Source organism: Zingiber officinale, chromosome 8B (genome assembly GCF_018446385.1).
Source record: "Zingiber officinale cultivar Zhangliang chromosome 8B, Zo_v1.1, whole genome shotgun sequence".
Lineage (NCBI taxonomy): Eukaryota > Viridiplantae > Streptophyta > Magnoliopsida > Zingiberales > Zingiberaceae > Zingiber > Zingiber officinale.
In genome coordinates, this window is record NC_056001.1 from 62,783,769 (window position 1) to 62,914,070 (window position 130,302).

At 39.1% G+C, this 130,302-nt stretch overlaps 8 protein-coding genes and 1 non-coding gene across 13 annotated transcripts; 3 read left to right on the forward strand and 6 right to left on the reverse strand.

Moving 5' to 3' along the window:
• Nucleotides 1–5,986: 5,986 nt before the first annotated feature.
• Nucleotides 5,987–7,678, forward strand: LOC122017039 (F-box/kelch-repeat protein At1g55270-like). Its single transcript, XM_042574504.1, has 2 exons — nucleotides 5,987–6,236; nucleotides 6,340–7,678. Exons 1-2 carry the CDS (start codon nucleotides 6,171–6,173, stop codon nucleotides 7,600–7,602), a joined length of 1,329 nt encoding a protein of 442 aa, XP_042430438.1. The 5' UTR covers nucleotides 5,987–6,170; the 3' UTR covers nucleotides 7,603–7,678.
• Nucleotides 7,679–36,268: 28,590 nt separating this feature from the next.
• Nucleotides 36,269–49,973, forward strand: LOC122017442. Of its 2 annotated transcripts, XM_042575067.1 has the most exons (9): nucleotides 36,512–36,649; nucleotides 37,421–37,470; nucleotides 38,349–39,097; nucleotides 39,804–41,146; nucleotides 43,514–43,803; nucleotides 43,892–44,537; nucleotides 44,620–44,701; nucleotides 46,415–46,462; nucleotides 49,473–49,973. In XM_042575067.1, exons 3-9 carry the CDS (start codon nucleotides 38,447–38,449, stop codon nucleotides 49,674–49,676), a joined length of 3,264 nt encoding a protein of 1,087 aa, XP_042431001.1. In that variant the 5' UTR covers nucleotides 36,512–36,649; nucleotides 37,421–37,470; nucleotides 38,349–38,446; the 3' UTR covers nucleotides 49,677–49,973. The 2 variants fall into 2 exon arrangements, with proteins under 2 accessions (XP_042430999.1, XP_042431001.1); XM_042575065.1 differs by lacking the exon at nucleotides 37,421–37,470 and having other exon boundaries at nucleotides 36,269–36,649.
• A 10,055-nt stretch (nucleotides 49,974–60,028) lies between these two features.
• On the reverse strand, nucleotides 60,029–60,634 carry LOC122013891. Its single transcript, XM_042570104.1, has 2 exons — nucleotides 60,536–60,634; nucleotides 60,029–60,358 (listed from the first exon to the last, which is right to left on the reverse strand). Exons 1-2 carry the CDS (start codon nucleotides 60,632–60,634, stop codon nucleotides 60,029–60,031), a joined length of 429 nt encoding a protein of 142 aa, XP_042426038.1.
• An 11,046-nt stretch (nucleotides 60,635–71,680) lies between these two features.
• On the reverse strand, nucleotides 71,681–86,273 carry LOC122016490 (mitogen-activated protein kinase kinase kinase 5-like). 2 transcript variants are annotated; one of them, XM_042573795.1, is made up of 11 exons: nucleotides 85,453–86,273; nucleotides 82,996–83,619; nucleotides 82,835–82,922; nucleotides 82,492–82,554; nucleotides 82,239–82,402; nucleotides 81,352–81,427; nucleotides 79,971–80,030; nucleotides 74,951–75,070; nucleotides 72,689–72,901; nucleotides 72,524–72,600; nucleotides 71,681–72,445 (listed from the first exon to the last, which is right to left on the reverse strand). In XM_042573795.1, the coding sequence occupies exons 1-11, from the start codon at nucleotides 86,010–86,012 to the stop codon at nucleotides 72,229–72,231; spliced, it is 2,262 nt and encodes a 753-aa protein (XP_042429729.1). In that variant the 5' UTR covers nucleotides 86,013–86,273; the 3' UTR covers nucleotides 71,681–72,228. The 2 variants fall into 2 exon arrangements, with proteins under 2 accessions (XP_042429729.1, XP_042429728.1); XM_042573794.1 differs by having other exon boundaries at nucleotides 82,996–83,622; nucleotides 85,453–86,272.
• Nucleotides 86,274–88,401: 2,128 nt separating this feature from the next.
• On the reverse strand, nucleotides 88,402–90,260 carry LOC122017710 (transcription factor HHO5-like). 2 transcript variants are annotated; one of them, XM_042575390.1, is made up of 5 exons: nucleotides 89,972–90,260; nucleotides 89,662–89,879; nucleotides 89,187–89,565; nucleotides 88,893–88,969; nucleotides 88,402–88,816 (listed from the first exon to the last, which is right to left on the reverse strand). In XM_042575390.1, the coding sequence occupies exons 1-5, from the start codon at nucleotides 90,180–90,182 to the stop codon at nucleotides 88,589–88,591; spliced, it is 1,113 nt and encodes a 370-aa protein (XP_042431324.1). In that variant the 5' UTR covers nucleotides 90,183–90,260; the 3' UTR covers nucleotides 88,402–88,588. The 2 variants fall into 2 exon arrangements, with proteins under 2 accessions (XP_042431324.1, XP_042431323.1); XM_042575389.1 differs by having other exon boundaries at nucleotides 89,656–89,879.
• Nucleotides 90,261–93,048: 2,788 nt separating this feature from the next.
• On the reverse strand, nucleotides 93,049–93,121 carry TRNAV-UAC. The gene has a single exon. It is a non-coding gene; the product is annotated as a tRNA-Val (tRNA).
• A 144-nt stretch (nucleotides 93,122–93,265) lies between these two features.
• LOC122016731 (protein DMR6-LIKE OXYGENASE 2-like) lies at nucleotides 93,266–95,593 on the reverse strand. Its single transcript, XM_042574118.1, has 2 exons — nucleotides 95,004–95,593; nucleotides 93,266–93,974 (listed from the first exon to the last, which is right to left on the reverse strand). Exons 1-2 carry the CDS (start codon nucleotides 95,492–95,494, stop codon nucleotides 93,386–93,388), a joined length of 1,080 nt encoding a protein of 359 aa, XP_042430052.1. The 5' UTR covers nucleotides 95,495–95,593; the 3' UTR covers nucleotides 93,266–93,385.
• Nucleotides 95,594–104,482: 8,889 nt separating this feature from the next.
• Nucleotides 104,483–106,700, forward strand: LOC122013892. The gene is made up of 4 exons (XM_042570105.1): nucleotides 104,483–104,860; nucleotides 104,920–105,355; nucleotides 105,432–105,551; nucleotides 105,838–106,700. Exons 1-4 carry the CDS (start codon nucleotides 104,483–104,485, stop codon nucleotides 106,698–106,700), a joined length of 1,797 nt encoding a protein of 598 aa, XP_042426039.1.
• An 8,023-nt stretch (nucleotides 106,701–114,723) lies between these two features.
• LOC122016170 (thylakoidal processing peptidase 1, chloroplastic-like) lies at nucleotides 114,724–117,883 on the reverse strand. 2 transcript variants are annotated; one of them, XR_006121077.1, is made up of 7 exons: nucleotides 116,820–117,883; nucleotides 116,357–116,425; nucleotides 116,176–116,244; nucleotides 115,967–116,053; nucleotides 115,484–115,551; nucleotides 115,193–115,369; nucleotides 114,724–115,025 (listed from the first exon to the last, which is right to left on the reverse strand). XR_006121077.1 is itself a non-coding variant. In XM_042573392.1 (7 exons), the coding sequence occupies exons 1-6, from the start codon at nucleotides 117,585–117,587 to the stop codon at nucleotides 115,249–115,251; spliced, it is 1,182 nt and encodes a 393-aa protein (XP_042429326.1). In that variant the 5' UTR covers nucleotides 117,588–117,883; the 3' UTR covers nucleotides 114,724–115,025; nucleotides 115,209–115,248. The 2 variants fall into 2 exon arrangements, 1 of the variants encoding a protein (XP_042429326.1); XM_042573392.1 differs by having other exon boundaries at nucleotides 115,209–115,369.
• Nucleotides 117,884–130,302: the final 12,419 nt, after the last annotated feature.

The following is a 130,302-nucleotide window of genomic DNA, read 5'->3' on the forward strand; positions in this document are numbered from 1 at the left end:
ATTTATATGATATATATATCTATATTCGATTCAAATTTATAATTGGGTAAATGGACTGGTTTTGATCATTGATTTTTCAATTAAATATATAATTTTAAATATATTTTTATAAAATATATACTAATCTTGAACCGTCGTAAACCATAAATTGAATCGTGAATAAGCAATTCTGAATCGTAAACTATTATTGTTTTGGATGGTTAAAGTTAAGGGTCAATGTTCCAGAAATCATTGAACTAGTAGTTTTAAACCATCAAATTGATGGTTCTAAATTGTCAAATCAATGATTTCGAACCATGATCAATGCTGGTGCAATCATTCTTAGGTCAAGATTGACCAGTTTGACTAAGCTCGAGTCGGCTCGAGCTTGAGTTTTAATGTTTGACAATATATGAGAGAGAAGTCAAGTTGGTCAAGGGGTGACTGGATAGTTGTCTGGGAAAGTTCTAACTGAAGGTTAGGAAACGAAAAGTCCTAACTAAAAGTTAGGTGACAGTAAAGATCTAGTTGGGAACTAGGCAATAGAAGTCCTAACTGGGGTAGGCAAAAGAAAGTCTAAGTGGGTCAAGGAGAATCACAAGTTGGCAAAAGAAATCCCTAACTGCGATTAGACAGGGGAAAGTCCTAACTGAGGTTAGGCAAGGTGAAAGTCTATCGAGCGACTAGTCTTAACTGAGGTTAAGCAAAGGAAAGTCCAAGTGCATCAAGGAGGATGACACGTTGACAAAGAAAAGTTCTAACTATGGTTAGGCAAGGGAAAGTCTTAGCTAAGTTTAGGCAGGGTTGAAGTCTACCGAGTGACTAGTCCTAACTAGAGGTTAGGCAAGAGGAAAATCCAAATGGGTCAAAAGTTGATCAAACACTTAGTGATTGAAAGTTCAATGGAAAGTTGGTAAGAGAAAGTCTAAATGGGTCAAAGGTTGATCAGACACTTTGTGATTAGAAGCCCAATAGGAGTTGACAAGGGAAAGTCCAAGCGGATCACGAAGGTTCAGACACTTGAAGAAGAAGTCCTGGCAGGTCAAGGTTGACTGAATACTGGGCAATGGAAAATCTCAATAGCTCACAGTTAATAGGATATTAGGCAGTGAAACCCTAGACTCAGATCAAGTGATTTAGGGTTGGGTAATTGATTAACTCAATCGATTAGTCTAAAGTCAATCAATTAGGCAGAGTGCTTGATCGATTGAGACCTGCTCCAATCGATTAGGTAGAGTGCCTAATCGATTGAGAGTATTTTTTGAAAACACAATGAGGGTCGAAATCAATTGGGCATTCGATTGGGCTTACAATTGATTAAACAGGGTTTCTTGTGAACTGAGCTGAGATTCATGAGAGAGATCAAAGGCTTAGTGAATCAATTTGAGACAATCAATTCAACCTTTCCCAATTGATTGTGCTAATCAATTGGGGCCTTTATCCTAAGAGAAAAAAGAGCTTGAGAATGGGCAATCGATTAAGCTGCTTTCTCTCGCAAATAGAAAGCTCTGAATCGAGTAGAAGTTGCCGAATCGATTGCTATAGCTCACCAATAAATTATGGATTTAAAAAAGAGTCGTTCTTTAGGTTGTTGGATGGTTGGCTAACATGACAATCGATTAAGGAAAAGCCTAATTGATTAGGAGGCGAAAAACAGTTCAAATGAGATCCATCTAAAGGGGAGTTTGTCTAGGATTTTTGTCGTCGATTCTTGGGTGTTTGGAGAATAAGTGCTAGTGTAATTTTCACCGCTAAGAGACAATCCAAAGAAAGAAAAGAGCAAGCAAAGTAATGTTCATGTTGTAAAGTCATTTTCAATTTCTTTTATAACCTAGTTTACGTTTCTTGTTTGTATTTTTTGAGTTTGAATTTGTATAAACTTTCTCCGCCTCCTGAAAAGAGGTTTTCATATTATATCTGAGTGAGGAGTAACCCCTTGGATTAATCACCTCAAAAGGTGGATACTAAGTAAAATCAAGAGTGTTAGCATTATAAAGATCTTCACTTTGAGTATTCGTTACTGTTGGGGTTCAATCAAAGTCCCACATTGAAAATATTTGGTAAAGATCATGGATTTAAAAAGAATGTAAGATATTTTCATTGACATGGGACCTTTTGGGTAGAGCCCAAGAGCAAAGTTATTGTTGGACCGCATTAGCTGGCTAAAAGGGAGGTTGAATAGCCTTACACAAATTAAAAGCAAAACCCTTCTCGGACTTTTAAATAACACTTGCATAAAATTAAATAAAGAATTAAAAGGTAGAGGCACAGGAATTTTTACTTGGTGGGGAGGTTGTTAATCCAAGGAATGAATCGCACTAGTATCTCCTTCAGGCGGAGAATCTTACAGCAATGATGTACAAGAAATGAGAAGCTAAACTAGACAAGAGAACCGCACAAGTGTAGAATTTACAATTGCTTGTTCTGTTTAGTTTCTTGGACCAAGACTATATTTATAGTCTTAGTCGGGGCGCCTGAAAGTATTCCAGATGCCTAGAAGGGGATAAAACTTTATCCCTTTCGCATAGATCACGTTTGACCACAATCTAGATAAAATCCAGGTCCGGGCATCCGGAAGGGTTTCGAGCGCCCCGGACCAGTCCAAGGTGCCCGGACTGGGTCCGGGCGCTCGGACCAAGAAAGCCAATAGTGTTGACTTTTTTGGTCTGGGCCCTCTGCTGGGTTCAGCTCACCTCGGTCTGGGTCTTCTGCTCCGGCTCCGCTTGCTTGGTGACCTCGGCCATCCGGAATATGACTCACCCGAACCCAACTTCTAGTCTTCTCGATCAGGCTTCCGTTCCGGCTTCTCATCCCTCGGAATCGTCGCGTGCTTCCTTCTTGTCCGCCAGCATATTCATCCGCAGCTCTTCGTCCCTCGGATGCGCCTCACCCGTTGGCTCTCTCCCATGCTGACCTTCTCACTAGCTACGTCTCTTGCTCCCCGAGCAATCTTCCGCTCCGGCTTCTCATCCCTCAAAAACACCGCACGCTTCCTTCTCGTCCACTGGTGTACTCTTCCGCAGCGCCTCGTCCCTCAGACGCACCGAGCCCGTCCGTGCCGTCCTTCTCGTTAACTGCGTCTTCCGCTCAACTTTCTGTGCTCCTAAGTTTCTGCATACTTAGACACAGGGTTAAAACGCCACAGGACCTAACTTAACTTGTTTGATCACATCAAAACAACCCTGGGGTTCCAACAGCCATGAGGGCCTAGACCCAAAGTGGACAATATCATATCATTGTGGATATATGTGGATATTCTTTAGGGCACAACAAATGGTATCAGAGTCATGGTCCAGACAAGATGCAATGTGGTTGGCCTTGAACGAAGTTAGGGTAGGCCCGAAGTAAATCGGGATGATCGGATACTTGCGGGAAGACAAGTAGGTCAGAGTGACTAGATGCTTGCAAGGAGACTTGGAGCATATCAGGATGACCGAATGCTTGTGGGAAAGACCCCGAAGCATGTTATGATGACTGGATACTCGCGGAGAGGCCCGGAGCAGGTCAGGATGACTGGATGCTTACGGGGAGGCCTGGAGCAGGTTAAAGTGAACGGATGCTCGCAGGTAGGTCCGAAGCAGGTCAAGGTGATCAAATGTTCGTGGGGAGACCTGGAGTAGGTTAAGATGACCAGGTGCGGATGCTTGTGGGGAGGCCCAGAGTAGATCAGGGTGACCAGATGTTTGCGGGAAGGTCCGGACCATGAGAGTAATTGCGGTCCTTCGTTTAAGGAGAGAATTGTTGGGGTCCAATCAAAGTCTCACATTGGAAAGATTTGGTAAATATCATGAGTTTAAAAGGATGTATGATATTTTCATTGACATGAGACCTTTTGGATAGAGTCCAAGAGCAAAGTCATTAGGGTCTAGACCCAAAGTAGATAATATCATGTCATTATAGAAATATGTGGACATCCTTTGAGACACAACAACTACAAATCATTATCGAAAAAATGAACGAGATTATTCATTACCCTCTACCTCTCTACATGTTCTAACAATTGGATCTAATCACGATGGCCAATATAATGATTTTCTCATGATAAAGCTTCTAAGAAGACATTAAATTCACAAACTTCCAAGTAAAAAAGCAAAGCCACATCGCAGTCCCTTTCATATAAACCACATCTTCTTTTTGAATTATTTGGATACTTTAGTTTGTACGTTCTGTTAGTCTCTTTGCCTCGTCCCATGATATAATCGAGTTAGTAATTATATGACAAATTTATAGCATGAGGTAAGGATCGAATCATGATGAAATCATGAAAAACGTCCTACACGAGGGTTTATTTGATTCCTAATTTATTTATTTATATTTAATTATGAGACAATGATACTAAACCACTTGAGATGAAGGATATTATCTTTTACAATATTTAGTCATTTTATCTTATTGATCTCTTAGGGTGATATGGGCCATTCTAAGACGTTCTTAAGACCATAATAAATCTTTATTTGTGAAATTCAGTCTATTAGATAAGCTTATACAATAATCTAAACTTATCCTATGAGGTAGGTCAGTTATATGAATTCTTCTATTTTATTGAGCTCTATTATTACTGTATCATCATCTATATTTAAATAAATTATATCTTATTTTATTATTATTAACCAAGTTTTTTTTATCTTCTTCTTCTTGCACGTTTGATGTACATATTTGTCATCATTTCATATTGTATAATCAGAATATTTATTAATCGTCTAAATATATACATTTTATATCATCTTTACTGTATCTCCTAAAAGATGTTCGTGACATCACAGGCTAATATTCAACTTGATATAATATAGTAAATTTAATCGTCGTTTTATAAAAATTTTCTTGAATCGTAGAGGTAATTTATGAGTCAAGATAGGCTAGATAAGCCTATAAATAAAGCTGAAAAATTGATCTCAGTGTGTGTTAGGAGAGTCCAAATTGCTTCTCATTTTAAGATTTCGAAGGGCAATTAGTGGGTTCAAAATTCTTCTGCATCAGCAATAGACAACAAACACAAAAACGTTGAAACTATCCAGATACAAAAACATACATACTCATATAAGAATGACACTTTTGATCAGAGAAGAAAAGAAGAGTCAAACCCATCGATGATCAAGAGATAAAATAACATTTAAGGAAGATAAATGAGTGTTTGAAAGGGAGACAAAATGACATTTGTAATTTATCAGTGAATTTAAGTGACTTTCTTCTTCCTTTTTTTTTTTGGGGGCAAGTGGGTGAGTGGTGTAGGTAAGTTTAAAGGGCATTTAGAGCTTTCCGCAATCGAGTTGGTGTGGGATACTCAAAGAAAACAAAACAAACAACATATGGGAGCTATAGATGTAGGAATTTTGGCCATGTATTGTTTTGTTGTAAGTTTGTATTCCAACTTATTCCTCATTCTCACAAGGGGACATCCACATCCATCTCTCTATTCTTGTCTCATCATTTATTGCTCCACCATCTCTCCTTAGTGCTGGTTGTTGTGCATGGCCAATCCATGGCCTAGAAATTAAGCTGGTGAGAGCGAGGCATCAATGGATAACTCACATATCTTAGCCCAATCTACCAATGAAAACCCCCCTAAATGATTGAAGTAAAGCACTCTAGTTGACTGCACGATGGTGACATGGAATCAACATCCATCTCCTACCCCCATTTAATCAAAAATGAGCAAAAAAAAAAAAAAAAAAAATTAATTTTATTAAAAGCACCCTTTTTATCCTGAAAAATACTCTTGTTATCAATTGTTGTAGAACAACCTATAACAACTAGGTCATAACTATTAAAATGTATTAAAGTAAATTATTTTTCTAATTCACCTGATAAAAGAAATAATTATGCATAGCTTTGATTAACTTGAATTAATTTATTTTAATATCTTATGTCAGTTATTCTAAACTTTGGAATTAGAAATATGATGACAGTATTATTTTAACTTTTTTTAAAAATTAATACTAAAGAGGGCCTTGTCAAATTTTTGCCCAATGTACCATGGCGACAATAGTTGGGCATGATGAGGGCAATTTGGTCAATAAGACTCGGCAGTTCCATCTTTCTCCAATCTCCATTGCGCGTCTTCTTCGCCGGGCCACCGCGCGACTTCAATTCCCGGGTTGAGCGACTGCAAGTGGAAGCCACTGCACTTCCAACACACAGAGGAAAACAGAGAAGGCCACCGCCTCCTTCTTATTTTTCTTCTTGCTTATGAAATGATGAGTTCGGAGGGAGAGGCTGAATTGAGAAGGGGCGGGGAGAGAAGGAACCGCCCTCCTCTTGTGACTTCTTCCTGCCTTCTTCTGCTAAATCTTCTTTTTAATTTTCTTGATGATTAATCACGATGCAATTTTTGTTTACGAGATCGCGGTTTGGTCTCCGCAGGTTGATAGCTCAGCGTGCCTCTGCAGAGTAGATGCGGGATTCAAGACGGTGACCGGAGCCAAAAAGTACGTGCCGACCTTGAAGCTCTGTGTTCATCCGAGCATCAGAACCTCCATCCATCCTGTGAGAACCGGCGCCAAGATAAAGCCAGAATTACTCGAGAGAAGCCGAGGCGGATCTCCTTTGCTGCCTGGCCTTCCCGACGACCTCGCCGTCGCCTGCCTCGTCCGCGTGCCCCGCGCTGATCATTGGAAGCTAAGGCTGGTGTGTAGGCGGTGGCAGCGCCTCCTCGTCGGCAACTACTTCTACTGGCTGCGCAGGAGCCTCGGCCTCGCCGAGGAATGGCTCTACGTCATCAAGAGAGACGGCCGAGACGGCCGGATTTCTTGGGAGGCCTTCGATCCCGTCCGCCGGTCATGGCACCCTCTCCCTCCCATCCCCGACGATTACTCGCTGGCCGTCGGGTTCGGCTGTGAGGCTCTGAGTGGCTGCCATCTCTACCTCTTCGGCGGCAGAGACCCCCGCAAGGGCTCGATGAGGAGGGTGATCTATTACAATGCCAGGACAAACAAGTGGCACCGCGCTCCGGACTTGCTCCGGCGCCGGCAGTTCTTCGGCTCCTGCGTCATCGACAACCGCCTTTACGTCTCCGGCGGGGAGAGCGAAGGCGTCCGCCGGTCCCTCCGGTCGTCGGAGGTGTACGACCCGAGCAAGAACCGGTGGTCGTTCGTCGCCGAGCTGAGCAGCCCAATGGTGCCCTTCGCCGGCGCCGTCTACCAAGGGAAATGGTTCCTGAAAGGGCTCGGAGCGCAGCGGCAGGTCCTCAGCGAAGTCTACTCGCCGGAAAGCGACACCTGGGAGAGCGTGCTCGACGGCATGGTGAGCGGCTGGAGGAACCCCTCGGTCTGCATCGACGGCAAGCTCTTCGCTTCGGATTGCAAGGACGGGTGCAGGCTGAGGATGTACGATCCGGCGACGGACTCGTGGAGGAGAGGGAGGGACAGTAAGGCGCACGCGGGGAGTTCCCGAGCTGTGGAGGCGGCGGCTCTGGTCCCTCTCATGGGGAAGCTGTGCATCGTGAGGAACAACATGAGCATCACTCTGGTGGACGTGGAAGATGGAAGCGGGGAGGAGGAGAGACGGGTGACGATTGCCGGAAAAGGGCAGATCAAAACTCTCATTACCAAGTTCTTGTCGAGCATCGCAGGTGGCAGTGGCGGCGATCACACTCACGTTCTTCACTGTCAAGTTCTTCAGGCTTAGTAAAGAAAGCCCTCTCCTAAGCATTGCCATATCTTTTTCTCTTCTTTAGTAATACAATGTCGGTGTGTTAAAACAATTAGGGAACAAAGAAAAAAATAAACAAATATTCTGGAGGTAGATAGGATTATTGGAAGTTTAAGAGGCCAATGATAATTAGAAGATTAAAGGTATATGCTACATCATAGATATAAAAATCTACTATTTTTTTTACAATAAAAAAAAAATCTTCCAACAAATCTCAAACCGCATTACTAATTATTGGATTCGCTCACATTGTCAATTACAAGAGAAAGAATCAGATTAAAATTTTCACTACGATTAAATTTTCTGTTCAACTTTTTAATTTGATAAACTTTTTCACAAACTGTACATTGAAGATGCTCTACCAAGTCCGTATTAACAAAGAGCTTGAGAAGACTCACATGATCGAGTAGGATTGTTAGTATGGTGATTTATATAGGATCGAGAGTCTTAGAGGAGGTAAATAGTGCTCATGATTTTTATATTCGTTTTTAAAATTATCAAGTAAATATGCAGTGGAAATAGAAGAAACAATAGCAAACACAAATAGGGTTGTAAATGAACCAAGCGTTTGTGAACAAACTTGGTGTTCGGCTTGGTAAGAGCTTGTTTATGTTCGTTCAATATACATAAGATTAATTAAACAAACAAGCTTGAACAGCTCGATAAGCTAAACAAACAAGCTTGAATACATATGTGTTCAGCTCGTTAACGTTCGTGAACAATGTTCGTGAATAATGTTCACGAATCATATTCATTAATAAAACTCTTTTCAATATGCTAAATAAATAATAAAATAAAATAAATAAATTTAAATTATCAAGCTCAATAATCAATCAAACAACTAAAAGTTTCAAACAATCAAATAAACTTAAATTGAGAGCTTGATAATATCTAAACGAACCAAGCTCAAGCCGAGCTCGAACCAAGCTCAAGTCAAGCTTGAATTAAGAGCTTGATAACATCTAAATGAACCAAGCTCAAGCCAAGCTTCAAACAAGCTCAGCTTCAAACAAGCTCAAGCTCATAAAAAATAAACCAAGTCAAGCTTGAACACTCATTTCAAAAGCTTGGTTCATTTTAAGCTCGGCTTGGCTTGGTTACCTTATCAAACAAGCTTGAACACCCCAAAGCTCGACTCGGCTCGGCTTGTTTATAGCCCTAAACACAAACGCCAAGATTTACTTGGTTCGAAGCATGTTGCGACTCTACTCCAAGGTCCGCGATTGTTGATCACTTTAGGTGGCCAATCACTATAATTTCAGAAATTCTTTACAATTTGAAGTACAATATTTAAAGCAGTAATAAAAATTATGCCGACAACGGAAAACAGTAAACTTGAAGCTTCTGGTTGTCGGAGTCTTGTTACAGTTTTGTTTGATCGTTTTTTGAGCAGTGCACGGAAGGAAGATTACAATTTTGAGTTTTTCCCATGCTGCTGTTCGAACTTGCCTTAAGTAGGTCATTAAGGGTGCCTCCAACTGCATGGAGGGCGCCCTAAAGCCCCGAGTCAACCGCGCGTAGATAAGCTTCGCACTGCCCCTGCTTATCCGCCCGAGGGCGCCTCCAAGCACCATGGAGGGCGCCCTTCACCCAACATCGAGGGTGCCTCCAGCACCCGTGGAGGGTGCCTCCTGCTCTGCTGTGCCGACTCTTCATGCACTGCACCCGAGGTGCCTCCAAGCTCCATGGAGGGCGCCTCGGGTACTGTTCATCCGAGACTTTAAGGTTTTTTCACTCCCTGCAAGATGTGTTAGTCCAAAATACAAAACATATTCTACAAAATAGAGTTTAGCATAATAATATAAGAAATAATAAGTCGTTTTGACAATCTCCGGACTGTCCAGTTCTGATTTCGGATTTCCATCCGCCTATTGTCCCTCACTGGGGAACGCGTCCTCATTGTTGGTGCAATATTCCCTAGGGTCAAGGTTAACCAGGTTGACTGAGCTTGAATTGGTTTAAGCTCGAGTCTTGATGTTTGACAATACATTGAGATAATACATGAAGATTGTAGGTGCAATTGTTCATGTGGGGAGATTGTGAAGAAGAGTCAAGTAGGTCAAGGTTGACTGGATACTTGACTGGAAAGTCCTGGTGAGTGAAGCCAGGCAGATGGAAAGTCCTGGTGAGTGAAGCCAGGCAGATGAGAAGTCCTACTGAGTGAAGCTAAACAAAAGGAAAGTCCTGGTGAGTGAAGCCAGGCAGATGAGAAGTCTTAGTGAGTGAAGCTAGGCAAAAGGAAAGTCCTGGTGAGTGAAGCCAGACAGATGAGAAGTCCTAGTGAGTGAAGCTAGGCAAAAGGAAAGTCTTGGTGAGTGAAGCCAGGCAGATGAGAAGTCCTAGTGAATGAAGCTAGGTAAAAGGAAAGTCCTGATGAGTGAAGCCAGGCAGATGGAAAGTCCTAGTGAATGAAGCTAGGTAAAAGGAAAGTCCTGATGAGTGAAGCCAGGTAGATGGAAAGTCCTAGTGAGTGAAACCAGGCAGATGAGAAGTCCTAGTGAGTGAAGCTAGGCAAAAGGAAAGTCCTGATGAGTAAAGCCAGGCAGATGGAAAGTCCTGGTGAGTGAAGCCAGGCAGAAGGAAAGTTCTAGTGAGTGAAGCTAGGCAAAAGGAAAGTCCTGGTGAGTAAAGTCAGGCAGATGAGAAGCCCTAGTGAGTGAAACTAGGCAGAAGGGAAGTCCTAGTGAGTGAAGCCAGGCACGGGAAATCCAGGTGGATCAAGGGTGATCGGACACCTGGTGGAGATAAGTCCAAGTGGGTCAAAGGGATTGACCGGACAATTGGCATGAGGAGAAAAGTCCAAGTGGATCAAAGGGATTGACCGGACACTTGGCACGAGGAGAAAAGTCCAAGTGGGTTAAAAGGAAAGTCCTAGTGAGTGAAGCTAGGCAAAAGGAAAATCCTGGTGAGTGAATTCAGGCAGATGAGAAGCCCTAGTGAGTGAAGCTAGGCAGAAGGGAAGTCCTGGTGAGTGAAGCCAGGCACGAGAAATCCAGGTGGATCAAGGGTGATCGGACATCTGGTGGAGATAAGTCCAAGTTGGTCAAAGGGATTGACCGGACACTTGACACGAGGAGAAAAGTCCAAGTGGGTCAAAGAGATTAACCGGACACTTGGTGAGGAAGTCCTAGCAGGTCAAGGGTGACCGAATGCTAGGCATGATGTACCAACAGGTCATGGTTGACCAGATGCTGGTTTAGGGGACTTTGGACTTGGTTTTGGGCAAAAACCATGAGCTGGATCGATCAACCGATCGATTGGCTCATGCCCAATCGATCGGCTGATCGATTAGGTGAGTCCTCGCGACAAGCCTCCTCTCAATCGATCAGTGGATCGATTGGGAGGAGCTCGCGATCGCACAGAACAACTCTGGATCAATCGGTCGATCGATTTAGAGCCTCCAATCGATCGCTCGATCGATTGGGAGCTGCGATTTCCTGCAATAAGCCCTAGATCGATCGACAAATCGATCCAAGCAATTCCTGAGAGCACAGAGGCCCTCTGGATCGATCGGTCGATCGATCCAAAGCCTCCCTAATCGATTGGGAGCAATCCAATCGATTGGGATTCGACCGTTGGCGCTGGATAAAGACGTTGGCGTGCGATTTCGTCGAATGATCTCTCGACTTTCTTCTCCAGCGACACCAGCGATTCCACAGCTACTCCACAGAGTTCTCACCGCCAGGTCTTGAAGATTCTTGGAGGCATTTCCAAGTCAAGAGGCGGATCTACAGCAAGAAGAAGAAGCTAGGGTTAGGGTTTTTTGAGTAAACCGTGTAAGCTTTCTCTTGTATTTGCTTCTCTTTGTATCTTGTTGTATTGAGAGTGTTGTAGGGCTTCTCCGCCTTCGGTAGTTACCGTAAAGGAGTATTTTCATAATGGAGGGTGCGTGAGTGTGTGGATCCTTGGACTAGTCACCTCTTCTTGAGGTGGATACCAAGTAAATCCTCGAGTTAGCGTTGTTGTATTTGTTTTCTTGTATTTTTCGCTGCACATCATTGAAGAAACAAGCAACGACGAGCACGAGATCGCGCCGAGCTATTCACCCCCCCTCCTCTAGCTACATTTTCGGTCCCAACACTCACCTACTCCACTCGGGAGAGTTTACCTATTGTCAATCTAGTCCTCCAGACCAACTGGACTTTTGCTCAGCACCCGAGGCTTCCGGTCTTCATGTTGGACGTCCGCTCCATGACCCACCCAGACTTCCACCTGGTTCCCGACACCAGGATTTCAACCTAGAGTCTCCGACTCTAGGATTTTTGTCCGAATCACACGACCTGCCAAGACTTTCTGCCTAGGATTACCACCCCTTAGGACCTATGGTTACCATCCCATAAGATTTTTCCTTTGCTTAACCGCAGCTATGACTTTTCCTCACCTAGGGTTACTACTCCCTAGGACTTAAGGTTACCGCCCCCTAGGGTTTTCCACCTCCCTAACCGCAGTTAAGATTTTGGCATAAGTATACTTAGGACTTTCCTGCAAACTCATTCAAACATGTTAGATCATAAGACAACTTAATTTTGGACTCCTTGACATAATCAAAACTCAGGTTCGATCGTCTGGTACTCCCTGTACCAACAATCTCTCCCTTTTTTTATTATGGCAAACTGGTTCAAAGTTAAGTAAAATATAACTGTAATAAGAGTAATTTAAGCAAGAGTAAGAGCATAAGTAAAACAAATTTTATATAACAAAAACTCCCCCTTATGCTTTTTTAACTTAACTTTAACTATTCTCTCCTCTTTGACATAAATCAAAATGAATATAAGTAGAGAGAACTATGTTGGATCGAGAAGCGCTAGAGGGGGGGGGGGGTGAATAGCGCTCGTGGCTATTTCGTTCGATTATCGAAAAACTATCGGAGTTAAAACGTGCAGCGGAATAAGCGGAAATAAAATAAGGAGACAACACAAAGAGACAGGTCGATTTTACTTCGTTCGGAGCCTAAGTCGACTCCTACTCGAAGGCCCGCGATCCTTGATCGCTTCCGGTGGACAACAACTATAAGCTCGTTAAAAGATTACAATTATGAGTACAAATAAAAGCTATCAAAAATTATACCAACAACAAGAAATGCTAATTCTGAAGCTTCGGGTCGTCGGGTACTTATAGTAGCACTTCGGAGCGTCTTTTGGAGCAGCGTGTTGATGAAAGATCACTTAGAATTCGTTGTTACTTGAAGCTGCACCTCAACCCTCCTTTTATATGCGGTTCCGAGCGCCTGGAGTGTGACGTGGCCAACCAACCAGGATGCTCCACGTGGCGAAGTCGCGCAGGGGATAGAATTTGGTCCCGGGCGCCCGGACAGCCTTTTTCCAGCAGGTTCCTCACCTGCAAACAAAGGTTATTCCGAGCAAAATACCTTGCAAGACAATGTTAGAATCTGATAAAACACAGTAAGTAATAATTGACAGTCTTCGGACTGTCCGAGTCTGACTTTGGATTTCTATCCGGAAACCATAGGTCGACCCGACGCCTACTGTTCCCTCTGCGGGGAACGCGTCCTCACCTACTCCACTCAGGAGATTTACCTATTGCCAGTCCGGGCCTCCAGACCGACTGGACTTTCCGCCTAGGGTTACCACCCCCTAGGACCTAGGGTTACCGCCCCCTAGGGTTTTTCTCCACCTAGGGTTACCGCCCCCTAGGACCTAAGGTTGCCGCCCCTTAGGGTTTTCCTCCACCTAGGGTTACCGCCCCCTAGGACCTAAGGTTGCCCCCCCTTAGGATTTTCCTTCACCTAGGGTTACCTCCCCCTAGGACCTAAGGTTACCCCCCTTAGGATTTTCCTTCACCTAGGGTTACCACCCCCTAGGACCTAAGGTTACCCCCCCTTAGAATTTTCCCTTGCCTAACCGCAGTTAGGACTTTCCTGAAACCTTATTTAACCACGTTAGATAACAAGGAATCTTAACTTTGAATCCCTTTGTCATTATCAAAACTGAGGTTCGATCGTCGGATGCTTACTGCACCAACAAACTATAAAAAAAACTAGCTTTTAATCTATTTAACTCGAAGCTCCTCCTGAAGTGTAGCACTTTTTTTAAAAAAAAAAAAACTTAGCTAAATTCTTATATTTTTAAGAAACTTTGTCAAGTACCTAGCTTTTGAAAAAGAATTTTGATAAAATGCATAGTTAAGGACTTAACTTTTGAAGAGATTTAGATAAAAATGATAGTTAAGTACTTTAGCATTTAAAAAGAAAAAAACATAGTTAAGTACTTAGCTTAAAAAATTTTGATAAAACTTTGTTAAGTCCTTACCTTTTACTTAGCTTAAAAAATTTTGATAAAACTTTGTTAAGTCCTTACCTTTAAAAAGATGTTGATAAAAGCTTAGTTTTGGTAAAGGATTTAGCTTTATAAAGGTTTTAATAAAAAGCTTAGTTAAAAGTACTCAATTTAAAAAAATATATATAAAAGCTTAGTTTAAACACTTAGTTAAGTACTTAGCTTTTCAAAAGATTTTGATAAAACACTTAGCTTTAAAAAGATTTTCTTCTAAAAATACTTAGCTTTAAAGAGGTTTTCTTCTAAAAATACTTACCTAATAAAATGATTTCTTTGAAAAATATTTTAAAAAAATACTTTATCAAGTACTTAGCTTTAAAAAGATTTTAAAGAAAAACTTAGTTAAGTACATTGAAACTTAGTGAAAAATACTTTTTCAAAAATTTATTTTTCTAGATATAAAAATATTTAAACTTGATGAAATATTTAATGTTTATTTTTTAAAAAAATTTGAATTCCTTTTTTTAAAAAAAAAATAATTTTGAAAATTTTGAAAAAGAATTAATGCTTTAACTTTCTTTCTCACCCCCTTAATTAATGTTAAGGCTATTTTAGGGTGTCCTAGAGTCTAGGCATGAAAATTCAAAGTAAAAATACAAGTTTAAAACAGAAGTAATTATTTATTATCCTAATTTTTCATCTCACCCTTTTTAAGTTATCAAACATGTTCACCTTATGAGTTTGTGTGAGATGAACTTAAGTTAATTTTAAACTTAATTTTAAGTTTAAAAATATTTAAAAATATTGAAAATGTTTATGTTTGAACTTAAATTTAGAGAATTTTGAATTTAAATTTGGATTTCAAAAATATTAAAATTTGAAAATATTTTAAGTTTGGCACAACGGTAAAGTTGTTGACATGTGACCAAAAGGTCACGAGTTCGAATCCTGGAAACAGCCTCTTGCAAAAAGCAGGGTAAGACTGCATATAATGGATCCTTTCCCGGGACCCTGCATGGCGGGAGCTTCATACACCGAGCTGTCCTTTTTTTAAATTAAACTCCGCCCATGACGACTGGTCATGGTCGGTCCCAAGCCAAAATAAAGGAGAAGGGTTGCGTTAGGTTGCCAGCCAGCGTCAAAACTGTGGCAAATATTTAATGAATGGATCCAATAAACTATTGTACTAATGCTAGGTTGTTTCCCGGAAGGAACGCGTTGCAGGGTCCGACTGTAATGTCTTGGCAAAGACCGCTACATCTCCAGAACTCGGGTGTAGTGCTAAATATGCAAGAGTTCGCGTTACAGGTGTTAGGTTCGAAATGTAGCTAGAGAGGGGGGGTGAATAGCTCGTCGCACGCTTGTAGCTTGCTTCTTGGTGATGATATGCAGTGGAATGTACAAGAAACAAAAATACAATGCTAACACAAGGATTTACTTGGTATCCACTTCAAGAAGAGGTGACTAATCCAAGGATCCACACACACGAGCACTCTCCACTATGAAAACACTCCTTTACGGTAACTACCGAAGGCGGAGAAGCCTTGTACAAACCCATACAACAAATATAACTCACGCAAAAAGAAAATACAAAAGATACAAGTAAAGAGCTTCTTCTTCTTGCTTACTTGTTGCTTGTTGTTGCCTCTTGAACCTTGGAAGTGTACCTACACTTGTCTCCAAGAGCCTTCAAGATCTAGCTGTGAGAGTGGAGAAATCGTTGTGTTCTTCGCTGTTATCGTGCGTAGAAGAGAATGGAAGCCCTGTGCAGAAAATTGCTCGCCAACGGCTATAACCTGTGCCAATAGTCGGATCCCAATCGATTGGATTACTTTTAATCGATTGGGGAGGCTTTGGATCGATCGGTCAATTGATCTAGAGCGCATCTGTGCTCTTTGGAAATCGCTTGAATTGATTGTCCGATCGATTCAATGTTTACTTGCGATTTCCAGCCTCTCAATCGATCGCCCAATCGATCGCGTGATCGATTGGGAGGCTTTTTGTGCTCGCGCCGATTCTCCCCAATCGATCCACTGATCAATTGGGAGCAGGTTTTGTCGCGGCTCTTCACCCAATCGATCAACCGATCGATTGGGCATGAGTCAATCGATCGGTTGATCGATTGATCCAACTTGATTTGCCCTAATAAAGTCCCAAGCCCCTAAAACTCAACATCTGGTCAACCATGACCTGTTGGGACATCATGCATAGCATCCGATCACCCTTAACCTGCTAGGACTTCCTCACCAAGTGTCCGGCCAATCCCTTTAATCCACTTGTACTTTTCTCCTTGTGCCAAGTATCCGGTCAACCCTTTGACCTACTTGGACTTCTCAATACCAGGTGTTCGGTCAACATTGACCCACCTGGATTTCTACGTGCCTGACTTCACTCACCAGGACTTCCCTTCTTCCTAGCTTCACTCACTAGGACTTCCCTTCTGCCTAGCTTCACTTATTAGGACTTCCCTTCTGCCTGACTTCACTCATCAGAATTTTCACCTAGCTTCACTTACTAGGTCTTTCACCTTCCTTCACTGACCAGAATTTCCCAACTGCCTAGCTTCACTCACCAGGATTTCTCCTCTGCCTATCTTCACTCACTAGATCTTTCACCTGGCTTCACTCACCAGGATTTTCCAACTGTCTGGCTTCACTCACCAGGACTTCTCAGTCAAGTATCCAGTCAGTCTTGACCTACTTGACTTTTCTTCACATCTAACTGGTCAACCTTGACCAGAGAAGAATTGTACCAATAATCTCCCCAAATGAATGATTGTGTCTGCAATCTCCATGTATTATCAGTTTCCATGTATTGTCAAACATCGAAACCCAAATATCAAGACTCAAGTTTGAGCCATCTCAAGCTTAGTCACCCAGGTCAACCTTGACCTAGGGAATATTGCACCAATAATCTCTCCCTTTTTGATATTTGACAATACCTTTAAGTTAGGCTAATCCCATAGCCTTAACTTCCTTCATGCCAAGGCATGAATGAGGGTTTTCTTCATTCTCCCCCTTTCCTAAAGGGCAAACTCCCTCTTTAGGTAATGAAGATCTAACTTAAACCCTACATTCTCCCCCTATTGGCACACATCAAAAAGAACTCTCCCCTTGAAGAGTTACTTACCGTTGTTCACAACTTCACTCGTTGTTTACAACACCATAATGAAAGTCTCATACCCTTCATCATCTTCAACGCTCACCCTTGGGCGTTAACCGATCCAACAATAAAAGTCTCATACCCGTCACTGTATTAAACGCTCATCCTGGAGCATTATTCCACGTTGTGATGCTCATCCTAGAACATCCATAACCCCTCAATGAAGATATCCATTCTTCATTGTTTTTCAATGCTCAACCTTGAGCTTGCTTTTTTAAACGAGGTTTAACCATCTTCAATGGTGTCGGGAAATAAATTTCATGTCATTAGTGAGTGACTCCCCCTAAAGACATGAACATAACTTTTGTTATTATACCAACAATGACTTGGAATCCCTAAATCTTTAGGAAACCCAAATTTAGAAGTTTTGAGATTCAAAAATTCAATAATGAAATCAAATCTCAACCTAAGCTTCTACTTAGTCTTCCTTAACCAATCCAGTCTTATTTTCATCATGAAAACTCCCCTTAAATGTATATAAATGTGTTTTGAGGGGTTAGGAATGGTTACATGGAAGGAAAAGGGTTTAAACAGCTGAAAACAGACTTTCCCAACCAAAATCAGCACTTCAATAGATTGAAAATGGGTTTTGAATCGATTGAATCTGACTCAATCGATCCACTAATCGATTCAATAGGTGTGGATCGATCGGTGGATCAATCCATTAAACTTATGTTCGTGATAAAATCCCTCTCAATTGATCAACTGATCGATTGAGGCACTTCAATCGATCGGGTAATCGATTAAATGCCTAATTTTCTGAAATTTGATTTCAGTGAACTTCAGAAACTCTCCAAAAATTTTACAAAATTTTAAAATTCATGAAAATTTGTGTAGACATTATTTAGGGTATATACTATCAAGGAAACATAGTTTTCTATGAAAATACTTCCTATTTTCAAAGATTAACATAAACTTAAAAACTTACAAAAACTTTAGTATTTTCTTCAAGTTTGTGCCTAACTTTTCAATGATGATTACTATCAAAAGATAGTCTTCACCAAGGTTTTCCAAAAGCATTTTAAAATAATTTTCAAAACTAATATCCAACCATATTCTTTGGGCTCAATGCACATGACTTGTAACATTAGCTTTCCCAATGATTGGAAAACATATAACTATGTGTTTTGATGAACCTAAAACTCAAAAGAATGCACTAAATCAACATCTTGAGTTTTTTTTCATCATCCTAACATCTCACTTGTATCTAATGTGCACTAAAACACATACAAGTCACCTTATAAGTCTTTGTGAGATGTAAAGTTTGGTCTTGCCCTAAATTAGGGATCATGCATTTCTATCTAGGCACTTTAAGAATTTTAAACATCCACCAAGGATGTTACTTGTTAATAAATGTCATTAATCCTTAATTTCAAGGAATTAAAAGTGATGCATGATGAGTTATGGCATACATCAAAAATAAATAAATTTTCAAAAGAAAATTTGCTATAACTACATGATGTATGTATGACATGACATGATATTTTTATATTTTTCATAATAAAGCATGAATGCAAAAATGATGTCATGGCATGTGATGAGTAATCAAAGCATGGTAGTTTAGCTTAAATAAAGTACCTAGATTATCTATCTAAGTGTCCTTAAATCCTTAACTAAACCTAAAATTAACTTAAATTGCCCCTTATCTACTCATGAAAATGTCAAAAATCCAAATTGGCATTTATTTATCCCATGATTAAATTGTGCTAATTAAAATTAAGTATATTCTTCACTGTTTGGCACACTTTACTCTTTCAAAGAGTCATAACTTTAAATTTAGGCTTAGATTTGCCTTTAAATCCTTAAGAAAATACCAAACCCCCAACTTGATATTTCTTATGTTTTCTCAATTTGTTCCAATTTAAAATAAAATCAATATTTTAAATTTTAACACATTTTACTCTTTTAAAGAGTAAACAAAAATCCACTTCATTTTCAAAGGTTAATAATAACCTTGAAAATGCTCTTCGAGTATCAACTTCATGAAAGTTGGATCAACTATCCTCCCAATTTGAGTTGACATTCTCTAACTCATCTAAGGAGTAAAGAAAATGCTCCTAGGAACCTAAAATCTATTGGTGCTCCTTGGATACTCTAGGTACTCACTAGGGATAACTTCCCTAGATACCTTTCTAATGACCTTGTTAGGCTTCTTAGAAGCCTTGATCACCTTTTCTAGGTCAACTCTAGGGGTTGCTTCCCTTGTGACCTTCTTAGACTTCTTTGAAGTCTTAGTCACATTTGTCGTTGCAAAAATACTCCTAGGGATAACTTTCCTTGTATCATTAACTTGACCGCTAGACCTAGGGTTGGTTCTATAGCTATATCGAACCCTATGATAATAAGTCACATCCTTCTTGGTTTTAGGTTTGTATCCCAAATCCCTATGACCATTGGATGACCCTTGTTGTTTTCCTAGACCTAGTTTATGCTTATTTTACCCTTTTAGGATATTTTCCATCCTTTTTAGGGTCTTTTTCATTTTATCAAGCCTTGACCTCAAGACTTGATTTTCTTCACATAAATCCATAGATTTTGGTCTTTCATTAAATCCTTGAGCATATTTATTTCTAGGCTTATAACTACAATCCCTAATTTTCTTGCCTAGATTTTTATCTACCTTCCTAATCCTAGGTGTAGTAGTTTTAGCATGAAGAGATGCATGTTTTTCCTTAACGTTATCATGCTTTCTATTTTTATGGTAAATAGCATTAAAATGAAATAAATTAGAGCTAACATGCTTTTTACCATTATTTAAAAGGGTAGACTCAATAAATGATACCTTGGGTTTTACCTTGGAAGCTCTCCTTTGACTTGTGCTTCCTCCCTTGACTTTAACCACTTTCTTCCCCTTTGGACATTGACTCCAATAATATCCTTTTTTTGACACAAGAAGCACACAATGTGCTCCTTTCTCTTCTTTATTGTGGGGACGGTCTCCTTGGGTGCCACTTGATCCTTTTTTTGACCAATTTTGGGCACTTGCTCTTATAATACCCATGTTCCCTACACTCAAAACAAATAATATGATTTTTATTTTTAATTGAAATAATTATACATTCATGTGTAGGGATGACACTTGATCCTCCATTTGATGTCTCTTGATTTTTGGAGGATGCATCATCTTCTTCTCCACTTGACCCGGATATAGAAGCTTCTCCTTCTTCTTGATCCGGTGTCAATGAAGGTCTCTCCCCCTCAATCCTAGAGGTGGAGGCTTCTTCATCTTCATCTTGTATATGGAACAAGGAATATGCTCCTTCCTTGCTCTTTTCGTTGCATTCTTTTGAAGATGAGGCTTCTTAGACTTCTTCTTCGGAAGTTGAGCATCTCTCAACTTTGGAGTCCTCTTGCTCTTGACCTTGATCCACTGAGTCACCCTCTTTGGATTCTTCTTGATTTCGTACAGTGGAGAGGATCTCATGAATCTTTGTCAATTTTCTCTAAAGCTCCTTGACATCCTTGAATTCTCCAATTTTAGCCAAAATATTGCTTAGTAATAAATTAACCAATAGCTTGGTCACTTTGTCATTTGCCTTGCTCCTTTGAATTTTCTCTTGGCTCCACTTGCTCCTCTTGAGGATCTTGCCTTTTGAATTTCTTGGAGCTTCGAAGCCTTCCATTAGAGCAAATCATTGCTCTATCTCCTTCATCAAGAAATTTTCAATTCTTAATTTCCAAGAATCGAAACTCGTCATAGTGAATGGTGGAGGCACCCTCGTGTCGAATCCAAGTCCATCTCATAATTCCATCTTGAAGTTGAGTCTTTTGATGAAGTCTTCGACTTTTAAATTTTCTTCAACTTCTTTGCCTTCTAGCTTTGTTGCCCCTTCCGACAATGATTCCGGTGAAGAGCACCCTTGCTTTGATACTACTTGTTAGGTTCAAAATGTAGCTAGGGGGTGAATAGCTCGTCGCACGCTTGTAGCTTGCTTCTTGGTGATGATATGCAGCGGAATGTATAAGAAACAAAAATACAATGCTAACACAAGGATTTACTTGGTATCCACCTCAAGAAGAGGTGACTAATCCAAGGATCCACGCACACGAGCACTCTCCATTATGAAAACACTCCTTTACAGTAACTACCGAAGATGGAGAAGCCTTGTACAAACCCACACAACAAATACAACTCACGCAAGAAGAAAATACAAAAGATACAAGTAAAGAACTTCTTCTTCTTGCTTACTTGTTGCTTGTTGTTGCCTCTTGAACCTTAGAAGTGTACCTACACTTGTCTCCAAGAGCTTTCAAGATCTGGCTGTGAGAGTGAAGAAATCATTGTGTTCTTCGCTCTGATCGTGCATAGAAGAGAATGGAAGCCCTGTGCAGAAAATCGCTCGCCAACGGCTATAACCTGCGCCAACGGTCGGATCCCAATCGATTGGATTGCTCTCAATCAATTAGGGAGGCTTTGGATCAATCGATTGATCGATCCAGAGCGCCTCTGTGCTCTCTGGAAATCGCTTGAATCGATTGCCCGATCGATTCAATGTTTACTTGCAATTTCCAGCCTCTCAATCGATCGCCCGATCGATTGGAGGCTCCCAATCGATCGGGTGATCGATTGGGGGGCTTTCTGTGCTCACGCCGATTTTCCCCAATCGATCCACTGATCGATTGGGGGTAGGTTTTGTCGCGGCTCTTCACCCAATCAATCAACCGATCGATTAGGCATGAGTCAATCGATCGGTTGATTGATTGATCCAACTTGATTTACCCTAATCAAGTCCCAATCCCATAAAACCCAACATCTGGTCAACCATGACCTGTTGGGACATCATGCCTAGCATCCGGTCACCCTTGACCTGCTAGGACTTCCTTACCAAGTGTTCGGTCAATCCCTTTGACCCACTTGGACTTTTCTCCTCGTGCCAAGTATCCGGTCAACCCTTTGACCTACTTAGACTTCTCAATACCTGGTGTCCGGTCAACGTTGACCTACCTGGATTTCCACGTGTCTGGTTTCAATTACTCGGACTTCCCTTCTGCCTAGCTTCACTCACTATGACTTCTTATCTGTTTGGCTTCACTCACTAGGACTTTCACTTAGTTTCACTCACTAGGATTTTCATACTGTCTAGCTTCACTCACTAGGTCTTTCACCTGCGTTCAGTCACCAAGATTTCCCAACTGCTTGGCTTCACTCACCAAGACTTCTCCTCTACCTATCTTCACTCACTAAGTCTTTCACCTGGCTTCACTCACCAGGATTTTCCAACTATCTGGCTTCACTCACCATGACTTCTCAGTCAAGTATCTAGTTAGTCTTGACCTACTTGACTTTTCTTCACATCTAACTAGCCACCTTGACTAGAGGAGAATTGTACCAACAATCTCCCCAAATGAACGATTGCGCCTGCAATCTCCATGTATTATCAGTTTCCATGTATTGTCAAACATCGAAACCTAAACATCAAGACTCAATCTTGAGCCATCTCAAGCTTAGTCAACCAGGTCAACCTTGACCTAGGGAATATTGCACCAACAACAGGGTTTGATTGTAACGTCTCAGCAAGGACCGCTACATCTCCATGAGAACTTGGGTGTAGTGTTAAATAGGCAAGAGTTCTCACACCATAGGTTGGATAAGAATAAATATGATAGGAAAACTAATAATCTAAGATTTGAAATATGGAACATAGGAACTCTCATTGGTAAATCAATGGAGGTAGTAGATATGATGATTAAGAGAAGAATTAGTATTTTGTGTGTACAAGAGACAAAATAGACAGGCGAGAAGGCAAAGATGATAGAGAACTCGGGTTTTAAGTTATGGTACACTGGAAAGAATAAAGCAAGAAATGAAATGGGTATTATTGTAGATAGTTTGTTAAACGATGAAGTTGTAGGAGTAGTTAGAAAAGGGGATAGAATTATAGCCTTTAAGATAATAGTGGCGAAAGAAACTATGAACATAATTAGCGTATATGCACTACAGGTAGGATTATATGAAGCTACCAAATCAAGGTTTTGGGAGGACTTAGATGAAATATTACAAAATATTCCACCAAATTAAATGATTTTAATAGGAGGTGATCTAAATGGACATGTCGGAGTGAAAAATGAGGAATATGAGAGAGTACATGGGAGTTATGGGTTTGGAACGAGAAATGAGGAAGAGAAAACTATATTAGATTTTGCGATAGTATATGACCTTATATTAGCTAATACATTTTTTAAGAAAAGAGAAGAACACTTAGTCACATTCAAAAGTAGGAATAATAAATCATAAATTAACTTTCTTATGGTTAGGAAAAATGATAGAAAGATTTGTAAAGATTGCAAAGTCATCCCTGGAGAAAGCTTAACTACCCAACATAGGTTAGTAGTGTTAGATATACGCCTCAAACATAATATCAATAGAAAGAAAATATATACGATTTCTAGAATTAAGTGGTGGAAGTTAAAGGATAGGAAGCAAAATATATTTAAGGAGAAGGTAGAAGTACAAGCATTAGGTGAAATATACGGTGACTCTAATACAACATGGGATAAGATGATATCAAAGTTGAAAATAGTAGCTAAGAGTATACTCGGTGAGTCAAAGGGACATGCACCACTAAGTAAAGAATCTTGGTGGTGGAATGAGAACGTACAAGAGAAAGTGAAGGAAAAAACGAATAACTTATAAAGAATTATATATTTGTAAGAACGAAGAAAACTTAAAAAAATACACAATAGCCAAGAAAGAAGCTAAGAAAGTAGTGAGTGAAGCAAAAAAAATAGAACTTTTAAACGATTATATAAAAAATTGGATACAAAAGAACGGGAAAGAGACATTTATAGAATAGCTAAAGTGAGAGAAAGGAAAAGAAGAGATCTTAGCCAAATAAAATGTATTAAACATGAATGTAATAGGGTATTAGTAAATGATGGAGAAATAAAAGAGCGGTGAAAGAGGTATTTTCATCAACTTTTTAATGAAGGTTTGGTGACCAACTTAACTTAGGTAATTTAAATAGATCAAATGAGCATAGAAATTTTAATTTTTATCGTAGAATTCAAACTTCAGAAGTAAAACAAACTTTAAATGAGATGCATAATGGAAAAACCATTGGACTATATGATATTCCGATAAAGGTATGGAAGTACTTAGGGAAATAAGATATTGAATGACTTACAAAATTATTTAACATGATATTGAAAACGAAAAAAATATCTGATCAATGGAGGATAAGTTCTCTAGTTCCTTTATATAAGAAAAAGGGAGATATATGAAATTGTGTAAACTATAGGGGTATTAAACTAATGAGTCATACTATGAAACCTTGGAAAAAAGTAATAGAAAAAGATTAAGGAAGGAGACCACAGTGACAGAAAATCAATTTGGGTTCATGCCTGGAAGGTCGATAATAGAAGCTATACATCTTCTTAGACAATTAATTGAAAAATATCAGGAGCAAAAATAAGATCTACACATGGTATTCATTGATTTAGAAAAAATTTATGATAGAGTCTCAAGAGAAATTATATAGAGAATTTTAGAAAAAAGATGTATTAATGTAACATATATTGAACTAATTAAAGATATGTATGAAGATGTAATTGTTGGTGCAACCTTAGGTCAAGGTTGACCTGGTTGACCATACTCGAGTTGACTTGACTCGAGTTGTGTTTTGATGTTTGACGAGTTATGTTTGACAATGTTTGACGTGAACAGAAAAGTTGTATCTTGATATTTGACAAGGATACAAGCTTGGGAGATTGTGGGTGCAACCAGTGGTCAAGGTTGACCTGGTTGACTCGAGGTGAGTTGACCAGACATCTGGTGAAAAGTCCAAGCAGGGAGCTTGGCACGGGAAAAGTCCAAGTATGGAGACTTGGCACGGAGAAGTCCAAGTATGGGAACTTGGCAAGTGGAAGTCGGAGAGGGCTCGGTAGCTCGTTCTCCGGACTAGGTCAGAGAGGGCTCGGTAGCTCGTTCTCTGGACCGGATGTGTGAAAGTCCTGGTGAGTGAAGCCAGACAGTGGGAAAGTCCTGGTGAGTGAAGCCAGGCAGTTGTGAAAACCCTAGTGAGTGAAGCTAGGTGAAAGTCCTGGTGAGTGAAGTCAGGCAGTTGGAAAGTCCTGGTGAGTGAAGCCGGGCAGTGAGTGAAGCCGGGCAGATTGGAAATCTTGGTGAGTGAAGCCAGGTGAAAACCCTAGTGAGTGAAGCTAGGTGAAAGTCCTGGTGAGTGAAGCCGGGCAAGGGAAAATCCAGATGGATCAAGGGTGATCGGACATCTGGTGTTGAGAAGGTCAAGTAGGTCAAGGGAGTGACCGGATACTTGACACGAAGAGAAAAGTCTAAGTAGGTCAAAAGGATTGACCGGACACTTGGTGGGGAGTCTTAGCAGGTCAAGGGAGTGACCGGATGCTAAGCATGATGTACCAAGAGGTCAAGGTTGACCGGATATTGGTTTGGACTTGGTTTGCGCAAAAACCAAGACCTGGATCGGTCTGGTGACCGATCCACTGATACTGTGGTTTCCTGATCGGTCTGGAGACCGATCAGAAATCGATCAGTGTGCCTCTGTGAGCTTACTGATCGGTCTGGGGACCGATCAGACCGATCAGCATAGGTCCTGATCGCTCCCCAAGACCGATCAGGGAGGCCTCGGACCGATCAGGGTGGAGCCTGATCGGTCCAGGTATAGCCGTTATGAGTGACAACGACTATCTCCGTCTTCTTCGCTGTCTTCTTTACAGTGCAGGTTATAAAAGGAGATCGAGGGCTTCTACGCTGCGGCTTCCTCTTCTTACTACTGACTGCTAAAGTATTTTCTGCTTGAGCTTTGTTGAGCTCTTCTTCGCTGAAGCTTCGCATGAGCTTCCCACGGCTGGGACTTCAACTGGACAGTTGGTGCTGTGGTTGGATTCCCGTGAAGTTGCTGCTTCATCCAGTTGACAAGAAGGCAAGCTAAGGTTATTACATTTTTGTATTGTACTTAGTTTCCTGCTGTATTCTTGTACTCCTGTTTATCTTGCTGTTGCAAGGCATTGTGGCGAGGTTTCTCCACCCAGAAGGAGTGATTATTAGCCGGGTTTCCGGGGACTCATCCACCGACGGATTGATAGGCTTCGTCCACCTTACGGACACGCCGAGGAGTAGGAGTTTATCTCCGAACCTCGTTACATCGCTGCGTGTTGAGGTTTGATCTTCTTGTCTTTGTTTCTTTGTTTTATTTTCCGCTGTGCTAACGTCAACTTGTAGAAAGAAACGAAGATTTGGGGTCGGCTATTCACACCCCCCCTCTCTAGCCGCGTCCATCGATCCTAACAGTAATGACCAGAGTAAAGACTTCAGGCAGAGTAACTGAAGTATTTCCAATAAAGATAGGGTTACATCAAGGATCAACTCTAAGTCCCTATCTTTTTACACTAATTATGGATGAACTCACTCGCACATTCAAGACACAGTACCGTGGTGCATGCTGTTTACAGATGATATTATTTTGGTAGATGAAACACGTGAAGGAGTAAATGCTAAACTAGAATCTTGGAGGGAAACACTAGAAGGGAAAGGTTTTAAGCTTAGTAGATTAAAGACAGAATATATGGAATTTAAGTTTAGTAATATTAGAAGTAATGAAACAATTGTTAAGATAGGAGAGGACGAGTTGCCCGAAACCGAGAGATTTAAATATTTAGGATCATTTTTGCAAAACGATGGAGGGATTAAGAGAGATGTCTTATATATAATACAAGCAGGATGAGTGAAATAGAGGGGAGTGTCGAGTGTTTTATGTGACCGTAAAGTACCTCTTAAACTTAAAGGTAAGTTCTATAAAACTACAATTAGACTTGTTATGTTATATGGAGCTGAATGTTGGGCTATGACTTAAGCACATGAGTAGAAGATGAGAGTTGCAGAGATGAGGATGTTAAGGTGGATATGTGGACATACGAGGATGGACAAAATAAGAAATGAGAGCATTCGAGAGAAAGTCGGAGTTGCGTCTATTGAGGAAAAACTCTGAGAGACACGTTTAAGATGGTACGGACATGCACTTAAACGACCAATAAATACTCTAGTTAGGCAATGTGAAACTATGATAAACATGCATATCAAATAAGGAAGAGGAAGCCCAAAAAAGACTTGGTTAGCAGCAATAAATCAAGATAAAATTTATTTAAATATAGATGATGATATAATAGGAGATAGAGCTCAATGGCGTAAAATATTTGCTTTCCCTTCCGAGCTTGAGATGATGCACCTCCGCGGCCTCCTTCCATTGTAATTGAAAATTGGAAACGAAAGCGTGTAGAGATTAGAGAATACGAAAATGAGATCAAGAGTAGAGAAGATGTGTGTGAAAAATGATGAAATGAGCTCTCTATATATAGAGTTTTGATAGTAACGGACACTAAATCATAGTCATTGATCAAAAAACGGTCGAATGATCTAAACCGTTGAAAAAAATACCCAAAAACTCTCCCAACGGTTATGAACCGCCGGTTAACCGACGGTTCCAACGGCTATGAACCGCCGGTTCCAACGGCTATGAACCGCCGGTTAACCAGCGGTTCAAGCCGTTAAAAAAAAAAAAAATTACGGCTAAACCGCCGGTTCAACCCACCGGTTAACCGGCAGTTTGCCGGTTTTTACAACCAATGAACCGGAACCGGGTCAACGAGCAACCGGCTCGTTGAACCGGAACCGGGTCAACGGGCAACCGGCCCGTTGAACCGGAACCGGGTCAACGGGAAACCGGCCCGTTGACCCGGTTACGGGCTCGGGTCGGGTCCAGGCCGGACCCGGCCCGGGGTCGGGTCTACTTTCCTCCTTTGCCAAGATCACCCTTGAACTTTCCTTGTTGTACCTGTATCCTGCACACTCACAATACATATCAAATATAACAATAAACTTAACTTAAACCTTTGCCCAAACATCAAAACCTAGGGTATCCAAATTGCTCCAACATAAAATTTAAGGATTAATTTGCATTTAGAAATAATTAAGATTTTGAAGGTTAATTATACTTTAAAAATCAATTAACATTAACACTTTGAAAATTAATTAAATTTGAAAGTTAATTGATATTTGAAACTTAATTAGATATGAGAGTTAATTACTTAAACTTTTGAAATTAATTAAGAATTAATTAATTATAATTTTGAAATTAATTAAGTTAAGTTTATTATGTTGAGTTAAATTTATTAAGTTAACTAAATTTATTCTAAGTCCACCTACCTTTTGTAATTTGTCAATCAAGGAACCTTATGGGTTATTGTGAGTTGGTTAATTTAATCTTCAATTTAAATTTCAATCTAAGGATTGATTTACAATTGAGTTAGACTTAGATTTTACAATCAGTTAATTAAATATTCATTTCAAAGATTGACTTCCAGACTGTGACGAGACACTAGACCTTCTTGGGTATGAGATCATCCACCACTTCTAGACAAAGTCTTTCAAAGAAATTGGATATTTAATTTTTTTGTTGAAACCCCTAGGTCTAACTAGTCAAGTGTAAATCACGCCTAGGTCCTTATCTAGCCTAGTCTAAGCATGTATAATAAAAATAGTAAAAACAATCATCAAACAAATTTATTTATTAATAAAGATAGTTTTTCTATTGGCTCCCCCTAGATCATAGCCTCGATAGGGTCTATCAAGGTAGTGAATTTGATCCATGGGGGCCCAATATTATCCAAGTTCAACTTGATTAATCAAGTTTGACTTGGAGACTCATGCTTGGACTAATTTTCTATTAGTTCTATTTACAAGTGATAGGTAAGACTTGTATTTTCGTTTAGCTTTAAATCTAAGTCTGGATTGGTTGTAGATGGCTCTCTGTTTTCCAAGAATCAGATCAAGATTCTTAGAACCCAAAGTGAACCGTTACAACGTGTCCTTTAGTTCCATGACTTGATTTTTCAGGCTAGAATTCTCTTCCTTAAGCTTTTGGACTTGAGCTGAGGTTCTAGTCTGAACAAGGTTAGTCAAGGAGCTAGGGTTAGTCACTTCTTTAAGGGATGTTATCTCCTTTTGAAATGATTTGACCTGGACATTGGATTTAGCTAATTTACGCATTAAATACTTAATTAAATTATACAGTTTATCTACTTGAGAAGTACTTACAGTGGTGTTTGGCCCTTCGGAAACGGATACGAATCCGTGGCTTATTTCTGACTCAGTTTCTGATTCGCTCTCGGTTTCAGAATCGGAGTCGGTTTCAACAACGTACGCTTGTGCTGGTAGAGCGAGAAATTTTGCTTGCTTGTGTTCTTCTTTGTTGGACTCTTCCGATGACTTGAACCACGTTGCCTTGAAGGACTTCCTTCTTCGTTGCTTTTGGTTCGGACACTCCGATTTGTAGTGTCCCTTCTAGTTGCAGCCGTAGCAGGTAACTCCAGACTTGACCTTTGTGTTCGATTGAGTCACCTTCTTCTTTTTGTACATTTTTCGTACCAGTTTTACGAGCTTGGCGGTAATTTTTTCGTCGTCATCTTCTGAGTCCGATTCATCTTCGGACTCGAGTTCCATCTGATGCTTCTTTCTAGCCTCCTTTTCCTTGCTTGTACCTACAATTAACGCAATACCTTTCTCGGCTGGGTGTGCATTAGTCTGTTCGTGCAATTCAAATTCTGAAAATAACTCATCTAACTTAATTGATGAAAGATTTTTAGATACTTTGTAAGCATCTACCATAGATGCCCACAAAGTATTCCTCGGAAAGGCATTGAGTACGTACCTTATTATGTCTCGATTCTCCATCTTTTGTCTGATCCTATGGAGTCCTTTCAGTAGATCTTGTATCTGCGCGTGAAGTTGGCTAACCGTCTCACCTTCCTACATTTTTATGTTATATAACTTATTTAAAATTAGATCATGCTTACTTACTTTCGTATCAGAGGTGCCTTCGTGCAGCTCGGTTAGCTTCTCCCATAGTTCTTTCGCGCTTGAGAATGGACCAACTAAGTTCAACTCTTCCTTTGTTAGACCACATTGAAGAGTACATGTTGCTTTGGCATTGGCTAGCTTCAACTTTCTTTATTATACTTGCGTCCCAGTTCTCACATGATACTGGTTTTCCCGTGCCGTCTAGTGGGAGTGAGATGCTGGTTTTGATGATCATCCACATCTCGAATTGGGTTTGGAGGTAGAACTCCATTCGGCCCTTCCAGTAGCCGAAGTCCTTGTTGAAGAAGAGAGGTGGGCGGGCTGTGGTGTAGCCTTCTTGGTGGCCATTGTAGAAGTAAAATCTTACACAAACAAAAATAAGAAACTTTGTTCCAAGACTTGGTCTTGGATTAGTAGTATTTGATTAAAAATAAATGTGTGAACTTGAGTGGTGTTGCACCAGCTTCGAGGGAAAATTTTGATTGCGATAAAAATAGATCGAAAGAAGACAATTTTACCGATTCGGATCGACTCTAAAAAATTAAAAATTACCACGAAAAAATTACTTGAATTATGGTTTCACCAATTCGAAGCGATCCTGCTCTGATACCAATTATAGAATTGAAAGCACTAGAGGGGGGGGGGGGGGTTAATAGCGCTCGTGGCTTTCACGTTCATTTTTAAAACTATCGAGTAAATGCGCAGCGGAAATAGAAGAAACAATAGCAAACACAAACACCAAGATTTACTTGGTTCGGAGCCTGTGGTGACTCCTACTTCAAGGCCCACGATCATTAATCGCTTTCGGTGGGTAATAACTATAAGTTCAGAAATTCTTTACAATTTGAAGTACAATATTTAAAGTAGTAATAAAAATTATACCGACAACGAAAAACAATAAACTTGAAGCTTTTGATCGTCGGAGTCTTGTTACAGCTTTGTTAGATCGTTCTTTGAGCAGAGCACGGAAGGAAGATTACGATTTCAAGTTTTTCCCACGCTACTGTTCGAACCTGCCTTAAGTAGGTCGTTAAGGGTGCCTCCAACTGCATGGAGGGCACCCTCAAGCCCCGAGTTAACCACGCTTGGATAAGCTCTGCATTGCCCTTGCTTATCCGCCCGAGGGCCCCTCCAAGCACCATAGAGGGCGCCCTCCACCCAGCGTTATGTTAGGATGTATACTAAAAGCCTAGCTTTTGGTATAAACATTTATCTAGAAATAAGAATCACATTGGTCAAATGTCTACATTTATGATAAATGTAGTTGTTCAATTAATTTATATTGTAGATAACATGGTGTGTGGTGTCACACACAGAGGATCATGTTATCAATACCTTATAAATTATAAACAGTAGCTCACGGCCAAGATGGAAAGGAACAAACCATAGGAAGGTCGTAGTGTAATTAGGTATTAGTTTATCTTAACTATATAATTACACTAGTACACTTAGAGTGTATTGAGTAGGACCATTTGAGGTCGTTTCTTTTATACTGACTTTATAAAGGAACAAAGACCTCAGTTATTATGGAAGTGTGTGCTCTTAATCCTAATATAATAACAAGCACATATATTTGATATTTATTTCTTTAATTTATCAATGGGTGAGATTTAGTTCGATAAATCAATAAGCCCGATAAGTTGGGAAATGATATCACTTATAGTGTGTGTTGTTGATTATAGAAGGAAACTGTGTCCTAGTAATCTAGGTTGAGAATGTCCCCAAGATGAACTCATAAGGATTGTCATGTTAAACCCTGCAGGTGGACTTAGTCCGACATGACGATGAAGTTGAGTGGTACTACTCTTGGAGCTAGATATTAATTAAGTGAGTTGTCAGTAACTTACTTAATTAGTGGACATTTGTTATCTTAAACACAGGGAGACTAACACACTCATAATAAGAAGGAGCCCAAAATATAATTTGGAATTGTTGCGGTAGTTCAATAATAGTTCTTTAGTGGAATGAATTATTATTGATGAAATTAAGTTGTGTGTTCGGGGCGAACACGGGATGCTTAATTTCATCGGGAGACCAAAACCAATTCCTCCTCTCGGTCCCTATCGTAGCCTTTTGTATATAGAGATTTATACCCACCACATACCCACCTTCTTACCCATCCAATGGGGTCGGCCAAGCTAGCTTGGAACCCAAGCTAGGACCGGCCAAGACCAAAAGGTGGCCGGCCACTAGAATATTAAAAGGGTTTTTTATTAAAATTATTTCTTATGTGGATATCATGATTTAAAAGAGAGTTTTAAAATTAAAATTTCCTTTTATAGCATTCTACAAAAGATTAAGAGAAGAGATTAATCTCTTTCCTTATTTGCAGATTAAAAGGATAGTTTTAATTTTTAGTAAAAACTTTCCTTATTTATAAATCATCCACATGTTTAAAAGAGAGTTTAAAAATTTGAAATCTTTCCTTATTTGTTGATTAAAAGGTGGATTTTAAATTTTAAGAAAACTTTCCTTTTTAAACATGTTCATGATTTAAAAGAGAGTTTAAAAATTAAATATTCTCTTTTATAAGTTTCTACAAAAGATTAAGAAAAGATTTGATATCTTTCCTTATTTGTAGATTGAAAGAGATTTTAATTTTTAGAGATAACTTTCTTTTTATCCACATGTTTAAAAGAAAGATTTTAATTTATAAAATTTCCTTTTTATTAACCACCATGAAGGGAAAAATTATTTGAGAAATTTTTATAAATTTCCGGAAGCAAATTAGGAAGTTATAATTCTTGTGTGAATTAAAATTTCCTTGATTAAGGGATTAAAGGTGGCCGGCCATTATCATGATGAAAAGAAAATTATTTTTAATTAAATAAATTTTCCTTTTCAATAGAAAAAGAATTAAGGAAGTTTTTATTAAATTTTTCTTATTTGCCAAGACCAAGGATTATAAAAGAGGGGGTAGAGGAGGCTTCATGGTAAAAAACTCTATTATTTTTTTCCCTCTTTTCTTCCTTGGTGTGGCCGACCCTTCCCTTTCTCTTCTCTCCATCTTTGTGGCCGAAACCTTCTTTTCTCTTGGAGATCAAGTGGTGGCCGGATCTTAGCTTGGAGAAGAAGGAGAGAAAGCTTGCATCCCTTGGAGCTTGGTTGGTGGAAAAGGATCTTCTTCCTTTGAAAGTCTTGCTTGGCCGAAACTTGAAGGAAAGAAGAAGAAGGTGGTTTGGTGGTTCTCGTCTCGGAAGATCGTTGCCCACACAACGTCCGGGATTAGAAGAGGAATACGGTAGAAGATCAAGAGGTCTTTCTAAAAGGTATAACTAGTATTTTTCCTTTCCGCATCATACTAGTTATATTTGGAAATAATACCAAATACAAGAGGCATGCGATTCTAGTATTTCGAATTTATTTTCGATGTTGTGCTCTTTGTTTTTTTTTCTTTTCCTTGTGATTTGATTGTTCCTTTCGGTTAACCTAAAGTTATTTAAGGAAATTAAATATTAACTTTCCTTAAAAGGCTTTGTCTAGTCGGTGGTGGTTGTTCCCATATCCAAGAAGGTCATGTGCCTCGCCACGTCAGTACTGAGAGCCAATTTTGGAAACTAATATTTAATGAAATTAATAACCTAGGTGATTTGGAGATCAAGTGGTGGCCGGATCTTAGCTTGGAGAAGAAGGAGAGAAAGCTTGCATCCCTTGGAGCTTGGTTGGTGGAAAAGGATCTTCTTCCTTTGAAAGTCTTGCTTGGCCGAAACTTGAAGGAAAGAAGAAGAAGGTGGTTTGGTGGTTCTCGTCTCGGAAGATCGTTGCCCACACAACGTCCGGGATTAGAAGAGGAATACGGTAGAAGATCAAGAGGTCTTTCTAAAAGGTATAACTAGTATTTTTCCTTTCCGCATCATACTAGTTATATTTGGAAATAATACCAAATACAAGAGGCATGCGATTCTAGTATTTCGAATTTATTTTCGATGTTGTGCTCTTTGTTTTTTTTTCTTTTCCTTGTGATTTGATTGTTCCTTTCGGTTAACCTAAAGTTATTTAAGGAAATTAAATATTAACTTTCCTTAAAAGGCTTTGTCTAGTCGGTGGTGGTTGTTCCCATATCCAAGAAGGTCATGTGCCTCGCCACGTCAGTACTGAGAGCCAATTTTGGAAACTAATATTTAATGAAATTAATAACCTAGGTGATTTGGATCGAACGTGTTAAGTTCCGCAGGAGATCCGAGTCTAAACCTAAAAGAACAAATAAATTAAACTTGGGATCAAACGTGTTAAGTTTCGCAGGCGATCCGAGTTTAATTTAAAAGAACACATGGTAGCTAGGAAAAGGTTCAGACCTTTGTACAAAATTTTTGTACAGTGGAACCATTAGGTTTTCCTAGTAGCAACCAACACGTTGAGGGCGCCTCCAGCACCTCTGGAGGGCGCCTCCTGCTCTACTGCGCGGACTCTTCAAGCACCGCACCTGAGACACCTCCAAGCTCCATAAAGGGCGCATCGGGTACTGTTCATCCGAGACTTTAAGATTTTTTCACTCGCTGCTAGATGTGTTAGTCTAAAATACAAAACATATCCTGCAAAACAGAGTTTAACACAATAATATAAGAAATAATAAGTCATTTTGACAGTCTCGGGTCTGTCCGGTTCTGACTTCGGATTTTCATTCAGAACCCCTATGCCGAACCGACGCCTATTGTTCCGTCACCGGGGAACGCGTCCTTACCTACTCCACTCAGGAGAGTTTACTTGTTGTCAATCCTATGCTCCAGACCGACTGGACTTTTGCTCAACACCCGAGGCTTCCGGTCTTCATGCTGGATGTCCGCTCCACGACTCGTTCAGACTTCCACCCGGTTCGCGACACCAGGATTTCAACCTAGAGTCCCTTGACTCTAGGATTTTTGCCCGAAGCACTCAACCTGCCAAAATTTTCCGCCTAGGGTTACCACCCCCTAGGGGTTTCCCTTTGCTTAACCGCAGCTAGGACTTTTACTTACTTAGGGTTACCATCCCTAGGAGCTAAGGTTACCATCCCCTAGGATTTTCCACCTGCCTAACCGCAGCTAGGACATTTGCCTAAGTACACTTAGAACTTTCCTACAAACTCATTCAAACATGTTAGATCATAAGACAACTTAATTTTGAACCCTTTGACATAATCAAAACTTAGGTTCGATCGTCTGGTGCTCCCTGCACCAACAGTTTAGAGACCTAGACTCACTTATGGTAGCTTGACAAGACTCACATGATCAATACACTAAAGATTATATATATATATAATCTAGGTATCTAATTTGATCCGATTAATTTTAAAGGTAGGCCACCCGATCTCACGAACCATCCACCAATAAATTTGGGAAGTACAAGTAGGCCACGAAGAGGATCCAATATCATTAGCAGTCCAAACTCCGTGGATGCCCGCAAATATTTAGCGTGAGATTCAAAACTCGGAGTATCCATACCAAAACTTTAATTTAGTAAAAAGATGAAATCACCATTAGAAGGAAATAAATCAGAAAATTATAGATGACTCCCATGGGAGAGGGTATTGGCACACGGCTTTATCAGAATTTGACCCTCACACCATTAAGCAATTTTTTCTTGTAGTTACCATCTCAACTATGCCCTAGGATAGTACACTAAAGATTTAATTCTATAAATTTACTAAGTGATAATCAACTCGACTATACCCTAAGGCGGCACATCAAAAATTTAAGATCTTTGGTCTAATGGTCAAGTAGTTGGTCTTGGTTCTTAAATTTAATCTAAGATCTTAAATTCCATTCATCTGACACCCACATAAGAGCTTGGAAACAAGTTATTGCAACTATAATTTGAAATTTACTGTCCTTGGTTGAAGACAGATTCCTACCTAGTAGTCACATATATGATATATCATTCTTATCCTCTCGATGGTGCAGCTCCAAATACTTACGGGACAAATAAGATCATAATTTAAGTTTAGATTGAAATGGTGATAAAGAATGAATATGTTTGTCCTAACTTCCCGTTAATTTATCCTAAGGTTAATATGGAAAAAATAAATTATAGACGATTACTGACTTTTAAAATAATACTAGTAAATAAGGAAAAAGTCTAGATAGAAATGAATATTATAAATGTGCATAAATTGTACTTTGAATTTATTGGATAGATGGAGATGAATTAAGAATAAGATTGCCTATCTCCCGAATTAGTCCAGCCAAATCTGAACATTTTAAAAAAATAAAAAAAAATCAAAAGCTATTTTTTCAAAATGAACCCACATCTGAACTATGGCCCAAATTTAATGAGACCAATTTAATTTAATTTTTGATTTTTTTAGTTTTAGTTTAACTGCGTAGATCGTTTGACCATGTCAAACTTGGGAAAACACAACGGAGTTGGACTATTTTCTACAGTTATTATTATTATTATTATTTATTAATTTATCAGCATCCTCTTTTTCTTGGGCCTATGACGGACACAATAAGACCGAAAAAAAAAAGGATGCAGTCGCAAAATCGTACTCGAGTGGTGCCGGAGCGGCGGAATCCCTAAAGCGGCGTCAACACCTCGTCACGCCCGATGGCGGCCGCAGAGCAGCCACCGAAGAAGAGGAAGCTTTACGAGGCAATACTGGAGCACCGCGCCCCTCCGCCTCCGCAGAAGACCTTCGTCTCGTCCCCTCCCCCACCCCCTTCGCAGGAGGAAATTATCCGCAAGCGGAGGAACAAGGAGGAGATCAGGAATCTGGTAGATTGCTACCGAAGGATCAAGTTTTGCATTTCCCAGAAGGATTCTCGCCTCATGCCAGAACTTGAGCAGGCCTATCTGGCCCTAATTACCACCTCCAGAGGTTCCATATCCCTCGCCCCTCTTTTTCTTCTTTGATTTTCCTAAAAATACCTAAAGCTAAGAATCTTCTAAGAAATGCTTGATCTTTGTGTATGCTTCCGTTGTCACATCATCATTTTTTTTCTGCACGAAAAGAAAATTAGTACTGACGTTCATTCAAAATTTCAACTCCAAAGGATCAATTATATTTTCTACTTACAATTGGTAGAGACGTCATTTCAGTTGTAAAACATATGTACTTCGTTAATTGTTGTCATAGATCACATGAAATTGAGAAGAACTATATTACATCATGTAATCTCCATTTTCCTTGTTTACAAGTCGCTGCCCATTTCCTAACATTCCCTTACTCATCTGAAAATTCTTGGGCTTGTTTATATTGGAGAAGAATGGGAGAAAGGAAAAGAAAAGGCCCTCTTTATCTATTTGGTTAACAATAGAGAGTAGAAGAATTTGTGATCCTCTGGTTGGATGCCAAAGTGGTAGAAGGAATTGACATACCAAGATATGATTTATTTTTCTCCACCCAAATACTGATTTAAAAACTCAAGGGAAGATAAAGGCCAAGCGATACAAAAAGTATTGGACCAGTGTTATCCTTTTTACTGTTCAATAAAGAAAAAAGAACTTCTCTAGATTTTACTAATTTGATTTGCATCAGCGTAATGACACCAATTTATGCTAATCCAATCTGTAGTTACAATTTTAAATGGACCCTATGGTGTAGCTATCCTTAATTGAATCAAATTTAACGGCATTGTTTTAATTCTAGGAAGGGCTGAAGTCAGATATGATTACTTTAAATCATTAAGGAGCACCAGGGTAAGTCAGTATTACTTACATCTGATATTTTTTTTAGCTTGGCATGATCCTTAGTATGCCTTTGTGCTTATGGTGTAGTTTTAAAATTCATCCTTATTTATAGTAAACTTGATTTAGTTTATTGAATATTTAGGTCATGTTAATTTCTAGCTGATCATATATATTCATACCAAGTCTCCACAATTCTTTTTATTTCCAATTCGTAAGTATGAATTGTATCATTGTATATGTGAACATAGTCCATCATATGATATGAATTATATGATTTTTGACGACTATGTAGTCCATCTTATGATATGAATCATGATATAATTTTGACAACTATAAGCTGTAATTACATTAAATAAAATTTGGTCTTCCTCAATTCCTTACAACTCGCACTTAAATTAATTCAACTTGTGTGACTGCACAACATCAGAATGTATTAGTCTCACTTGAACATCTCTATATCTTATCATACAGTTTATCTCATTTTTGCACCTATTGGAGCTACACTTTGTTGCTCTCGTATATTAGTATTTTGTTTATAAATCTAAATGTAGGCAATTCCATTAGTATTTAAAAACCTTGATTCAATTTTATGTTGTAAGCCTCTTCAACTGTAGCTTTGTTGCCAGTTTGTGGTGTTGAGGAGTTGATTCTTGTTCTAGTAGGAGTACACTATTTAGCAGTAGGCTTTTGTTTAGGTTCCCAGTCAACTTTGAAAGTGAAACTGTGATGTTCAATTTTCATGAATTCTTCTATTAAACTATTGCACGTGGCAACCTTCTTTCTGCAGTAAATACAAGTTATATAATAAAATAAACTACTTTATCCTATGTTATGAAACATGAATTTGGCTCTTTTAAATGAGATATGTGTGTTGTTCTGTTGTGTAGGTTGTACGAGTGTGCAACGTATAGTTGCTGATCTTATTCCTCGGTATGCATCATTCTGTCCTACTGCTCTAGAAGCAGCAGCTAGAGTTTCCATCAACATGTATAATTGGAGTCTGGCTATAATCATGAGAGGAGAGGACATGGATAGTGTGGCATACGAAACTGTTAAAGCTTGTATTTTTGGACTGGTTGACATTTCTTGCACGGCATCATCTGAAGCACCAACATCCTCTGTCATTCAGGGCATTTGTTCTGCAGTTTTCTCAAACATTCTTACTTTTTTTGTTTCAACTTTTGAGGGTAAGGATATATATCCAGTGGCTAGCAGAGAAGTTGAAAAGCTTCACGAACCAATGGAATTCCTTCGTGAAATGAAGGATGATAAGGAGGACAATGAACCTGTTCTGCATAGGTTATTTAAGCTTCGAGCACTTAGTTTGCTCTGCATATTATTTGCCTTCCCAAAGAACTTACTTGCAGCTTGCTTTGAACTCTTTGTTTCTGGTGGAAATGATAACACTCTACATAGTGGAGCACAATTCTTTCTCCGTCAGGTGACAAGTCATTTGAATGGTGCTGAGAACGTAAAAAATAATGTTTCAGATGGAGAGATTGATCCATCTTCACCATGTCCAAAATCAGCAAGAACTGGTGTAGATTCTGACGGAAATGATCAAACCAAAACAGAAGCAAATAATGACAAACTAGAAAAAATGGTGTTTGAATCCAATAATTGTTTATTGGGAAAGGTATTGATACTTTAAACTAATTCACAGCTTCCAGCAGAGATTATTTCATTATGGATTCATCTCAGATAGTACAATAGATACAGTAAAAAGTAAGTTAACATTTTTTTGTGGGGAACATACCTTGATAAAGCATGAGTTTTTTTTCAACCTTTGATATTCCTAAAGCAACTTTCAGTAGGCACCGAGTTACATGTTGCTGTGCTTTGTGAAAATGCTTTGTTGAGACTGTAAGTGCTTGAAAAGTAATGAGCCTTTATCCAATAGGTTATGCCTTTTTGCGCAGCCTTAATTGCAAGATTATTCTGTTGTGTGCATGCTGCATATCCATACGTAATAGATTTCTTTTAGACATTAGGGGTAGAAACAGTGAATCTGTTCTGGTCCTAAGCTTCTTCTCCCAACTCATACATAGATTCAGATATAGAATTGTTCATTTTGAATGAGAGATGAATCAATTATTTCAAATTGTTAAACATAAATTTCTGCAAGAATGCTGAAGACAATTTTGCTTTGAAAGTACCTCCTTTTAGAGTTTACTGTAATTGTCCGACTCTATACATAAAGGCTAAAAGAACTTCTAAAAATCTTAAATTTGATATCCATTTCTATTTTCTAGTACTTGATTTTACTTCAAGGTGTGTTCTTTGTTGCATGATTGTGATATTCAAACATTCACAAACTTATTAACTCTGGCCTCTGTATGCAGGCAATTAAAAAAGATCCATCCTTGGGAGTTTGGATATTTTCTTATTGTAGAAAATTATCCAGATTACATGGGACACAGGCTACTAAAGAGTTATTATCAATTTTAGAAAATGCAATAGGGTCTTTGTCAAAGTTCATTGATGGAGCAGATCTGGAAGAGAATGACATGGTCTACTCGCATGTGTCAAAATATGCAGATATCAGCAGCTCATATGTGGCTAATAAGTATCCTCCTCAGCACAATAGAGCTCTTAATGTTTCAAAGGATATATTGTCAGGAGTTCCTGATAGTTCTTCAGCTGATGCAAAGAAAAGAAGTAATGATTCTGCTGAAAATGCTACAGGCCAACATGTTAGGTCTTTTTGCCCATTGCCACATGAGATAAATGCACTGCCAAAGGATGGAAGTTGCATTAGTGGAGGGGAGAGGTTGGCCAACTTGAAGAAAATGGATCATGAAAGCCAATTCTTGGAGAAGACACCTGATCCAAGAGAATTGAAAAGAAGTCAGTCTATTTTAGGCATTGTGAAGGATTCAGATGGTTCTGGTGCTGGAGCTAAGAAGCACCATCACAGTACTGATATTGGCATGACGGCAAATGCATCTGCTTCTGGAGCTGCAACTGCAACATTTTCACTGCCTGAAGGGCATTCAGGTACTGGTGAACTTACACTGGATAAGTTCGCTAAGCTTTTAGTAAAGCAAGTTGATGCTTCTGTCCCAGAAATGGAGTTGATCAATGCATTTTCTAGATTTGGAGAGGTTGCAGGATGGCATTTTGACAGACCAAATGGTCGCTGCTATATAGATTTCCGGTTACATGAAGCTGCAGACCTCGCAAAGTTTCAGTTGCATGGTGCAAGGTTTGGGTCTACAACAATTCAAGTGGAAACTATAAGTAGAAGCATTGGAAGTGCTGCTGACAGCATGCTTTTCTCTCCAATGGTTCCAACGTTGTATGGTGCTAGTGCTGAAAAGTGCAACCCTCAAATATCTCAATTGCATTCCTTGATTTCATCGCTCTGTACTAAGTACAATTTTAATAAAAAAATTTCTCATGAAAGCAATAAGCAGAAAAAATATTCACTTTCCATGAAGGATGAAGCACCTTCAAACACTCTCTACATTACTCTATCTGCTAGCTTGTCCACACCATTTGAAGATGATGATTTGAGGGCCTTGTGCAATCTTGCTGTGGGAAATGTTGGTGCTGTAGTTAGATTGACACGAGTAGGCTTGCAAAGCTCTTGCTGGTTTATAGAGTTTAATAGTGTCGATGCTGCTGTTACAGCTTTAGGAAATATACAGAGTTGTCCTGACATGTTCCTTCTAGCTGAATTCAGGTATGAACTTCATAAATTTCTCTTGATATCCATAATTGAAACTGTTTATACTTTTCCTTCTATCATTGTGTATTTTAGTTAATTTCAGAAACATCTTGTCCAAGTTTTGCTTAATAAACTTGTATGTGCTACACACAGATAAAACTGTCTCACTTCAAAATTGAAAATACGTCAGTCTGCTAAAATTTTCTCAAATGTTACTTGTCATCCACTTAGTAAATTTATGAAATTTGGTCAAGTCAACTTGTCATTGTTTCTGACATAGTTAACGAGCTTAGAGATTCAGAATCATAATACCAACTAGATGAGTGAGCAGGTGATTAAGGTTTCAAAACATGTGTGTAGATGCTATGCGGTTGACATTGCATTCACATATGCAATCAGTATTAAAAAATATATTTTAAAAATTATGTTGATAACAATGACTATCTTATATACAAAATAGATATTAATCAACAAAGTTGAATTCATGCTCCTATATAGAAATTAGTCATACAAAGAAATACGTAAAATATAATAATCTATTTAATCAACAATGATATATTTTAACTGCATGTGGATGTTACATAGTTTCCTTCCAAATTCCTAGGCAACTGCATATGAGGCTTAGGTAGTCGTTTTTTGAAACCGTACAGATGATGAAAAATAGATATTTCTTTTGGAAAATAGTTATTTATTATCTGAAAACTTGGATAATGTGGTCATCATTATCATCCAACTATTTAGTGTCGGTTGGAAGATCTTATCGCTCTCTTGAACTCTTTTCAAGGTTTTTTGCTATTAACATCCAAATCAATTAACTCATTTTTTTTATTACATAAACTAAAGTGTTCTTTAGTCTCCTATCTACCTCTTACTCTTCCTACTTCAACCAATTCAACTTATCTAATTATAAAATATATTGGCCATGTTTGAATACCTCAATATATTTTCTCTCATTTAATCATTATTAAAAAGGAAAGCCCAGGTGTCTATGTTTTTTTACCTTTCATTCACCTGGAGATGGCCGGTCTCGCCCACGGAATTTTTCCACCCGGTAAATCCAGGAAGCGCAAATGGGCCACGGGGAACGGTACCACGAGTGGTTCGAGTGCCGTTGGCATTAATTTACGCTGTGTGGGAATAGAACCCTCGTTGCTTAGGAAACTCGTCCATTCGCTTACCATCGCACCACACCCCGGGGGGCTCATTCAATCATTATTGAAGCTACACCTAATGGCTTTTATGTATTAGTATTTTCTGTCCCCAATTTTTTTGTTAAACCCATACATTCATCTTATATTCTAATTCCTTCTATATTAATTTGTTGTACATGTTGTTTCCTGATTATTTAACAATCTGACTGCTCCGTTGTACCTCAATCTCAAGAAGTTTTCCTTTCAACTTATGGGGCACATGATGATAACACAACACAAGTTTCTCTCCAATTCAACCAACCATTCTTTATACTATTAATGATAATTTTTTACTAGTATTTCTTTCTTGTTTATTAATAAATCCAAGATATCTAAAATTCTTAATTACACAACTTTCATACGCTTCAATCTTTATTTGCTTGCTTGTTTTCTTATTACAACAAAAGGGCATCTTTCACCTTTTGGTTCTTCCTAAATTTCAAAGCAAGGACTCCATCCTTTTCTGGAGTGTTTAGTGCTTAGTTGGAGCTATTGTGGTATGCAATCCTTTTTGGAGTAGATCAAGGAGTTGACTTTTTTTTTAGAGATTTGTGTAGAATAAATTTGAGTTCAACCAGAATGTTTTGTTAGATGTAAACATTTCACTATAAGTAAAAGAAAAAAAATGGTTTTTACTAGTTTGAAAAATTCGATCATTGCTGCTTTAGAACTCGATCATAAAAGATCAAGGTACAGAAACAATCTCTACTGCTTTAAGCTTGCATACAGCCCTGTCACGCTACATCTAGTGGACCTTTGAATGCTTGCTATGGTGGCAGCCAGCATGGTAGTCATCCATTGGTGGAAGCCTAGCACAATAGCCATGCCAGCTCATAACTAAACACACTTTAACTTTCCCTTTGGTGGAAGCCTAGCACGCTGCACTTACTTTTACTTCGTCTGCTTCCCTCATGAATTCTGATATTTCATTTACAATACATACTTTAACTTTTCACTTAAGTCCTACCTTTGGTCTAATTTTCTTATCTCAAAGATTTCTCTATATTGTAGTTAATCTTCATGAGAACTGTTTAGTTATTCTCTGACTCATTTCTTTGGTGTCTCTTTTGTATAACTGATGATAAGTGTTTTTTTTTCTTTAAGTTTTGCTCATCAGGCTGAATAATCTCCTTTTGAATCTTAATCAACTAATGCTGTGTTGAGCTATTTATGTCCCTCTAACCTTTCGCAGGAATACAGGAGTCCCTGTGTATCATGGAGAATCAACCACGCCAAGGTCATTAAATGCCTTGGGATATCCACCATCTCCTGGAGAATTTGGGTCTGCTAAACCAGGAAATCCTTATGCTAGATCTTTTGTAAATAAACCTGATATTGGTCACCACCATATGCCAGTATCCCCAAGAGTACATGTAGATAATTTAGGAATGCAGTTGCAGCATGGTCAAGCATTCCAGTCAAATTGGAATCCTACTACTGGTGCTGAAATTCGTGAGATGTCCATGGATGTATCATTCCCTGGTGAGTACTGCATTGAGGTGGCTTGAATTTCCTGTCCATTTCCATATTTTCTTACTAGCTCTACACTTTATTGATGATTGATGACTAGGTCCGGCAACCAATGCTATTGACAGAAACTGGCATTACATGAAGCAAGAAAATGAACCACAGATATTTGGTAAGGGGAGCATACCCAACCGCCCTAGCATTACACGTGGTGGCTCTGTCATACCACTGCCATTACCATCACCTTTGGCACGCCCTGTCTATTTCACTCCGAGTAATTGTTGGGATAGTTCTGGTCGAGGTCCTCCCTTAAGCCGAACTCCAACAGGAATGATGCTCCATGATAACCGTAATATTAATACATGTCCTGTGCCTTTTATACCCTCTTCTATTACTCCACTTTCACAATTGCCAGGTGGCGCCATGCAGCAGAGACTTGATCAAGTAGTGAATGTTCCTCCTCTACCAAATATAGTCCCACCACCTCCTCTCCCATCAGATGTGGCACCTCCATTACCTTCATCTCCACCTCCACCACCACCCTCACAGCCACCCTCTGTTCCACCTCCTCCAAACTCTCCTCCTTTGCAACAATCCAAGGATTTCCTCTTGCGAACAAGTGTATTATCTTCTCACCATCAATGGCAAGGCAATCTTACAAAAAGTGGTGTTCACTATTGCACAATTTATGCAGTTAGAGAGGACTCTGTTGCCTGTAAATATTTAAACACATTGTCAGAGCCAACAGAGTAAGATTTAATTCTTCATATTTGATTCTGTATCTGATGGTTTATGCAAAATTTTAATGAATTTTCTCTTATGATGTCGCAGTTGGCCTCTTAGGTTAGACGTAACAAAGCGCACAGACATTCAACATGTTAAGTCAACTTTTGCAAACACTCCACCGCACAAAGTGAGTTCCTGAAGACCCTTGTACTCTCCCAGGCTACCTTCATATTACTTTTATTTGCATTATTTACTTGAATATTGTTGAAAGAACTAGCTATTTGTTGTTGAAGAATTGGAGCATGTGAAATTGCTTTCTAGTATGCTTGTGTGCTCATACAGGCCAGTGGCAGACAGGTGGTTTCTGTTGGTGCAGTCTGCTATGCTGCAAAGTAGACATAGGTGTACCATTTCAAGGAAACATCGAACAAAGAAGAATGACAGAAACTATGTTTGTTTTTAGTCAAGATATTTAGGACTAAGATTGTCAACTAAAGGAACTAACTGTTTACGAGATTCTTTCTTGCTTCGGATTTGGTAAATTTATTTATTAGGAAATGTGAATTCAATATAGCAATCATTTAGAAACTGGCCTTTCATATTTGCTATTTTTAGAAGTTAGTTCTTGTCAGTTGTTGGTTCAGGAATATTTTCTAATTCAAGTACATCAGCCATTGGAAAGGTCTATTATGTTAGGACTTAGGATGGATAGGCTACAAACTATCTGCAAGCAATAAGACTCAAGCATTTATTGGGATTTTATCGTCTTGAAATCAGCCTCTTCTGGAATCAGTTGCCTTGGTAGGTTTCTCAGAGGGATAATTGGTGCGCTTCAATATGAAATTAAATGCTGATGGTTAAAACTTATATTGGTTTGAAAGGAAAAGGTGTTTACTGCTTACATATGACCTTCCATTTAGGCTGAGCTTATAGGAATATTACCAAATTGGTGATTGATTAGTTTCCAATACTATCTTTGCTGAATTTGTTCCACTAATATTCTTGATTGTTTTATTGATATATTATATCATATAAAATAACAAATTTGATGATTAGGAGCAATCATACATTATATTTGAGCATGCATTAACTACAAAGGTATAAATTTGTTTTATCCACAGCAACCTTTATGGTTGTTATTTTCCTGTCTGCATCATAAATCTATTTATTGAATTCCTTCATGACACCTTACATAGTAAAACCTTTAAGTTGGTTATAGAGCTCAGACCATTAGTTCATATACTTTCCTATTATTTGTCTGTTATGAACTTTCATTGATTAGCATCATCACTCATCATGAAAATTCATAGAAAGACTGCCAGTTTGAGGCTTACCTTTTGGCAAATCAATAGTGTTTCACATTACTCCACTTTACCTTGATGTAGGATTGTTCAAAACCATAAATATATAAAATGAATCCTTTAGTAACATGTTAAGCATTTTTTTTGGCAATAATTACTTAAATCCAATTCATAAGATGTCTTCACACTTCTAAGACAGGACGGTTTCACATTTCTTTCCATGCAAAATTCCTGATATTAAGTTTGAATGACTATTTGCTAATTAATTTTGTTCTTTTCTTTTTTTCATTTTTTTTTTGATATTTCATCAACCAAATCACCAAATCCTAATTTTCCTTATTCATATTTTTTATATTTTGTGTATACAAAATCATCCATTGTTGGACTCAGTTTACTAGTATTGCATTCTCTTTTTATAAACTTTGTGTGCATGCTTGCTCCAAATTCGGTATGAATTAGTTTTTAGCATTCACCTACCGTTCCATTTTCATATTGTTTGTTCATATCCTGCTAGTTTAACATTATGTTTGATGCAGAAATTAGCATATTTGATTATATTCCTCTTGTAATCGACTGATTTTATACATTACATGGTGTAGAGAGAGGTCTGTCGTTTGCTACCTTCCACCACAAGTGACCAAAAAGGAGTAAGTATTTTCTTCAGTGCATTGTACTTTAATCCAGATCTGAAAACATGTCTTATATACACTTAAGCATGTTTTGGTTACTGAATCCATACTGTATTTTTGCGTTTATTCTTCCTAAGTACAGTATTTTAAATGGCGGTTGAGGCGGCCGCCTAGGCAGGAGACATAGGGGTGTAATCGAGTCGAGCCGAGCCGAACTCTTGGATGTTTGAATTTGACTCGTTTATAATCGAGCCGAGCTCGAGCTTTATTTAACGAATATATTCATGGCTCACGAGCTTATTCGAGCCTAAACAAGCTTAATAAATATAAATTATAAATTTAAATATTCATTAAAAACTAAATTATATATTTTTAAAAAATTATAATATTCTTGTTAAAATTTATAATTTTATTCTAATAAATAAATTTAATATATTTGTCTATGTTTTTCATAAGTAGAGTGTAAAATCTATAAATTCAATATCAAAACTATTATTTTTTTTATTTAAAAGTTGATTTATGAGTTTAACGAACATGTTCACGAGCTAATGTGCCGAATATTGTGAAGCTTGAGTTTGGTTTGTTTATCTTAACGAGCCTCATTAAACGAGCTCAAACGAGCTTTTATCGAATCGAGTTTCGAATAGCTCACGAGTGGCTTGGCTCATTTACACCCCTAAGGAGACATACCTCAACCATACCACCTTGTGTTTAAACGACGCCTGCAGCGGTAAAACATTTCCAATTCGAACTCGAGTGATGCGTTACCAGGCTTAGGTGACGCGTCCAGACACGCGTGACGGGTCAGACTCATCATCGGGCCCAGGCAATGCGTCGCGTCTGGCGTCTGGCGATGTGTCCGATGCCGAAATGTTGAAGTCGATCGCCGAATAGAATAGATTTTTTTAACTTAGTATTTAATTGAAACTTTAGATTAGTAATTTTAATCATAATTGGGATAATTTAAATAGGCTTAATTAAAGCCTAATAAAATTATCCTATTAATTTAATATATTTAAAAATTATTATTATTTATTTATTTTAAAAAATATTTAGATTAGCTTTTTTTTAAGTTAATATATTTTATAATAATTTTTTAAAATTTTTGATCCTTTATTTTTTTTTTTTTTTTATCTTTTAGCTAATATATTATTTAATTATGTATAAAAATAGTAAAAGAAATCCAATCAACTAGGCACCGACTAGGTGGCCGAGATGATAGGCGGTCACTGATCGCCGCTACCGCCTACTAGCTACTGCCATTTACAACACTGCCTAAGTATAAAGAGGATCATTCATTACAGTGCAGTCTGATATTGAATCTTTATCTTCGTCATTTTCATTTTCATCAAGATGTGTTAATTCAAACATATCATGAAATATATATTTTTTCTTTTCTCAATAAGGATTTTATTCTCAAAATATTATAAAAATAAAAATATATAAATTGAGAATATTTAAAATTTATGATTGGGACTAAAATACTAATTGAGGATTTTTTTTAGAGTTTAGATTTTCGTTCAATGTTTTAGAAGTATGTTTGTCAATTTTTTCACCATTTGAAAGAGGAAATTAGGGTGGGGGTCTGGTTTTAGACTGTCATCTGCTTGATTTGGCACTGGTCTAAGCTATCCTCAGTTGGCTCGTGAGCCACGTAAAGGCCACTTGGCCTGTGCCGGTTTGGGACTCGAAAGTGGTTGTGCCTTTTGTGTTCTAGATGCAAGGAAGCTTTGTGGATGGAATTCCAGGCAAAGAGCTAAGACTTGCACTGTATGAATCGAGAGGTTGTGTTGCAAGTTGAGGTGTCAGCAGCTGCCCCTTGCACATGGTGAGAAACAAGAATAAAGAGAGAAAAGATCAAGGGAAATAAAGGGAGGTCGGCAATCTTCCCTTTGGGAAATACTACTTTTAGGAAATCCTAACCTACGAAGTAGGTTCTAATACCATGTAGAATTTTGGTAAAGGAATTAATTATTGCTTATCAATATAATCATATATAAATTATCAACATAACACTAAACCGATATACTAATGTGGGATTCGATCCACTAAGCTAATATTCCTATTCCTCTTAACTTGTTTTAAAAAATATATCTATATTAGCAGTGCCTTAAAGGAGATTGCATTAAAACGACAATTACATAAATAAATTACTGGGAAGAGGGACTCCCAGAGCAGGTGAGGAGGATGCCATATGTTGCTCCCTCAAGTTAAGCAATAGCAAGTAACATGGTAACTGCTCCTGTGGCTTGCTAGAGACTATATTTTTCTTCACTATTGACTATAAAAATTTCACTATTGGACTCAACAAATTCACCATTGCTAAGCTATGCACAATGAATCAACCTCCTCACGTGTGTTTCATCAGTGCCACTTGACCACCTATTGTTGTTGTCGTCGATGGAGAGTCCTGCACTTTAATGCTGCGAGGAAACCCTCCTCCGGGAGAATTCCTTCTTGCCAGTTGACCACTGAGAGAACATCATGTTGTCTTCATAGGTATCAATGTGACAGAGAGGAGGGAGTTTTTGACCTTGATGTCAGTTGTACTGCCACAACAGATAATGAGCCACCACCTGTTCTGCCATGGTCAGGTGTGTGTTGATGAACACTCGTGCGGCTACATGAATGATTGCTAGTGTATTTGATAATGAAGCCACTCAAAAGCATATGTAACCTCCAGGAGAGGTGATTAATCAAAACCTAACCATGTAGTGTCTAATCGCGTGCCTGATTGGGATGTTAGATTATGAAAGCGGATGACCCTATTGATATGTGCTTGCAAGCTCCCCATTAGATACTCCCACACAGCTATTGTGCATAGAAACATCCAATGCCAAAATATTGCACTCTAGTTTCTGAACTGTGTTTGTTTGATGTCAATACTATAATTTTTCAGTTGTATTTGGTTCTAGTTATCATTGCTATGCTCTATTCCTTAAGAATTATTCTGATTGAAACTAGATGATTCTTAAATGTGTTATCTTGTAAGTTAATCTTTGTTATGATATATACTGTTCTGTTGCAGATTCAGGACTTCACTTCGTATTTGAGACAAAGGGAATATGCTGGAGTGATAAAGCTTTCCGCGAGCAAGTCCATGTGGACAAGATTGCTCTTTATCCTCCCCTACTCGCTTGACACATGCTCCTTGCTGGCTATTGCACCTCAACCAGCGGAATGCCTCATTGCTTTGGTTCTGCCAAAAGAAACAAATGTGGAACAACCGTAGCTTTATATAGTGTAGTGTGCCGCATGTCTATATCTAACATTTTCCATTTAAGAAATATACTCAGGAACACATTTTTGAATGCCTGTAAAATCTTTCTTTCTTTTTTTAAATTTTATTTTAATCTTTGGGCTCTGCTATTTAGCTTCAGGGACTGGGCATCTGACTGTTGTAATACTGATGCCGTGAACAAGCCTGGCTGTACCTACATTGTGGTTTTGCGAAACGACTCAATGTTTTGCCCAAAGGCGAACCTGTTGTTTGCTTTTGGATTTTCAATTGATGATCATCTTTTATCCTTGTTTCCTTTGATAAATAGAGGGAAGTTTGTTTGAGATATTAATTTAAACATTCATTCTTCATAAGTCATGTGAAAAGTTAATATTTATCAACAATATTGACAGTGGCATGAGCTTGATAGAGCCAAGGACAAATTGAATTAATAGTGAACATGTAAGCTCACACGTAGGGTGTCCACACTACTGCTTTATGTTGGTTTCTTGTGACTAGGTTTTAATTGTGTTGTTTTCATGTTTCACAACTTGAAATGTTTCAAACTAATGGCATTGTCTTAGACTTGTGTAGAGCTAATTCTATTGTGGATCATTTTAAGTCCATTGAGTTTGTCTTGAAGCTTGATTGAAGCAATCTCATTAAGTGAGCGCGGAGGCTTGCGGAGCTTCCATCTTGGCAAATACAGTGAGAAGTAGTCGAGTTCAGTAAGATAGTTTTGATGTGAATAATAAAATTTTTGAAGTTTTTCTTATTATTTTGATGTTGTTGTAAGTATGCAAGTGTAGAAATTTGACAAGTAACTATAAGTGTAGCAATGATGAGGTTGAAAAAAGTTTAAGGGAGCGTTTAGGAGGGCGTTCGGTTGGTGGGTTTGGGAATAAAGGAATAGAATGATAGTAAAAGATAATGTTTGGATTATAAGTTAAGAAATAATAATTTGAGATTGATTTTTAGTTTTATTAAAATCAGTTAAATTCAAATAACTAGATGAGTTTCATTCTTATTCTCATTTTCATTTCATATTATCAAATTCATATTTATAGTCATTCTAATTATTTAACCAAATATTATCTAAGTCCGATTGATTGAATACTTAAGAGGTAATTGGAAGATAAACAAGATTAATGCGTTGGTAGACTATTCAAGAGGTCAAAGTTAATTAGGAGCACAATAGCTGCCATTGAGGAAGAGACGGAGACACACTACTTCCAAACAGATGAGAAAGTTCTAGAAGCTAATCCTATTATCAAGGAATATCTAGAAGTGAGGCCTTGTGGAAGGTAAAGAAGATTTGAAGGCGGGGTCTTTTGACAAATGAAGAAAAGTGAGTTTTGAATGGCTATGAGCAATTATAATCTTATATTTTTTCGGAGGAAGTTTTTCAAAATTAAATGATGTTATCTAAAAGTGGAAAGTGGAAAGTGGAAAGTGAAAAGTGGAGAAGATAGTAAATTAGAGATGTGACTAGAAGTTTGATGGGTGAAGACTCTATATGATTTTGTAATATAAAAGTGTCAGTGTTGGATCACGAAGGGATTTTCGATGTTGACCCTTCGATATTCAAATCAGTTCCCAGTGATGTGGAGAAAATTGTAGCAAAGAGCGTGTAAAATAACAAAGTTGCGCATACTTACCCCTTAGATGGGAACTCTCTTTTATAGTGCCACTATAGTGTCTGTGCACGCATCTCAAAGCGTGCGCACATTTTCCCAAACGTCCTATGAAAAGATAAGTCAAAAAGTGTCTCTGACACCTTTCCTTAAGCGAGCATGCATATCTTTGATGTGACAGGCTCGAAGCTTTTAAAATACAGTTTGTCTGCGGAACATACTCTATTATCAGTTGCACAAACCTCCAAAAGAGTACGAGGAGATACTCGAGTGGATCCCATTATAAGTCGATCGGTGTCTGCTTGGTCAAGACGCCCTCGCTCGGTCGTGATGAACAGCACCATCTTCCTTTTAATTATCTTTTTTGTAGTTGGAGGGTTGCCTCTCTCTCGAATGGACACGCCGCCAGCTCAGATCAGATGACGGCCAGGAGCTATACTGTCTGTTTGTCCCTTAACTTAATGTTGTTCGCTCGGCCTTGCTTACTCGGTTGGGCATGCCATCCGTCCGACCATAACTGGCCCGTTCGACCATTCTGTAGCCAACATCTCTTTTCCTTCCTTGACTTTGACCTCTATGTTGGCTAGTCTCTCTTGCTTTGACCTATCTTTAGTGGGACCCATCTCCATCACCATATTGCAAGTCTTCCCCTCAAGTCTAGTCGAAGAAGGTTGCAAGTTTGACTGATTGGACTATTAGTATGCTTTGGAACTCCCTTTTTCCCGATCGAGTGTGCTAGGGTTTAGAGTCGCTGCTCAGTTAGGACATTATTGTTCAAAGGTTTATAGTTATCGCTCGGCTATGGTGTTTTACTACGCTAGAGTTTATAGCGCCGCTCAATAGTAATATTCACCACACAAGAGTTTATAGCCGTCGCTCGTCTCTAATATTCGCCGTACAAGAGTTTATAGCCGCTACTCGGCTATAAAATTCGTCATACAAGAGTTTATAGCCGTCGCTCGGCTGTAAGCGCAGGACACTTAGTCGTTTTCCTCTTCTTATCAATCAGGTATTCTAGATGATCCTGTCCGCAAGTCGAGAGGATGGATGTTGGGGGGCGTGGTGCTCCTGTTGACCATACGTGGACTCCGAACTAGAGGGACCTACAACCACAGCAATGTTAGTGTCTAGCCAGGGAGGGGTTCCCCGGCGATGGTCCTCTGACGCTCAAGTCAGTCACCGGCGGTGTGGAAGCAAAGAAGCGGAGTAAGAGAAGTAGAGTAACAGTGTGGCTACAGTGAAAAACTAACATACCTCCGTTGAAACTTGGGGCCCTTTATATAGGGCTCCGGGGGCACGCATGCACGCTCCTCGAGGTGTGCACGCTTCTCAAAGTTTTCCCTGAAAAGACATGTCAGGAAAGTGTTCCCGACATCATACCTTAACGACCCGAGCATATCTCTGACGTGATAGTGGAAGCTTCCATCGTACGATCCACTACCTGACCATGCCGCTGACCATGCTGTCTCCTAGAAGGATATCGCCAGATCCTCCTTTTGTCCGTTACTCAGCCGTGCGGGTGAGCCGTTTGGCCAACCATCAGCCGTTCGGATGCTATCGTTCTCGGGTCGAGCGGGATGGTCGCTCGACCAACCTCCCACTGTCCGAGCTCCACTTTGAATGTAATCTGCTCGGTCGTGGCTCCGCTTGGCTGGTTCCGAGATTTGATGTAAGTCCAAACGGGCTGGCCACTTGGCGTGTGCCTCACGGACACATACTTCTCTGAGCATCAGAAGCTCGGGATGTGGCCAAGCTATGATGATGTTGGATCGGACCTTCTCTATCCCGGTCGGGCGAGTGGGCCGCTCGACCGACCGGTGATATAAGGGCGTTGACCACCCTAACTTTTACCTTTGACCTTCACCGTGACAATGACCCTCCACTGGGTGGGCCCCTCATCATCGCATCACATGCCTTCCCCTCAAGTCTAATTGAAGGAGGTTGCAAGTCCGACTGACTGGACAGGAAAAGTTTTGAGATCAATTGGACGATCAGTCGTGATACTGGGTGGACTCCGGTCGATCTGTCGAAGAGTGTCGGTCGGCCATAGGACCGATCCTTGAAGCCGATCGACACTTCGCGTATTTGTACTAGGGCTTTAGCCTTCGGTGTTTCAAATGTGTGCGGTCAACGTTGACGTCACCCGAATCTCTTGGGAATTCGTGCAAATCACCCCCATTAAGGCCGAGCACATACCCACGTCTGTTAATGACATTCATAAATGCAGACCAGTGGGGAAATGTCACGTGTCGCCATCGCAGTCACCGCATGTCCGAAGCGACGAGCACTGATGTGACGTTTGATGGTTTGAATTATACGGTTGGATCTATGCTCCGGTCCCCGTGACCTAGATCGGACAGCTCCGGTCGGCCGAGCCCGAAGTTTACAAAGTCGCAGCGTCGGCTTCTTCTCCCCACTTTGCGCCTTCTGCAAGAGCTGCCGGCGAAGTGTTCCCGTGCCATCGGTGCTCTGGCGATCTTCTTCCCTTCTTCCGCGACCACCTTTTCTTCTACTGTGAGTTCCCCTCCTAGACCTTGTTTGCCTTCAATCTTTGTGTTTCCGCTCCAGCGCTTTCTGTGTTTCTCGTTCGCATTTCTTCTCTTCGAACCCCCTTTTTCTCGTATTTTGGGCAATGACAAGCTCTTCACAGCCGTTAGACCCCACTCCTGGACTCTGGTATACTACCATGGAGACCAGGTTCGACGCGGGTAACACTGAGAGCCTTAGGAACGTCTTTGATATTCCTTCTAATCACGAGATCATTCTAGCCTCTCCGTCCGATCAGCCAAATGACCCGTCGACTGGCACCATATGTCTATTCTGAGACCAGTTTGCAGCCGATCTTCGATTCCCTATCCACCCCTTCATCATCGAGGTCTGTAATTACTTTCGTGTTCCCCTTCTGCAACTCGTACCGTATTCTTTTCGTTTGTTGTGTGGCGTCATCGTGTTGTTTCGGCTGCACGACATTCCTTTTCCATTACTTTTATTATCCCAAGTAGTCCGAACTGGGCACCTTCCTCTTTCAGTCTCGGGCTCGGCTTAGTGTTTTTTTGATAAAATGTCAACTTCCAACAAACATTGGAAGGAGTATTTCTTCTTTATGCGACTCCCCGAACGGCCTAGCTTTCGGACGCGCTGGTAGGTCGGACTGCCACCTCAACCCGATCTGAAGAAGCATAAGAGCCGAGCGGACTATCTGCACGCAGCATCCCTAATGGTTGGTCAAAAATATGACATCCATAAGCTGCTGCTGGAAGGTATCATGTACATCTTCGGTCTGAGCCCGATTCGCACCAAATTCCCGAGCGGCTTAGGTACGCCATTATCTGATCATTTCTTTTGAGTCTAACTGATTTCTTTTCTGTCTCTTGCAGCTGAAGTCATGATACAAGCGCGGGTGGCCGACTACACAAAGCTTAAGGATGCCGAGGTTGAGGCGGCTGCTACAAAGGAATTGGCGAGCCAAGGTCTAACGTCGGTCGGCTTCCATGAAGGCACGCTCGTCGAGAGCGGGGAGACACCCATTGTGGGCGAGGGCGCTGCCGACCGGGTGCCTAGCATCGAAGTTGCTGGAGAGCCGCTGCCAACCCCAGAGTCGCAGCCTACCGCCTGAACCGAGGGCTCCGGGTCTTCTGGTGATAGCGAGCCCCTTATTAGGCGCAAGAGACGCCGAGTGGACCAACCTTCCCGTTCCGCCACCTCGGCTGTGAGGGTCTCCGAGCGAGTAGGTACTTCATCTCCCGCGGCCATCTCAGAAACGGCGGAGGCCAATTCATCTGATCGGATGCCGTCCCTGGCTGAGCTGCCGCCATAGACCATCATTGTATAATCGGTCGCCTTTCTGCCCCCGACCCGAAGAAGGGTTTTGCGATCCGGTATCCTCCCCGCGTCCACGACCCCACCTTCTGGCCCGGTGCCCTCTTCCCAATCGACCCTGAGCGGCCGGCGATCCGTGACGGCGATACTCCACTTGCCAATGGAGGATTACCTTGAGCCGAGCGCCCAGCCTCGCACTCCCGAGCACAAAATCCTCATCCACGGGCCGCTCGCCAACATTTGGGAGGAGCTGCGACGATGCCCCTTGGGGCCCTCGCCAAAAGCCACTTGCAAATGTCCACCGGGGTATGTATTTTACTACCAATTCATGATTTACCTCCGAACGACGTTAATGTTTTCCTGTTCGCCTGTAGTACTAGATGGTCATGTGCCAACGGCTCGCTTTTGTGGAGGACGAGCTGAAGAAGCTTAAGATCTTGAGCGGTGCGTCCTCCTCCCAAGGGTCGCCTATTACTGAGGTCACCAAACTGAAGGTCGGCCTGGAGAAGGCCAACAAGCTCCTCGAGACCGAGCGGCAGAAGATTGCTGACCAAGAAGTTATGCTGGGTCGGCTCAACACATAGGTTAGCACTTTTGATAAGAAAATCGAGCTGGCCACAACGAGGAAGAACAGAGCCATTGCCGATCTGAAGCTAAAAAATCAGGAGGCTCGGAATCTTGCCCAGAAGCTCACGGAAGCTTAGGACTTCCTCGTCGCTGAGTGGAGCTGCCGCTCGACTAATGAGGCTTCCCTAGGGGGGAGCTGAAAGCCATGAAGGACACATTGGAGGCCTCATGCACTGCTTTGACGACCTACCAAAACAATGAGCCGAGCTAGTTTGAAGCGATGAAGCAGGCTTACCTCCGCTATGGCGCATTTACTGATAAGGTCGCCTGGTGAATCGTTCGGCTCTTCGAGTTGGCTATTGACAGGACACTCCAGCAGCTCAAGGCGGATGACCATCTTCCCACTGTACTGACGGACAACGTCATCAATTGCAGCAAGCTGAATGACTCGCTGCCTGATGACGTTTTTGATTATCTAGAGTGAGGCTGAGTGTCCATCTTGTAGAAAATTTTCTTTTTGAATGTAAGCCTGCATATTCGGCGCTGCACCCCCTTTTTTGTAATGAATGTTCGCCCGTTCGGCGGAACTTTCTTTTTATAATTCTCCTTGTATAACTGTCTTTAACCTTCAATGGTGTTTGTGCGTATCACCCCGAATGCAGGCACCTTCGAGGACGCTTGCATGAGCGGCGTTTCTGTAGCTAGCCACTCGGCTATACAAGTGCCATTGAAGGAATTGAGGAAGGTTTATACCTTCTCCCGGGTTTAACATCGCCGCCTGACCATCGATGAAGACCCGTGTTTAATGTTGACACTCGACGATTTGATGAAGACTTGAGTTTAAGGTCGTCGCTCGACCACCGATGGAGACAAGAGTTTAACGTCGCCACTCGACGATTTGACGAAGTCATGGGTTTAAGGTCGCCACTCAACCGTCGATGGAGACAAGCGTTTAACGTCGCCGCTCGAGGATTTGACGAAGTCATGGGTTTAAGGTCGCTGCTTGACCATCGATGGAGATACGCGTTTAACGTCGCCGCTCGACGATTTGACGAAGTCATGGGTTTAAGGTCACCGCTCGACCGTCGATGGAGATACGCGTTTAACGTCGCCGCTCGATGATTTGACGAAGTCATGGGTTTAAGGTCGTCATTCGATCGTCGATGGAGACACGCGTTTAACGTCGTCGCTCGATGATTTGACAAAGACTTGGGTTTAAGGTCGCCGCTCGACCGTCGATGGAGACAAGCATTTAACGTCACCGCTCGACGATTTGACGAAGTCATGGGTTTAAGGTCACCGCTCGACCGTCGATGGAGACAAGCGTTTAATATCACCGCTCGACGATTTGACGAAGTCATAGGTTTAAGGTCACCGCTCGACCGTCGATGAAGACACGTGTTTAATGTCACCGCTCGATGATTTATCGTGCCGCTCGACACAGAGCTTTGAAACCCATTGTTTTTTTACTCTTGTCCTGTATGCAAAAAGTACAGGGATGCAAAGACATTAACTGTTACAGGACGCACCTCTCACCCGGCTCGGTAATGCTGGAGATGGTTCGGCTCCATGGCCGCTCCAGTCGTCGTCCGTCCTCATCCTCCAAGTAGTAGACGCTCGAGCAGAGTTTCTCCACGACCTTGAACGGTCCCGACCACGGGGTCTCTTGTTAGACTATATACTAAAAGCCTAGCCTTTTATAAACATTTATTTTGAAATAAATAATCACATTGATCAAATGTCTACATTTATATGCTAAGTGTAGTTGTTCAATTAATTTATATTGTAGATAACATGGTGTGTGGTGACATACACAGAAGATCATGTTATCAATTCTTTATAAATTATAAACAATAGTTTACGACTAAGATGGAAAGGAACAAACCATTGGAATAATCGTAGTATAATTTGGTATTAGTTTATCTTGACTATAAAATTACACTAGTACACTCTGAGTGTATTGAGCAGGACCATTTGAGGTAGTTTCTTTTTATACTGGCTATATAAAAGAACAATACCTCTGTTATTATGGAAGTGTGTACTCTTAATCATGATATAATAACAAGCACATATACTTAATATTTATTTCTTTAATTTATCAAAGGGTGTGATTTAGCTCGATAAATCAATAGGTCCGATAAGTTGAGAAATGATATTATTTATATGTGTGCGTTGTTGATTATAGAAGGAAACTGTGTCCTAGTAATCTAGGTTGATAATGTCCCCAAGAGGAGCTCATAAGAATTGTCATGTAAACTCTGCAGGTGGACTTAGTCCGACATGACGATAAGGTTGAGTGGTACTACTCTTGGACTAAGATATTAATTAAAGTCAGTTGTCAGTAACTCATTTAATTAGTGAACATTCGACATCTTAAACACAGGGAGATTAACACACTCATGATAAAAAGGAGCCCAAAATGTAATTTGGGATTGGTGCAGTAGTTCAATAATAATTCTTTAGTGGTATGAATTATTATTGATGAAATTAAGTTGGGTGTTCGGGGCGAACACGGGAAGCTTAATTTCATCGGGAGACCAAAATTAATTCCTCCTCTCGGTCCCTATCGTAGCCTCTTATTTATAGAGAATTATATCCACCAAATACCCACTTTCTACCCACCCTTAGGTGGCTGGCCAAGCAAGCTTGCAGCCCAAGCTTAGGCCGACCAAGCCAAAGGCTTGAGCTAAGTAGGGTGGTCGACCATAGCTTGGAGCCCAAGTTTGGTGTGGCCGGCCATATAAAATAAAAGGATTTTATTTTTTAAAATCTTTTCTTATGTGGAAGCCATGGTTTTAAAAGAGAGTTTAAAATTTAAATCTTTCCTTTTATAGTTTTCTACAAAAGATTAAGAGAAAAGTTTGATATCTTTCCTTATTTGTAGTTAAAAGGAAGATTTTAAATTTTGAGAAAACTTTCCTTTTATGTAATCATCCTCATGATTTTAAAAGAGAGTTTTAAAATTAAATCTTTCCTTTTATAATTTCTACAAAATATTAAGAGAAAAGATTTGATATCTTTCCTTATTTGTATATTGAAAGGAAGATTTGAATTTTGAGAAAACTTTCCTTTTTGTAATCATCCACATGTTTTAATAGAGAGATTTTAATTTATAAAAGTTTTCTTTTATAACCAACCATGAAGGGAATTTTTTAAAGAGAAATTTTATTTTTAAAATTTCCGGAAACAAATAAGGAAGTTTTAATTTTGTGTTTAAAACTTGCCTTATTTGGAGCACTTGTAGGGGTCGGCCATGAGAAGGGTTAAAAGGAATTTTTAATTAAATTTTCCTTATTAACCAATGGCAAGGAAAATAAGAGAATTTTAATAATAATTAAATTCCCTTATTTGCCAAGACCAAGGAATATAAAAGATGAGGGTAGAGATGCCTCACCTCACAAGACATCTCTTCTATTGTTTCTCTCTTCTCTTCCTTGGTGTGGCCGACCCTATACTCTTCCTTTTCTCTTCTTCTTTAGTGGCCGGTGCATCCCTCTCTTGGAGTTCTTGTGGTGGCCGGTTCTTGCTAGGAGAAGAAGGAGAGAAAGGAGGCTTTGTTCTAGCATCCCTTGGAGCTTGAAGGTTAGTGGTCGAAACTTGCAAGAAGGAAGGTATCTTGGTGGTTCTCATCTCGGTAGATCGTTGCCCACACAACGTCCGAGATAAGAAGAGGAATACGATAGAAGATCAAGAGGTTGTTGCTTACAAAGAAAGGTATAACTAGTAATTCTATTCCACATCATACTAGTTTTCTTTGTATGGATTTTGAAATACCAAATACAAGAGGCTAGTGATTCTAGATTTTCGGATTTGTGATTCGAAGTTGTGTTTCTTTTGTTTTTTTTTATCTTGTGATTTGATTGTTATTTTTGGTTAAACCTAGGGTTACTATAAGAAAATTAAATATTGAATTTCGTTGAGAGGCTTTGTCGAGACAGTGGTGGATGTACCCATACCCAAGAAGGCCAAGTGTCTCGCCATGTTTGACCTGGGAGCCGATCTCTGAAATAAATATTTAATTAAATTTGTAACATGGGTGGATTTGGATCTATAATGTTAAGTATCATTTGCGATCCAAGTCTAAACCTCTAAGAACAGATAAGTTAAATTTGGAATCAATAATATTAAGTTTTGTTTGCGATTCCAAATTTAATTTCTAAATAACACAATAGGTTGTTAGGAATGATTCAGGACTTGTACAAAATTTTTGTACAGGGGAACCGGTACGATATTCCCAGTAGCAACCAACACCTCTAACTTGGTGACATCGCCAACCGGCTTCACCTTCTTCCATACTAGGTCGCCGGCCTGGAACAATCTTGGGATCACCCTCCGATTGTAGCTCTACTTCATCCTCTGTTGGTATGCCATCAATCGGACGACAGCTTTTTCGCGCGCTTCGTCCACTAAGTCTAGCTCCAGAAGCCTCCGCTCGGCGTTGTCCTTGCTGTAGTGTTGTATCCGATCGGATTCAACTCTAACTTCGACGGGGATGGATGCTTCACCGCCGTATACCAGGTGGAAAGGAGTTGCCCCGGTCCCTTCTTTGGGAGTTGTGCGGATCACCCACAGCACGCTGGGGAGTTCATCTACCCAACTTCCTCTAACATGGTCGAGCCGTGTGCGTGGGATTCGCAGGATCTCCTGATTGGCGACTTCGGCCTGCCCGTTGCTCTAAGGATAGGCCACGGAGGTGAAAGCTTGTTGGATGTCATATCCTCCGCACCATTCTTTGAGTTTCTGACCGGCGAATTGCCTTCCATTATTTGAGACGAGCCGACGCGGGATGCCGAACCGACAAATCATGTGGTACCAGATGAACTTCATGACCATATGTTTGGTTATTCTTACCAACGGCTCGGCTTCAACCCATTTTGAGAAGTAATCCACTGCGACGAGCAAGAATCTCCGCTGACCTGTTGCCATGGGGAATGACCCAATAATGTCCATGCCCCACTGGTCGAACGGGCAAGAGATTGTGGACGCCTTTATTTCTTCGATCGGTCGGTGCGAGAGGTTATGATATTTCTGGCAAGACAAATAGGTAGCCACCGTCCGAGTGGCATCCTCCTGGAGGGTCGGCCAGAAGTATCAAGCCAGTAGAATATTCCTTGCTAATGAGCAACCGCCCGGATGTCCTCCATAGGACCCTTGATGTACCTCTCGTAGTATGTAGTCAGCGTCCTCCAATGCATTCAAGTAGAGGTCTAGAGAAGGTCTTCTTGTAGAGTTGTTCCCCGATCAGGGTAAATCATCCGGCCCTTTTCCAAAGCAAGCGTGCCTCCTCCTGATTGGACGGGGTAGCTCCTGACTTCAAAAATTCTGTCAAAGCCATCCTCCAATCGTTTGGGAAGGTTAGCCTCTCCATCCGGTTAATATGAGCCACTAGAGATACTTGCTCAATCGGTTGTGATATGACGATCGACAATAATGAGCTTCGTAATTTGGCCAACTTGTCTGCAGCCTGATTCTCTGACTGAGGGATCTTCTGTATGCCGACCTCCAGAAAGTGGGCCTTCAGCTTTTCGAAGGCTTCGGCGTAGAGCCTGAGTCAGGCGTTACTTATCTCGAACGTCTCGGTCAGCTGTTGAGCAACCAATTGGGAATCCGAGTGGATGAGGACATTGATGGCTCCGACGTGTCGGGCGGCTTGTAAACCGACGATTAGCGCCTCATACTCTGCTTCATTATTTGTTGCCCTGTAGTCCAGCCAAATGGACAGTTGCATCCGCTCTTCTTGGGGATAGATGAGTAATACGTCGATCCCGCTCCCCTGTCGAGTAGACAAGCCATCCACATATACCCTCCAAAAGGCTTCTGGCTCAGGATTTTGTACCTCAGTGATGAAATCTGCCAAGGACCGTGCTTTGATGGTCGTTCGGGATTGGTACTGGATGTCGAACTCGCTAAGCTCTGTCATCCATTTGATCAGTCGTCCGGATGCCTCTGGATTGAGGAGCACTCTCCCCAAGGGACTATTGGTCATCACGATGATGGAGTGAGCAAGGAAGTAGGGGCGGGCCTCCGAGCGGCAAGTACCAATGCATAATTCAACTTCTCGAGACCGGTGTAGCGGGACTCAGCGTCTTTCAATATATGACTTAGGAAATACACCGACTGTTCCTCGTCGTTCTGCTTAACTAGGGTCGAGCCGACCGTATGCTTGGTCGACGACAGGTAAATTCGGAGGGGCTCGCCGACAAGTGGTTTAGCTAGTACAGGTAGAGAATTGAGGTACGCCTTGAGTTCTTCGAATGTCCGGTCGTACTCCTCGTCCCACTGGAATTTGCTGGCTCAGCACAGTATCTTGAAGAATGGCAAGCTCCGGTCGGATGATTTGGAGATGAACCGAGATAGTGTTGTTATCCGATCGGTGAGACGCTGGGCTTCCTTCAAATTTATAGGCGGCAGCATGTCTTGTAGTGCTTTTACTTTGCTGGGGTTTGCCTCGATGTCCCACTCGGTGACGATGTAGCCCAAGAATCGCCCGATTTTTGCGCCGAACAGACACTTGTTTGGATTTAGCTTGATTCCGTATGTCCTGAGTGTCTGGCAGGTCTCTTTGATATCTGCATATAGGTCAACAGCTCGGAGGGATTTGATTAATATGTCGTCGACGTATAGCTCCATGTTACGGTCGATCTGCCGTCGGAACACTTTATTCATCAGTCTCTGATAAGTAGCTCCGGCGTTCTTCAGTCCAAACGACATAACATTGTAACAGTACGTTCCATCGGCCGTAATGAAGCTGACCTTTTCTTGGTCCGCCCGGACGAGCGGCACTTGATGGTACCCTTGATATGCGTCCAGCATGCATATTAGCTTGCACCCCGTAGTGGAGTCTACCATCTGATCAATCCGAGGTAGCGGGTAGATGTCCTTCGGGCATGCTTTGTTGAGGTCACGGAAGTTAATGCAGACTCACCACTTGTTGCCTGGCTTGGAGACCAACACGACATTTGTGAGCCAGCTTGGGAATTGAATTTCTCGTATGTGGCCGGCCTCCAGCAGTTTCTCTATTTCTACCCAGATGATCAGGTTTTGTTCGGCGCTGAAGTCTCTCTTTCTCTGCTTTACGAGCCGACCGTCCTGTCGGACATGAAGTTCGTGTTGCGTGACGCTCGAGGAAATCTCGAGAAGCTCGTGCGTCGACCACGCTATACATCGTGGTTTTGCTGGAGACAGGTGATTAGCTCCGCCTTCTGCTCGGCTTCTAGATCAGACACTATGAAAGTTGTTGCCTCTGCTCTGCCGGGATGGATTTGGACTTCCTATTTTTCTTCGTAGACTAGGGTAGGTGGTTTTTCAGTGATGGAGCTTACCTCTAGCCGGGGAGTTTTTCGAGCGGATTTGGCCTCGGTCTTGACCATCTCGACATAACAGCATCGGGCGGCCAACTGGTCACCTTTGACTTTCCCGACCCGGTCATCTACCAGGAATTTGATCTTTTGGCAGTAGGTTGAAACTACTTCCCGGAACTCATTGAGGGTAGGTCGGCCCAGGATGACGTTGTAAGCTGAGGGGGCGTCTACTATAATGAAGTTTGTGGTCCTGGTTCTCCTGAGCGGCTCCTCCCCGAGCGATATGACTAACTTGGTTTGGCCGATCAACAAAACCTCGTGCCCGTGAACCCGTATAATGGGGTCGTCATTGGCAGTAGCTCGCCTTGGTTGATCTGGAGCTGATCGAAAGCCTTCTTGAAGATTATGTTTACCGAGCTCCCTGTGTCAACAAAAATTCGGTGAATGGTGTAATTTACGATTATCGCTCGGATGATGAGGGCGTCATCGTGAGGGACTTCTATTCCCTCTAGGTCCCGAGGTCCGAAGCTGATTTCAGGTCCGTTCGCCTTCTCTCGGCTGCAGCATACTGCATGGATCTCCAGCCGTCGAGCGTATGTTTTCCTAGCTTGATTAGAGTCACTGCTAGTCGGTCCGCCGGCGATGATGTTTATTTCTCCCCGAGCGGCGTTACTTCTATTTTCCTCCTCCCGAGCGGCGTTACTTCTATTTTCCTCCTCCCGAGCGGATGACCTGTCTTGTCCCCGCGAGGCTCGGGGATGATCAGCACTCTCCCTAAGCTGATGATGCTGTCGTCATTCAGGTGGTCTTCTTGCATCTTCCCATCGCTCGACAGATTAATGCCCATGTCGCCGGTCGGGAGAGGGAGATCAGCGACGATATCCTCTTGGAGCCAGTCTGGCGATCGGCGTCAGACCGAGGCAGTCATGTGTGTTGTACGACGTCGACTGGTGGAAGGAACATAACATAGGTGTCTATACCTTTCCCTTTGACACCTTTTGTCGTTCGGAAGCCACATGTTGCATGACATGCGCCTTCGCCTCCTAGTGTGGCCGTATTCCTTCGGCTCTGGGTCCCCTTAGCGACTGGTGGCTGTCCGGCGACCGGCGTTCGGTCAACGCCGAGGGTTTGGCTGGTGCCTCCTTCCTCTCGCTGTCTGGGCTTCTTCTACATTTATGTATTTGTTAGCTTTCTTGAGCATGTGGTCGTAGTCCCGGGGTTGCTTCCTGATGAGCGATCGAAAGAAGTCTCCTTCGACGAGCCCCTGAGTGAATGCATTTATCATGGTCTCAGATGAGACCGAAAGGATATCCATGGCTACCTGGTTGAAGCGTTGGATGTACGCCTGGAGAGCTTCTCTTGGTCCTTGCTTCAATGAAAACAAACTGACGCTCGTTTTTTGGTAGCGTCTACTGCTTGCGAAATGGTATAGGAAGGTAGTTCGGAAATCCTTGAAGCTTTGTATCGATCCGTCTAACAATCTCCTAAACCAGCGTTGTGCCGAGCCGGAGAGCGTGGTGAGGAAGACTTGGCGCTTCACCTCATCTGTATATTGGTAAAGTATAGCCGCGTTGTTGAACTTATCCAAATGATCGTCTGGATCAGTCGATCCGTTGTACTCTCCGATTGCCAGTGGGGCATAGTGTCTTGGCAGTGGGTCTTGCAGTATCGCTTCGGAGAACTGGCGGTTAATCCGTTCGGGAGACGCATCGCCTCGGGGTGCCTTCCCTTTTCGTGAGTCTTGAACGGGTGCTTCGTCCGAAGAGGACCTCCGCTCTTGATTCACTTAAGCGATTTCCGAGGGCGTTTGGAACAGAGCCCGGTGGAAAGGTATTGGCACTGGAAGTGCCTCCCCATGCGTATCAGTCGGCCCTCTATTCTGTCCTTAGATAGAGAGTTGCTCTGGACGGTCCTCATGCGCCGCTCGACCGCCCAATGCCGACGTTACCTGCTGGGCCAGCCGATCGACCAGCGCCTTTTGCTGCTGCTTGAATATCTTTGCAGCTCGAGCTTGTACAAGCAGGTCAAGCTCCACTTGGGTGAGCGTCATGGTGTGAAGTCGTCCAGCGTCCTCCATCTTCTCAGCTCGGATGTAGGTTGTGTTCCCATAGATGGCGCCAAATTTGATCCTGTCCGAGAGTCGAGGCGATGGATGCTGGGGGGTGTGGCGCTCCTGTTGATCGTGCGTGGACTCCAAACTAGAGGGGTCTGCAGCCACAGCAGCGTCAGTGCCTAGCCAGGGAGGGGTTCCCCGGCGATGGCCCTCCGATGCTCAAGTCAGTCACCGACGGTGTGGAAGCAAAGAAGCGGAGTAAGAGAAGCAGAGTAACAGTGTGACTACAGTGAAAAACTAGCATACCTCCGTTGAAGCTTGGGGCCCTTTATATAGGGCTCCGGCACGCATGCACACTCCTCGAGGCGTGCATGATTCTCAAAGTTTTTCCTGAAAAGATGTGTCAGGAAAGTGTATCTGACATCATACCTTAATGACCCGAGCATATCTTTGACGTGACAGTGGAAGCTTCCGTCATACGATCCACTGCCTGACCATGCCGTCTGTCGATGGCACGGACTCCTAGAAGGATATCGCCATATCCTCCTTTTGTCCGTTATTGGGCCGAGCGAGTGAGTCATTCGGCCAACCATCAGTCATCTGGACGCTATTGTTCTCGAGTTGAGAAAGATGGCTGCTCGGCCAACCTCCCACTGTCCAAGCTCCGCTTTGAATGTAATCTGCTCGATCGTGGCTCCGCTTGGTTGGTTCCGAGGTTTGATGTAAGTCTGAGCGGGCTGACCGCTCAGCGTGTGTCTCACCGACACATACTTCTCTGAGTGTCAGAAGCTCGGTATGTGGTCGAGCTATGATGATGTTGGATCGGACCTTCTCTATCCCGGTCGGGCGAGTGGGTCGCCCGACCGACCGGTGATACAGGGGCATTGACCGCCCTGACTTTGACCTTTGACCTCCACTGTGACAATGACCCTCCACTAGGTGGGCCCCTCATCATCGCATCACTAGGGTTTATAGCCGCTACTCGGTTGTGATGCACACTGTACATGGGTTTATAGTCACCGCTCGGCTGTGACACACATTGCACAAGGGTTTATAGTCGTCGCTCGACTGTGACGCACACTACACAAGGGTTTATAGCCACTGCTCGGATTATCTAATTCTGCTCCGAGCTGAAATTTCTTTTCTTTTGTTTCACTGGCTTCACGTCTAGTTAGACATGCAACTTATGTTGTGCAATGGTCAACGAGATACCCGGGAGCTCGTGCATTGCCCATGCGAACACATCGTGATTTTGCCTTAGGCAGACAACCAACCATGCCTTCTTCTTTGGACTCAGGTCGGTTGCGATGAAAGTTGTGGCTTCCGACTGCTTGGGATGCACTTGAACTTCTTCTTTTTCATCATAGACTCGAACAAGAGGCTCTTTTGGGATTGCATTTACCTCCAGCAGTTGAGCCTTCCGTGCGACCTGTGACTCTGTCTTGATCATTTCAACGCAGCATCGATGAGCTGCTAGCTGGTCGCCGACCAAGTTATCCATGAGAAACTTGATCTTCTAGCATAACATTGACACGACCACTCAAAACTTGTTTAGCGCCGGTCGGACCAGTATAAAATTGTAGGCAGACATGCATTCACCACAATGAAGTTTGTCGTCCTTGTCCTCTTGAGCGCCTCCTCCCTAAAGGATATGACCAGTCAAGCTTGGCCGATTGGCAACACCTCATTGCCTATGAACTCGTATAAGGGTGTTGCCATGAGCTGCAGCTCGCTCCGATCAATTTGTGCTTAATCAAATGCCTTCTTGAATATAATATTTACCGAGCTATCTGTGTCTACAAAAGTGTGGTGAATATTATAATTAGCAATTATTGCTTTGATGATCAAGGCGTCATCGTGAGGGACCTCCACTCCCTCTAAGCCTTGAGAACCGAAACTGATCTCAGGTCCTTCCGCTCTTTCCTTGCTGCATCCGACAGCATGTATATCCAGTCGTCGGGCGTGTGACTTCCGAGCTTGGTTAGAATTGCCATCGGTCGGTCCCCCTGAGATCATATCTATGTCGCCCCTGTTGGGACCTTTGTGCCCGCTAGAGGGGGTGAATAGCGGTTCATCGCGCGCTTGTGTCGTTTGCTTTGTCTTAATGGTTTGTAGTGGAATACAACTCGAAGACAAACTATACAATGCTAACAAGTAGGATTTACTTGGTATCCACCTCAAGAAGAGGTGACTAATCCAAGGATCCACACACCGACTCACTCCTCCACTATGAAATACTCCTTCTCGGTCGCAACCGGAGGCGGAGAAGTCTCGTACAAACCCAAACACACAAATACAACTCACACAAGAAGAGAAATACAAAAATACAAGTGAAAACACACTCTTCTTGCTTACTTACTGTGTGTTGTTGTTGCCTCTTGAATCTTGGAGATGCACTCCAACAACCCTCAAGAACTGGCAAGAAACTCGGAGGAAATCACTGGTGAAGATTGCAGAAAACCGCAAGAAGAAATCGTAAAGATCTGCGGAGAAAACGCTTCGCCAAGGCTTTAAACAGTGCTCCCAATCGATCCAATCCATCCCCAATCGATTGCCACGTCAGCACCGCTCCATCGCAGCCATCCATCACCTGCAACCTGCCCAATGGTCGAATCCCGATCGATCGACCGATCGATTGGGAACATCTGAATTGATCGGTGGATCGATTCAGAAGCTTTCTATGTTCTCGCGATCGCGCGAGAACTCCCCTGCCCAATCGATCGATCGATCGATTGGCAGCTCCCAATCGATCGACCGATCAATTGGAAAAGCTTCTGTGCTCGCGATTTCACATCCCAATCGATCGACCGATCGATTGGGCCTTCCCACAATCGCAGCACACTCCAATCGATCCACTAATCGATTGGACTCTGGCTCAATCGATCGCCCGATCGATTGACCAGCCTGGACTTGACTCAAACTCAAGTCCAAAATCTCCAACCCAACTCTTGGTCAACCGTGACCTATTGGGTCTCCATGCCTAGCATTTGGCTACACCCGACCAACCTCAAACTAGTCTTTTAGTCTTCTCCATCAGCCTTGCGTCCTTCAAATATCTCCCATCCTTCACGCCTTGCCTTCAAGAGCTTCCTTCGACCGCATCCTAGTTATCGAGTTCTCCTTGCCAAGTCACACTAGGACTTACCTTGCCAAGACCATATGCTTGGACTTACAACCTTTGCCAAGATCACACTTGGACTTTTCAATTGTCTGGCTCCTCACCAGGACTTTCTCCTTTGCCAAGATCACACTTGGACTTTCCAATTGCTTGGCTCCTCACCAGGACTTTCTCCTTTGCCAAGATCACACTTGGACTTTCCAATTGCTTGGCTCCTCACCAGGACTTTCTCCTTTGCCAAGATCACACTTGAACTTTCCAAAAGCCTAACACCTAGTTAGGACTTTCCGAGTCAAGTCTCCTGTCAGCCTTGACCTGCTTGACTTGTATTCTCATCAACCTGGTCAACCCTTTGACCATCTCCACAACCGGACTTTCCAAAAGCCTAACATCTAGTTAGGACTTTCCCAGTCAAGTCTCCTGTCAACCTTGACCTGCTTGACTTATATTCTCATCAACCTGGTCAACCCTTTGACCATCTCCCCAACCGAACGATTGCTCCAGCAATCTCCTTATATTGTCAAATATCAAAACTCAAATCCTGACTCAAGCTTGACTCAACTCAAGCTTAGTCAAACTGGTCAAACTTGACTTAGAGAAATTGCCCCAACAGCCCCGAGCGGCATTGTTACGATTTTCCTTTTTATGGGCTGACGGGCGTGACCGCTTGGCGGATGCCCAGGCAGGCCTTTCATATTCTCTTCACGAAGGCTGCTGCCGGTGCTGCTCGGCTCTCGACCTTCCTTCCTCTTGATGTCCTCTTGATCGGCTATGCTGGTAGTGATCGAGACTCGGGGATCAGTGGCAAATCTTGGAGAAATCGATTGGCGAGGTTTCGCTTTGAGATGGTAGCAATCTCTGGTGTTATGGGTCGGTGAGCGATGATAACTACATAATAGCGGAGTTCATGGTTGGGACTCGTTGGGCCTTGCCCGCTCAGCGTCCACATGTTGAACTACATGGGTCCGAGGCTCTTGGTGTTACTGCACAGTGTCCGCTCGGGGCCCCTTAGGCGGCTGGTGTGTGCTTGTGTGTCGTTTAGCTCTCCGGGACAGTTGTCGGGTCGGGGATCACTTCCTTCCTCCGAGCCGCCTAAGTTTCTTCGACGTTGATGTATTCGGTAGCCCTCCCGACCAAGTGATCAAAGTCTATCGAGGGCTTCCGAATGAGTGAGCGAAAGAACTCACCCTCTAAAGAACTTACTAAGATCTCCGAAGTGGTTGATGAGACTTCCATGGCCACCTAGTTAAATCTTTTAATATAGGCCCATAATTCTTCCTTAGAGCCTTGTTTAACCACGAACATGTTGACGTTCATCTTCGGATAGGAACGACTCCTCGCGAAATGCTGAAGGAATGTCGTCCGGAAGTTTTTAAAGTTACGGATGGATCAGATCGGCAATCGTTTGAACGATCTCTACGCTCATCCAGAGAGTGTGGTGAGGAATACTCGGCATTTGACTCCATTGGTATACTGGTGGAGCGTGGTCATGCCGTCAAACTTGATCAAATGATCTTCGGGGTCGGTTGCCCCCGTGTATTTCCTGATCGTCAGTGGTCTATAATGACGTGGCAGTTGGTCGTCAAGGATCTTCTGGGAGAACTGCCTATTGATTCGCTCGGGAGAGTCGTCGAGCCGGGTGCTTTCCCTTTCCGTCCATTCCAGATGGGTGCATCCTCTGAAGAGGAACTCTGTGGTTTTTCCGCTCGACCCTATTCTTCCGATGGCGTGCGAAACAATGCATGGTGGTAAGGAATTGGCACGTTCGGCAGTTCTCCGAAGACGCCAGTCGACCTATTGTTTGGCTGGCGCACGACAGGATTTTCCGCTCGACCTTTGGGATCAACTCGCTGACTCATTGATGACACGGCAAGATCGTTCGCTGCTCGGCCTTCAGCCACCGCTTCTTATTGTTGTTGTACCATTTTCGTAGCTCGAGCATTTATGAGCATCTCCAACTCTTCTTGTGTTAGCATTACGATGATGAGTCATCTAGTGCCTTCCATATTTTTGTTTCAGTCGAGTGTAATACATAGCCCTAAACAATAGCTACGAAGATTCAAAAGTACCCCTTATCGCTCCGTGGGTTTGAATTTGTGCAACTCCTAATACCAATTTCAGCTATACTGAGCTAACATAGGGCCTTCGAAACCTCCCTCATTAAGACAGGGTTCAGACAGCTAAGAGTCGGAGAAACCAATTAGTCAATTAGTGCATATAACTATTTCTTTCTTAGTGCATATAAACTATCTCTCTTAAGGATAGTAGCCGGAAGAGATTCCACTATAAAGGGCACCAACTCATTCAAAATATCCCGAGCAAATATAGTAGCTGCTCGCTCCATTTCATTCTTTTGTCTTCATCCTCTTCTTGAATAGGAATACAATAAAAGGTAACCCACGGGGAGTTACTTGAAAAGGATAAAGAGAAGATTTTTTTATAGACGGCGTTAAAAATGATCCTATTCGAAAGCGAAGAAGATGATAAGTTAGGGATGTGACTGGAAGTTTGACAAAGCGAAGACTCTACGTGGTCCTACAATACAAAAGCGTCAGTGTTGGGTTGGGAAGGGGTTCCCGGTGTTGACCCTTCGATGTTCAAGTCAGTTCCCAATGATGTGGAGAAAATTGTAGCAAAGAGCGTGTAAGATAACAAAGTTATGCATACCTCCCCTTCTAAATGGAAACCTCCTTTTATAGTGTCACTGTAGTGTCTGTGTACGTATCTCAAAGTATGTGTGTTTTCCCAAATGCCCTATGAAAAGACAAGTAAAAAAATATCCCTGACACCTTTCCTTAAGTGAGCATGCATATCTCTGATGCGATAGGTGGGAAGTTTTTAAAATACAATTTGCCTGCGGAACATGCTCTGTTGTTAGTGGCACAAACCTCCAAAAGACTACGAAGAGACACGCAGGTGGCCCCCGTTATAGGTCGACCAGTGTCTGCTCAGCCGAGAAGCCCCCACTCAGCCGAGAAGCCCCCGCTCGGCCATGATGAATAACACCATCTTTCTTTTACTTATCTTTTCCGTAGTCGGAGGACTACCTCTCTCCCGAACGAACACGCCGCTCACTTGGACGAGACAACGACCAAGAGCTAGACTATCTGTTTGTCCCTTAACTTAATGCTATCCGCTCGGCCTTACTTGCCCGGTCGAGCATGTCATCCGTCCGATCATAACTAGCCCATTCAGTCATTCTACGACCAACGTCTCTTTTTCTTCCTTAACTTTAACCTCTACATTGACTAGTCTTCCTTGCTTTGACATATCTTTGATGGGACCCTTCTTCGTCACCATATCACTAAGGAACAAATGTTTTGGGTTGTAATTGGTGAATAAGCTCAATCCTAAATCAAGTCAAAATTCTCGAGAAAAACCAGTCGATTAAAATTTAAAAATATAGATTCTCATAAAATGCCATTTAAATGCTTCATATTAATAGCATTTAATGTGGATGAAACAAACCAAGTAAAGCATGACATAGGCCAAGAAAACACCGCTCAGTGAGGAAAACACATGCATACAACCAAATGGCCAGCTACTGCAATATAAAAGCAGTTACAAGTCACTATCTGAGCTAGGTAAATAGGCAATTTCATATACATAGAACACTGCAAGGTGAGCAATGTTATTGTTAAGGAAGCATAGCACAGGCTCTATTATTCATGGAGCCTGCGTTGTGGATATCACAATCAGTTTCTACTAAATGCTACAGACTAAAATATATTACATCACATCTGCGCTTTGCTCTTGCAATATTCTACAAACTTCTATAGTTCGAACTCGACGTAACTTCTACTATCAGCGGAATGAAGCCAGCTAATTCTGAGAATCTGTAGGTCGTGAAATCAAAAAAGAAACAGAAAATGTAACATCCTGGTTGATGATAATTAACCTCAGATGAAAAAACACCATGGAAAATGAAGGACTAATGGCTGTTCTGTTGAACGATCCCAACCATGAGTTGAACAATCTTTTTCTTCATTTTGAAGCCATGGGAAGTCCTAATCATGGGATTTGTTCAGTAAGTTGGGTACAATCCTGCACAGAAGCCTGATCATAAGGCGTTCTAGTGAACCTGCTCATGTGACTTGGGTAATGCATACAACTGAAAATTGCCTGTATCCAACGGCACACCATTTAGAGTATTCACAGGATCGCTAGCTGAACTCAGTCTAAGATGGATTTGCTGTGGTGATGGCATGCTACGACTGATCTCAGAAGCAGATTGTGGTACAGGAAAAGTTGCTGTCTCAAAAGTTTCTAGATGAGAGTGACAGTTTTCCCTGAAGAGGAAAACATTATTGTAACACTTGAAAGGTACCAGTTTGAACACTCCCATATCAAGCAAACAGCATGCTTACCCATTGCATGAGTTTTTTCCTTTAACACACAGCTCACTTCGTGATTTACTTTTCTCTCTTGGACTGGCAGTGTTTTCCTATCATAATGATATGAGACTTTTATGTCATTTGAAATGATAAAGTAAAGATTATTTGTAGAGCTGGTTGAATAACACCACGACTTACAATTGCTTTGCTCCCTGGAATACCTTCAGGATTGCCAAGGATATTGTAGTTGTAGTGGAAGAACCGAATGAATGGATGTTCAAGCAACATCAAGGCAGTTGGCCTCTCAGCAGGATTCCTACGAAAGCAGGATCGCAGGAAGTCTTTACCCTCATTAGACAGCGATTCAGGTATTGGTGGGTCCTTATGCAAAACTTTGAACATAGCCGCAGCCTGTTGTCAACATAACCAACTCATATTCACACGAACCGAGTTAAAGTACACCATAAAAGGTCAATCAGTGGTCTAAAGAATGTAATTTTCCAAGAATAGCTAAATTTAACATATTAAATCAATCTTTGAATATCTATCAAGTCATAAATATAGGCATGATTTTTCAATTCCAGCAAAACATGGTTATCCAACCATCAAGTTTTTGAGAAGTATTCGACTTCAAAATAACAACCACTGCGACTCAAAGAAGCATGTTTGTTGAGCGTCCAATATTCATACTTAAACCGTACTAATTCAATCAGCTAGGTATTACTTTGAAAAGAAATATAAAAACTCCAGAACATCAAAGCATTCTCACCTTCAAAATATTTTTGTTATGCATATTTAAACTTCCTAACACGATTAGAAAGGGATGACGAACCCAACCACAATGTCACAATTTTGCACACCCTAAGAAGGATACGACAGTCATACAAGACTCCAGGAGTTCCTCTTGAGTTCATATGTTTAGTCATTGTCTTATTAACAATACATCTTTAATATCTTGTGAATATCAGGTCCAACATATCCAATCATTCCAAAATCTATGTTCATCCCCTACTTGGGGTGAGCGATATCACCTTTTGCTCCTATGTTTCATTAGTTTCAACTCTGATTATTCACCCCAAGGGCCGCTCCGCTAGGACAAAATGCCCCCTGTGATTTACCTAATTATATCTTACCGTGTAGCCGGCGATACTAGGCCGCTTGGAGTGAACGATATCACTTTTTGCTAATACCAAAAATAAAAAAAGGAAAGGGGGGCGGGGGTGATTCTTTGAATTTAAAAAACTCAGCTACCTTGGTAGTGGTGTATCAGGTGGCAGGATTCACAATTGAGAACTTAAATTTGCTGCAAATAGGACATTCACAGCTTGATGGAAACGTGTTAGAACATCAAAATCAGTGTTTTCCATGTACTATGGCATGAACAAGGAATGCTAGGAAACGGAAATACTACCAAACCTATAGACACCTAATCTCATTCTCTAGAACAACGAAATAAGTTTGTCCTTCTGGTTGCCTAGTCTAATCGAGATGGAATTAAGGATATGAAAAGAGATGAAGCAAACTTGTCATGGGTTTAGAAAACAATATTATGAATGCAATACTTTTCTTGGGGTATATATAACCTGTTCTCCTAATGCCAGCTGCCAATCCTAAGACAACAGACTGAAAGAGACTATATAGAGAAAAACTAGGATAAGATTTATAGCAAGAAAAGGAGGCCATAAACCCATTCATACTAGAATTCAGACCTATGACAGAGGAAATGGGCTCCGTTTTGTCACTTGGTTAAGTCTTTGACAATCAAAAATGATTTCTTCAATTTTGAAGAAGTCTAATAATAAGAAGAGTCAAGAAGTATTCTAGCCAGCTTGATGTCATGACCTTCAATACAGAAGTACTGCATAGCAATAATATTGGCTCCTTGATCTGGCATTTCATATTAACCAACAGTGGTTCCTACTCGACTTCACGTTATATTGACAAAGTCAGAGAGGAGTCACCGTGGAAAACTAAGTTGTTGGTTTTACTCCCTTATCTACTACCCCCTTGTCACATTTGATGCAACTTTCAACAAGTTAATGTAAATATCATAGGCAAAACTAGCAATCCTGATATAGTCAACGAAATAATTTAAACTAGCCACTGGTGATTATTGGATCCTTGGACACTTCATTATGCTGTTCAATATATATGTGTTTGCAATTCCAACTGTAAATTTGCTCGTTATTATTATGCCCTATCAAAAATGAACACCAGACAAAAAAAAACAATGTCATAGAAATCATTATGGGAAAAGGAAGTCCATAGTACAAAAGTCATGTTAATCCAGGTAGCAAACTGTGGATTGAATCTGTATATGGAGTCCAAATTATCTTTACAAACATTTGCAAGCTTATATATGATGGTTTGACTGGTAAAATTCATAAAGTTATAAATCTAAAAACAAAGAAAAATGGAGCATCTAACCACAGATAACTAGGAGTGTACAAGAAAATCTACCCCTTCTAAACCATTCCAAGGCTGTTTTCCTGTAAACATCTCAATAATAGTGCATCCCAAACTCCAAATATCAACAGCAAGGTCATAGCCAATATCCTTGTTTAGCGTTGCTTGCATAACCTAAATAGAGGAAATAGGTTAAAGAATTAAAATTGATGTATATTAAGTGAGCATGCAAACAGAAATTTTGTGTAGAACAATTTTGAAAGAAAATATTTTTGAATTGCTTTCATAAGAAAAAAAAAACAAGGTTTTACCTGGTTTCATAACAGGGTCGATAAATGCTACAGAAACAAATATAGTCCCATGTCAAATGGGTGTCAAATAAACAGAAACAGGAGTAGCCACATTCAAAACAGGTAAAAATATTTGGTGAGAAAAGATGAGTACTCAGTTAAAGGTTGCAAATTCTCAGGTGCTACAATGAAGGGCCCCAAAAAAAGGAAGTCCTATAAAACTTTCAGAATTTTTTCATTGGCATTCCACAAGAATTTGTAGTTGAAAAGAAAAGACAGCATACACTTAACTTGAAAACAAATATCAAATACAGGAGTGGATCAGAAAGCTACCAGTACTAAAATCCTTATGAAATTGTACAGTTCCAAGTATGATTGGTAAACTTGAATAAGAAAAAGGTGGCATCTGTTTGAGTAATATGCTTGGACATTTGGAAAATTAAGAGCAGGAACATCGCATTACTCTTTTAACCAAGCAGCTTCTAAAGCAGGCAAATGAAATTCATGATGCACCACTGAAGGACTCTCCGTCCCAGCTGCTCTGCCAATGTCAACTGGATTCCCTCCTTTCCTTCAATCCCAAAACCTGCACTTCCTCTTACCCTATGCTCCTCCATCAGGACTTTGAGGCTGTTTGACCAGGGTGTTTTGTGCATCCCAGTCAAGCATGTTGACACCTGTTTCCCCACTGAGCCTAGGCTCCTCGCTGATGCTTCCCTTTCTCCTACACCTTGTTCAGTATGTGCTCCTCCTGTGATGCATTGGTGCTCAGCATTCTCAGCTGCATCTGTTGTATCCTCACATCAATAGGCCAAATCAACATCCTCAATGAGGTGTCTACAATTCCTTTGGCAAATGAATGACAAAAGTACCAGAGAAGATGAAGATGGAATGCTGACAACTATATCTTAGCCTAGGAGCACTTCCTGCCTCAATGCCCTCAATCTCATTTTCATCCTCCTAGAATGGAGTCATTGCAGTAGACCACTGAAACATTTTCCCCATAGCAGTTGTTATATTGTGTGGCCATGGACCATGGAATGTCAATCAAAGCCCTCACCATTCTTTGTTCTCGTAATGCAATCCAGCAAATTTGGCATCAATTTCTTGGCAACCGTACCCACTAACAATGAGAACCTTGGGTCTGAACAGTGGTGAATTTTGCTTTGTTTGTGAAGGCTTCAGAATCAAGAGGGTAAGCTATTGCTCAGCAGTGTTTGTAGGCCTTCGAGTAGTAGTTGAGGTGGTGGTGAGTGTTTGGCTAGGCTTTGTCCATATTATTAGCTTGTTGACTGGTCCTGGTTAGCTATATAGTGTTGGTGCAATTATGCCTAAGTGGTTGAGTCTGACCAACTTGTTAAGTGAACATGTGGGTAGTGACCATGTGGATGGTTTTAATGTGGTTGGTAAAGAGTTAAATTAGATTGAATTTATTTTACTCTGTTGAGTGACAAGTGTAGGAAGTAGACAAGGAATTGAGGGTACAAGTTGGAAAAGACTAAGTAGGTCTAGGGTCGGTTAGATAGTTGGCAAAAAGGAAAAATACAGGAGCCACTAGGTAAATGGAGAAGTACAAGTAGGCCAAGGATACTGGAAACTTTGCAAAGGAAAATGTTCAAGGGGTGCTTGACAGATAAAGAAGATGCGGATGTAAAGATTTTCTGACAAGTTGTAGAAGACCAGGATAAAGAATGCTCATGTCAAGAGGATGTTGGTTCAATGGCTCAAAGACTTCGATCAATAAGAACTCGAGGGCGAAGAGAATGTCCCCAGAGCGTAGCACAGTTGGGGGCGCATGGTCTTGTGGCCGAGAGGTCCAGGGTTCGATCCTTGGGGTGTCACGGCCTGGGGTTAACGTCTCTGCCATGCGCTTTCAACTGTGTACCTGCATTTACCTCCCTCCATATTCGTAGAACCGGTTTTTAGGGGGTCGCTGATGTGGCGATTCCACATTTTTTTTAAGGCGAAGAGAATTGTCAACATAAAAACATGTGAGATGTTATGGGTGAATGTAATTTTTTTTTATGTAGGTCTTATACTTAAACATATACTCAACCAAGGAAAAGGTGTCCTGGGTTAAACTTAATGAGCAAGCTCGAAGTGGAACATATTGAGTCAGCTAGGTAGTTGACTATAGATGGTGTGCTCGTGAATAGAAACGTTCAATTCTGGCTTGAATTGACTAAAATGTAATTTAGTTGGCGTAAGTTGCTTGAGTTGACTGAGTAGTTAACTAATGAGAATTGAGACGAGTAAAATGATCTTAAGTCAACTCAAGAATTTTTCTTTGTAGGATAAGATTTGCCGCAGAATTTGAGTCAACTAGGATAAATGGAGTCGACTAGGGTCTAGACTACAGTGAAACATCACGGATTTATCCAAGGTGAATTGGTTGACTAGAACTCAAGTTGAATAAAGACAAAGTCATTGAAAACAAAAATGTTTATCCAGTTGGGCCGACTAATGCCAATTGAAATTTATTAATGAAGATTTGGAGTCAATTGGAAGGATTTTGAATCAACTGAAAAAGAAATATTCACTGCAGATAAGCTTCTGAGATTGGCTTTTCAATCGACTGATGAACAATTTGACTCAACCAAAATCATCTAGGCTGCTACAAAAATCTATTACTATGACACCGTAAGTACAAACATCTAATGTGGGTGTAAATCTAGCGTTCAACACAATTATTTCTATCAGTTGTAGCAAAAGGTGATTACGCTTACCTAAACGCTCCTCACAGCTCATCCCTAGGTTATGTGAAAGGAGGTAAATCACGGGGTCAGCTTATAACCGACCGCTAAGTTGCCTAGGAAGTGGGAGAGTTTTTTTTTCCGAAGGCATGCCCCCGCCGGGAATTATTTCTATCAGTGATTAATAGTATAGTGTGTCGACTGTAAGAGTTAATACCAAATACTTGCAGTACAAAGGGAGTAAATTAAGAGTCTAAACATAATACCAAATATCCTTTTAAGGAATGTATGTGTACAGGTAAAAAAAAACCACATTTTTGTTTTTAACTCTCTTGAACATTTTGCGAAAATTTTCACACTGTTGAAAAGTTTACCCGCATTAGCTTCTCTTTTCAATATTAGTATAAGATTATTGATCTCTTTTCAATATTAGTATAAGATTATTTATCCATTCTTCCATCAGGTTAGTTGTATGCACATTCTCAGAGTCAGCAACTATATGTGTAGGTAGTCACCAATTCTTGTTTTAGGAACCTTGAATTAACAAAACTTAGGATTCTAATTGTGAGGATCTTAGGAATTGTTTACTTGGAGACAAAGCTAGTAAAAAACCTAAAATATATAAAAGCGGTTGGGATGACTTAAAACATCTTGTTTACTTGGATAGGAAGTTTAGGAATGAAAGAAAATTGGATAAATTAAAACCATGAACATTCTTCCCAATTCAATCGTCCCATAAGCAGGAAGTAGATAGCAAGAGATCTAAAACCAAAATGGCCAACTTATCCCTTTTTCTTATAAGGCATGATTAACATCATAGGTAAAATTCTCATTATCTATTTTCATATTTCTATATTCGCTATTTCTTCTTAATAAACAACATAATTATATGCAAAATTCTCAAAGACCCCATTGTCATTATTCCCCAGTAAACAACATGAGGTTGAAAAAAAATAAAGGTTTCTTCCTCATCTATTATCTATCTTCTTGTATCTAGCTTCGTAGTTTTTCTCTTTCCAAGCATACAGAGCCTTAGGATGCATGAATGTGACAAGCGGATCAGACCTCCCTCAAAAAATTTATACTAATAGGATTCAACCAAACTAGGAAATAAATCAAATTACAAATCAGCAAAAAAACTAAATTAAATTAAATTTCTACCAAAAGCTTCCATAATCCTAAAACTATTGGAAGCAATGGTAAATCCCAATCAGAGAAGAGAAAGATTTCCAATTTTTGTTGTATTTTCAGGGTATTTGAGTGCTTGAAGATGGCAATGGAATGGGAATGCTTGTATCCATGTTGATGTCCCTGATCAGGGATCAGATCAGGCAAAGCAAAGATGGGACGAGATGCACCAGCCAGGTGCATTGCGCTGCATTGATGGCTGGAGGTTTGGAATAGCAGTGCAGGGGGCAGAGGCTTCAGTTTAGCACATTGGAGAATGAGGTCAAGAAGGCTTTCTGGCAGCTCATGCTTCAGGTAGCTTAGCCTGCCCAATTTCTGTTGTTCTTTGTTCGTAGAATCTCAGTACTTTTAGATGGGAAATTGAGATTGGTTAGTATTTGAGTTTCTATCTTTTGATTGAGCTATTTCCTTGGAGGTTGTGGAAGAAGCTGGCCTTTGTTGATTATTGCTACTGCTTTGGGGGATTTATTTTAAAAACAATTATCAACTTGGAGAATTTTTGACATGGAGACTTTTTTGCACACTTAATTTTCTTAAAGAGGAAAGCCTACAAAAACAATCTCTCAGATATTTAAACCTTATAAAAATTAAATTCCTAATTTGCATTAGAATGCTGATAACTCTAAGATAAAGTTAGGTTTACCAAACAACCAGATGGTAAGATATTAAATCATGTCGAAGTCCATATGATCACTCTGCTAAATAAATTTGTATCGATTTTTTAATATAGATGGATCATCGAACATAGCTGAAACCCTATTGTTTAAGTGCACCACGAAAAAAAAAAGAATCCATTAAATTTTGATTCTTCCACAGAGCACAAACCAACAGCCACTATTTCATATTCACTATCTCCTTGTATCTAGTAAAAAAGAAAGAAATTATCACAATCAAGAAAATTACCTCTGGAGCCATCCAATATGGTGATCCTTTTAATGAAAGAGCCCCTGCCGCACCACTCAACTGTACAAGAGGACAAAAAGGGAAATGTTAGCCACATCTGCATAAGCAAAAGACATGTAAACAAACAAACAAAGAACAATGAACAACACTTGCACGAAAAGATTTATTTGCAAGTATCTACACTGGATATCAAGGTGCATAAGCATTAATGTACATACCAAGATACATAATTACATAGAACATGAATGAATGCAAGAGAAAACAGAGATTAGTGCTAAAATCCAGAAGCACATTATGGCATTACATATTTCTTGGATATAGTAAAACAATAATCAGACTAGGGTGTTTTGAGATCATGAAATAAGGGGTCTCTACTCATGTTTTTTATTTAAAAAAAAAGTTATTTTATTAAGACAATGCGATGCCAATTATTTTTAAATTAGAAAGTTCTAATTTGGAATTTATAAACTAGGATTTTTTTTTAAATAGGAATTTTATAAAATAAATTATTATAGGAATTAGTATTTGTTTACTAAGTAATTAGATAATAGATTACTTCTTGTCTAATTTTTAAAGAAGGTCAGTGTTGGTCCTTCAAAAGAGACTCTAATCCCTTTATTTATTTTACTTGTAGCTAATAAAATTTGAGTTCACTTTGTTAGTTTAAATTTCTTTGGTGAAAAATTATTTCTCTGTCATGCTACATCAATTTATATTAGAGCCAAATTTTTAAAACTGCTCCCAAAAGTGCTTCATCCTGATTCATCTAGCATATAACTTATGTTTACTCTTACGGAATTGGATTCCAAATTTGGCAACTGCTGCTTCGCTCATCTTCTCTCTCCTTACTACTGCTAAATTTAACCCTGAGCCCCTCCTCAACACACCTCGAGAGACCTTCTACTTGTTCTAGGCAAGTAGCTTCCACACCCATGTGTCATTGCTTCACCAACCCCCATAAGTGTCACGACCACCTAGTAGCTCATTATCCCAACCACCATTAGCAAGATAGAAGAAATGTGGAGCCTCTTCATTATGTTGCTACCACCCAGTTCGATGATACTCACTTGCAATTAGTCTCACGGATGGATTGTCAACACTTAATCTACACCGCTAGAACCAGCTTGAGCTATCACTCATAGAGATTGGCATTAACATATGTTGTCGCAGCATCAAATCCAACTACTAAAAAAAGTCTCTTCTCTTGTGATAAGCTATGGTTAAGTTGTCGATGGCATCTTCTTTAACTGTAGATTCCATCTCTCTGATCTATATTGTTGTCTAGTTAACAAACACAGAAGCACATAATCCTCCAGTAGACACAAGGTAGAAAATAAATCCAGACGAATAAATACATAAAAAACAGTGAATAGAAACACACATGTTTTGCCATTCCAAAATCGGCCAACTTGACAACACCATGTACATCAACAAGCAAATTCGCTCCTTTGATATCCCTGCACGCATTGGTATTCTTTAGATTAAGCAGGATCATCTATTGCGGGAAAATGTCAACAAGAAGTAGTAGAAACACACTACAGAAGATGAGAGCTAAAGAATATTGTATTTTCTTATAGTTGTGCAAACAAAATAAAACCAATTAAAATAATCTGAATAAGCTTAATTCATGAATTTACTCCACAAACAAATATGAAAGCTCATCAGACGATAAAAAAACATTGACTATAAACCAGAAAGATAAAGTAATATCGGACAGACCAATTTAAAAGCCAATAGAACACAAAGCAAATTCTTAAAAGAAATCTCAAACAGCATCGTACAAGTAGCATACATGTTTCCCCATTGCCGCAGCTTAAAAAAGCAAGATCAATTAAAGCAAGTGGGATCCAAAGGACTCAACTGAGGCAAAGCATGAAAGGAGGAGGCAAGCCATGTCACATTGACATAGGAGAGCTTGCAACAAATGGAAGTGCAGTTGAGAAGATTCCACAAGGGAGGCAGTATGATCTCAGCCTAAGGGAAATGCCTCTGTAGCCCCAAAAAGGGTGCTCTAATACCATGTAGAATTTAGAGAAATAAACATTGTACTTCATCATGGTTAAAGGAAATACCTAGCGAGTCTTCACCTATGCATATCGTAGAAAGATTTGCTCTCTATGAATGCATTTATATATACTACTTTATACATTATTCTCAAATTGCAGTTTGAATATAGAATGTCAACTTTTGAAGGGAATTGAGTGGAGATGCAACAACATGCAATACCATAGAAGTGCAAGGTGTTCCCAGTGTCTATAAGATACGGACCTGTGCATTATATTTTTACTATGCAAGTAGGCCAACCCTTTGAGAATATGACCAGTGAAATTGCGGACAACTGATTCTGTCACAGCTCCACAGTGTTGGCGAACATATTTATTAATCGAGCCAGGATGGACATACTCTAGATATATGTAAAACTGATCATCAATCTGCATGAAAAGAAGTAAAAACTGTAATGAACACAACAAGTTTCAGACATTAGCACAAGTACCAATGCTAGCCTCAAAAAGGAACTCACTGTTTCACTCCCATAATATTGGACAATATTTGGATGCTCAAACTGGCTAAGAAACTTTATTTCCTGCATACCAAGAAACAATGTAATTTAAATCACAAAAAAATAGAAAAATAATAATTAAAATGATTATTGGCCTCTTGAATGCAATAAGTTGCCAATTTTGACACTTAGAGCGAATGTTAGAGGTTTCAACTTTTAAGCATCAACAATTTAAGTTCTGAAAATAATCATGCTAAATTCAAAAGTAATCTTTGTAAATCTAAAAGCAAGCAGATAGATTACTTGAGGAATGCTATAAATTAACACAGGGCATTGTTACTGTTGTCATAGATGAAAATCAAACCTGTTCTAGCTGAGTTATGCATTCTGCAGATTTGGCATCACCAGGAATTATATTTACTTCTTTCATTGCACATAAAGCTCCTGTGTGCCTGTTGAAACTTTCAGTCCAATAAGATGGTAAAATGAGGCTTGAAACACCTATCAAACAGACACTATACACACCTGTTGGTGGCTTCATAAACATTCCCAAATGTGCCACTACCAATGAGTTTTCCTTTCTTCCATTGGCTTTTCAATGCCTCAGATTTCACACCATTCTGATGAGAGGACCCAGAATGTGAAGGAGATATAGCTCCAGGAGGAAGAGGAAGTGGGTGTCCGTTAACGTTACTGCCATTCTCATGAGATGCTGCAAAGTTATCTGAGAGCATCCTTGTGTTCAAAGGGGAAGAAGGTGCACTGAGATTCCAGGGTCTTGGGTCAGGACTTCTAACTGTTGGACTGCGAAGTGGTGAATGATCAGGACTTGGAATAATTTTCTGAGAGAAAGCTGGCAGCGATTCATTGAATGGGATCTCCAGAGAAGGCCAGACTTGCCGCCCCGGAGTTGCAATGTTAAAAGTAGAAAAATCTACATTACTCAATCTTCGAGGACTATACAAAGGACTGTGCACCGGACTTGAGAACCCGCTTGTTGGAGCACTTTTAGCAGGTATATTAAGTCTGAAGGCAGCAGTTCCATTATAATTTGGATCTTGAGATAGCTTTTTCTGACGTCTAAAAGCAAACCCATTTCTTGAGATGCCTGTGGGTTCTGAATTTCTTGATGAAATCTGGTGAGGCAACCTACTGCCAAGAAGAAAGTAAAAAAAATAAACCAAGTTCCAAAAGGACCACCATAGATTTAGCTTTGCAGTGCCATTGCACTAAAATACAATCTTTTAAGGAATGATATAGCATGACCACTGAAAAACCAAAGAATTGAAGTTTTTCCAAATGCAAAGATGCTTCAACTTGCAAAATATGTAACAGAGAACTTCTATGCTCACAAATCCACAAACAGGATATAACAGATGCTGAAACAGTAACAAAATGATTATCATGAAGAAATCATAACAATAGCTAAATGGAAAAGAGTGTCAATCTCCAATGAATTTTCAACCTAAAAAAGAACAGATTTAGCTTAGGGCCACAGACACATTACAAAAAGTTAAAACAACTGATTTATGTTCCAATTGTTTCAAAGCTACTCCCCAATCCCCATCATTGTTACTCTCAATGACCATTGTCGTAGATAAATCTTTCAAATTTGTGAGGTACACACCTTAGGAATAAGCTATGCTTATATTTACTGAATAGTTCTATAATGCAGGGATGATCCTTTATGAATGGTAGGACCATCCAACAACAATGACCTCAAGGTACTACTATAGTTGTGTATCTATCAGCCTTATACCCTTTGCAGAAGGCTGGTTCAAACCTATTCATCAAATGCTAAAGCTGCAATGGGCATCTTAATATATAAATCTTTCACAGCTGTAAGGTAGGTAACTTGTGAATAAGCTATGCTTGGTGAAGAACAGAATGAAATAAGGATATTACAGGATTACTTACCCCAATTGGAGTCATAATCATCACTTCCATTGTTGTTCTTAGAAAATATTAAACACAATTACTCAATTCTTCAATACGTTTCATCCACTTTTACTACTATTGTCGGTGTGTATCTGCCTGTTTAATTCCCTGACACTTAAGAATAAGCTGTACTTATTTTTTGCTAAAATAAGTTTGTGGCCCAAGGATGATCCACTTATGAAAGGCAGGTATTTCCTGTACCAATGTTCTTCTGGTATTGTGATACATTGTTGCTTTTTTAATGAAGAGCAGAACAAAATAATCATACGAGTTTCATTACCCCAATGTAGTCATAATTATCATTCTCATAGTTCTTGTTAGCAGTATTAAAAATATTTACCCTATTTTTTATTATGTTTCATCCATCTCTACAACTATTATAGGTGTGTTTCTATCTGCTTTATTCCTTTGGTAAAAGGCTGGTGTTTTCATCAAATGCTGAAGTAGCTATTCAACACAAAATTAAACAATTGTAAGCCTTATAAGAAAAACAATCATCAAACTAAGAAACATAAAATAGCTCATTGAGTACTTCTAATAAACAACAACGACAACTAAGCCTTTATCCCACTAAGTGGAGTCATGATATGATATGGATCCTTTTACGTCATTGACTTTGATCCCCTACTATATCTTCATTAAATAAATTTACAAAAATAAAAAATAAAAAAATCAAAGGAATCTCATTACAAATTAGAATGAACTGCTCATTATCTACTAGCTGAAGAGGGAATGCAGATTAACGAACTGCATAAATACTGGAAGAAAAAGATACCTCATTAACATAATCTAGTGCAACAATAGTACTGCTTATATATTGAACATTCAAAAGAAATCACCTAACTCTGTTTGCAAGTATCAAATGGTTTTCTATTAGATCAGCTTGTTAAAACCATCTGATACATGCTATCAGAATAAGTATTCCTGATATCCATTGGTTAAATACTGAAGGTGTCGACACCAACTTTGATTATGGAAATTCGAAGCTGCTAGTATATTCGACACATATTGGATTGTTCGAGAAGGAGTGAGAAATAAGCTCACCTTCCAATTTCACCAGCTGGGAAGGTCCGGTCGCGGAGTGGCTCCATGACAGAGGAAACTTCTGTGCCCACACGAGTCCCTTCATTACCTTCTAATCTCTTTGTAAGCTCTATCGGAGAAGGAAGTCGGCAGCACGCTGAGTTAGGCGACGGGAACCCAAACCCCGAAGCCGGCACCTGTGTAGGATCCCGACGAGGCGATGCAGCTGCCGGCGTCGCCGACTCAGGCAAAGGGAGCGGACGCGGTAGCAGCACAAGGGCTGACACAGTCCGTCCAGGGTTGCTGTCTAGGTTGCCAAGGGAGGAGCGAGAAGCGGTAGGCAAGCTCCCAGATCTCGGGTCGGCGTTGGAGGAGTCGAAGGAACGCCCTCCCAAATCGATTTCAGCGAGACGGTCGAGCTCTGAGAGGCGGGTGAGGCGGCGCTGGGAGTCGCCACGGCGGGTCCAGAAGTGAAGGTCCTTGGAGCGGCTGCGGGCGGATCCGGGAGAGGAGGTGGCAGAAGATGGCGAGGAGGAGGAGGAGGAGGGCGATCCGGCGCTCTTACGGTTCCACCAACGCATGGCGACGGCGAGAGGGGGCGACCATGGTACGGGGGCAGATGCCTGAGCGCAGAGGTCGAAGATCTATAACCCTAACCCTGATCCTGCGAAGGCGATGGCGTCGCCCATGGAGAAGGTGGAAGCCCGAGAACCCTACGATCGGATGGGAAGGGGGAAAGAGCCAAAGAGGAGGAGGAGGTGGTGGGCTTCATCTCTCTTTCTTGATATTTGTTTGGGCGTCGTTTCGCTACGCGACTTCGAGGAAGAAGCTCTGAGAAGTCAAACCGTTTACCTGGCGTTTGACGTCTTTCTTATTTTATTATATTTATGAGCAAAACTAGAGCATTTTTAAAACATAAGAACATAAGGGCTTTTTTTCCTAGAATGTTTTTAAAATGTAGTCAAGCAGGTTCATGTAATAATTTTAATAAAACTACTACATAAATTAAAATTAAAACATAAAAATACAAATAAAAAAACTTTAGTTAACTTTTAAGTAAACTTTGATCATGAGCTGACTAAATAGGGTTCTAGTCGATTGAATATTTGATTATTGACTTGCAATGATTAACTTAATGATTCCATTCAACTAAATTGAATTTTAATCGATGAGAGTTATTTGCAAATAAGCTATTTGCCAGGGCTAAAGGTCATTCTATAAGTGTTAGACGTGTTTTTTCTCAATAATTGTGCATAATACTCAACAAGATTGAGAAAAAAAATATTCTATAAAAAAAAATCTAATAACAACTCTCTTATAAATATCTTCCGTCATTAAAAGGGGATTCAATAGGAACCTAAATTGGTAAGTACATGGATAAGAATACGTAGAGATGATGAAATCCTTGTCCCCCAATCATTATAATCATTATTCGATATACTTACCAACTAAGTCCGTTCTGAGGCGTATGAAATGTTCTCTATTAGATTTTGATAATTCTTTTATAAATTTAGTGTATGAGATTTCTTAACTTTACAAAAGAAAATAAATGAGATTCTCTTGTGAACTAATGAGTGCATTGATCTGGCTGGTGTAATATGTATTTGTTGATCGTCGATACTCATCTTAAGTTTTAAGACTAACAGCATTCAATAGTCTTATCTTGCATGCTTTAAGATTGTCCCAAATTATAATTTATTCATCATTAAATAATGATTTTTTATTAATAAAATGCAATTAAATATACTTTACTTAATTGTCTCCATCTCACACACTATCACTCCCAATCAAATGTTGAAACATGATGCCTATGGATTATTCATACCAGAGTGTTAATATCAATAGGTCTGGGATCAATTTCTAATGAATACAGAATGTACCGTTGATTGCCTCAATCATGCCCCGCTGATTGACTCAAATCCTCCTTGCATATGCTTCTATTGTTGGGTAAAATCTCTCGTGATTTACTACTTCCCTTTCAAATAGTGAAGGATACCTTGAAGGGGTTGCCGAGATAATGATTTCACCTCTTATTATCAAATGTTGAAACATGATGAAAAAGAGCATCAACCATTGTCCTTGATTCACTTACCAAGGCACATCTCAACATAAATATGATCATGTTTGATTGTTTAGTATTGTTTAGTATGTAATACATCTAAGAGATTGTAAAGAGTAACTACATTGTAATTCCATATTGTATGAAATCATCAAGTGTTGGCTGACTTCAAATGAGAGAGAATAAAAAAGTTATAAGAAAAATTCAGATCAAAGAAAGAAAATAGTAATTTGTGTGACAGTTTTTTCATACTGTATCGGATGTTTAATGTTGTCCAAGAAAATATAGTTATCAAATAATTGAACTTTTGCATACTTCCATCTACATTTTTTTCTAGGATTTCTTTAATTATTTTTAATTGGCACAAAATATATAACTTACGCCAATTAATTTTAAAGTGGCTGGCTCAGTTTTATAAAAAAAAATTTATAGACTATCAGAATAAATCAAGAAGTAATTGTAATGAACATTTCATCAGTCCAATATTCTCAAGTGTCTATTAAAAAAAATTATCAGGACTAACAAGATATTTTTCCTTTTTTTGATTTACTCAGAGGAATTCATTTGTTTCTTTTTTCCTCCATTTCCTCAGTGTCAAAGCTTCTGCACTGTCAGAGGCTTAAAGCTGGATGTCCTTTCACCAATCGTGAGCACTGACAGATTCCCCTATTTTTCACATCATAAAGATCACTGCACAATGTTTTAATTTGAGGAAATAGTTGATCAGCAATACCTGAAGAATGTTGACAAAAAAAAACATGTATACTTCAGATTCTCAGGATGGAAGAAGATAGATGAGAATTTTATAAATGTTTATGAAAATTTTTTATACCAGACTTGAAACTTCTCAGTAGTTGGAATGAACCATTGCTTCACCTGTCACATAACTTGGCAGAAATCAGAAATGTATCTTGAACAGGCAAATTCCAATGTAAGAAACTCAGATGAATCAAGATCTCTATGTCATACAATTCATCACATTAGCCTCTTTCTTACATTCAATCAGCAAAAATAGAGAGCTCTCTACACAACTCGCAGAAGTAGCCTTACAGCACCTGAGCTACCCTAGTTCTTCAGTATCTTTACTAGTAAATAGCATTATTTCCAGCTATAGCTCTCAGATTTTCCATCTTCCTCGAGACAATTGCCGGCGGTGTTGGACAGTGTGAGCTGAAGAGGACTCTGTGGAGAGTCAGATTGAGAAACACTCGGCCGCGAGGAACTGCTGTGTCGCTCTTCAGCATCAGGAAGACCACCTGCTATTATTGGAATAGATTGGCTCTCCAAATCTGAAGTGGATACTTTCTTTGCATGCAATCTATATTTCTGAAATGAAGAAGGAATTCTTTTTGTTAGTGATCCAAGGAATAAACAAGGAAAGGAATTTTCTGAGCAAACCTACTTGTAGATGACTCTTCACTTCATCATTGGTGAGGCCATCCACCTTCATCAGTTCTCTGATCTGCTTAGGAGTAGCCACTGTTCGATCATAAAAAAAATTGCAGTTAATATTGAATTTTATCCAGTAAATAGAAGACCCAAATGTTCTTAAAGATCTAAGTTTATATTACTTTACCAAATTGAAAGATGACCAAAAGATTTTCTAATTCTAGCTTAGGCATAATTGAGAAATTAAGCTACCTCAAGATGCAATTTTGAGATTTCAGAGAGAGAGAGAGCAAGATCGGCATCTAACCTTGGACTCCGCCGAGCTGTTTGAGGGCGGAAAGAAAGCGGCGATGTAGATCCGGTGACCAGCACCGCCGCACTTTTCTCGGTGCCTGATGTTGTGACTGTGAGCTAGAGGGGTGGTCGTCCGTCTTCAACGGGGTCTTTCTGACGCCCTTGGACGTGGAGCTACTTACACGGTGGCCGTCGTTGACGGTGGAGAGAGAAAGAGCCCCGCTATCCGTTGCTGAGGCATGAGTGGATTTCTCTGGAAAGTCGAGCTTCTCCTCCTTGGAATTCACTGTGACGGTGGATGGACCTTTAAAAGGCACAAAGGCGCCGCCGCTCAATCTCTTCGATTCCAGGAACAAGTTCTCCTTTTTCTTGCGATTAAGATCTCCACTGCCCTGCGGACGAACAATTCCGAAGATTAACTTGAGAAACAAGAAAAGAACCATTTTTTGCAAGAAAACGCTCGAAAAAATTATCCTGCACACCTCAACCTTCTCAATTTCATCATCCCTACGATCGTTTCTGGCGGAGTTATCGATCCGGTGCTGAGAATAACTCATCCACTTCATCGTCTCGACGGCGCCCCTTTCCGGCTTTACCCTCCTTTCCTCCTCTTCGAATTTTCGCCCAATGGGGATCAATTCTCCAAACACACGCGCATATCTCTCGCCTCTGCATTGCTCAAGCTCCTTCTCCAACCCCTTGATCACTGAAACATTAGGACACCAAATACGCCAGTCAAGAAATTCAATCAATAAAAAAGATTCCTTTTGGGTCTAAGAAACCTAGAAACCAACCGACCATCGTTGAGCAGGTGCATGCACAGAGGAAGCTCCCTCTTGAAAACCTCGATCTTCCTCCGCTCCTCCTCCAGGCTCCTCACTGACTCCTCCAGCCTCGCCACCCTTGTGTCTCCGCTCTCTGTCTCCGACGCCGCTTTCAGGAAACCGGCCACGGTCCGCGCTGTGAACAAAGCCAGGTCCAATCTGACCTCTGCCTCCGTCGATCCCATTTCTCTGTCCCGGATCCCTCGCTCCCCAGTGAGAAGACAAGAACATACACCAGCGAGAGCGAGGACGGAGACGTGCCCCGTTTATACAGGAGAAACGAAAGCGATTAGGAGCGGCGGCCCGGTTCGGTCGAACCGGAGAGGCAGGAAGCCGACGAGTCGTCGCGTAATAGCACGGCGCGGTCGAGTCACCGCCTCCGACTCGACCAGTGCGGAATCTTCCTAATTCCTGTTCACACATTCAGACCCAATATATTACCTACTGATTTTTTATTTGTTGGCTAATGGCGAGGGCCCACGTGTTAGTTTGAAAAACATGAGGTCGGGGGAAAAGGTGCACAGCAGTGTTGCTTTACAAAGTTTTAGCAGTTTACTGTGGGCCCTCTGAAATTAAGCAAATTATCTTGCTGATTAAGATAAATTATATATAGTTAGCATTTAAGTAACTTTTACCGAGGTACTTGGTAATTTTCAAATAATAGCTTTGTCCAATTGAGATATTGTGTTTGCTTCTCCAACTAAATTCCTATCTCAAATAGTCACTATATAAATATATGTTGCAGTTAAATTTTGAAATTTAGATCTACATATGATCTTGATCCTATTCGAGCGCTGAGTCAACGGACGTTTGGGACATGACATGCTCCGCTGTCTCCGACTGGTGATGTAGCTCTCCGACGATCCTGCAAAGAAGCCGAGCCGGGAGAGATTTCCTGGCGACGACCCTCCAACGCTCAAGTCAGGCAACGAACGAGACAGAGTAACGTGGCTACAGTAAATAGTTGCGCATACCTTCGTCGACGTCTGGGGTCTTTATATAGGACCCCGGGGAAGCGCGGGCACGTTTACCGACGCGTGCACGCTTCCCCAAATATACCTTAACAAGTCTGTGTCAGAAAAGTACCTCTGGCGCCATTCCGCAATCGTCCGAGCATATCCCGGATGTGACGGTGGAAGCTTCCACCGTACGATTCTGTGTATGGCTCGGCCGCCAACTCTGCTACTTGTCGGCGGCAGGCGTCTCGAGAATGATGTTATCCCCTGTCTCCTTTGTCCTGTGTTGCCTTGTGCCCCGGCCGAACGGTGAGCCCGCTCAACTATTGAAACCTTTTTACCTTGAGCCTCGGAAACCGACCCCTAGTCAGGTTGTATTCCATTCGGTTCGGAGAATTCCCGACCGGTCGCCCTGCAGGCTGCAGGGCACTGTCGGTAGGCCTGCTCCGTCTGGTCGGCCGGTCTCCGGGCTGACTATCTTGACCTTTGACCTCCACGTGCCGTTGACCCGCGGACGAGGATCTCCCGTCCTTATCACCGAATCAGATCTATTATTGAAGAGTTTAACCATGATACCCTATCCCGGTGCCTATTTTATTCACCTAGAAATCATGTTTAATTGCTATGATACTTGACCAATCTAGAGTTCTAGACCTGAGAATCTTGGTTACTCATTTTTTTAGGGTGAACAAAATATTTTTTGTTTAGTTTAATCAATTGGCTTTCTTGTAGTTAATTGGTAGGTTAACTAGCTTAAGAGTCATTGATATTAAATGACTAATCGATTCAAGGTGTCTAGAATTGATATGTTGAAGCCTTTGTTTATAAGATCTTGGAAAATTTTCAACATCCCAAGCACTTTGTTTTTTTGTTCTTTCTCTTGTATTCATTATCACCCCTTGGGAGATATAAGATTTAGTTGTGAGTGAAATTATTATTTAAGGTTAGGCTCATGATTTAGTATTCACCCTCTCTCTGGCCGCTACACACAATCCTATAATTCTCACTACGTATTAATTCAACACGATAAAGTGATCACACAAACGACATTCATATTCTACTAACAATTGTCTTGTCTTTGAGATTGTGCGAGGATTTAGCTGTGCCATCTATTCACCCCCTAGATATAGTCGGACCATCATCATCGACTTTATTATTAGCAATGTCTCTTAATTACATGATGTTAAGTACAAGAGATTAATTGATGAATTAGAAGTACCACAAAAGCTAGTCATCTTATGATCGAGCTAGCTAGAGGATGATGCCTGAGATAAACCTATAGAGCTAGGATTACGATGCCTTGACAAAACAAACACAATGGAAAGTTTTCTCCGTAAGTGCAGCAGTTCCATAGTTGCAGTCCCTCTCCTGAAAATGTTATCACTGTAAATCAACAGAGCTGCTACTAAAGCGAATCTAGTCGGCATTCCACTAACTCACACCGTTGCTTAAATTTTGGCACGTTGTCGATCCACGATGCCTTGCAGGAATCAAATGGAAGGACGACTACAGTGCTGAATTGTTTGTCAAAGGCTTTCTTTGTCAGTGGTTTTTGGTGGAGCCATAAATGTGTTGGAGATTCTCCTAATGGCGTGGGGAATCCAAGGGAGGAAATGAGGAGCAAAGTGTATTAGTGTGCTTGATCAGGACCAAGAGAATCCGACCAAACTATCATGGATTCCATCAGGGGGAAGAAGACAAGGAAATGGATGCTCACTGAGCTGGATTGGTTTCTTTAGCATGACTAGAAGTAGTACAATACTTTTGAGGGATATGATGGCAAACAAGCTGCCCATGGTTTAGGCAAAATGGTTTAGGGATCAAACAGTAGAGAGAATTGGGATTAAAGAGCAGAGCGTAAGAGAGTGAGAGAGGATGAAGGTACAATAAAGTTATGAAATGATAGAAGGTTTAACTAAAGGAAGAAAGGGATGCCTTGCTCTGTGATGATGAAAAGTTTAAAGCTGAAGATGTTTGTTTCATCAGAAAGTGGGGGAAAGGAAAAAGTTGAGAGAGAGAGGAGAAACAGAGAAAAATATGAGTCGAATTGATAAAGTTAATGAATAAACTATATTTTATAAAAAAATGTATAATTTGTTGCTGCCCAGGATCGAACTGGGGACCTTTAGTGTGTAAGACTAACGTGATAACCACTACACCACAGCAACTGATATATTCAAACTTAAAGAAAGTTATATGTGTATACTCTTTAATTTAAAGTACATTACATATCAAAAATACGTCTAACACTAGGAGAAGTTTTGACTTAGAATCATTTTTACTAACAAAAGCTGATTCGATCGAACATCATATTCTTTCAACAGCATTAAACACCATTTTATTTCATCTTACAAGATCTCATCAACAACCTACACCGCAGATAGATATATGCAATATATATATAACAGGAATCCTACATAGATTTTCTCACATCACTTGCTCTTCTTGAAATGATATATCTGGATGTTTTCCCCATCCAACTTCTTGAAGTTACTATTACTCCTTGCCATGAAGAACTCCCCCCAATTGAACTCCTCGTACCTGGCAATGTTATTCTCATCCAACAATTCCTCCAATGGCTTCACCATCACATAGTGCGCAGGGTTGAAAAAGAATGGTATCGAGAATCTCTCTTTAGTCGTGTTCACCGAAACCCTGTGCTCTGCGCTCTCATACTTGTCATTGCTCCATACCTGAACAACGTCGCCGACATTGATGATGAAGGAATTGGGGATAGGCTTAACGCGAACCCACTCGCCATCTGATTGGCTCTTGACGTCAAGCCCACCTACATCGTCTTGGGCGAGGATGGTGAGGGCACCGGCGTCCTTGTGTCGACCGACGCCAAGGGCAAGGTCGGGGGAGGGGCAGGGTGGATAGTGGTTGAGCCTCATGAAGGTGGTCTGATTCTTGAAGAAGCCATTCAGCCTCTTGGCCGGTAGGTTCAAGGTAAGCGCAATCAGTTCCAACAACTTGAAAGCTAGCACCTCTGTGGCCTTGGCATACTCTTCCAACGCTTCCCTGGAAAGCCAAGTGCACAGGAAAAGAATGATGCATGTTGTTTTACTATCAGCTAAGTTCCAAATGTATGTTGGCATGTTTCCATTGACTAAACATTCGAGACTAATGATAATCCAACTCAAATAATTCATGTATGTTTGCCTGTTTCTATCAACTAAACATTTGAGACTAATGATAATCCAGCATGTTGAGATGTCTCTATCGACTAAACTTTTGAGAATAATGATAATCCATCATGAATAAATTTTTCAACCATAGTCATGAGCAATTGTCCCTGTTTCAGTATGTACTTCAGAGGAAACACACAACTATATTGTGGAAATTCATAAGCATTTGCTTGAAAATGATTTAAGTTCTATTCAGTTTAAAGATCATGTTGGCATGTTTCCATCAACTAAACATTTGAGACTAATGATAATCCAACTCAATTAATTCATGTATGTTTGCCTGTTTCTATCGACTAAACATTTGAGACTAATAATAATCCAGCATGTAGAGAAGTTTCTATCGACTAAACTTTTGAGAATAATGATAATCCATCATGGATAAATTCTTCAACCATCAGTTTTGAGAAGTTGTCCCTGTTTGATCAGTAATGTTCAGAGGAAACACACAACTATATTGTGGAAATTCATAAGTTCTATGAAGTTTAAAGAGTATGTATGAGAGAAAGCATCACAGGAGAACAATAATAAAAAAGATTACTACAAATTATTTAAGCTTATGAACTTCAATTTTATTTAGCATTTGCCCAAGTGTAGGTGATGATAACTGAACGTGTTTCAGGATATCAAGCATTAAACATGAAGGATGAAAGTATAGCTTCAATCCGTTGATAAATTCTAGAAAATAAGCAAGAATCCGAAAAAAATGTTCTATATTTCATTATATGATCTTCATCAACAACTCAAAAATCTTAATTGTACCTTTATCAAAAGTTCTCTCTTTCCGTTTAGTCTTGGAAATGGATCAGGAACCCTAATAGTTTTCTTTCTTCCAAATTTGTTGAACATAGAGGTGAAATTTTACCTAAATCCAGGCGGCGATTGGGGCCACTGGTTTCGCAGCTGGATCGGCTCATCGGCATCTTTGCCGTCCGCCGCTAGAGAGGGGATGGAGGCCGGCTCGTAGATGACCATGTCAAACACCTCCTTCCAGTCCCGCACATTCTTGGTGTTCTCCGCCTCGTAGTATCCGAGCGGGTTCGCCTCGTCGCGCCGCACCCTGCTCCGCTCCTCCGGCGGCAGAGCGAAGAAGCCCCTCGCCGCCGCCCACGCCCTCTCCACCACTCCTGGCTGGACCCCGTGGTTGATCACCTGGAAGAACCCCCACTCGCGGCACGCCAACTCCACCTGCGTCACCAGATCCTCCAACTCGGGAGGCAGGGCCGACTCGAGGCTGCCGTCAAGGTGGTGGATCGGGGCGAGATCGATGACGGGAATCCCGCCAACTTCGGACACGACGGGCTTCGGCCGATGCTCGGGGGCTTGGACGAAGGCGGCCTCGAAAACCAGCACCATTTTTCCTTCTTTTTCTTCTTCTCTTCCTGATTTTTTTCTTGGCTGGCAGCTGCGTCCTCGTCGCTTGCTTATCAGTTGGCTCGGCCAATGGATGTGGACAGTTTTAGGTCCCAGTTCAACATTTGCAGTCGATGGTATGTATAATGTATGTACGTATCTGCATTGCGTCAGTTGTACGAAGTTACCCACTCTCCTGATTAGTGTTTTAAAGTGGTCCAGAGTAGGGTAGGGTCCAAATGACGGCGACTGTAAGGGTTAGGTAGGAAATGGACGAGGAGTCCTTGTTTTTTTTGAAATTGTTAAAAGTAATTACAATTGTTACAAGCATTTTATTCAAAATACATTTTTTTTGTAAAAAAAAATCTTTCTTATCTCTCTTCGTATAAACGGGCGGTAACGAGTATAATTATTTTTTACTATAATAATATATTATTTTTAAGCAATTTTGATTAACATTAATAAATTATATTGTAGCAATTTATTTTTATTGCTGTTAAAAGGATTTTTTATATTAAAAAGTTATTAAAATAACATTTCTATCTTAAGTTTTTTTTTACAAATATAAACTTTATTATTGGTATGGACCCCATTCATTTTTTTTGTTATTATGTTTTGCTGGTTAAATATTTATTTGCTCATTGTCTTCGGTTGTTAGATCTGCATCTGAATGGGATCTTTTATAGGTTTGCTGACATCAATGATATTCTCTTTGGGTGAAGGTGGTTATGTTCGTAATTTATAGTTAATGATCAAGTAGTTAGAAGATAGGAATTTTTGTATATGTGCTCATCAGAAATTGATTATGTCCCATTATAATAAATCTAGATGTCAATAATATCCTCAAAATCAAATGGTGTGGCATCCTCGTCCTTTATTTGGTCATCCACTTAATCATAAAAATAGTGATGATGATGATAATAATGATGATGATAAGAATTATGAATAATTTTTTAGGCAACAGATATTAGGACGAGAATTTTTTTTAAAAAATTTTTATCTTATTTATCACACAATGGTGATACATGGAAGGTTTCTATTTTATCTTAGCATTTGTTTACTTTATTGTTGTCTATCTTATTCCCATTTTTCTTTTTAGTTGCTCAACTAACCTTCTAAATTATAAATATTTAATCGATGTTATTTGTTAATTTTAAATTTTGATTATTCATTGCTACACACAAGTCTATAATTTTTACTACATATTAATTTAACACGACTAAGTGATCACACAAACATTCATATTCTACTAACAACTATCTTGTTTTTTTAAAAATTTTTATAGTTTGCATCATGTATCTAATTTAAACTGTTTAATTTGAAAATTTTCTATCGACCATTAAGACGATCAATCAACTCAGCGTTCTTAAATCAATTCTCCATTAAAAAAAATATCCATTATGAAAACTAAGACTCGATTATTAGATATCTGAGAAATTGAAAAATTACTCTACGGCTGCACTATTATCTCGGGAGCAACAATTATCTTATCTTTGTGATTATGCGAGGATTTAAGTGTTCCATCGATTCAACTCCTATAATTAGACCATCATGTGTTAGGACATTTCGGGAGCTAGAGGGGATACCCTTAATTTTACTTGGTATCCATTTCTTTGAGATGACTAATCTGGTCCATTCTCCTCACTTATAATACACTATGAAAAACTCCTTCTAGGAGGCAGAGAAGTCTCATACAAGTAAATATGAGAAATACAACAAAAAATGCAGCAAGAACAAGGAAATAAATACAACAATGAATGACCTTTGCTCTTGATCTCTTGTTGTTGTGTATTGCTTCTTGATACTTGAAAAGTGCAGCAACACTTGTCTCCAAGAAATTTCAAGAACTGGCGATGAAGAGTGGAGAATATGATTTTCTTTATTTGAATCCTTCAAATGTTTTATATCCCGCGGATTAGGGCTCCCAATCGATTGACCTTACTCTCAATCGATTGTCACGTCAGATCCAAGCAAATCTAGCTGTTCAAACCTCGCAACGACTTTTTTTTGCTTCTCCCAATCGATTATTTAATTGATTAACTAGCTTCAATCGCTCACCTAATCGATTATGAAGCCCACTGTGCATTCCCGAATTCCTCTCAATCGATTACCTAATCTATTCATAGGCTTTAATCGATCACCTGGTTGATTACGCAACTCAATGTTCATCACGAAGAAACCTCTTCAATCGATTAAGGATGCTCTAGATCGATTGCCCAATCAATCCAGAGACCTACTATTCTCACGAACTTCCTCTCCTAATCAATTGGCCAATTGATTAGAGAGAGCTGAATTGATTGACCAATCGATTCAACGCCTCTCTATTTCGCACAAAAAGGCTCCCAATTGATCACTTGGTCGATTGGCTTTGGCCCAATCGATTACCTAATCGATTGTCCAATCTTAACTTGCTTAACTCAAGTCTAGGGTTCCCGTCTCAACTTTCGGTCAATCATAACCTGTTGGGACTTCTCTACTAAGCGTCTGGTCAACCTTTGACCCACTTGGACTTTGTTAACTTTTCGTTGAACTTTCGATCACCAAGTGCGGTTCTTCTTGACCCACTTGGATTTTTTCTCTTACCTAACCGCAGTCAGGACTTTCCTCTTGCCAACGTACGACCTTCCTTGACCCATTTAGACTTTAGTTTGCTTAACTACAGTTAGGACTTCCCTTTCCCAATATATGATCCTCCTTGACCCACTTGGACTTTCCTTTACCTAACCCTCGAGTTAGGACTTGTCTTGCCAACGTGTGGTCCTCCTTAACCCACTTGAATTTTCCTTTGCCTAACCACAATTATGATTTTGCCTTGCCTAACCTCCGAGTTAGGACTTTGCCTTTGTCTAATCTCGAGTTAGGACTTTACCCTTGCCTAAACTCTCGAGTTAAAACTTTGCCAATCAAGTATTCAGTCCTCCATGACTTATTTGACTTTTCTCTCACATATCGTTAAGTATTTGGTCAACCTTGACCTACTTGACATCTTTCAGATATTTTTCCAAACATATTGTCCAAATATCGAAATTCAATATCGAGTCCAGTCGAGTTTAGTCAAACTGGTTAATCTTAACCTAGAGATGATTGCAATAACAATCTCCTCTTTTTTGATATTTGATAATATGTTTAAGTTAGACTAACCTATATTAGCTCAATTCTCATGCCAAATGCACGAATGTGAGTTTCTAACTTAAACCCTACATTTTCTCTCTCTTTGACATACATAAAAAATTCTTTACCTTAAGAGTCAATTTTGTCAAAGGAACTCAATAAAAGTCTCATTTCTTTCATTGTATCCTATGCTCAATCTTGAGCATAACTCCATCACAATGAAGATTTCCAATCTTCTATTATTTCTAATGCTCATCCTCAAGCATTCATACCAATGAAAGTTCCCTATCTTCCATTGTTTCTTTATTTTTATATAAAAAAAATCATGCTTTTAAGGAAGAACTCACTCTTAAAACATGCACTAAACTTCCATCATTGCACCAACAATGATTTAGAGTTCCTAAATCTTTAGAAAATCCAAAATTAAAGTTTTGAGGTTTAAAATTTAACTTTGAAACTAAATATCATCCTAAACTTGAAGTTAGTACCCTTTTACTATTCCTTTCTTATTTTCATCAAGAAAATTTACCCTTAGGTACTTATCAAAGCGTTTTAGAGGGTTAGAGATGGTTAACTTGACTAAAGGCTTAATGGATTAAAATTAGACTACTTAAATCAAAAACAGCCTTCCTAATCGATTGGTTTCAACTATCAATTGATTTTGACATGTCTTAATCGATTGAAGTTGAGTTTCAATCATTACTACCATCTTAATTGATGAGCTGATCAATCTAGAGGATTTTTGCTCATCAAAATCCCATTATCAATCTACCACTCGATTGATTAACATGTCCCAATCATGATTGATTGGAATTTCTAATTTTTAAAATTTAATTTTAGATCCAATTTTAGAAACTCATAAATAATTAGATGATTATCAAAAAATTATAAAATTTTACATAGACATTACTTAAGTCATATATTATCAGGGAAAAATAGTTGTCTATGAAAATAACTTCTATTTTCAAAGATTGATACAAAATTAGAAACCATTAAAAACCTTCAATATTTCACTTTACTTTGTATCCAACTAATCAATGGTGATTTCTATCAAAAGATAGACTTTACTAAGATTTTTTTAAAATGATTTTGAAATTATTTTCAAAACATTATTTCTAAACACGATCCTTGGGCTAAATGCACATAACTTATACATTTACTTTCCCCATGATTGGACTTCACATAATCATTTATTTTGATGAAACTAAAATTAAAAAGAATGCACTAAATCAATATCTTGAGTTTTGTTCATTTTCGTAATATCTCATTTGTATCTAATGTATCTAAAAAATATATACAAGTCAAACCTATGGTCTTGTGAGATATAAAATGAGTTTTCCCTAAAACTAAGAGATTATGCATTGTTAATTAGGCCTAGGATGTCAATTGACGTCATTGCCCTTAATTTTAAGAAATTAAAAATAATGCATAAAAATAATTATGACATACATCCAATGCATATTTCCAAAAAGAAATCTATCATATCTAAATGATACATGTATGACATAACATATGATATTTTTTTTATAACAAATATAATATAAAATATAATATCATGGCATATGATAGGGCACACAAAATATGATAATTTTAGAATAAATAAAATACATAGATTCTCTATCTAAGTATCACTACACTAATCACTAAATTAAAAATAAGTCTAAGTTGCTCTTATCTTCCTAAGAAAATGCTAAAATCTTAACTTGACATTTCTTTGGCTTTTAACCAAATTGTGTCAATTTAATCATCAATTCTTCAAAAATATTGACACACTTTTACTCTTCAAGAGTAAAGATTTAAACCTTCATTTTAAAGGTGTAACATTACCTTAAAAATGCCCCAAAGTGCTAACTTTATCACGGTTAGGTTAACCACCCTTCCATTTAAAGTTGACACACTATAAACTCATCTAGGACGTAGTGAATACACTCATAGAAACTCAAAATCTATTGGTACTCCTCGGGTATTCTAGGTATTCACTAGGGATAACTTCCCTTAATAACTTCTTGATGACCTTTCTAGGCTTCTTAGAAGCCTTACTTACATTAATCTTCTCTAGGTCAACTCTAGGGATACCTTCCGTTGTAACTTTTTTAATGACTTTCTTAGGCTTCTTAGAAGCCTTAGCCATGTTGATATTCTTAAGGTTAACTCTGGGGATAACTTCTCTTGTAATCTTGACTTGACTCTTAGACCTAGGGCTAGTTCTGTTGGTGAAATGAGTACCAATGATCAAACTAAAGTTTTGATGAATAAAAAATGGTTAAAGTTAGGTTATGTGTGATCTAATGCTCTTACCAAGTATATAGGACTTGACAGATCAAGAGGACCTAACACCAGACTGAAATCCAACTAGGTTTGTTAGACCTGATAGTTGGTGGGAGTCCAGATAGGTCAAGGTGTGACCCGATATTTGACAGGAAGTCCAGCTAAGTCTACAGGACCTTATAGTTGGCAAAAGTTTTGTTGGGTTTGCGAATCTAACAACTAGTAGAAAGACCTAATGGTCAAAGGAGAGTCAAGCGATTCTGCATGTTAAGTCAGATAAGTCACTAGAGGAGAGTGATCTAATGAGGATGAATCCCAGTTAGGGACTTAGGTGTTGGTCCAGCTTAGATCCATTTTGGAAGTCTAAGTTAAGACCAAGACCAGATCCTAGTATGAAGGATATGATCTAATTAATAATGCTTATAAATTGTGCTAACTCTATTTTGTAGGTTCTATTATTTTTCTACACACTAATATGTCTCTATAAAAGTTTAAAGCAAAAAAAACCCTCAGATATTGTTCGCTTGAGGTGCCTCGGTTAGATTGGAGGTGCCTTGGAGTAGCTAGTCGAAGCCTCTGCGCTGGAGGCACGGAGGTACCTCAATGGTAAGGAGTGCCTCAGTGTAGAAGGCACAGATGCACCTCAAGTGGAAGGAGGTGTCTCCCCACGTGAATAAGGATTGCAGCCGCGACGGATAAATCCTTAGCAAGCTAAGGATGTGATCTTTATTTTTACAAATTAAAATTTTTATACCTTTTCTTGTAGGGGTGACACTTCCTATTTTTGATTCGGATGTAGAGGTTTCTCCTTGATCCAACATCAATGATCTACACTCCACCTTAATCATTGAGGTGGATGTCTCTTCATCTTCATCCTTAGATGTTGAGCATTCCTCAACCTTCGAATCCTCGTGCACATCAAACAAGGAGTATGCCCCTTTGCCTTTGTCTTTGCACTCTTGTGAGGATGGATCTTCTTGAATTTCCTCCTCGGATGTTGAGCACTTCTCAACCTTTGAATCCTCTTCCTCTTGATCCAATGAATTTTCCTCTTTAGATTCTTCATGATTTGGTACAGTGGAGGGATCTTCATGAATCTTTGCCAATTTATTCCAAAACTCCTTGTCATCTTCATACCCTTCAATTTGGCTCAACATGTTGATAGGCACTAGATTGACCAATAATTTGGTCACTTTATCATTTACCTCGCTTCTCTTAATTTATTCTTCGCTCCATTTGCTCTTCTTGATGAGTTTACCTTTGTCATTTGTTGGAGCTTGAAAGCATTCTATTAGAGCAAACCATTGCTCTATCTCCACCATCAAGAAATTTTCAATCCTTGATTTCCATTGATCGAAACTCCCAAATCAGTACCGTGGAGGTGCTCGTGTATCAAATTTGAGTCCATCTGAGAAATCTATCTTGAAGTTAAGTTTGTTGATGAAGTCTTTGACTTTATTGACTGTAGGCTTCAACTTCTTCTTTCTCTAGCTTTTTGCCCTTTCCGGCGATGAGTCCGGTGAAGAGTGGCCTTGTTTTGATATCACTTGTTGGGACACTTTGGAGCTAGAGGGGGGTGAATAGCTCGTTTGCTTTGTTGAAGATGATTTGCAGCGGAAAACACAAAGCGAACTCCTCCAATGGTAACACAAAGGATTTACTTGGTATCCACCTCAAGATGAGTTGACTAATCTAAGGATCCACACATGATTACACTCTCCACTATCAAAAAACACTCATTCTCGGAACAATCCGGAGGTAGACAAATCTCATACAACATAATAACAAGAATACAACTCAAAACAAGAAGTAAATGTACAAAACAAACGGAGAACCTTCTTGCTTGATCTCTTATTGCTTGTAGATGCCTCTTGTAAGCTTGGAAATGTAGCAACACTTCAACCCTAAGCTCCTAAGAATTGGCGGTGAGTATCGGAGAAGAAGGTGGAAAGTTCTACTTGGTTTGAACCTTGCCAACAACTTTATCCTTCATGATCTAGAGCTTTCAATCGATTGGGCTTACTTCCCAATCGATTGCCACGTGAGATCCGATCGATCCTAGCCATCCAAACCTCGCAACATAGGCAATGGTTGTATCCCAATCGATCGGATGATCGATAGCAGCTAGATCGATCAGCTCGATCCAGATGTCTTTTGAGCTCTCGTAGAAGACCTCGGAATCGATTGATCAATCGATTTCGGCTACCTAGCGCCATCGCGAGAAAACCAGCTCCAATCGATCAACTGATCGATTGGAGTAGCCCTGATCGATTAGGGAGCACACTGTGCTTGCGAAGAAAACACGCCCGATCGATCCACTGATCGATTGGTGCAGCTCTCAATTGATCAGTGGATCGATTGGACTACCTATTCTTACGACACTTCCCCAATTGATCAAGTGATCGATTGAGAATTTGGCTTTATAGATTTCCCAACCGATTGACCAACCTTGACTTGCCTAACCAAGTCTAAGGTTTCCTTGTCCAACATCAGGTCAACCGTAACTTATCGGGACTTCTCCACCAAGTGTCCGGTCAGCCTTCTAACCCACTTGGACTTTGCCAACTTCCCGTTGGATTTCCGATCGCCAAGTGTCTGGTCAATCCTTTGACGCACTTGGACTTTCCACCAGGTGTCCGGTCAATCCTTTACCCACCTGGACTTTCTTCCTCGCACCAAGTGTTCGATCCTCCATGACCCACTTTGACTTCAACTCCTTGTATTAAGTGTCTGGTCAACCTTGACCCACTTGGACTTGCTGTCTCATGTTAAGCGTTCGGTCCTCCATGATCCACTACTAAGTGTCTGGTCCTCCACGACCCACTTGAACTTTCGAACACCAAATGTCCGATCAACCTTGACCCACTTGGATTTCCACTACCTTGTTTCACTCACTAGGACTTCCTCACTGCCTAGCTTCATTCACTAAGACTTTTCACCTAGCTTCATTGACCAGAATTTCACATCTGCCTAGCTTCACTCACTAGGGTTTTTCACATTGTCCGGCTTCACTCACCGGGACTTCCCAATCTGCCTGACTTTACTCGCTAGGACTTTTCATTGTCTGACTTTACTCACCGGGACTTTTCCACACTAATTGTCCGGTCAACACTGACCCACTTGATTTTTTTTCTTCTGTCAACCATCCTGTTGGTATTGTCTTTACCTAACCTCCAGTTAGGATTTTCCCAGTCAAGTATCCGGTCAACCTTGACCTACTTAACATCTAGTTAACCTTTGACCGTCAATTTTCCATATGAATAATTACACCAACAATCTTCATATATTGTCAAATATCGAAACTCGAACATCAAGACTCAAACTTAAGCTAACTCAAGCTTAATCAACTGCACCAACATATTTTTCTTCGTCTTTCATCCAATTAAGATATGGCCCGTATATGGGCAAGGGGAATCTGGAGTACCGTTGAGAATTTTCAAGTGGTCGCCACACTTCACTTACACTGTAGAATCATCAGTGGTTCCAGTGTGGATCCAATTACCAGATTCACCAATTCACATGTTCAGCAAGGGATGCTTATTCTCTGCTGCTTGAATTGTTGGGAAACCGATAAAAATTGATGAAGCAACTGCAGATGCATCTAGACTGGCTATGGCAAAAATCTGTGTTGAAATTGACTTGTTGAAACCTAAAGTGGAGGAATTCTGGATTGGGATCAGGGCTGAAAAGCAACTACAGAGAGTAGTTTTTGAGAAATTTCTAAAATATTGTGTTGATTGTCTTCATTTGGGACATTCAGCTGATGAACGTTATGCAAATGGAAATAAACCAAAACCAGAATGGAAGGTTGGGAGAAGAAACAATGGGGTTGCTGGTGAAGATTTAAGAGAGGTTATTAACAGGAAGAGAAATTCTGGAAATGAGAAGGGGAATGGAGCTGGGCCGAGTGAGTTAAAATCTGATCACTTTAGTAAGGAATCAGAAAATCAAGTATGGATTCAAAAGACGGTGAGCTTGAAGGGAAAGGAGGTAGTGAACATAGAGAAGAATGCTCAAGAGATAGATTTTTTCCTTTAATTGTGCTGGAGGAGGAATTGGGTCTTATGGAGGAAGAGGTAAATCAGGATTTTCTTCAAGCTATAGTGGATGATCAGTCTGATAAAGATAGAAAGGTAGATTTACAAGAAAAGGAAGCAGCTGTGGTGGATGATCAACAGATTGTCCAAGTTGCGAGTGAAATTGTAAAAAGAAACGAAGATGTGGCTGGAAAGAAGGAGGTAGATGCTGTACAGAAATCAAATTATGAGAAATCAGTAATGGAGGAGGAGGATGTAGACAAACAGCTTAAAGAAAAGAGAGATCCTTCAAAACAGGAAAGGAAAATAGCCAAGGATATGACAGTAGGTAGTATACAGATTGCTTCTGGAACATTGGCTGAAAGGAGAGGGTTGCAGATTTTGACTGAAAAACAAAGAGCCGTAGAGGGTTCTGCTGCAGTAGACAGGTTTTCAGAGGTGCCAGCAAGTGTCAAAGAACTGGATCAATCATTAGTGGGGCAGTTAGCACTTTGTAAATTAAATCGAAGCCCAAAAAATTGCAGAGCTGTGGGGGGATCCAAGTTCTGCAGAATTCCAGGTTGATTCTGAGGATGATGTTGTGTCTAAATCCTTTGTGGAAGAGGATGATTCAGAGTGGGATGTTTCAGTACTGATGAGGAAAAGTTCCTCTTTTACAAATATTTTAAATAGGGCTCCTCCGGTGGTGAATCAAATGGCCACTCGGAGTAAAACTCAAGCACAAGGGGTTGCTCTATCCTCAAAGGGTTAATGGCTGGAATAATATGGAATATTAGAGGGATTGGAAATGCAGCATCTAAGAGGAGAGTGCATTATCTTAGAAAAGTACATCACCTCAATTTTATGGGTATCTTGAGCCTTTCATTTCACTAGATGAAGCTTATATCACTAGAAGATTGGGTTTTCAATTTGTTGTATCAAATTGTTCAGGAAAAATCTGGTTTGCTTATGATTCGAATATTGATTGCTTGGTTTTGATGGATCATGATCAATTTTTGCATCTTAAGCTAAGTTCCCCTATTTTGCCTATTGGCATGTATGTGATGATAGTTTATGCTAAATGCACTAGTACTGAAAGGATGGTGTTATGGGAAAGATTATTGGAAATCAAACTATCTTCGGATGAATTTTGGTTAGTAGGAGGGGATTTCAATGTGATTACGAGTCCCCATGAGCATTCTGCAAGAATTTTATCTAAGCTGGGTGCAGTGAGTGAATTTAATAATTTTTTGATGATGGCTGGCTTATTGGATGCTGGGTTTGTGGGTGATAGGTTTACATGGACAAATAATAAGATCTGGAAGCAGTTGGATAGAATTATGGTATCCCCATCTTGGAATGCTCAAAATTTTTCTGTTCGGGTGGAACACTTTAGTAGAGCCGCTTCAGACCATTGTCCTTTACTTCTTTCATTTCCTGGGTTCACTAAGCCGATTCCTTGTTTTAGATTTCAAAAGATGTGGATTAAGCATCATAATTTTCTGATAACTGTTAGATTAAATTGGATGCTACCTTATTATGGAAATGGGCTCCAAAAACTTCAGTTGAAACTTAAACGTTTGAAAGCACATTTAAAGTGGTGGAATGCTGATGTATTTGGGAATGTCCATGAGAATGTTATGAAAGTTGAAGAACAATTTGCTAGTGCGGAAAGAGCCTTTGATTCTTTACCTACGGTGGAGAACAAGATTTATATGGCGAAGTGGCATGCTTCATTGTTCCAAACTTTGCACATGGAGGAACAATTAAAAAAAAAAAAGGGCAACCCAGTGCACGGAGCTCCCGCCATGTAAGGTCCCGGGGAAGGATCCATTGTACGCAGACTTACCTTGTTGTTTTACAAGAGAATATGGGATGATGTGGTGTGCAGTTTTTTGAAAAGCTGCTGATAGGGGGGAGTATGTAGCTGATTTTGTGAATATGGATCGTATTCCATAGATGACCAGTGCGGAGGAAGATAAGGGATTGTTGGTCTTACCCATTATTGAAGAAGTTAAGCAAGTTATTGGGGAAATGTGTGAAGATAGTGCAGCTGGTCCAGATGGATTTTCTGTGACCTTTTATGTGGCCTGCTGAGAGATTATCAAATTTGATGTCCACCAGGCTGTTTTGGATTTTTTTTTCAAGGAGCTTCGCTTCCAAAAGGTATGGTTGCTACTACAATAGTTCTTATTCCTAAACTTGATAATGCACAACAGTGGCAAGATTTTAGACCTATTAGTCTATGCAATGTTTCATATAAGATTATATCTAAAGTGATAGCTAATAGATTGAACCACGACCTTGATAAAATTATTTCTCTCTCGCAAAGTAGCTTTGTAGCCGGGCGTTTGATATTGGATAATATTCTATTGGCTCAAGAGCTTCATCATAAATTGAATTATCATGTTAGAGGAGGAAATTTGATCCTGAAGTTGGATATGGCAAACGCATATGATAGGCTTCAATGGGGTTTTCTATCTAAAGTAATGCATGGTTTTGGTTTTTCTAATACCTTCATTGATATTGTTAGAAGATGTGTTGCGGGATGCTGGTTTTCAGTATGTATTAATGGACAATTAGCTGGTTTTTTTCCATCTAAAAGAGGACTTGGACAAGGGGATCCTATCTCTCCTTTGTTATTTATTATTGCAGCTGAATTTAAGTAACTTGGTAGTCCAGATAGACTTGTTTGGAAATTATCGCTAGATGGTAAATTCTCTCTGAAGTTTGCATGGAATTACATTAGACATGTCCAACAGCCTGCCCCGATTTGGGGTGTGTTGGAGTAGTCTTTTGATTCCCAAAATTCCAATTTTTGAACTCTAGCAGATGCTATTATATAGCCCGAAATGATGCTATTATTCTTCTTTTTGTTAATTGTTTAGTTTTTGTGGGTAGCCCGAAATGATGCTAAACATCATGGTATTAAGCCAACTCTCCCAAAAATTATCAGGCGCATAATCCAGTGTATTTGTTCTGGGATGGCAGCTGGTATCATTAAAAATCAGCATTAAAAATCAGTATATTCATCCACACTGCAATATACTGCAATACACTTTCAGACCCAAAAAACTGCTGGCGGTTGGTTGATCACCTGGAAGAACCCCACTCTCGGCAGGCCGCCTCCACCTGCGCCTTCAAATCCTCCAACTCGAGCGGCGAGGGTGACTCGAGGAGGTGGATCGGGGCGAGATCGATGACGGAAATACCGCCGGCTACAGTAGTCCGTCGGGGCTTAACGAAGGTGGTGCTGGACTGGTCCGTCGGAAACCAGCACCATTTTTTCTCCTCGTACGGATTTGTTTTATCACTGTTAAAAGGATTTTTTTTTATATTAAAAAAATATCAAAATAACTTTTTTACCTTAATTTTTTATTTTACAATTATTATAGCTTAAAACTAAGCGAGATTACTGATTTACGATGAATATTCAATTAAAATTTAATTGAACCAAATTAATCAAAATTGAATTAATTAATTTTTTAAAAACTAAACACATTTTTTAATAAAAATAAAAAAAATTAGCTAATAAAATAACTTCTGTCGTTAAATTGAATTAATTAAAAATTTTAAAATAATAAGAGATTTAATCGAAATCGAAATCAAATATTTTAACAATAATAAAATTATGAAAAATTTACGGATTCAATTTTTTATGTTAATTTAATAGGATAAGAAAATTTAAAATCCAATCGAATTAATTGAAATAATTAATTTTTTTTAAAAAAAACTAAAACATCGTATTAACATAATCAAAATTTTAAATTCGATAGATTTAGTCATTTGCTGGGTTTAACTAAATTTTTACTCGTCCTTATTCTAACCCCAACAATTCTCAAAAGGTCATCAGGTGTCTTATTCTAACCCCAACAATTCTCAAAAGTTCATCAGGTGTCCAATTAATATTGTAAATTTATTTTTTAAGTTTCTTAATTTGGTGATAAATTTGTTAATATGACAAAATAAAAAAAAGTTATTAAATAATTGATGACATTTTATTTTCAAATCAAAAGAAAATATATTTAAAATTTAAAAATTACGAATCTAATAATAAGTAAAAAGCAATTATCTTGTATGCTATATGACATGATAAATCTCTAATCTTTTATCAAATCCACATTATTGTACGACAATAAATAAATAAATTTTTTTGATTATTATAAGTATTTTTGCTGTAATTATGGTACAGTGGTAGGGTATTTTGATTATCACTTAAATACCCACGATTCGAATCTCAGTTATGATGAATTTATAAAAAAATTTACTCCAAATGAGGGACACAACTAAAGGATGTTAGACTCCTAAGTTACTCGTTACGAACACTTCCCGATTTATCCTGGTGACCGATAGAAAATTTCCGTATACCTAACTCTTCCACTATCTCAACAGATTTGCTAGATATCATTATCAAAAAATAAATATTATTAGTGAAACCAAATAGATATATATATTTGCTTCAACTCATATCGGTCACCTATACATTAGTCCTAAGTAACACTTAACTGACATTTTAACGGCGTTAAATTATAAATATATCTTTGAGAAATCAATTAATTTTTTTTAAAAAATAAATAAACTAAATCGATGAAATATCGATTATTTTAATAAAAACTGAATTAATCAATTTTTTTCAGAATAATTAAAGATTTACTTGAAATTGAAATAATAAAATCATGATAGATTTACCAATTTAATTTTTTTTATTTCTATTTATTAAATTTAACCAAATAATTTTTTTTTAAAATTAATTAAAAAATTATTTTTTAGAAAAAAATTGAAATACCAAATTAATATAATTAAATTTTTAAATTTGATCGACGGTTTAATCCAATTTTTATTCGCCCATACTGAAGATATAGGATCTCCTAGAATAGTATGCCCTATTTTTTTTATAATAGATATTTAACTCGACGTTATTGTTTTTTTAAGAGAAAAACCTAAAATGCTCTATTCATTTATTTGTTATTATTTTTATGATTAAATATTTATTTTCTGTCACGCCATCTAATCCACATCGCCGCTTCATGGTCGGGCGTCTCCGTTGGTTGGGTCATCCAATTAATGCTTACATAGACAAAAAGCAAAACCATAAACAGAAAATGAGAATTGGGCAAACTGTTTTTTTGAATCGAGATTAGAACGAGCAAATTACATTTTGTTTTTATTTTATCTTATTTATCGCAAATGAAAGTCACAAAAGATGCGGGTAACAATGTACATACAATTCGAGAGTGTGTGAACAAATGTTAAAATTGTTATCATACTTTAAAAAAATCAATTAGACTCTGTGTGAAGAATAGATAGATAATTCAAATATCAGATACATCAATAGCATATCGAAAACATTTACATGTAATTATACTAATTTTCATAATATATATATAAACAGAACTTCCAAACAATAACAGCGCAATACATATTGCATATTTTATTTTATTTTTTATATGCACTTTTTTTACCATTGGCTAATGTATATTGATGTTGCCAGTATGATGTCAAGGTCAAATCCTAACTAATAGCTATATTATTCAATTGTACAAGACTAATAGTTATAAATATCTTGCGTTAGTTTTAATGTGATCAATCAAGTCAAGTTAGACTCTGTGTTATTTGATGTCTTGCGTCTGAGTGTGTAGAAACTTAAGAACGCAAGAAGTCCAGCGAAAGACGCAGCTGATGAGAAGGATGACACGAGAATTGAGTCAACAGAGCTTGGTGCATCCGAGGGATAAGAAGTTGTGAAGAGTACGCTAGTGGAGCAAAAAAGATGCGTGCGACGATTCCAAGGGATGAGAAGCCAGAACAGAAGTCTGCTCGAGGAGAAGACCAGAGTTGGGTTTATGTGAGCTCAATTCTAGAAAGCCAGAGCATCATCCAAGCGATCGAAGAAGAAGCCAGTGACTGGAGAAGGCGCCGGACGATCAGCACGAAGCTGACCGGTTCGGGCGCTCGGACCATCCAAGTGCTCGGACAAGATGGTTTGGGCGCTCGGACTACCAGGGTGCCCGAAGGGCGCCTCATCGTTGCGGATCAACTTTTGAGTCCACATCAACATTGGTCCGGGCGTTTGGAGATAAAAAAAAGTCTATCTTCTTGTTGTTGCGTAACCATTGTGTTAAGATAGAGTTGCCACGCTGGGGCACCCGGATAGCGTCCGGGTGTCCAGATCGTGTCACGTCAGTAAACGGTTAGATTCAACCAGTGGACTATAAATAGATTTCTGGTCTTCTTCATTCATACAACACTTTCTGTACTCGAAGTTCTCTTTTTTTTTTTTTCATTGTTCTGTGTTGTAAACGTCCTGTACAAGGCTTCTCCACCTCAGACTTGTGTCGAAGAAGGAGTCTTCTAGTTGAGCTACCTTTGTCTTTGATTAACAACTTCTCCGGTTGTAAACCAAGTAAATCCTTTCTTTTGTCTCGTACTTCTTTTATGCATTTTAGTCTATTTTATTAAAGTGTTTATCTTAATCAAAGTAGTTTTGTAAAGGGTATTATTGTCTTTTCAGGGCAATTCACTCTCCCTCTTACCGACCACACGAGACCAACAAGTGGTATCAAAGCGAGGACGCTTCAAAAGGACTAACTACCAATCTAACCACACAAGAAATGGTCGGACCAAGTATCTACCTGCCTAAGTTCGAGGGAGAGTTTGCGACTTGGAAAAAGAAGATGGAGGCACTTTTCAAAACTGATTTTGAATTACTTTTAATTATGAAATATGGTTTTGTAGCACCTAAGGATTAGCAAGGAGGCAACAAAGAAGAATATCAATGGACTCAGAAGGAGCAAGTCGACTTCGTGGCAAAAGGTAAGGCAGAATTCCATCTGTTGAGTGTCTTACCACCACAAGAAGTCAATCGGATCGAAGCCTACGAGCCAACCAAAGAGCTCTAGGAGAAATTCCTGGAACTGAACGAAGGGACCTTGGAGGTAAAACTCGTGAGACGAGACCTGCTCTGGAACCAAATCAGCAACCTCCAGATGGAAGAAGGTGAAACAATCGCACATCTACATTCGATGATCAAAGAACTCATCACCGGACTCACGAATCTCAGAGAAAAAGTAACAAACTGAGATTCATTAAAGTATGCTTTAAATTCATTTCTAAAAACATCCGAGTGGACATCAGATTCAGAAATCATAGCCTACGCCGGACTTGCACTAATGACAATTCACCAAGAAGACAAGGAAGTGAGTTCATCTGAAATGAGCTTCGATGAAGGAGGAGCCACGTCAGAAGGAAGTAACAAAACAGGAGGAGCATCAGATAACTACCTCTCGATAAGTTTTATAAATTTAGATAAATGTTGTCTAAAAATTCTTGTAAATTAGAAATTGAAAATGAACAATTTAAAAAGGAAAATGTAAATTACAAATAACTTTAATAAAATCTTGTTGATTAGAAGATTTCAATAAGGTAAAAATGAAAAATGAAAAATTAAGGGATCAAATATGAAAACATGAAAAAAAATCAATTTCAAAATTCTAAGAACTATTAAGGGCTAAATTGGTATTAAAAATTGTATAAGGATCAAATCAGAAAGGTAACAAGAAAATATATACCAAGAAAATTTTTGATTAATCCAGTAGATAGGAATCTATATTAGGTTTTAAAATCATGCTTGGGTTGAATTTTCATACATGTTCTAATTTTTATTTGCATTAATAATTTAGTTGCATGCTTAAAATTATCTAACCTTTTCAAATAAATTTTTTCGATTCATTTCTGTTCAAAATTAATTAAATCTTAATTTTTCTATAAAAAAGGATTTTATTACTTATATGTAGCAAATATTTTAAAAATTTTCGACTGCTATATTATTTTTTTATGAATTTTTGAACAAAAATCATATCTTTAAAATTAAAATTATTTTACAAAGTTTTTTTTGAAAATTTTATTTTTCTGTAATGAAATATCATGTTCTCTGTCAAAAAAAAAATATTTTCAAATATTTTTTTTATCGTTATTTAATTTTCTATAATTTTTTTTTTTTATCAAAATACTAATTTTTAACATTAAAAATTCTTGATTATTCAATTTTTTAAAATTTGTTTTTTCTACCGAAACACTTCTTATTTTACACGTTCAGAAAATTTTGCAAAATTTTTCAAGCTAAAATCTGTTTTTAAAAAATATATCTCTCTGTATAGAATAATTAATTACTACTTATTTTAATTTTGTTAATTCATGAAAATTTTATCACTATTTTGGATACGCATGTTTAACCGTTACAAAAATTTCCAGAATTTTTCAACAACTAAAGCTAATTTTAAAAATGATTTCTTCTAAAACTATTTTTAAAATCACAAAAAATTCAGTTTTTTTGAAAATTAATTTCTAAAATATTTTTAACCAGTTAGTTACTATTTGTGTAACTCATAAATTTTTATCCCTATTTTTAATATGATCAATGAGAAGAATATTAAATTAAGTCTAGAGAGAGGTAATTTTTTACAGATTAATTGTCTTAATATTGCACATTTATTAATTGCATTACATATTTATTAATTATAATTATTTTACTGTTATTTTGTTATTTTTTTAATCTTAACTTAACTTGGGTTGATCACATCAAAAAAAAAGAATATTGTAAGTACCCTGTATTAGTTTTGATGTGATCAATCAAGTCAAGTTAAACTCTACGTTATTTGATGTCTTGCTTCTGAGTGTGCAGAAACTTAGGAATACAAGAAGTCGAGCAAAAGATATGGTGGACGAGAATGATAGCACGAGAATTAAGTTGATAGGCTCGGTGCATCCGAATGACGAGAAGCTGCGGAAGAGTACGCCAGTGGAATGAGAAGGACGTGCGCGGCGCTTCAGAGAGACGAGAAGCCAGAGCAGAAGCATGCTCGAGGAGAAGGTCTGAGTTGGGTCTGGGTGAGCGCTAGCTTTGGAAGGTTGGAGCATCACCTAAGCGACCGGAGCTGAAACTAGCGACTGAAGAAGGCGTCGAACGGTCGCATGAAGCTGATTAGTCCGAGCGCTTGGACCATCCTAGCGCCTCGATAAGTTTGTCCGGGTGCCCAGACCATCAAGATGCCCGAAGGGCACCTCGTCGATGTGCATCAACTTTTGGATTCACGTCAACATTAGTCTAGGAGCTAGGACATGGTCCAGGCGCTCGGAGATGAAAAAGTCTATCTTCTTGCCATTGCGTGGAGATAGAGTTTGCCACGTTGTGGGCACACAAATAGGGTCTGAATGCCCGGATTGTGCCGCGTCAGTAAATATCAATTTCAACCAGTGAACTATAAATAGATCCCTAGTCTTTTTCATTCAAACAACATTTTCTATACTCGAAGTTCTCTTTCTGCTTTCATTGTTCTGCGTTGTAAACATCCTTTACGAGGCTTCTTCGCCTCCGATTTGTGTTGAAAAAGAAGTTTTCTAGTTGAGCTACATTTGTCTAGATTAGCAACCTCCTCGATTGTCAATTAAGTAAATCATTTCTTTTGTCTCATACTTTTTTATGCATTTTAGTCTATTTTATTAAAGTGTTTGTGTTAATCAAAATCGAAAGTTTCGGAAAGGTTATTGTCGTCTTTTCAGGACAATTCACTCTCCCTCTTACCAGCCACACAGGACCAACAATATCATAATTTACTTCTTCCGTATTAGTCTGGGGACGGATTGACAAAGATGATAGGGTGAATGAACGTATCATAATCATCCGTTGCCACTTTGTGTATGCACTTTTTCTAAGTTAGCATAACACTTTGCTGCCATTCTACATACCTTCTTATCACTAGCTTCTTAAACGTTTTAAGTTCTTTACTGTCTAACAATATGTTCGAGTTCATAGTGTAATGATCAGTGAGCACTCACGAATTACAAATAATCATCCACTGAAATAAAATTCAATTGCGACAGTTGAAACAATTGCATCTTGCATACAAATCCTCTCCATGCTATGGCAAGGAAAGTATTGCAAAGGGTCTTCGCGCAGAATCACCCTATATTTATTATGAATGACCATGACTAAATCCTGCAACTAAGTAGGGATGTTCACACTATTCATCAGTGGACTGAAATCTTCATCTGATTTCCTCAAATTGAAAGTGCTAGAGACGGAATAAATGACCCCTGGTCTTAATGTTGATGAATTAGATGCCAGGGAACCATTATGAGTCCTGAAAAGCAGAAGGTTCAATATTATGAAATGCCAATCTTTGTTTAGTACTAATTAATCAGAGCAATGTGCCAAAACATGATCAGGCATAATACAATTTGACAGATGGCTTAAATATCAAGTCTATTGATGGCATTTCCAGATAAAAAAAAAATGAAAGGCAAGTACTCTTGCAAAAAGCCACCTCTTCAGTTACTATGTGGTTCTTGTGAAAGAAAAGCGCATCAAGAAACCCCCATCGTATTTGTCATCACACTCGGTTCATAGATAGTGTCAGAAATTCTTGATGGAGGCCAGTAGCGGAGCACTGACCTTCCAAGAATGTTCTTTACAGGAAGAGGCCCCCTGAAACAACAACATGATGGTTGTAAGTCTTCCATCTTCAAAATTTTTTCTAAAACATTACATTTACTTAGAAAAGCAAGCATTAAGGAGCTATCCTTCTAATTCAGGACTCACCAGTTATGAGAGTCAAAGCTGTGGTTACGATTATCCCCTAGCACAAAGACGCAACCTTTAGGCACAAACTGCATATGAGAATCCAAAATCAGTAAGCAAATCAAAGATAAGTTTCAAAAGTTAACCAATATAGCACAAATTTCAACTAAGTTTGTTGAGAGGAAACTATGGAGCAAGAGAAAATTGCTCACACTTTAAATAATACAAAATTGAAGGTTTCCCAGAACTTTAGCAGTAATTAGTTCATCTAAAATCTCTAGATTCCAGACAACATTTATAGGTTTTCTTTCTTTTCGGGAAACAATAACATTCTTAGGTTCTAACTTTACATACTTAGCTCAAAATTTTAATGTGTTCAGTAAGTAAAAGAGAAACTAGCATTATCTTTCTTACTAAAACAAAGTAAACATATTAAATATCAGCAGCACAAGAGAATGAAAGTCAATTCATGTTTAAATATTTGAAAAGGAGTGAGATACATACCACTGGCTTCATTTCATAGTCAAGTGGCTCAAGAATAAATTCCTCATCCTGGATCACCCCATTCACCAACAATTTGCCACCGTGAACCTGATAAAAATAAAGGAATACATATGATTTAACAATTATTTGGAAAAAGACTATAAATATTTGCAATCCAGTCATAAAATATACAGTAGCATAGCAAGAACATGAATACAAAACAAGCTTACTTCAACAACATCCCCAGCTACGGCCACAACTCTTTTAATAAAGGCATCATTTGATGCAAACCCATATTCCTGCACAAAAGGATTTTTTCTGAATCAATGATAACATTTACAAAACCAAATTTTGGTTTCCAGCTATTTCATCAAATAAATGACTAGGATGAAAAAGAAAAACCAAAAATACCTTAAGGATAGCAGGAGCTCTGAAGACGATGATATCTGTGACTTCAGGTTCACTAAACAGATACGAGACCTGAAATTTTAGCAAGCACAATAAATGTTAGTAAAACAGAAGCTGATAACCAATCAATATAATTCAGTCAATGCTAAATACTAACCAGCAGCAAGTAAATTTGAAAGAGTAATTATTTAACATTTGATTTGCTAGTCTTTGTGACACTATATTGTGTTATAAATCAACAATTACTTTGCACCAGTATAGTAATTAAAAGGTTCTACAAAGGACACATTAGATCAGCCATAGCAAACAATATTATCAGCACAAATACGCTAACAGATGAATGTAGAATTAGTAGTGCATAACAATTTTTGTCAAACAGCTGCGCTGCTATAATGTGATAACCAAAAAAAAAAAAGTTAAAAAGTCATTATAATCCACCAGGAGAAGAAAAATAATTAAGAGCTACCTTCTCAGCCAAAATTCGATCTCCAATTTCAAATGTTGGAAGCATCGACTTGGAAGGGATAAATTTTGTCTCTGCCAAGAATGATCCATATAACAGCGGAACAGACACTGCCGCAAACAATGTCTTGGCATCATCTGAACAAGAACTCAGGAATCGCGAGATCCAGCTCCTTTTCTCGCTGGAGCTCATTTCATATGTTTCTTCCAACTCTTTCATCAAAGTCACCCTGGGACCGGAGCCACAACAGTGCTTGGAGTCTCCCGGCGGTTTGCCAGAAGAAGTTATTTTCTTTTCTTTCCAAGGAGGATCTGAAGAATCAGTCCCTCGCTCATCCACTGGGTCGAATCGTCTCGATCCGGCAAGGAACTCATTGCACGGGAACCACCTGGACGTCTGGAAAAGAGGGATCAAAGACGACGGCTTGAATCCCCTCGCCGACATCGAAGAGATGCTCATCGCACTACCACTCGCTGACCAGGATCCGGGCATGATCACAGAGAACAGGCCAGCAGCGAAAGAAGTTCCCCAGTCCTTAGCCTGAGTTGCTTCGGATAAGAAATCCCGAGGCGAATCCTGACGAGCGACGCATCGGCGTTCGAGAATCCGCGGAGGGGGGGCAGGCCCAGAAAGAGGCCGTGCGAAGAGAGCGATGGGGCGCCCGCTGTCGTGGAAAAGCCGAGCAGTTCCACCGCAGCGGACCCCCGCCGCGGCGGTGGCTAGCATTTGGGCGAGGAAGACGGAGAACAAGATGGTGACACGAATCGCCATATTCGCAATCTGGGAGAACCAGCGAAGGATGGGATACACTGGGGCGGAGATTGAACGCGAGAAGGAGGGGAGACTGCGGATCAGAAGGCGGATCCCATTCCGGCGTTGGAGGAATCCAAGCCGGGATGGGACAGGGGGAATCGGATTGAATCGCCGGACGCCGAAAAGATCGGAAAGCTAGGGTTTCGTACTGAGGAGAAGGAGCTCGGCGATGCTGTGGCCCGGAAGACGACGAGAAGAGACGAGGAAGGCAGCTAGCTGAAAGAAGTGGGAGAGGAAAAGGGAGATGTTTTTAATTTTTTCTTCCCTTTAAATCCAAAAAATAAAATAAAATTTAATTTTTTAAATTTATAAGACGAAAAAAAGATGGCATGAGGTAAGTCCATGCGTCAGATGATATTTAATAAAATGGTTTAAAAAATAATAATACAATAACAAATAAATATTATATAAAGAGCTCTGCATTTGACTTTGACTCGTTCAACATTGCACCATGCGCCAGAATGTTGCTAATGTTTTAAGTTGGTGTTTTTTACTAATCATATTCACAATTATATAAACTTATTATCTTGTACGGTCCTTATATAACAATCCTTATATGAGTGAGAACTGATGCAAATAAAAATTTAACATTTTCTCTTTCTCTTCAAAATATATGTCCTCTCAGGACAGTACAATAATTAAAGTATGAAGTATTATCATATGAAGTCTTAGGATTGAAACTCGGTGTGACCAAGCATAATCTCCCCCATATCTTGGTCATTTGTACTAATGGCTAGTAATCACCCGTAATTTACCTCCTCCGTGTTGGCCTAGGGATGGGTTGGCAGGGGCGCTGGGGGCGAGCGAATCGCCTTTTTGCCACATGAATATATTTTGACCCGACCCCACAGGTCATTCGAGTTGGTATGTGGTGGGATGCTTATCACATGAGGTCGCGGGGTCGAAACTCAAGGTAGTCGGAGCGTAAATCCCCGATCCCTGTGCAATTCACCCCACCTGCCACATACTCGCTCAGGATGCTGTGATTTTCCTCCCTCGTGATGGCCTTGGGTCGGGTGCGACGAGGGCGCTGGGGGCGAGCGATTTCGCCTTTTTATCACATAAATATATTTTGACCCTCTCTCTTTCCTTCCCTTCATTTCCCTTTACTTATTTTCAAAATCAAAGCCTTAAATCCTCCTCTTCTCTCATTCCGCTCCTCTCTTCCTCCGGACCCTAGATCCAAGCCATCTTCTTTAGCGACCAACTCGTGTGGAGTGAATTAGGATTTTTGTTCAACTTGTACTGCTCATCTCCCTCCTCCCTTTTTTCTACTCATATTTCTTAATAACGCATTCCACGGGGTTGCAAAAGTATATTGAATGTTTTTCTTTTACCCATCGTTGTAGTTGATTTTTGCAAACCAGCACCAACCTTGGTACTGGTGTTTGTAAACCAGCTACAACATGGTGCTATTTTTTCAATACTAGCTACAATATTATGGTGGTTTGTAAAAACTAGCACAATATGTAATGATTTTCCTTAATCATAGAAATATTATTTTTGCATATATACATTTGTTTATTTATGTTAATAATTAATATTTTACAATGTAATTTCAATCATCAGTTAATCTTGGTCATGGACTCCAATGGACCAGTGTTTTAGGTCACTTTAATGATTTTTTTGGTCATCTAATAATGAAAGGACAAGATTGTGGTTCTATTTGTTTACATGATCAACACAAAATGATCATTAACAATCCCCCTTTCCTATAATTTTGGACATATAAGATATTCAACAAATTCATGGTCTACTCGTGAATATATTTCAAAGTTGGGATCCAACATCTCAAACCTTTATATTTTCTAGTATTGAAAGTTAGAAGTGCATAATAGAAAATTAATCAATTTAAATTTTCAGGTGTCCCAATAGCTTTCACTAGAAGAGATGTATCTCTATTGTGGGGTATTTCAGATAGAGGTGCTTTCGTTCCTATGAACTCAACTAATGCATCGAGTGACCTCTTTCTTGCTCACTCCTCTAATAAAAAAAAACCTAGTAGATTAAGAATTAAGAAGTTGCTGAAACTCTATTCTTATAGAGTTGAAGTAGATTATGATGTTTTAGTATTTTATAAATTATACATTTTGTATATATTTGTGTGTTTTATTTTCGTCTAGTACATATAAGGTTATGTTAGGTCTTGTAGATATTGTAGATGATTTTAAAAATCTAGGTAGATTCAATTGGGTTGAAGCGATTCATTAATTTATTGCTCTCCAATTACTTACCATCGGAGATCTTTTTGCATCAAGTCCGACATCCCATACGATTACTTCAGTTTCATACCTCAAGGGATTTGCAATTATTTTAGCTATAAGTTTGTTTTAAATGGTAAATGTGAATTTTTATATGGATATTATTATGTATGTAAGATTGTGTCTAATGTTATAAGCATGATTTTTGGAGCATGTCCCAATCCAAAAATCATATAATACTGAAGGCGCACGAATAAATAAGTGGAGGTCTACTTCTTCCCATATTAGTAAGGTGAGAGATTTGTTAGAGCAAGTATCACCTGACCAGGTAAATATCTAAGACTATCACTTAATTTTATTTTACAATTATTAAATAATTATTTCTAATTTGATAGATTATTAACGAACTAGTCCTTACCCCTTATGAAAAAACATTGGTAGAAATTCTCCCTCAGCTTGATGTTACTCCACATCTATTAGAGACATCACCGGTACATGATATAGAAGGTAGTTGCCCAACTGACAATGAATGCCCTAAATGTATTATTAATCAGAACCGAATCAAGAAACTAACAATGGAGAGCAATTAGCTAAATGAAAGGATGAAAGATTTACTTAGAATAATAGAAAATCAGGGCATCTTGGCTGAATCAAGTGACCCTGTAGTAGATCCTCATCCTGGACTTGTTGGTTCTAGAACAAGGACTAAGAGAGGTCGTAATCAAAGTCGCTATGATTATAGGAATACTCCTATTGATAGCCCTATGTGGTTAAAATTGGTAACTCTGAAGAACAGAAGCAAGATAGAAATCAGCAAACCTTTGGAGAACATCACAATATCTACAGCTAATGTTGACCGGGGAAAAGAAAAAATTGATATCGATTACAAATTTTGTTTGTTTGTGGTAGTATTTAAACAATTTAAACCTCCCAATAAGAAAAAACAAGATAAAAATGTGATCTACTTGTTAAATGTTTTGGAAAAACTAAAGTATGCTAGTTTCTGTTGGTGTAGTTGACACCAATGATCAAACCTGAGTTTTGATGAATAATAAGTGGATTAAAGTTAGATGTGTTGTTGATCTAATCTTTCTACCAAGTGTGTAGGACTTGACTGGTATAACACCAGGCTGAAATCCAACTAGATTTGGAGGACCTGATAGCTGGTGTAGAAGTCCAGATAGGTCAAGGAGTAATTCGATATCTGGCGGGAAATCCGACTGGGTTCGTAGGACCAAACAGCTGGCCAAAGTCTAGTTGGGTTTGCAGACCTGATAACTGGTGGAAAAACCTAGTGGACCAAGGTAGAATCAATTGAATATACAAAGTAAGTAAGATAAGTCACTGGAGGAGAGTGTTCTAGTGAGGACGAGTCCCAATTTGGGACTTTAAGAACAGGTCTAATTTAGGTTCATTTTGAAAACCTAAATTGAGACCCTGACTAGATCATGGTCTCAGGGAGGTAAGATCTAATTACTAAACTGCTTATTTTTATTGTGCCAACTTTGTTTTGTAGGTTAGATATTTTATGTTGGACTAACACATTTTGTAGGAAAAAATGAGCACAAAATGCCTCGGATGAACAGTACCCGAGGCGCCTTCCATGCGACAGAAGGCACCTTGAGCTGGGCGATGGAAGGTGCCTTAGAGAGCTTGGAAGGCACCTTCGGTCGGATAAAATTAGACTTCATCGATGATAAGAGACGAGCTGTTCGGGATAAGTGTTGAGGGGTTGAAGGCACTTTCAATGCTATGGAAGGCGCCTTCAACACTCAATAAAAGAGGGTCTCAATTAAGGCATTGAACACATCTCCTCTACAAGCTTCTACGCGTTCGTTCGACATTCCGACTACTCTGATTTTGTACTGTGATTCTGCTACGACACTGCCATGCCTAACTATTGCAGACAGACCATCACCGATACATGAGAGCTCTCACTCCAACGTCTTTGTGTTGGTAACTGGTTTCAATTTTGTACTTACTTTAAATATCTATAAAGGGAAAGTTTAGGTCTGTTACACTTTCCTATTCTTTTATTTGTACTTGATTGCCTCTTTCGGTGGTTCCGGAAGAGGCTATTAGTGAATTATCCATCAATAGGTCTGAGGGACCTAGGTCTTGGAGTAGGAGTAACCGAAGGCTCCGAACCAAGTAAAATCACTTGAATTCTTGTGCATTCTCATTTCTATTTTTTGTTCCGCTGGCATACTTTGTTTTTAAAAAAGGTTTTAAAAGAAAAGATTTTAAAACCATGTGATTCACTCCCTCCTCTCACATGCGATACGATCCAATAAGTGGTATCAGAGCCAGGTTAGCTCTGAATTGGTGCAACCACTAATCAAGCGAGGGGTTATTTGCTTGTTCTTTTTACTTTAATTTTTTATTTTTTTTGAATCAATTTGAACCAGCATTGTTACCTCTTCAGATAAATTTTTCTCTTTAATTTCCTTGAATTACTCTAAATTGGTGTAACATCAATCGAGTTTTAGTACTTTTATCATCTCCCACACTACTAATCCAAGACCTAGTCTTGGGATTTCTTTGTTAGTTTATTTTTGTGTGCAAGGTTCCATCTTTAATGACCCAAAACAAAGGTTACAACACTACTCACCCAACACTCTTCAGCGGGGATAACTTCCCCTACTGGAAGAGAAGAATGGAGGTATACTTGAAGATGGATATCGATTAATGGTTCACCATTCGACGAGGATACAGAGCGCCAATAGGCGAAGCAACTAAAGTACCCTTTGACCTTGAAAGATGGAATCCAAAAGATAAGAAAAAGGCCCAGATTGACTCAAAGGCAATGAATACAATCCAGTGTGGACTTACAAAAGAAGAATTGAACCGCGTTGGCCTACACGAGAATGCGAAGGAGTTGTGGGGCAAGCTGGTCGAATTACATAAGGGCACGACCGATTCAAAGGTAACCAAGAGAGATTTACTTTTGAACGGTTTATTTAACATCAAAATGTTGGATGGCGAGACTGCAAGTCAGCTCCACGCTAGAATAAAGAACATCCTGAATGGTCTTCACCTAATTGAGCATCAACTTTAGAACCGCGATGTGATAAGCTACGCTCTCAACTCCTTTGCTCGAAGTGCATTGTGGACATCTATAGTAGATGCCTATAAAGTTTTGAAGAATCTCTCTAAGTTAAAGTTAGATGAATTATTTTGTGAACTAGAATTACATGAACAAACTAACGTCAAACAGGTTGAGAAGGGTATAGCTTTCTTTGCAGGTTCCATAAAGCAGGCAAAGACCAAAACTAAGCATGAGTGAGAAGACGAATCAAACTCAAATGAAGAGGAGCAACTAGTAAACATGGTTATAAAAATGTTCACTAGAAGAAAGAACAACTTCACAAAGAAGGACCTACAAGAAGTGATCAAGCCCAACATCAGCAAGTCAAGCATCACCTACTTCGGATGCAACAAAAAGGGTCACTACAAGCATGAGTGTCCGAACATCAGGGAAGATAAACCTAAGAACCTCAAGAAAAAAAAGGCACTACTCAAGGCAACTTGGGACGAGTCATCTTCAGAGGAATCAGATAACGATGAACCGAAGCATAACAACTATCTGACACTGATGACAACTGGACCAGAATTGGAAAGTGAATCAGAACAAGACGAAGAGTCAAAGTATGAGTCAAGCCATAAGTCTGCACTCGTTTCTGAAGGTTCCACAAAGGTAAACTTTGTTCTAAGCTCTAGATATTTCAAAATTATTTCATGTCTGCATAAGAAATTAACTGCTGCTAAAGAACAAATAGATACACTTAGTAAAGAAAATAACAAACTAAAAGAACAAATTAAATCAAACCCTAAGCCAAGCCAGCTTGAAAATTCAATTCAGAATACCAAACTTAAAGAAGAAAATTTCACACTAAAATTTGAAATATTAAACCTTAAAAGATTACTTGAAAAATTTACAACAAGACCCAAAAACCTAGACCTTATACTTGGATCACAAGAGCTGTCTATAACAAATCTGGACTCGGATACAAAATAGCTTAAATAAAACATTTATATCACTCATAACCCAAAACAACAAATCAACCAAAGCTTGGATTCAAAAAGCTTGTTTAATCAAGCAAGTAGGACTCAATCAATACTATGTATCACAAAAGGAAATCCACTACTCAACATCAAATCAAAATAAACCAAGTAATTTAAACTCAAACTTGAAAAAAAAAATCAAAACTACTAATTTAAATCCAAACAGTAAAACTAAATTAAATAAATCAAACTCCAATCAAAAACCTAAATTTAAGTCAAATAATTACAACTTAAACTATAATCAAGTGTATTACAATTATAAAACAAATTGACATAAACCTAAAACTTAAAATAAACCAAAGTTCAATAATTCAAGGGGAGGCACTAAACTAGTTGACACCTCCAAAATAATATTTTACCCAGCTGGATAATTAGGACTAGATAAATTAGGGGCTAATTTAACTTGGTAAACAGTACTAGAGAAGTTTGGGATGATAGTAGGTTAGGGAAGCTCTGTCCATGTATGTCTAGAAAGAATCATATATCTTCGATCAGGTGCATTTGACTTAGTAGAACTAACTGAAGCTACCCCTTACCATTCTAAACTGGTTAGAGCAACGTTTTATATTAATTTCTTTGAGTAGGACTACTTGAAAATCTCGAAGCACATGGTTACTTTGACGATGTTCGTGTGACTCACCACAATCTAGAAATTTATTCAAAAAATATCTGCCTGATTAACCCAAAGCTAAACTTGAATCTAACATAAGTTAAGTCAACTCCTAAAAATCGAACTTAACTCATCTCATAAAATGATAGGGTACCTTTGTCTGAAAATATAGATTAGGTGAGATGATTAGATTAAATAAAATAAAATAAAATTAAAATTAAATAAAACAAATTTAAATTTAAATCTAAATTAATTAAAATAAATTAAATTTAAATTAAAATAGAATTAAATGTAAAGTTAATTAACATATTACATTAAAATATTTTTTAAAAAAAGTATTTTTTTTATTTTAAAAATATTTCAAATATTATTTTAAAAAATATTTTAGAAATTATTTTAAAAATCTTATAAAATTTTTTATAAAATATTATATTAAAAATCTTTTAAAGAATCTTTTAAAAATTATTTTAAACATCTTTTATTTTTTTAAAAAAAATTATTAAAAAAATATTTTAAAATTATTTTAAAAATATTTTTAAAAAATCTTTTTAAAAAATTATTTTAAAAATTATAAATAATATTTTTAAAATAATTTATAAATCTTTTATTTATTTTAAAAATCTTTTAAAATTTTAAATCTTTTAAAATTTATTTTAAGAATCTTTTTAAAAAATTATTTTAAATATTATTTAAAAATCTTTTAAAAATAATTTTAAAAATCTTTTAAAAATAATTTTAAAAATATTTTAAAAATCTTTCAAGAATATTTTTAAAAATTAAAATTATTTTAAAAATCATATTCAAAATCTATTAAAATTATTTTAAAAATATTTTTAAAATACCCCTTTTATTTTAAAAATCCTTTTTATCTGAACAACTTAGTTAAAATTTAAACACTTAGCTAAAATTTAAATAACTTAATTAAAACTTATACTTAAATTAAAACATTAATAAAATCTAACTTAAAATAAAACCTAAAATTAATTAATTACGAATTATTCATCATAAAATAAATAATAATGATAAACTTAAAACCAAACTTAAACCTAAAATTAGTGAACGATACTTAATTTTAATTAATTAAAAGATAAGTTTAAACCTCTATTAAATCTTTAAAATAAAAAAAATATGGATTTTAGAAACTACAAAAACTTCAATGAAACCCTAATTTAAACTTAATGAAATTAATTTAAACTTAAATTAATTAATTTAAACTTAAATCTCAATTAATAACTAAGTATTATTAATCTAAATAATTATTATGAAAATTAATTAATAAATTCATACTTAAATTAATTACAACATAATCCTTAATTTAACCTAAATTATAATGTAATTATACTTAACTTGATACGATTAAAATTTAAATAATAGTTAATCAATATTGATAATAAACAATGCAATTTAGTTTCAAGTAAACTATCAATCCAAAAATAGACTTATTAAATACATTTAATTAGAACTTAAGAATTCAAACTTAACTTTAATTAATTAATTAATTTACTTAATCAATTAATTCAAAATTTAAGTTAATTAATCAAATAACTACTAAATTATTGAATTGAGTTAAGTAAATAATAGTTAATTAACTATTATTGAGTTAATAACAAATTGTTTTATTTAGCTTGACATTTAATTGCAATTTAATTAACTTAATGCTAGATTAATCTTTAAGAAATAATTGATTAATAATTAATGATTAATCAAACTTAATGGGTGAATAGAAAATATGAGTTTTCGAAATAATATATATATTTTTTTTCTAAAAATCAATATTCCCAATACTACTTTCTCTAGATACTTAGGTGTACTTCTTGAGATAACAAAGATAATTAGGAGGTGCTAGGTTAAGGGGAAGGAAGTGCCTTGAAAATATGTTGCACAAATTACTTAATATACCTAAACCCTAGCATGAATTAAGGGAGAATGTCAACTAAAGGAGGAGAATATTAAAAAATTACTTAAAGATATTTTTTATTTTAAAAAAATAGTTTAGAAAAATATTTTTCACCTCTTATTTTGAAAAACCTTTTTAAAACTTTGTTTAAAAAATTTATTAAAATATTTCCAAAACTACTTTGCTTAATCTTTTTGAGAAATGTTTTGCAAAATGCTTTCAAAACTTACTTTCAAAAGTTACTTTTCAAAAGTTGCCCTGAAAATTAAACTTTAAAAATTACTTTACAACACTACTTTGAAACTTATTTTGAAAATTGCTTTCAAAGTGTTTTGAAATTTGTCTTGAAAAATGGGTTGCAAAATTCTTGCAAAATTTAGCTTTGCAAAATATTTTATTTTTACAAACTTTAATTTTTAAAACTTTGAAAACCTTTTGAAAATTATGAAAATTCCTTTCAAAATACTTTGAAGATTTTTCTCAACTACTCCCTACAATAAAACTGCAAGTTTTTATGCTTACTTTGAATTTTTTTTTATATACTTGTGTATTTATATATTTCATACTTTGGTATACTTATATGCATGTTTTTGATGAATGTTAAAGGGGGAGGGTTAAGGTTTAAGGAAGAAAAATTAAAAAATTAACCCTAAAATGATCAAGAGAATAAAATCATGCTTACCTGTTTCATTTGAGATTTCTCTTAAAGTTATTTTTGTTACTATATATGTTTACATTATTTTTCTAACTTTAACTCAAATTATCATTGTATCAAAAAAAGAGAGATTGTTGGTGCAGTTAACACCAATGATCAAATCTGAGTTTTGATGAATGACAAGTATATTAAAGTTAGATGTGTTATTGATCTAACCTTTCTACCAAGTGTGCAGGACTTGACTATTCTGACACTAGGCTGAAATCCAGCTAGGTCTTGAGGACCTAATAGCTAGTGTAGAAGTCCAGATAGGTCAAGTAGTGACCCAATATCTAGTGTGAAGTCCGGCTGGGTCCGTTGGACCTTATAGTTGGCCGAAATCTAGTTGGATCTGTGAACCTAACAACTGGCGAGAAGACCTGGTGGACCAAGGTAGAGTCAACTGATTCTGCAAGGTAAGTAAGGTAAGTCATTGGAGGAGAGTATTCCAGCGAGGGCAAGTCCCAATTTGGGACTTTAGGCACATGTTCAATTTATGTTCATTTCAGAAACCTAAATTGAGACTTTGATTAGATCCTGATCTAGGGAGACAATATTTAATTACTAAACTGCTTATTTTTATTGTACTAATTTAGTTTGTAGGTTAGATATTTAATGTTGGACTAGCACATTTTATAGGGCAAAAAGAGCATAAAATGTCTCGAGTGAATAGTACCTGAGGCGCTTTCCATGCGATAGAATGTGCCTTGAGTTGGGCAATGGAAAGCACCTTTGAGAGCTTGAAAGGCACCTTCGGTCGGATAAAATTGAACTTCATCAACGATAAGAGGTGAGCTGTTCAAGATAAGACTTAAGGGGTTGAAGGCGCCTTCAGTGCTATGGAAGCCGCCTTCAACACTCAATAAAAGAGGGTCTCGACCAAGATATTGAACACATCTCCTCTACAAGCTTCTACGCGTTCGTTCAATGTTCCTACTACTCTGACTTTGTGCTGTGGTTTTGCTAAGACACTGCAATGCTCGACTACTGCAGACAGACCATCACTGACGCACGAGAGCTCTTACTCTGACGTCTTCATGTTGGTAACTGGTTTCAATTTTGTACTTACTTTAAATATCTACAAAAGGAAAGTGTAAGTCTTCTACACTTTCCTATTCTTTTATTTGTACTCGATTCCCTCTTCCGGCGGTTCCGGTAGAGTCTATTAGTGGATTACCTATCGATAGGTCCAAGGGACTTGGGTCTTGGAGTAGGGGTCGCCGAAAGCTTTGAACCAAGTAAAACGGCTTGAGTTCTTGTGTATTTTCATTTCTATTTTTTGTTCCACTGCGTGTACTTTGTTTTTAAAAAAGGTTTAAAAAGAAAAGATTTTAAAATCACATGATTCATCCCTCCCTCTCACGTGAGATACGATTCAACAGTTTCAACCCCTTATTATACAATTATTTTAATTCTGTGACAAGTATAAAAATTGACAGGTTATAATATTTATTTACCTAATTGAAAGTAAATGATTTTCTTTTCAGGCCTACTACAGAATATGTTTGGGATGAATTACCTTTTTCTTTAACTATGTCTTCCTTATTCATGAGTGTAAATGCTAATGTTTTTACAAGAGGAGAGTTAATTGATACATATTGTTTGATTCTATTTAGGGGGGTCTCCTTATCTAGTACGTCATATAGCAACTCCATATATTTTTTTTTGACCATTTTCACTATAAGGAATTTGATTTATCGGATAATATATAATGGTTGAATATGTTGTATTAATTGGTTGCTTATATATATCTCTTTGCATAATTGTAGTCAACATCAAAATATCTATGGAAGACTATCATGACATAAATAAAAAAACTGATATGGTAGAGGGAGATGTTAAGTATCTTTTTATACGTATTATCATATGTGATGCACAATTTCACTTGCTATCTATGGACACAAAAGTTATGACTTTCAATCATTACAACTCTCTTGCACATACTCGTAAATGATCATCATCAGATTTTGAAGCATTGATGAGAAAACAATAATCTTGTTTATGATACTATTGCAGTATAAATTACAGTTGATATTAGTTTTTACTTTTTATTCTTATAGGCATCTCAAATAAAAGATTTTTCTCATGAGCAACTTGCTTCTATTCATCCTAATTTAGAATATCACTATCTCTTTGCCAAATGGGTCAGTGTCACAGTCGATTGTCCACAACAAGAAGCCAAGTCAGTATATGAGTCCGTGTAAATATGTAAATTTATCTTAAATTTGAAATACTAAAATGCTCATGTTATTTACAGTAATGACTGTGACTTATTTGTGATGCAATACATCAGATATCTGATGTATGATCTAAAGATGAAATTCAAACAAGCAGACATGAAAAGATTTAGAATATATGTATTAGTATCAATAATGAAGGACAAGTTCTCAATATTTCAGTCTAATTATATATTGTGTTGTAACTTGACTACTTGGGTAGGGATTGCAAAGCTAATATTGTGTACTTTTGTTACTTGTAGGGGTGAGCATTCGGTTAATTCGATCCATAAACTAACTAAATTAATCAAAAATTGATTTAATATTGGCTAACTGAATTGAATCAAAGTTTTACTAAAGCCGAATTAACTGATTCAAATTAAGAATCAGTTATTTCAATTAACACCGAATTAACCAAATTTATTTAAAAATAATAAAAAGAATTTATACAAAATTAATACTAAATTAATCGAATTAACTAAATGCTCACCTCTAGTTACTTGTATATCATGTTTTGTAAAAAATATAGAAGATCTATCATTTAATCAGTATTGTGATATTTCCATATTGTATTTGTAACAATATTAGTAAAGGTGGCCTCATTCCAATTTTAATGAAATAGTTATTATATAGTTGATTTTTTAACATAGTTGTGCTAGTTTTCTAAGACATGCGCCACGTGGGAGCTGATTTTCCAAGAACAATGCCACTTTGTAGCTGGTTTTAGAAAATCAATGGCAAGGTCTGTGTCACTTGGTACATGACCATAAATTCAGTGTGGTGCCTCAGAATTAGTTTTGGAGGGCATAATAGATTCTACACACTCACCCCTTCCTATCAATACTAGGATTTTATAAATCTAAGACCTCTAGGTCAATCAATGGTTTTGATCAAACCCCATTGATAGAGCTAGAGGTCTTGGGTCAAATTAGATCCATTCCAAGTTCGATTGATTCATACGGCTCACACAAGTCGGAATATGTTCTCAAT

Coding starts and splice junctions, on each gene's coding strand:
- LOC122017039 (XM_042574504.1), top strand. CDS start 6,171: ATGATGAGTTCGGAGGGAGAGGCTGAATTGAGAAGGGGCGGGGAGAGA. Junction 6,237..6,339: donor GAAGGAACCGCCCTCCTCTT/GTGACTTCTTCC, acceptor TGGTCTCCGCAG/GTTGATAGCTCAGCGTGCCT.
- LOC122017442 (XM_042575065.1), top strand. CDS start 36,379: ATGGCGGCCGCAGAGCAGCCACCGAAGAAGAGGAAGCTTTACGAGGCA. Junction 36,650..38,348: donor CCTAATTACCACCTCCAGAG/GTTCCATATCCC, acceptor TCTGTTGTGTAG/GTTGTACGAGTGTGCAACGT. Junction 41,147..43,513: donor TTCCTTCTAGCTGAATTCAG/GTATGAACTTCA, acceptor AACCTTTCGCAG/GAATACAGGAGTCCCTGTGT.
- LOC122013891 (XM_042570104.1), bottom strand. CDS start 60,634: ATGGACATTATTGGGTCATTCCCCATGGCAACAGGTCAGCGGAGATTC. Junction 60,359..60,535: donor GGGTTGAAGCCGAGCCGTTG/GTAAGAATAACC, acceptor GCCTATCCTTAG/AGCAACGGGCAGGCCGAAGT.
- LOC122016490 (XM_042573794.1), bottom strand. CDS start 86,012: ATGCGTTGGTGGAACCGTAAGAGCGCCGGATCGCCCTCCTCCTCCTCC. Junction 81,428..82,238: donor AGTAAAAATATAATGCACAG/GTCCGTATCTTA, acceptor CAATGCGTGCAG/GGATATCAAAGGAGCGAATT. Junction 72,601..72,688: donor TTCCAGGGAGCAAAGCAATT/GTAAGTCGTGGT, acceptor TCATTATGATAG/GAAAACACTGCCAGTCCAAG.
- LOC122017710 (XM_042575389.1), bottom strand. CDS start 90,182: ATGGGATCGACGGAGGCAGAGGTCAGATTGGACCTGGCTTTGTTCACA. Junction 88,970..89,186: donor ACAGCTCGGCGGAGTCCAAG/GTTAGATGCCGA, acceptor ATGATCGAACAG/TGGCTACTCCTAAGCAGATC. Junction 88,817..88,892: donor AAGTGAAGAGTCATCTACAA/GTAGGTTTGCTC, acceptor TCTTCATTTCAG/AAATATAGATTGCATGCAAA.
- LOC122016731 (XM_042574118.1), bottom strand. CDS start 95,494: ATGGTGCTGGTTTTCGAGGCCGCCTTCGTCCAAGCCCCCGAGCATCGG. Junction 93,975..95,003: donor CAATCGCCGCCTGGATTTAG/GTAAAATTTCAC, acceptor TTGGCTTTCCAG/GGAAGCGTTGGAAGAGTATG.
- LOC122013892 (XM_042570105.1), top strand. CDS start 104,483: ATGGCAAAAATCTGTGTTGAAATTGACTTGTTGAAACCTAAAGTGGAG. Junction 104,861..104,919: donor TGAGCTTGAAGGGAAAGGAG/GTAGTGAACATA, acceptor ATTGTGCTGGAG/GAGGAATTGGGTCTTATGGA. Junction 105,552..105,837: donor TTCAGTACTGATGAGGAAAA/GTTCCTCTTTTA, acceptor CAAATTGTTCAG/GAAAAATCTGGTTTGCTTAT.
- LOC122016170 (XM_042573392.1), bottom strand. CDS start 117,587: ATGGCGATTCGTGTCACCATCTTGTTCTCCGTCTTCCTCGCCCAAATG. Junction 116,245..116,356: donor GAGCTCCTGCTATCCTTAAG/GTATTTTTGGTT, acceptor CCTTTTGTGCAG/GAATATGGGTTTGCATCAAA. Junction 115,370..115,483: donor AGCTTTGACTCTCATAACTG/GTGAGTCCTGAA, acceptor TTGTTGTTTCAG/GGGGCCTCTTCCTGTAAAGA.